We start from the raw sequence: 144,179 nt of genomic DNA on the forward strand, positions 1-144,179 counted from the left end.
AAGTGATTGGAAGGCTTGACATTTTTATAGTAAAGATCGAAGTGGGTATAATGTATTATTTTTTGTTGTTGTGTTTGTTGTTTAGACCAGGGCACTTCGTATCGAAGGAGTTGTCGAAGGAACTTCGAAAAGGTCTCATTCGATTGAAAATAGAAAGAGCTGATGCCCTTTTTAATAGTCGTATGAAATTTGAGGGCAACTATTCCCCCTTCCACTCCCACCCTCCCACGCCCACCATTCCATTCCAACCTTCCCATTTCTGCTCTTAAAATTTAACCAAATCAAAATAAGGTAAGTGTATCCAAGCTATCAAAGAAAGTAAACAGATTTTTTTGTGAATGGTATCAAGTTTTCTATTTCAGGTCAACTAGAGGAGGTATGAAACTAAATTAAACAGTACTATTCGTGTCCAGATTTTTAAAAGGGTGTATGTTGTTGAAAATTGCTGAAAATTTTTCTCCAGGATACAAATAGCAGACCAAACTATTAAGTCTTAAAAAACGAAATGATTTAAATTATTGTTTTCTTTTTCCCTGAAAGGATTAAGTCAATATAAAACGAACAGAAATGAATTTAATAAACTTTTTCCACAAAATAAGTTTTTCAAAGAAAAGTAAAGAACTCCATTAAATAAAAAATTAGCAAAAATAAAATCAAATAATCTACCAAGCGTGAAACTACCACGAATCAGCATCGATAAATAAATGAAACCCGAAACGAGCATAAATTACAATAATTAACCGAGTCAAACTCAAACCGAGCAGAAATTAACTGAAATTGGCCGCTAAACCCCTATGCCTTACCAAGGTCAGAACAAAATTTGCACTTTACTGAAAAAATACAAATGAATGTGCATTGTCAGTTTAATATACATATACTGATATTTAGTAATCAAAATGTTAATATTGATTTATTTATTAAAGTTATAAAAGTAAAAACATTTAAATTTTTCAGTAAAGTGCAAATTTTGTTCTGACCTTGGGAAGGCATAGGGGTTTTCGCCCAACTTATATTAATTTCTGCTCTTTTCGAGTTTGACTCGGTAAATTATTGTAATTTCTGTTAGTTTTGGGTTTCATTTATTTATCAATACTGATTTGTGGTAGTTTCACGCTTTGCAGATTATTTTTTTTATTTTTGCGCATTTTTTGTTTAATGGAGTTCTTTACTTTTCTTTGAAAAACTTATTTTTTGGAAAAAGTTTTTTAATTAATCTAATTTCAGACCGAGTTGAATGTATAGAGTATAGAAAACAACTCGGTTTGAATAAATTAACTTAAATTTTTTCATAGTGCAAGGTGGGTGGTGGTGGGTGGGTGGTTTTGGGAATTGCTTTTTTTCTTTTTTATCAAAATTAATAAATTTTCAAAATGTGCGAGGCCGGGTTATTTCTTCATAATTTTCAATATGTTTTTGCTGAGTTATTTCATCATAATTTAATATCCCCGGCCCGGCTCGCCCCGGCCCGCCACCGCGGGCCCCTCACGCTTTCCGGTTCGGCCTTCAGCTGCCGCAGTGGCCACCCCCAGGATGGGGGGGGGTCCTTTTCAAATTGAAAGTGATGTTGTTTAAATGTATTTTTTGTAAATAAAAAAAAAGTGATATTATTTTAAGTGTATTTATTGTTTAATAAAAAAGTGTTTTTTTCCTAGTGCCTATTTCAAATAAATGTTGTAATTTTTTGTAAATAAAATAAATAGAAAAAAAGTGTGATATTATTTAAGTGTATTTTTTGTTTAATAAATTTTTTTTTCCTAGTGACGATTTCAAATAAATGTTGTTTATGTTTTTTTATAGATAAATAAAAAAATTAAAAATCTTAATTAGGTGTATTTTTTGTTTAAAGTAGTAATGTTTTCGACACTATAAGTACAGAGACTTGATGTTTTCGACACTATTGAACCAAACTCTTGGCTGATTGTTGACGATTTAGCTGAATCCATTGAACAATGGTCCCAGGGAATACTATAATGGCTTACTGTTCACTCTTATCATGAACAGATTTCCGTTACTCTAGTTCTACACAATCGCTTTCATCAGAGCAAATGTATGCGAACACTTGCTTTGAACTGTACCTACTATATCATCTACAGAGTTGTTCGTGATTCTAGCTCACTAATAACTCTCAATAAACAAATATACCCCGGCACCCCCAAATTTCTACTTTCAGCGTACAATGAGGCAACAAATAAACCCTACGGCTACATTCTATTGGATCTTAATCAAAATACACCCGAGGATTTACGTGTAGTAACAGAAATTTTTGAAAGTGCATTTATAATCGATCTTCTTTTGTGCATTAACAAAGGTAATTACTTGCCATCATGACACCGAAGAAACTACATGAAAATAGACGTTTTTTTCGTTCTAAGCACTTCAAAACCCCCACTTAGGAAAGCCATACTCAAAGATGGTGTTGACAACGATTTCATTAATCTAATATCTGAACTTTGTTTAAGTTTAACCGAAGGCAATGTTCAACTGCCAGAAGTGGTTAAGCAACAGGCAAAGCAACATCGTTCCATTGTACGTGCATTGGCCTGTTAAAAGAAAGGAAAAGATTTTAAAAGAAAAGGTTTCCTCCAAGCGGGTGTAGCTTTTTTACAATGCCGCGATCGTTAGTTAAGGTACATGTCAGTAGTTCTAACTTCGCTTTTCGCATAATCTGTGCGACCCCACTAAAATGTGCTAACTACACAATAAAAGACTGAGGACCATCCGAGTCAATGCTTGAGCGAGTAGAATTTTGTCGATGATAAAAAACTAATTTCTCTTTAAGATGTAGTTCGCTTAGCTGAAGCGTATGAGCCTTATCTTGCAAGATTACTTAATATGTGTGTCATTGATCACAAAAAAGAAAAATCTCTTCAAGATTCTTCTGCTACTTCTGGAATACAATCAAAGAAGGAGGAATTGGATTCAATAGTGTTGAGCATTGGAAAGCTAATGCCGCACTCATATCGTGAACAAAGTAAACGACTCATAACATATCTCACGGAAAGTGGTCGAGATCATATTCAAGTTGATAGCAATGGGAAACGAATTATAATGCAAGAAAAGAGTTATAATCTACTTGATTTAATCTATTATATGATTACAAATCGTAAAGAACTTTTATCATTTGACAATCATCTATACAACTTACTAAATACATTAGACTTCCCCAAGAGCCTTATTAACAATAGGCAAATTCTAAAAAAAATAAATGAACATAGTGCATCATCAACATTAAAACAAGAAGAAGAAGAAGAAGATTTTAAATCAATCTTGCAAAATACTAGCACACCTAGCGGAAAAATTGATTTGACGATGAGGAGCACACCGCTGATAGCTAGAAAAAAGCGAAGACGTATTGATATCAACTCAACGTTACCATCATCACCCACTAGTGTACAAAAGGGTAGTGGACGTCACACGACGTGTTTACGTTCAGAATGGTTGAAGTTCTGAAAAGTCTTTATGAAAATATTGGTGAAGTGGGAAGTTTAAGTTCCCCCACCACTCTTTCCAGAGTCACTGGTGCTTACTCTAAAAATGTGCAAGACTATCTATAAAATGAATAAAGTTACACTCTACATAGAAATCACAGGCTTCGTGCTAATCATTGTCGAAAAACTAAAGCCTTTTTCCAACTGCACATAATGCAAGCAGATCTCTTAACTCCAGATGAAATTCAAAAGCGTCACAATACACCATAAAGTAAATTCTACTTACAATCAGTGTTTTTAGTCGATATGCAAATGCCATTCCATTGCGAACAAAGAAAGATGTTGAAGTTGCTCAGGCTATAGAAAATATTCTTGAACAAGATTCGTATAAAAAAATTCAGACGGATCGGGGTAGTGAATTTGTTAATCAATGTGTAGAAAAAGTACTAATGAAATATAATACAATGCTCTATCATAGTCATATTCCTATAAAGGCTGCATTGGCAGAAACGATTGATAAGAACTATTTGACTTTTAATTTCAAGATATTGTCCATTTGAAAATACACCGACTTTTATTCATAATTTAGATAAAATCATGTTGATCTATAATCAACAACCCCATCGGTCATTTTGCAACTCAACTCCAGTGGAAGTTCATCATTCTGATCATGATAGATTTGATACTTTTCTTAACCAATATTCCAATGAAACGATTGTGAAGAAAAAGTTCAATGTTGGTGATACTGTTCGAATTAATAAAACAAGTAATGTTTTTGAAAAGGGGAATTATTTGTGGTCCACTGAACTTTTTAAAGTGGCAAAAATCCTAGACACTAAACCCATAACTTATCGTCTACAAGACACAAAAGATGAAGAGAGTCTCGGCGGCTTTTATGACTATGAACTACGAAAAGTTAGAAATAAAAGTTAAATTTATCAAATTGAAAATATATTAAAGAGCTGGTACTCGCAGGGGAAAGAAACAGTTCGGTGGCTAGGATAAAACTCTGATTTTGATTCTTGGATCGGTGTTGAAGACATTATTAATGCCCAATGATTTTTATGTAACATTTATGTCCATCGTCTCCGACCCTTTCTTTAATGATTTGAATAAAACAAGTTATTTTTGGACGGAACTCTCTCCCGCCATCAAATTCGACGGTGTCTATGAAGTGGCTTTTGTTGACTGCATTCTCAAAAATGCCTATGATATCCTGAGAACAGATCGCAAATATGATATAAAAATTATACCCTACGATTGGCCACCAGCCACTAGCGAACAACATAAAATTCAAAGGATAAATTGGTGGGATTATCCCTATGTTGAATTACTCTACGAGGAACTTAGTTGTATGAATGATTTGTGTCGTTCTATCAATAAATGAATTTCCACTCACAAAAAAGGAGCCTTTCTTTTCAACTATTCAAAGGAAGATGGGAGGATATACATCAGTTCATCCGTTGCCAAAGAAAATGTTATTCTCAATAATACTTAAAAATCTATTCATGGCTTTAAAATCAATAACATCCATGGAGAAATTACTAAAATTCCTAATGTTGTTTTTGCTAAGCATCAACTAGGCATCGTCTTGGACACATATATATTCCTCCATACGCCTTTTGTTGAAACGTTCAAAGTTAGCAATAGCAATATCTCTTTCTAATGAGTCCTTGAACGAAAAACTAATCAAGATCATATTCATCATTACAACATAAAGCATCTTCAGCATGTTCCTGTGAACACTTCATAATTGGAACTCTGTCAGTAAACACTAAGAACTGAATTACGTGATCCTCTAGCAATATCAAAAGGTTTGGCTGTGATTACATGTCATTTTCGACCCATCGTCACTGCCTAACATGAAAAGTAAAAGATTTCCATTTATCTGTCCAAATATTGACTGCTATGTTGGTGTTCTGAGTCCTCGTCAAATAGGTCATGGATTGAACTATTACAAGGAGCGTACTACATTTTCTGGCTATGCTCTTGGTAGTTGGTTTGCTAGGCTATTTCGTTCTGCACTACCCCTTGCCGGAATATATCATGTACCTGCTGCATCAAATTTTTCTGCCTCAAAAATACAGGACTGAGGATCGGGTAAAAATTTCAACGAGAGCGTTAAAGAAAATATTATGATCTTCAGCAAGAGCCGTTGGTGAGCAATTAAAATCTCAACAAAATGGGAAGGGGTTAAAACGCGTGCGTGGTCATCATTCACGCATCAGTTTCTACCCAGGTGGGAAGCGAAAGACATCAACAACCACTTTGAGGAATGAAAGGAAAAAGACCAATAAGCAGAAGAAGAGAAAGATTATTAGATCAAAGAAGGATTTCTTCTCTTAAGATGACCTAACTCACCCACAAAGATTCACATCCATCAATCAGCTTCTCATTGAATCCATTAAATGCTGAAAATGTTGATGTCAGTTTCAAGTATGGCTACTATTAACAATTTCATCCTCAACAAACCCTCTCGGAAAATATAAACTTTCACATATTTTCCAATGAAGACTATTTCATAATTTATCATCAACTTTTGTTAATTGAAAAGTTATGGCGAAGAAAAAGTCAAACAATACAACTCCCAGTGCTGCCAATGGCCGGTCCAAAGAAAATTGTGTCCTACACAACTTGTTCAAACAAATGAATGTGTTCAATTATGAAATATTGGTGAGCACTAGCAATAATTTATCAAACAATGCAAGCTACATACAATTAATGATGATGACACCAAAGCCGTATAAGGAGTTGAGAGGACAGGCACTGGGCTATTAATATAGATCAGGTGTTGATACTGACGGTGAGTTAACAGCTGCAGTGACCCAGGAGTATCATCTAGTTGGAAAATTAAATCATGAGATATTCAATATATCCCAATGGTTACCCCCCAATGTCAAGATTAACATAAAGTTACAACTAGCTACGTCGAATTTCATTTTGAGAAAAACACTTGCTGTAGCCTCTGACACAAATATCATTATCACTTCAGCAATTCTTCATTTTCGAAAACAACAGGTCATGAGCTCTGTTGCATCGGCAGTGGAAAAGCTAAGAACCAATGGTAACAATATTAAACTTCTTGTCCCCCATACAATCACCTATCAACGTCACATTGCCACTAGTTCTGGCAGTTATACCGATTCATCATTTATCAATGGAGAAATTCGATTAAAACTTATTTCGGCATTTGTGAAGAGTGCTAGTGTCATCTGATCCTGGATTACTTCCCCCCATGATTTTAATTTTTTTGGTCTATCTAGCCTTGTGTGCAAAGTGAATGGAATTCCACTGTACAGTTTATCATTTGATAAGAAATCCTATAAAACTCTGTATGAGTTGACCATGCAATCCCTAGACCATGATTCACAACTATTTGAAAGTGGTATAACCGATTCAATGTTCTCAAAAAACCATGGTGTGATTGTTTTGGACTTGTTTGGCACTCAGATTATGAGCATAGTATGAACGGGGAATGTACGTTTAGAGTGCATATTTGCCGATACTTCGACTGAAAGTATCACATTAATATCATTGAGTCAATTTGAAACCTATTGGGAAATCACACCCGACGGCAGTGTTCTACTAGACCTTGCACCATGAACGCAAACCATATAATCAGTGTATTTAATATGGATTTATACATGTCCCAGTACAAGTCCTATTGCATACCATCGGACTTCATTGAAAAAATTCAAAGTGTTAACAATATCCTAATCATTGTTAATAGCAGTCCATCGAGCTTGAAGATAGGTCATTGGCTATGCATGTTTCAAACAGCAAAGAATATCGATTTTTTTATCTTCTTGGCCTATCATATAAATTCTACACTCCAGACATCAACAACTTTATTGAGAGCAGTGGGAAAACTATTATTCAAAATCAGGGGAATGTTTAACGACTAAGACATGTGGCTTTCATGCACTACTCTTTTTCATGTTTAGGTGTAGTTGGTGTGTTTACAAGCTATTTATCAGCTTTAAATTGATATTAATTGTCTGAACGACTTCCTAGTTAAAGATATACTTTTAAGGGTATTTAATACTGATTTTTTAGAAATCGACCAATAACATACTATAAAAACGTGTGTAAAATTGTTTATGAATCAAAACAATGTTTATACATGATACAAACGAATTTCTACTCTTTAGATTTCTTTTTCTACTATGTATAGGTATTTGTCGAGAACAACTGATGTGGGTAGATCATCTGAATTCACTGTATACTGATCCTGATGTGCTGCAATATCATGATCACATTTTTTACAGTATAACGTAACTTCACTCTTATCATATCTCTTTGTAAAGTCAATGATACTATTTTCAATCATTTTGTAAAATTCGTGTGTTTCGATTTGCTTATTTGAAGGAATTTCACATACAGTGTCCTCCAATGGTGAATCACATTCAGTAACAGCCAAATAAAATCAGTAGGCTTATATTCATAGTAGCTATTGTCTTCACAACGATCACGCAGAAACCAAATTATTTTGCTATTCCAACAGTTGAATCGTAGACCTGACTTCTCCTCCCAAAACAAAAGCCACGACGATACCAATCTCGTAGCAATAAACTAAAATCACGTTTAGGATTCTTTTCAATCATACCAGGATATGCATTCTCCCACTGATTACATTTTTCATAGTGGCAATTAGAGCATAGGTGTCATCTAGGGTGAGAATGACACATCTCTTCAAGACAGGAATTACAACCTTTAATTTGTACGGCATATTCTCTATGTAATTTAAATGGGTTGCATAATCTGCACATTTCATCATACTCATCAATCATTTTACAATTCTCAAATGATGACCAGCTGCCCAGTGTATACATGCATAGTGGACAAATATGGAACATTTTTTCATGTGTTGACACTTTCACCGCCAAAATGAAACTGAAATACAATCCACAAATTGGGTGGGAGAGAGAGAGAGGAGTAAATCCTCTTTGAACAACATTTTTCTCGTGAAATAACCATAGTCTTAAATTTCTAAGCTAGTTTATTTAAAAGCAAATCCACATTGTAATTTTGTCTTGTCTTGATTAATATGTCAATAAATTGTGTAAATGCCTTTGGACCACTACGTAAAAGCTTCATGCAATAGTCTAATGATTGAGAATCAGTTTTGATTATATCGACAAGTATTCCCTTAAAAATATCTTCCTTTGAACAGATAACTCCAGAAAATCCTCATCTAGAATCAAACGTTTTTTCACAAACACAAGATTCCCTATGATTTTCTCTTCCTCAAATCTATCCATTTTTTAGAGTCCTAACACTCTCACAACCAACTTCAGACTAACCATGATTCTTTTTTTACTTTAAAAATATACGCTAACCTACTATAGAAAAAATATCTTCGATCTAGAAATAATTTTATTGAATATAATTACAACAATAATCACTGATTCAATTTATTCTCCTCGATATATTTCACTAGTGTATCTAAAGCAGCTTGAAGTCTATTTATATGCACAATTTTCAGTTGTGCTGCAAAGCATAATTGCTCCTCCAATTTAAATTTGCTCAATGATATCACATATCTTGCATATATATCGTCCCATTTAATGCTTAATTTACATCCTCGTTTAATTTCTACTGCCACGTTTGGTACTCTCGCCTTTATATCACTGCTGCTACCTGCTCCACCATCAAGCTCGAATAGTGTAAACATACCACTCATTTTCTTTACTAATATCATGTCAAATAATAGATGACAAAAAAACTGTTCTCTCTCTGAATTCAATTCTCTTACTAATGTGAACCACAATGAAAATCACTCTGTACATTTGAATCCGATTACTATGCTAGTCAAGTTATCGTATATGGAGTCCCGTTAGTAGAAACATCTCTGATTGTCCCAGAAAATGGGTGTTGCCTCAGAAACCCGTCTGGTAAGGCATGTACCGTCTGTAGCAATAGATTCCTGCCCGTGGTAAGGCATATACACTTGAAACTGCACTGCATATTAAGTACCCTCTGTATTCCTTGTCTCTGATTGGTCCAGAAAATGGGTGTTGACACAGAAACATGTCTGGTAAGGCATTTACCGTCTTTAGTACTAGATACCTGCCCGTGGTAAGGCATGTCCCCTTGAAACTGCACTGTATATTCATGCTCCAGGCCTTGTCCCCGTTGTACTGTGTATATGGTTACTACTGGCATATATGGTACTTATGGAAGAGATGCTCGTATAAGACTTCAGCGAGGGCTCATTTGATAGGAAATTGAAATTTCTAGTTCACTTCACACAAAGAGTCAAAAGATATCAGAGGGCAACTAGCCCCCTCTCCCCTCCATGTCCGTTTTCCTCAAACCCATCCAATAAGAACTTCAAGATAGCCATTTTTTTAATAGTTCAAAGATCATATATGAAAACTCCAGGGTCGACACAACCCCCCAGGGTCCGAGGGCAGGTAAGGCCCTAGGGGGCTGTCTTGACAACGGAATTTTTGTTATTTAATTTTTGAACAATTTTTAAAAAAAAACTGGCTATCTCAAAATTTTTAGCGGATGGTTTGGGGGAAAAGGCCATGAGGGGAGGGCTAGTTATCCTTAAGTCTCTTGACTCGTAAAAGTGAATTAGAGCTTTCGATTTCCAATCAGATGAGCCCTCTATGAAGTTTATACGAGCATCCATTTCATAAGAACCATACATGCCCTTAGGGAATAACTTAAAACGCCTTCTTCCGGGCCCTGGGGGGTTTTAGGGACACCGGAGTTTTTTATATCCGACCTATGAACTATTTTTTTTAACAAAATGTCTATCTCAAAATTTTCATCAGATGGGTTTGGAAAAAGGAGGGATGGGGGGGGGGGGTTATTTGCCATCGGATCTCTTTGATTATTAAAAACTGAACTCGAACATTCAATTTCCAATCAAATGAGCCCTCTCTGAAGTTTATACGAGTATCCCTTCCATAAGAACCATATATGCCCCAGGGCAGAGTTTTCGCTATATGGTCTTTGAACTAAATTTTAAAAAATGGCTGTCTCAAAGTTCTTATCAGATGGGTTTGAGAAAAAAAGGGCGTGGAGGGGGACTAGGTGCCCTCCAATCTCTTTTGACTCTTAAAAAGTGAACTAGACCTTTCAATTTCCAATCAATTGAGCCTTCTTTGAAGTTTACACGAGCATCCCTTCCATAAGAACCATATATGCCCCCAGGGCATAACTTACAAGGCTTGCCCCCGGGCCTTGGGTGGTTGTGTCGACACCGGAATTTTGTTATATGATCTTTGAACTATTTTCAACAAAATAGCTATTTCGAAACCTTTATCCGATGTATTTGGGATAAAAGAACGGGGGGGGGGCTGGTTACCCTCCAATATCTTTTGACGCTGAGAAATAGAACTAGAACTTTCAATGTCCAATCAAATGAGCCTTCTCTGAATTTATACGAGCAATCCTTCCATAAGAACCATATATGCCCCCAGGGCATAACTTATAACCCTTTCCTTGAAGACCTTGGGGCGGGGAGGAATGTCATGCTCAAAGATATAATTATCAGAACTTTCAACTACGTTGAACAAAATGGCTATCTCAAAATTTTGATTGTAAGTGTTTGAGAAAATGGTGGGAGTGGAAGGGGTGTTAGTTGCCTTCCAATCACTTTTGACTATTAAAAAGGGCACTTGCCATTTAAAATTCGAATCAAATGAGCCCTTTTGGAAGTTTCTACGACAACGCTTTCTATCAGAACCTTATATTTTCCCCCAGGGCATTACTTACAACCCGGGCCCTGAGGGCTGTAGGGGGGGGGGTTGTCATCCTCAAAGACCATTTCCAGAGTTTTCAATATAAAAAATTCCATATCATTTCCATATCGAAATTTTGATTGGATGTGTTTGGGGAAAAGGTGGGCGTGTGAGGGGGTTTAGTTGCCCTCCAATCACTTTCGATTATTAAAAAGGGCACTAGCCCTTTGAATTTCCTATCGAATAAGCCAGTTTTTAGGTTTCTACGACAAAACTTCTATAAAGAGCTTATATGCCCCCAGGGCATAACTTACAACCCTTGCCCTGAGGGCTGTGGTGGAGTGTCCTCCTCAAAAACAGAATTTCTATCTGGAAATCAACTACGTAGAACAAAATGGCTATCTCAATGTTTTGAATGGATGTGTTTGGGGAAATCGTGGGCGTGGAAGGGGTGTTCATTGCCTTCCAATCACTTTCGGCCCTTAAAAAGGGCACTAGAACCCACGATTTCCAATCAAATGAGCCCTCTTTGAAGTTTTTACGGCGACCCCTTCCATATGAAGTGCCTCTGGGGGAAAAAATAATAATAATAAAACATTGAAGCCGTATGGCCTTTACTATAGGCAACGCTATAGCGTTGCCTCTGATAAAACGGATAATTTTTAAGTTGTTATACAAATTCTAAAGCGGGTCTGTAGTGACACTTCGAACTTATCTACAAAACGATCATGAAGTGTCCTTTTCAGATCCAAAACAACAGTCAATCATGGAACTGAGCTCATTGCAACAATCTAAAAATGCTTTTCTTTTATACTGTTAAAAGTGTCTTTAAAAGAATTACTTTTACCATACCAAAACTCCTATATTGCCTTGCGTTTTCAGTAAAGCGCTAGTTTTCTGTAATGTTACAAACATAGGAAAATATCACCAGTTGATTAGTTTTATTGATATATTTTAGATAGAATGTGAAGTAATAATTTTTGCTCTTATTTTTTATTCTTATTTTGTTCAACTTTGCTTTTATTTCCCTTGGAAAACTTTGTTTTTTTTAATTAATCTATGTTCATTTTTGATTAAAATTTAATTTAGAAACAACACTGCTATGACCTCTTTTATTTATACAGAATAGTTCCTGCTCGTTTTAAGTTTTGATTTTGGTTCTTTGTTTCAGTTGAAAACTTATTATTTTTATATAATTTCTAATCACCTCCAATCTAGAGGAGGGCCTTGGTGACATACACTAAACGAGCGAAAACATACAAATACAAAATATAGACTGAAAAGACAATAAAACTGATTATTTAAGAAAATCATTACGATTCCTCATACCTACCAGGACGAACTTTCCAATATTATATATATATATATATATATATATATATATATATATATATATATATATATATATATTACCCATTTCAAATCTTCCGGAGCTGATCCCATTTTTAAGTAAATTTCTTCGCCCCACTTCTCCTTGACCTCCACATTTAGCACAAGGGACGGTGAGGTGGCCTTCTCAGCTTGCCAAATCCAAATGTCCTAAGACTTTAGCTTAGTAGCAACTAACCTAGATACAGTTCCTACCGTCCCTCTTATCCCCTTTCCCTGATTCCAACAGTTACCTAGCCCTGCACGGTCTAATATATTCTTCACCTGATTTGGCCACGAATCCTTCCTCCAATCTTGAAGCTTCATTAAAATACTTGTTTAACTAGCCTATTATCTTCTATCGATGACACCCTTTCCCAATATTTAACCATACTAATTAACCTACTCTGTCCCATACACTTTATTGCTATATCTCCTCTCAGCACTAACCCATTAAACTTATTGCCAAGGCCTAACATACGCTTAAAAAACCTCAACTGCATTCTGTCTAAATTTACCCACTTATCAAACCCCCAAAGCTCCACCCCACAATGCAAAGCCGATCTAACCCTAGCATTAAAAATATAATTTAGCAGGCCTACATCCGTAATTTCCTTGATTCTACTTTAACTTAACATTCCTAGTAGTCTATTTCCCTTTCTTTCTACCACCTTAAGATGTTTATTCCATTTCCCATCTGACGATAGCCTAAAGTACCCAAGTACTGAAATTCATCTACACGGTATAGTGTCCTTTCTTCATACGTAAACTGACATTGCGGATCTATATATGGTAGTGGATTATGGACTATAAATGGATATATGGTATTATAAACTAAGTTTGTTTTCATTTCAAAAATATTGGAAAGAATTACCTGAGTTCTCCTAGAGAACTATTTTCATTTATCTTTCTTCCTCTTTGGATGCACAGTCTTACGTATGGAAGGAATATTAAGGTAGGATTATCAAATAAATAAGTAAGTATAACAATAAGTAATCCTTCTTTTATTATACAACTTTGAGTGGTTCCAGAACCACATGTCTTTAGAACAAGTGCCGTTTTGTTTTTCAAAACGAACAAAACAAAACGAACAAACGTTCGTTTTGTTTTTCGAGTGATTGAATTGATTCCTTTCCTTGTTCAGTTGTTTGCTAGTATCCGTCGATGGCAGTTCATATTTTTTGGATTTTGTGCAAATCGCGGATATTGGCGAATAACTCGCTTTTATGGTTGTTAGGTAGTTGGTTTTAATTCTTTTAATTTTTTGGCTTTTATTGATACATCGTTTCGTTTCGCGCTGAAGAAGAGAGGCGTTTGTCCTATCGAAATATTCGCTTCGTTTTTTGAGTATCTTCATTTGGCCTATAAAAACCCCATTTTTGCTTGTTAAGGTTATTGAAAAAGAACATGGAATATATAGATATATGCTTAAAAAAAGACATATTTTACTGAAAAATCGGGAAAAGACTTGAAAAAACCCTTAGGCTCCATAGAAATATCGAATCAAAAAAGAGAACGGTTCAAGTTGAAATTATAGCAAGACGGAAGTGAAATAAAAGAAATTGGGTGACAAAGAGACACAAGTTGGTCAAAATTTAAGGCAAGACCACTTAAAGTTGGGAAGTTAAAGCGAAAACAGTTATGTTCGCTTATATGTCTTAAAAAACTACCGTACGTAAAAAAAAGATATATGGAGATAAGGATATATTCCTTGGAAAAGAACCACCTTTTTACTAAAGGGAAGAGCCTATGGGAAGATTGTAGCTACAAATAAAGAGTGTAGATATACATAATATATTGTTGTGTTTCGTGTTCTTAATAAACCTATTAGATTGAACAGAATCACAAGGAAAACTAATGTTGAGCCTACCAGACGCTTTTTATGGTGATCAAGCACCAAATAGATATTACTGAGATGAAAGCACAACAAAAAGGTAAGGAGTCAGAAAATTCCATCTCAAGCTATTTCAAACTGATTTTCAAGCTACAAATTTAGCTATTGTTGAATATAGTTTTGAAAAAAAAGTTATATATTCTTTTAGAAGAGGATAAACCTTGAATATGTGAACTACAACAGTTAAACCTAGTATTATGCAAAAAAAATCGTCTCAGGTTTTTGACAACCCTTGAGCACACGTAGCGCGTAGCGCATAGACGTTGTGTGAGTTTTTTTTGCGCATCATAGTGCATAGAACTGTAATTATATTTGCAAACTCGCGTTACTAAGAAATGAACAATACATCGCTCCCCGGGAAAAAAGACTTACCTAGATGGAAATAGAAAGAACCACTTATTATAAAGGCTTATTAGCCTATACTTGGGGATATTTCATAACTACTATCGTGGTTCTGGGATTGTTTATATGGGGTCTTAAATTTTGGTATAATATGAAACATCAAACCCTCGGGGGGAAGGATATAAGAAACCCTGTCTGCGCAAAACCATAATCTAACGTTACAAAAAAAAGATAACCTTGGCCAATAATGGACCAGAAACATAACCCTAAGGAAACCCATTGAGGGTAGATGCACATAATGACCCAAGGATGGCAGCAAAATAGCTGTAAACGAAATTAAGTTGATTAAAGTAAAATATTGAGAATTGGGACAATTCTTCTTTAAATGGGGAGTATTGTGGTAAAGCTTTCTAATTTAGTTAATTATTAATTTAGTAAAAATATATAAGACGTAAATATGAAGTTTTGAAATACCATTTTGTATTAAGATAAGGAACATATTCTGCTAAGTTCTGTTTAACGGGAGATTGAGAAATTACCACTTCCTAGCGATTACGTGGGAAGGTGTGGTTGATAATAATGTATAAAAGATACACTTTATCGGAAGGGGGAATCTGATACTAACTTTATGCCGGACTGGTCCGTTGTTTTAGAAATACTTTGGAACTTTGTCTTATCCTTGTAAGTGTATAAGTATCTATTTATATATTATTATTGTTTTATTGATACTTGTGGTCTACTTGGGACAGCCAGTCACAGTAGACAGATTATATCCGATTATATTATATGTTAAATGAATAAAAGTATTGTGTTTTAAACAACCTCTCTACGATCTATTTTTAGCCTCTCGAACATACCCAGTCGGTACGCCTCATTAGTTCGGGCATAGCCTAAGGCACGCTACCAAAGTTTTATTACCTTAGGGCCAGAGTTTATCTTCCCTATAAAGGGAGAATAAAGGCATCTACAACTACAACCCCCAAATACCACAAGTAACACTTTAAAACAGTAAATTCTCGAGAACTAGGCTAAAACCGCAGCCTTATTTTTACAGGTATCATGGCGTAGATTAATTTCAAAAGTTCCCTTTTTAATGAAAGGGTTTTGGTTGTTGCATTAATCTTTATTGGACCCTCCTTTTCAAGGTCTATTATTTATTGTCTGACTGTTTAAGCAGAATAATGTTTGCCATTATTACGTTAGTATAGTTTTAACACATTGGTATCATTCTAAATATTATGCCTAATTCTTTTATCTACGAGATACCATATTTTTGGGATTTCAATTATTGGCTTTATTCTTTTACCCTTACTGGTAAGCTATTTTATTAAACGTCTTGCATTATATATATATATAATTGTTTTACCTACGAAAGATGTTTATTTTGTTATTTTCATTGATACGGGTTGTTTTTTCTTATACTTAATTGCGCAGTTCATTTTCGTACCCTTTGATTCGTCTTAAGATACTTTTGTTTGCTGACGACGATAAGACTAGTGGTTTAGCTAGCCGAGCGTTGGTTGCAAATTTAGTTTATGGTACAACAATTCGTGACAGCAAACATAATTTTACTATAGGGGGCCATCAAAAGTCGACAAAAGGTTGATCAATATGTGTCCCTTATTCTACTTTAGTTTTTGTCTTATTCGTGACTTGCAGATGTGATATTTTAGAATTTTGTTAACTAATTTCAAGGATTTTTTTTTACTTATGGGGGGTACCTAATTTTGTCTCTCAAGACTATTTAAACTGCGTGAGTGACAGGCGACTAGTCCTAGGTTATGGGGACAATTTGTCAAAACAATTTTTCTTAGTGTGGTTGTCCCATTTATCTTACAAGATATGTGTACATAATTTGAATTTTTGGCAACTAGGAAATTCATTAAACCGAAAATATTACGAGACTGAGACCATGAAATTGCCATTTTCAAGTCTTCTTATGCCCTGCTCATATTATACTGCCCTTGAGGTTTTGTTTATCTTTACGAACTTGTCTTTTTTTGTTAGAATTACATCGTATTATTATGGGTTGACACATACGTACGAAGATTATTATTTTAAATTCTACAATTTTGATTTATTTTTTACGTTCAGGGTTATTGATTTTTTTGCTTTGCGTTAATTCTTTAGAACTTATTCTTCTGTTGAAACAATATATTATAATTATTTTATGTATTTTGAATTATGCCACGCCAAAAAAATAATCGAAATATAATCAATTATCAATACATATGCAATAGTATATAGAAGGTATCACTATTTGAGACCAAACGATATTTTCGGATCATCTTATATTCATATGGGCCAATTTTTCGTCATTGGGTTTAGCGTTTTTTTCTTTTTTTTTTTTATTCAAAGATTATTTTAGCATGTTGATTAATTTATTCTTATAATCTTGGTTTTCAAGTAAAAGGACTGTTTGTTATAGGAATCCACGTAGCTTAGAGTAAATTACGGTATACGGGTTAATTATTCTTATTATAGGCAACGAAAAAGGAAAAGTGTTTTAATTCGGTAACAGTATGCTTCGGTAGTTAAACTGTCATAAATGTTTGTTATTTCGCAATTATTTGGAAGTTACAGGCCTTGATTTATTATCGTATCGACATTTTAAATGGGGTCAATTTGGGATGGATTTTAAATGCCATTTATGGGGGCTTATTATTTTGTCGACTTTTATTTGAAGTAAATACTTCTAGTTACGATTTGCACGAGAGCCCTTTTTGAACTTTATTGTGATAGTCGGTTGCTAAGAATTAGCATTTTACATAGAGTCGCATTAACTGCATAGGCAACTTATAACTCTTAGAGAGGTGATATTAATTTGGTAGAAATTGCGAAGGGAGATTTTTTCGTCTCGCTTGGTGATTTGCAGGAGTCTTTAGGAAATTAAGTTTATCTTGAACGTCAAAGAATGCCTTCAGTTCCCATTGGCTGTTTTTAATTTTCCTTTTATTTTACTAAATAGGATGATTTCTTTTGATAATTTAATCTTTTCGTCATCACATATCTTCCATATGGATTAATGATCCATGCACATTATCGAGGAAAAGATATATAATTCTACTTGCGATTAATTTCAACTGAGGAGAAATTATTTTTGTAAAATTTTTTAGCTTATCTACGTGCACATGGATCATGTTTTATTAAGGAACGTTGGATATAATTAGTGCGATAAAAACTGGTACATATTTCTTTTGCCGAATATGTACTATAGGTTGTCGAGTATTTTATAAATTTTACAGCGAGTTAGGGTTGCTACTCCCGGTAATTTTTTCTTGCTATTAAATTTGAACTTCTTTATTAGTTATTAAAGGAATATTATTTTTGTTGATCTTAGGTTTAAAGTTTTTTTGAGTCTTGCTGTGAGAAACGGTTATTAAATATTTAGGTAACTAATTCTGCGTTTTGTATGTATTGCTATGGTGCTAATAATAATAATGAAAGATTCCAAGGATAAGATTGTACTTTGACCTATCGTCTAAACGTGTAACCAAGATTTCCGATGCCGTAATAATAAAGATACCAATTATGTCTTATGACGGAAGTAAATCCTCATCATGGGTATGATAAACCTCCATCACAAGCCATAGTTAGGACATTCTGGAATTTTGTGTTCCGTTATATTGTTGGTATGCGGTTTTTTGAATTTGGATAGGATCTCCGATAAAGTTAATTTGGGAAGAAGTAGGATTGATCCTAAAGGAACCCTCAGTATTTCGAACCTCGAAATACAAAAAAGATCAAGCCTCCCGAGGCTCGAAACACCAAAAGCGTCCTCGGATCCGCATTTAAATGCTTCATTAAGATTAAAAGTAAGTTTTGAATTATTCTGGCGTGGGATTATGCATTGGCATACAATCGAACGCAGCACACGGAAGCGATCCTCATGCACTGAATACAACTATACGCCAAGGGATTCCTAGTGATCCTCACGTTTGCCTACTCCGGAGGCTGCCCGGGATTGGGAAGGTTAGGACTTCTGTTCACTGCATTTTCTCTTCTATGATTATTTATAATATAATTAAATATTTTTCCCGTTTTTTTTTAATTTGGGAAATACTATATTTTGGTCAGCAGAAATATAGGTACTTCTAGTTTAACGAGTTTTCGCTCGTGTTATTAGGTTGTTTACTATATGTTATCGCTAACGCTATATCGTATAAGGTGTAACCACTTTACTGTATTAAACTTGTAATTTTTTTTAACGAGAAAAGAATTTTTACCTCCTTTTTTTTGAGTTCAATTAATTCCCATGATTGGTATTCCTTAGTTTTCCGTATCTTCTGGTAATGGTTCTGTTTTGGGTGTTCCTTGTGGTGCAGAGACTTCTGAGGAATCTTGGCCTGTTATAACATTTGCTTGGGCGTTGGAGTACTGAGTCCTCATAATTATGTTATTGTCCGTTGGAGGAATTTGTTGAATAGATACCACTTGGGGTTTGATATGATTATGCCGGGATTGGTTTGGGATTGCAAAATATGCGGGTTGTGATGGTCCTTCGTTGTAATCGTTAGCAAGAATATTTTCTAAATGGGGATTGAGGGGTAGGTCAATTTCAACGGTAAAATATGTTGACACCATCTTCTCTAGGTTTGAGCAGAATTCTCTTTGTTTCTGTAATCCTCTGGTAATTTCGACTTGGTTTTCCTTTAGTTGTTTCTCTAAATTGTCCTGTTGGAGTTTGATTATTTCTTTCTGTGCCTTCAAGTTGTCGTATTTATATTGTAAGTCTAAAAGCTTTGCTCTTTCAGGTGCCAGGGCTTCTTGTATCGCCATTGTCGCGGATAGAACTGTACTGCTTCTGTACTCTTGCACTTTTTTGCCACTTTCTTGCATTTTATTGTATAATACTTGTAATTTTAGGACCTTGTCGGGGTAATTATATCCCTTAACAAGTGTGGCGTCACTGGGGTGATTTTTTCAGGGGAAAGTTAACACCAGAGAAATTTGCCGTAATTTCTATACGAAATTCTTCTTACGTGTTGCTTTCTTTTTGCCGACTCAATTTTACGCCTGGAGATGCCAAAGGTGTCTTCAGTAAATTTTCACCAAGATTGAATTGTCTAGAGGATATAGCCGTGGGGATGAGGGATTTTCCGTGTAGGTGGAGCCAGATTTACAGGCATTATTTAAAAAACTATCAGAAATTACAACAACTCCAGGAAATAGGAGGGGGTCTTCAAAATCGCGTTGTTTACGCTAAAGTTTGAATTTTGTCCCAATTCTTTAAGATTGACTCCAGAAATACAAAGTTAGTTTATAGTTTCTACTTTTATAATATGGAAAAAGTTAGGGAGAACTGTTTAGCGTACATGGTGGAACTTGCTAGCCAAAACAGAAGTAGAATTGACCAAAAAGATGAAACATTGAAAGCACTGTCACATTTGGATCCTGAAAGTGTCCTTGATGGAGAGCACGACAGAATTGTGTCTGCCCTGGCGGTTCCCCCACTTGGTCGGGAAACCGAATTTCAACAAGAGAAGACCAGAAGCGATCTTGACGAACTTTGGAACAAGAACATGTTATTTGCGTAACCACTGCAGAAGTGAATCCGTCAGTTTTCTGGTCTGCCTTAAGAAAAAGTAAACATACCAAAGAGTAAGAAAATTACAAGGATTTTTTGTGATTTTATGATGATGTTATGTGGCCTGCCCACTCTTCGGAAGCAGCTGAAAGTCAATTCATGTTACTTGGTTTTATAAAAACAAAATTACGAAATGGTCTTATAATAAAAACGACTAGTTGTTTAATGCATGTCAAGCAACTAATTTGGCGTTCTGGAACGTCGCTGGAATCCTGGATTATACATTTTGAAATGCGCAAGAAATAAATCGATAGGCAAAAAGCTAGCAAAAGAACAGAGAATGTTGACTCTCATGCTGACATTAATTTTCAAGAGGAATTTTCGTTAGAAAACTGGCCTTAAGCCCCCACAAGTTGTTTTTTAGCGTTTACACGTTAAGCACGTTCAGCGAGATCTTAAGGTGAAAGGTAAAACAACTTTCTGGGAGGGTGTGAGGAATTTCTTAGGCTTCAAGGGAGAGAGAGGGGTGGATAAAGCTAAACTAACAGCTTTATGAGAGTCTAGACGATGAAGATGACAATGACGGACACGGATGATTTCAGCTACAATAGAAGGGTACGGTATCAGAACACTTCCTTGAACCATAGTTTCAAAGAGTTGTCTCGCCCCAAGGATATTGGGGATGCCCCTTCCCTCGTTTTTCCCCTTTAGAATACCAAAAATGTAAAAAAGTTAAGTCTTTTAACCACTTTTAACTTCCATAAAATGTAAATTATTTATACAAAATCCTTCTTTTCCAGACATCTCCCCCTCCAAGTAAAAACAATTAATGTTTACCTCCCTGAGGCTAGACAATTCATTTTGCGCCCTTACAAACGAGAGGCGTTTTTTTAATAATGAATAAGTGCAGACAAACTCAGACATTTTTAAAATACGAAGAAATGAAAAATTAAAAAATTAGCGCAACAAAGCTAGGTAAGAAGCATTTGGACTATTTTATTAAACGAACACAGGTTTTTGGTTAAAGGTCAAACATATTTATTCAAGGATCGTAGCTACACTTTCAACAACATAATTAACTTGGAAAATGTGGAGCTCATTTAAAGAAATCATACAGCATGATGGTATTCTAAATTTACAAGCGTATATTCTAAAATGTTTATAATCCGAACAACATCAAAGCAAACCACACACAATAAACTAGGCACAACTTGTAGAGTAAAATCATCTCCCATAAAAAATAGGCTTAGGTGCTTGAGCCCTTGGGGAAAGGGAAATTCAACCAAGAACATTCGCTGCTTAAATTTTTTTTTTAGATGACCCACTGTTTTTTTTTTTTTTTTTTTTTTCTATTTTAAAATACTTTCTTTAAATTGGTATGCGCAGGATCCTTCTAATCAATCTTGGAGGGATTTTCCCCTATCCCCTTCCCTTGTGCAGGTACTACGGTGCATAGAGGGGAGGGATAGGGAAGGTATACCTCCTTTAAACCGTACGATACCCCCCCCCATAGAATATTTGCTATGGGAAGAAAGTTAAAAGAAGACAAATTATGAGCAGAAAGTAGAAAGAAGGTGAGATTTTAAAAAACAAACAATAAAAACAACCAAAACGATTAAACACAATATACAGACCGGACCACAAGGTTCTATGTTATAACTAGCAGAACATAATTTATTTGTTTGCACTCTAAAGTTTGAGCCACTTACTTCAACAATGAATATACTTATGAATGGTAATCTTTAGGCGCGGCAGCTTAAAGTTAAAAAATAAGAAAGCAAAAAAGTTATCAATCTATAAAATTAACGCAACAGTCAATTCATCAGACATATTAAAACTCAAGTCTTAGCCCATTACTAAATAAAAACTGTATATACAGAATTATATGCAAAGAATCTTGGAAGAAGTTTACAATTATACAATTAAGAAAAAGGAGAATTATCTTGCAACTTCAGATGAGCAAGGAATTTAGGCAAAACTTATGAGGACAGAAGAATTATCAAAAAACAAGAACTTATCAATTCTTCTTGATAATACTTTTGCTTGTAATGGTCTTAGTTCAGCATTGGAAAGAGGCTTAAATTCAATATTCAGGTATGTCATTAAGGAGAAAAGAATAAGAGCACCTGAAATGAAAGATAGAAAATTCTTACGCTATTTACAGCTAACGTTTTTATTTTCTGTTGATTTATAACTAGATAGGCAAATCACTAAAGCTCAAATTTAAGAAAATAAATATGCACATATCACATTTCTATATGGCAAAAGGCCTTCCTGGTAAAAATCAATTATAAATAAGTTAAAACAAAAAGAAGTTTATATGATTTCAAAGTTAAAATCGTGAAAAATTTTAAAACGAGATAACTGTTGCAACTCTATGCCCAAGCTCTTCAAGTTCTTTTTCATCATCTACTTCCTCGTCACTATTACTAGGAGCGGGGGTAGTTGCTCGAGAGGATGTTGGTGATGGGGGCTCTGAGATGGGACGAGGGTATTTGATCTGGCGAACCCCTCTTTCTTCTTCAACTGCCAGCTCTGGAAACACCTCGTGCAGTGCCAACAGCCTTGCTCTTCTATAGTAAACAGCAAGGGTTCGCCAATCCAGAAGGTCACTTAGACGCTCAGTGCGATTACGCTGAATAATTCTTTGTATACGATTCAAGCGTATTAAATCATGCATGTAGTTGGAAAGCTGGGATATTGACTCATATAAAGAAATGAAACGACGATCTACAATATATACGCCATAACTGGTTGGATCTGCTATGTGATCATTCATGAAACACCCGAATCCTGACAGGTTGGTTGTCACAGAGGGAATACCCATAACTGTACACTCTGCGGGTGTATAGCCCCATGGTTCATAGTAACTGGGGAAAACGCCTAAGTGGCACCCGCGTACAAAGTCTTCATAGTCAAGCCCTAAAAGGGGCTAGTAGACGACAAGAATTCAGGGTGAAAAATAACTTTAACTCTGTCATTTTTACTATTAAACAGTTGGCATCGTCTCAAGTTATTAAGGACAGGATCAGCATGGTCATCAACAATATTATGAGTTGTTATTGGCGGTAGTGATGATCGCTGGCTTGCAAAGAGACAACGTTTAAGCTTGACAATATCATCCTGTGATAGCAGCTCTTCATTCTCTGGTAACCTACCCCTGAGGCAGGCTTCATACATTTTGCTACCGATTTCTTGTTGGACAAGGTGCACAGTGTCTCTTAAGCTTTTTGCTATTGCTTGCCCCCGGAGACTTTCTACATTATAGTTATTAGTTTGGGTGGGGAAAATTAGAAAGGCAACAACAGTCTTATCTGACCCAGACTCTTTCATCATGTGGTTGAGTCGAGCCAGTCCTTCAATAAATACATCTGCTCCTTTATTGCCAAATTCATATCTGCCAGCAATAAAAAAATATAAAGTTTTATCAAGATCAAAATCATGATGACCATAAAAATGTCCACGAATAAAGTCATGTATTTTTTCTTTATTTACAACGTGTAGGTTCTGAAATTCATGAAGAGCACTAAATTTCTTTACATTAAGGCCATTTGGAGTTATAATGTCAGGCTTTCGTTTCAGTAGATGTTCAGCTTCGATTCCCGTGATTTCAGACACGGTCGTAAAAATGTGCGCTAAATGAGTTGCGGCTCTTTCAATACAATATCTATGATAAAATTGGCGCTTGCCAGCCTCAGCATCGATATCAAATTTATCTAAATTGTTGTAGAAGTCAATATTTCCGGCACATAAATACCGCCCGAGAAGGGTGGCATGAGTTGTAAAAACAGTTGAAACTTCTATGTTCCATAGTCGTGTCATAATTAAGCCTATTCCAGAAAGCCACTCATGAAAGTGGCACACTATTTTTGGAGCTGTTTCACCATCTCTATTAGAGAAATAGTGGAAATCAGCAATAAATTGGGCAACCATAAACCCAAATATTACCGCGTCGTTTGCTTCTATATCAAGATGAGGAATTCCAACACCACTTTTTTCAAAGAGCTCATGTTTATATCTATCCATATTATAAGATGCAGAGGCTATGTCAAATAAAATGACTAAAGGATTTCCGTCAACGAGCCAACTCCCTGTATGGATCCTGAAACCGGTGTCACGAAGCTTAGAAACAGCATTATTCAATGGGCCAGCTGGGAATTCAAAATCTTCCACTTCTGTTCTAGCAAATTGTTCTTTATAAGGACCAAGAAGTATATACTGATTACCTAGCTCTTCAACAGATATACTAGCCTTGGAACGAATCACGGTATAAATACCACCTACTTTATTTGCCACTTCCCACGCACATTCAAATGTCCATATGTTACTGGCTGCTGCACTTTCGCCACGATCGAGATATCCCATCAGGTCATTCGTGCTGTCAACTTTGTAGAAACGGCGGTTTATCGGAGTTGTAGAATTGGTATCCATTGTTACTAGATTGCCACAAGCCTGTAAAAAGAATAATAAGTTAGAAAGTTTTCGAAATAACCATAAATTTCTGTTCCCAATAAACTTTTATTTTAATACAAACTGAAACGATAGTTACCATTCCTGAATCAGTGTCAGACGGAAATTTTTTTTCACCAGGCAGTTTTTTTCTAAACGCGTTTTTTAACTTTTGATTACTATGGGCCGTGATTCTCTCTTTACTAGGATCTAAAATAGGGTCACAAACACTAAATATCGTCATATCCTTCTCACCTAACCACGGTTATCAGACCAAGTGATTAGTCATTAGTTTTAATTAATTTCTCAACCCCCAAGACATTTTTTTGCAAATAAAGATTGCTGACTATTTTGGCGCAATACTATTTTCACATTGTCTAGATATGATTTTTTGGATCTTAATTGCCTTTACAACAAGGGCGGATCCAGGATTTTGTTTTTTTTTGGGGGGGGGGGGGGCAAAATAGGTTTATACAAAAAACTTGCGGTAGGAGCAAGATTGATTAGCGCAAACTTGCGTTAGTTAAGTAAATTACACTACTTTAGACGCCGTTAGGGGGAGGCGCCCTCTGGATCCGCCGCTGATTTTCAAATGCCTTTTAGCTACATGTGGTTTTGACTACATCTGTAAACACTAGATTAATGTAAAAAAACGGCTCCCCTTGAAGTTGAGAATATGGTTTTGTGTAATCTTCACAGTTGCTTTTCTTTTTTTTTATTTCTATATACTTTTTGTTTACCCGACATACTTTTTTAATTATCTTTTACAAAAATTTTCACTGCTTTGCTACCCATCAAAAACCTACCCATCATAAAATGATAGCCTATTTTTATATTAAGTTTAACTAAATAAAAATAAAGGTTTTTTTTCAACTGAAGGTGAAAAAGCCACTTGAAAATATAAAACAACCTGAAAGGGTTCAGTATATATAGAGGACTTTCCCTTCTTCAACTCCTTGCTTTCTAAGCTAAAGTTTTTAAGTGCTTTAAAAAAGCTTCTTTTTCCAATTCAATGGCCCTAGTGTTTCATCAAATATTCTGAAAGAATTTGGGCCAAAAGTCAAACTTTAGAGTAAAGAGTGAGGAGTTGAGGAGAGGATAGCCCCTATTCAAATAAGGAATAATTTCTGTTCGTTTTGATTTTTAAAGTTGCTTCTTACTTTCAGTTGAAAAACTTGTTTTTTCTTTTAATTTAATTGCTGATTGTTCCTAAAATTATGCCCAGCCCTAACCAGGATATGATGTGGGGTACCGGCCCCTTTAACCACTAGTTTCTTGGTGTTAAATACCATGATCTTTTTTGTTTATACGGAATAATTTCTGTTCGTTTTAAGTTTCAATGTCATTCATTAGTTTCAGTTGAAAACTCAGGAAACTGTTTAAGGGCATGTTTAGAACCTTATATTTATGCCTAGTCAGTTTTATAAATTTGACTTGATAGCACATTCGCATAAAGTGCACTTTCTGTTTTTCCACCCATTTTTTAAAATGAAAAATATGCCTTTTCAATGAAATAACCAAAAAAGGGGTTTTTCAAAACCTAGGCAGGAGCAAATAACTAAGGGGGCAAGGACGTTCCTTCCCCTCAATTACCATCATTAGCAGTACCACACAAGCTTCATCACAGAGTGAAGTTTGAAGGTTCAATTTAAAAGTGTTGCTCATTAGAGCTTAATTTTTGGTAGATTTTTAGTTAAGTTTTTAGTTTTAGTTAATTTGTTTCGCAATAATCTTTTACTTTTAAGATGAGTAGAAGATTCATGAAACGTACACAGGGGGTTTGGAAGGGGAAGTATATGTGAGGGGCTCTTATAAACCTCCAGTTAAGGGCTTTGGACCATAATTGTAGCAATGATACCGACTTATGCTTCCAAACTCTTCCACTTAAGAAGTGGTACCAAAAGTGCCGTTTTTAGTGCTATATGGCTCCTATAGATGGTAAAATTGATAAAAATCACGTAGATATGAGTAGAATCTTTAAAATGAGACTTCTCGGGATATGCTTTGAAAAATGAGTGCATCAAATTAGCAAAAACAGTGGATTACCTAAAATTTAATGATAAGAAGGGACAAACCATGACTGAAAAAAAAAATCCAAGGAATAATCAAACACATGATAATCTAATTTGAAGTCCAGCACTATACTAAGAGAACCACGCCTCTAATAATCTAATTTAGTATATTGGCGTTTGTAGGACTTTAATTGCGTAGCTTATTAAGGGGGCCTTGGAGGAGGGACCTGCGAGAGGTGTTCTTGCAAACCTCGAGTTAAGGGTTTTGGATCATAATTATTACAATTATACCGTTTTATACTTTCAAGATATTCCAATTAAGAAGTGACACCAAAAGTGTTGTTTTCAGTGGCATATCTCACTTATGAATTGTAAAATTGCTAAAAGCCCGTAGATATGAGCAAAATTTTTCAAATGAGCCATTAAACATCACTCTAAGAAGTTCTGGTAGCCACTAGCCCCAGCTTTTCCACTTCAGACATGGTACAGAAAGTGCCGTTTTTAGTACCATTTGAAACTTGCAAATGGCGGAATCTATAGGAAGAACTTAAACATGAGCAATATTTTTTACATTAGCTATCAAAAAACTATCTACGATGTTCTGGTTGGCCGCTAGCCCCACCCCGTGAGAAATGGCATAAAGTGCCCTTTCTTGTGCCAAATGGCACTTGCATATCGTGGAATTTATACAAACCACGTACACATGAGAAATAGCTTTTGAATGAGCTCTTAAGCATCTCTCTATGAAATTCTAGTAACCCGCTAGGCCTGGAAAAAAAGAAGAAAAACGACCGTTTTAAAGTTTGTTAGCTTTTAGTCACTATGGGCTGCAGTTCGCTCTTTACTAGGTTGCAGATAATGCTTCAACCATGACAAAGAGTTCATTACGAATTCTCCGAAGAAACTAGTTCATATTGAAATCTGTGAAATCTAATAGATGGTAGAATTTGTAAAAACCTAGTGAATATAATCAATAGCTTATAATTGAGCCATTAAACATCTAACACATGAGCCATTAAACATATAATTGAGCCATCAACGATGGTGTGGTAGCCTGCTAATGTTTTAGTAGCTTACTGGTGAGCCGACGATTTATGAAACTTACTAAGGGGGTTGGGAGGGGGAGGGTGTGGGAAGGGTTCTTGTAAACCTCCAGTTAAGGGTTCTGGGACATAACTATCACAATAGTACCTGTTTTGTACTTCGGAGCTTTTCCACTTATGAAGTGGCACCAAAAGTGTTGTTTTCAGTGCTATATCGCACTTACTAATGGTAGACTTGGTAAAAAAAAAAAAAAAAAAAAAGCACGTTGACATGAGCAATAGCTTTAAAATAAGCCATTAATCATAACTCTTATAAGTTCAGCTAGCCCAAAAGCCTCGGCTTTTCTACTTGTGACATGATACAAAAGGTACCGTTTTTAGTGCCATTTGGAAATTTTAGATGGTGGAATTTAGGCCTATATAAAGAACGTAGATATGAGCAATATCTTTTATATGAGCTATAAAAATCTGTCTACGATGTTCTGGTAGCCTGCTAGCGCCACCACTTGAGAAATGGCAGAAAGTGTTATTCAGTGTCATTCTAGTGACATGTGACACCTGCAGTTGGCGTAGTTTATAAAAAGCACGTATATATAAGAAATAGATTTTGAATGAGCTATTAAGCATCTCTCTATCCGGTGAAAAAATCCTCCCCTCCCCACCTGAAATATGTATGCATACTTCCCAATAATAAATACTATACGTAAACAATCGACAAATTGTGTAACCTAAAGACCTCTCCCCAGGGGCTGTGGAGCGTCAGGTTATCTCCAAAGACATAGTTATTGGGCCTTTCAACTATGGTAAACAGAATAGTTATCTCAAAATCTTGATCGGGTGATTTTGGAAAGAAGTTGCATGGAAGGGGGCCTAGTTGCCCTCCACTTTTTTTGGTCACCTAAAAAGGGCAATAGAACTTTGCATTTCCATTTGAATGAAACCACTTCCCAAGTTCTGGACCCACTGGGTCGATACGATCACCCCCTGGAAAAAGAAATATAAACACGCATCAGGGATCTTTCTTCTGGCAAAAATTACAAAATTCACCTTTTTGCAGATTTGTCTTTCCCCCTTTTTCAAAAATAAGAGAAATTTTTTCAGGGTCGTAGCTTTTGATGGGTAAGAGTAAACTTACTGAAACTGAAATATTTGTAATCAGCATAATGAGCCAATTCTTTCAATATATCTATTAGTATGAAAATTCCGTTTTTTAGAATTTCGGTTACAATTGAGCTGGGTTGCTCCTTACTTACAGTTCGTTACCACAAACTGTTTGATAAAGAAAAAGGCACGGTTCAAGAAACAGCAATAAATCTTTTGGAATTGCAACCGAAAATGTAACCTAAAACTAAGGAATAACACAATAATTATACTATTACGGAGATTATACATTTCAGAAAATTAAAATTGAGTAAGGGTTGTCTTATTCTAGTGAGTGTAAAGGATAAGCAGGAAGGAGGAATTGAATTCGTGGCAGAATTTCTTCATTCAACTGAAATAGCTCATCTTCCACCCTACTGCTTGAAACTAAAGAAAAAAACAAGGATTATTTCAATGTGTATTTTAGATATTTCGGAGGCCATTGGCATTGGAACACATGATTTTGAATTAATTCGAACAGCTAAAGTAAAAGCCATGAACAAAAGTCGGAGGTAAGGATGCAGAAAATAAAGCAGAAGCATGATCTGCAACTAGAAGCCATTTTGCAACCAGTGTCACAGCGAATACATCAAATCGTAAGTGAAATATGTGGTTAGGAGAGAAGCCAGAGTGAGAAGCACAGTGAGTTCCAGAAGAAAAAAATTCCTATAAAATGGATGACTGTTTGATGCTTCAACATGAATTGAATTTGCGCTAGAAGTTTTTAACTCAATTATTGTTACTTATTTTATACCTCTTGATTGAAAACAAAATAATGACGAATATACATACTTTCTTTAAGCGAGCAACTTTGTATTTATTTTAGAAATCTTTTTTTAAGAATTTTTGATGCATGTTTCCATAATTCATAAATTTTCGGTGTCTCAAAGTAAATTAGCAAAAAGAGGGCTTTTTGTGCATTTTGATACGATTAATTGAAGCTATTAAATAAACGAATTAAAAAAGTAATTGTAATTCTAATTTTTAGGCTATGAGCGTCCAAATGTTTTGAAAATGAATAGAAATAAATCTCACCGCTAAAAAAACATAAATTATTATACAACTAGGACATAAAACTAGAAACACACACTGGACATACAGGACAAAGGAGGGCATTCATTACACCCATCCTAGGTCTATTCATTCCTGAAAGCCGTGACCTTGTTCCGCGTTCGAGGAGTATGTAAATCTTCCCTGACGATCTTATCCAAGTTAAGAGTAAAATAGCAAGAAATATGGACTTGGCCTTGCTGTCTGTTCTATCCTTATCAGTAGATGGAAGCTTCGTGACAGTCCCTGTGATTCAGTCAAAATAGAATCAAACCAGTTTGTTCGCTACATACGACGATGTTTTAGCAGTCAGTGCCAAAGATTTTCTCCAAAGATTTTGAAAGAGGGTCAATAGTTGAAGACTAATCAACTCAAGTTTGATGATATAGGTCTCAGAAATACCCATATGAGATTGCCACGAAATCAATATCCTTTCCCGCCCAAGTATACCTTCTGAGATATTTTTCCAAGGCTGGTCAGTTAATCACCGAAAAATGCAACCGACCCTAAGGGAAAGGGAATTGTTGCTTTATTTGAAATCCAAAAAGTATGCCCCATAGTTTATTTCTCTTTTTTCTGAACAATTTAAATCTGTGTTTTCGTAATATTCCCTAATGTAATCAAAGTTTGAAACAAAAAACCGCAGAATACTCATTAAATAGAATTTTTTTGTCGAACCCCTGTGTAAAAGAAGAGTTAATCAGAGGAAACCATGGAGCAGGTCGTCCACAGTTGGGATGGGACGATGTCATAAAGAAAGATTGGTACTGGTGCATTATATCAGCACTTCTAAAAAGTCAAGTATGGTTAATGCTAATGAAATAAAATTAAATAGGATGAATTTATAATAGTTTATAAGCAAATTTGGGCTATATATTTGCACATTAGGGAGGGGGGTGGGGATAAAGCGTAGCATATATTAAATACGTAACCTAACCTAGGTACCTTTTCCCCCCCTAAATCCCAAAGACAACAGTTTAAATATCGTAAACACAATGAAAACCACCCTTAGCATTGCATTTCTCTATAGCGGACTCTTGCAATCAACTCTGGCGGGTTTTTGGTGACTGGTTTCCTTGTACAACATATAAAAGTGACCATATAACGCACCAGTACCGAAAGATTAAAAGTAAATGGGAACTTCCTGGAAGCGTGTAAAGAGGGAGGCTTTGAATAGACTGGGATGGAGGAGGAGCGTGCGTAGCTCTGTTGGCCTCTGGCGGCTTGGTGCTGCGGTAAGGTATTAGTAGTAGTAGTAATTAGTGGAAAAACCTGATCCAAAATATCGAGTAATCAAATCACCCATTACTAATTGTTTCTGGTCTGGAGAATAAAATACCCTAATTAATTACTACATTTTTACCTCAGCTTCTGTCCCTTTATTCCTGTAACTACATTGGATTCATCAGATCCAGTACTATTTCCATAAATCAATTTTTTGACGTTTATGTGTCAATCAGGGTTGCCACCGTCAGTAGGATTTTACTATATCTAGTAAAAAAAAAAAAAATCTAGTAAATTTAGAGGATCTAGTAAATTTCCCGAAATCTAGTAAAAACTCATGATTTATAGTAAACAAACCTTTGTTTTTATTTTACATGAATTCAGTGAAAGAAATTATCGTAAAAATATGACAATTTACAATTTTTGCATGTCTGATTTACAATTTTGCTTGTCTGTCTCAGAGACAGACAAGCAGTCACCTATTTTCATAAACAAACACTTCACTTCCGGCGTCTAAAGGTCGAAAAAATCAGCTTTCTGTGTATCAAATCTTACCAACTAAAAATGAAGCTATAATGACACTTGGATTTGTGATGATTAGGAATCTATTGGAATCAAAACAAAAGCCAACCACCCAAGGTGATTAGGTGAATCTCCTCAGTTTGAAAATGTTTATTGAGTAAAAAGGAGCCTGCTGAGAGAAATTAAAAGTAAGTAGAAATGTAACATTATATATATATATATATATATATATATATATATATATATATATATATATATATATATATATATATATATATACATTATATATATATATTATAACATTATATATATTATATTATATATATATATATATATATATATATATATATATATATATATATATATATATATATATATATATATATATATATATATATATATATATATATATATATATATATATATATATATATATAATGTTACATTTCTACTTACTTTTAATTTCTCTCAGCAGGCTCCTTTTTACTCAATAAAAATTTTCAAGCTGAGGAGATTCACCTAATCACCTTGGGTGGTTGGCTTTTGTTTTGATTCCAATAGATTCCTAATCATCACAAATCCAAGTGTCATTATAGCTTCATTTTTAGTTGGTAAGATTTGATACACAGAAAGCTAATTTTGTCGACCTTTCGACGCCGGAAGTGAAGTGTTTGTTTATGAAAATAGGTGACTGCTTGTCTGTCTCTGAGACAGACAAGCAAAATTGTAAATCAGACATGCAAAAATTGTAAATTGTCATATTTTTACGATAATTTCTTTCACTGAATTCATGTAAAATAAAAACAAAGGTTTGTTTACTATAAATCATGAGTTTTTACTAGATTTCGGGAAATTTACTAGATCCTCTAAATTTACTCGATTTTTTTTTTTTTTTTACTAGATATAGTAAAATCATAATGACGGTGGCAACCCTGATTGACAAATAAACGTCAAAAAATTGATTTATGGAAATAGTACTGGATCTGATGAATCCAATGTAGTTACAGGAATAAAGGGACAGAAGCTGAGGTAAAAATGTAGTAATTAATTAGGGTATTTTATTCTCCAGACCAGAAACAATTAGTAATGGGTGATTTGATTACTCGATATTTTGGATCAGGTTTTTCCACTAATTACTACTACTACTAATACCTCACCGCAGCACAAAGCCGCCAGAGGCCAACAGAGCTACGCACGTTCCTCCTCCATCCCAATCTATTCAAAGTCTCCCTCTTTACACGCTCCCAGGAAGTTTCCATTTCCTTTAAATCTTTCGGTACTGGTGCGCTATATGGTCACTTTTATATATTTTAAAAGGGAACCAGTCGCCAAAAACCCGCCAGAGTTTATTGCAAGAGGCCGCTATAGAGAAATGCAATGCTAAGGGTGGTTTTCATTGTGTTTACGATATTTAAACTGTTGTCTTTGGGATTTAGGGGGGGAAAAGGTACCTAGGTTAGGTTACGTATTTAGTATATGCTATGCTTTATCCCCACCCCCACTCCCCTAATGTGCAAATATATAGCCCAAATTTGCTTATAAACTATTAAAAATTCATCCTATTTAATTTTATTTCATTAGCATTAACCATACTTGACTTTTTAGAAGTGCTGATATAATGCACCAGTACCAATCTTTCTTTATGACATCGTCCCATCCCAACTGTGGACGACCTGCTCCGCGGTTTCCTCTGATTAACTCTTCTTTTACACAGGGGTTCGACAAAAAAATTCTATTTAATGAGTATTCTGCGTTTTTTTGTTTCAAACTTTGATTACATTAGGGAATATCACGAAAACACAGATTTAAATTGTTCAGAAAAAAGAGAAATAAACTATGGGGCATACTTTTTGGATTTCAAATAAAGCAACAATTCCCTTTCCCTTAGGGTCGGTTGCATTTTTCGGTGATTAACTGACCAGCCTTGGAAAAATATCTCAGAAGGTATACTTGGGCGGGAAAGGATATTGATTTCGTGGCAATCTCATATAGGTATTTCTGAGACCTATATCATCAAACTTGAGTTGATTAGTCTTCCTTTCAACTATTGACCCTCTTTCAAAATCTTTGGAGAAAATCTTTGGCACTGACTGCTAAAACATCGTCGTATGTAGCGAACAAACTGGTTTGATTCTATTTTGACTGAATCACAGGGACTGTCACGAAGCTTCCATCTACTGATAAGGATAGAACAGACAGCAAGGCCAAGTCCATATTTCTTGCTATTTTACTCTTAACTTGGATAAGATCGTCAGGGAAGATTTACATACTCCTCGAACGGGGAACAAGGTCACGGCTTTCAGGAATGAATAGACCTAGGATGGGTGTAATGAATGCCCTCCTTTGTCCTGTATGTCCAGTGTGTGTTTCTAGTTTTATGTCCTAGTTGTATAATAATTTATGATTTTTAGCGGTGAGATTTATTTCTATTCATTTTCAAAACATTTGGACGCTCATAGCCTAAAAATTAGAATTACAATTACTTTTTTAATTCGTTTATTTAATAGCTTCAATTAATCGTATCAAAATGCACAAAAAGCCCTCTTTTTGCTAATTTACTTTGAGACACCGAAAATTTATGAATTATGGGAACATGCATCAAAAATTCTTTAAAAAAGATTTCTAAAATAAATACAAAGTTGCTCGCTTAAAGAAAGTATGTATATTCGTCATTATTTTGTTTTCAATCAAGAGGTATAAAATAAGTAACAATAATTGAGTTAAAAACTTCTAGCGCAAATTCAATTCATGTTGAAGCATCAAACAGTCATCCATTTTATAGGAATTTTTTTCTTCTGGAACTCACTGTGCTTCTCACTCTGGCTTCTCTCCTAACCACATATTTCACTTACGATTTGATGTATTCGCTGTGACACTGGTGGAAAAATAGCTTGCAGATCATGCTTCTGTTTTATTTTCTGAATCCTTACCTCCAACTTTTGTTCATGCCTTTGACTTTAGCTGTTCGAATTAGTTCAAAATCATTGTTCCAATGCCATGGCCTCCGAAATATGTAAAATACACATTGAAATAATCCTCGTTTTATTCTTTAGTTTCAAGCAATATGGTGGAAGATGAGCTATTTCAGTTGAATTAAGAAATTATGCCATGAATTCAATTCCTCCTTCCTGCTTATCCTTTACACTCACTAGAATAAGACAACCCTTACTCAATTTTAATTTTCTGAAATGTATAATCTCCGTAATAGAATAATTATTGTGTTATTCCTTAGTTTTAGGTTACATTTTCGGTTGCAATTCCAAAAGATTTATTGCTGTTTCTTGAACCGTGCCTTTTTCTTTATCAAACAGTTTGTGGTAATGAACTGTAAGTAAGGAGCAACCCGGCTCAATAGTAACCGAAACTCTAAAAAACGGAATTTTGATACTAATAGATATATTGAAAGAATTGGCTCATTATGCTGATTACAAATATTTCAGTTTCAGTAAGTTTACTCTTACCCATCAAAAGCTACGACCCTGAAAAAATTTGTCTTATTTTCGAAAAAGGAGGAAAGACCAATCTGCAAAAAGGTGAATTTTGTAATTTTTGCCAGAAGAAAGAGCACAGATGCGGGTTTCATATATTTTTTTCCAGGGGTGATCGTATCGACCCAGTGGGCCTAGAACTTGGGAAGCGGTTTCAATCAAATGGAAACGCAAAGTTCTATTGCCCTTTTTAAGTGACCAAAAAAAGCGTAGGGCAACTAGGCCCCCTTCCATGCAACTTCTTCCCAAAATCGCCCGAACAAGATTTTGAGATAACTATTCTGTTTGCCATATTTGAAAGGCCCAATAACTATGTCTTTGGAGATAACCTGACGCCCCACAGCCCCTGGGGAGAGGTCTTTAGGTTACAAAATTTGTCGATTGTTTACGTATAGTATTTATTATTGGGAAGTATGCATACATATTTCAGGTGGGGAGGGGAGGATTTTTTCACCGGCTGTCTACCGGTGAAAAAATCAAATATCGCTTATGTTTATAGTTGTTTAAATGTTTTCCGGGGCACTTGCATTTCGGTCCGGGTTTTTATAATGGTTGAGATAGGGAATAATCATACTGTCTTATATTTATATACAGTGCCATGGTGATACAAGTGGTCAATCATGGTTGCAGCTGTAGCTGCAACCTAGTAAAGAGTGAACCACACCCCATAGTAACCAAAAGTTAAAAACCTCGTTTAGAATAAAAGTTAGAAAAAAGCTTCCTAGAGAAAAAATTGCCATCTGACACGGATTCAGAAAGGGTCGCTATTATTTCGGTTTCTCTTAAAAATAAAAGTTTATTGCGAAAATTAATTTATGGTGATTTGGAAAAAAGCCCAAAACCCCTCGAAAATGGCGTCAGATCAAAATGAAAAGTGGACCATTGGAATCTTCATGGTCGGAAACCTTTTACCTGGGAAATTACACTCCCCCTCCTTGAACAACAGAGAAAATCGTTTTTTTGTATCGGTAGCACTGGTCCGTCTTCCGATTTTTTTTTTTCTTTTTTTTCTAGCAGGGCTAGGGGGTGACCAGAGCATCATAGAGAGATGTGTAGTTGCTCATTCGAAAGAAAATTAAATTTATAAGTGCCCTATTTAAGTGACCAAAAATATTGGATGGCAACTATCCCCCCCCCCCTCTCTATAGGCCCCCTCCCCCCAAAGCCATCCAATCAAAATTTTGAGATAGCCATTTTGTTCAACATAGATTAAAGATCCAATATCTATGGTATTAGCGATGGTATGACCCTCCAGAGTCCATGGGGAAAGGGCTGTAGGCTTTATTGGTATCGGACGTATCGATATCGTGCGTATTGGTATCGGGCGTATTGTTATTGGGTGTTTTGGTATCGCCTGTATCTTAGACAAATGTTTAATAGCTCAAATAAAATATATTGCTCATATATACGACCTTCCTTCCTATAAATTTCAACAGCAGCAAGTTCCAAATGGTACTAAAAACGGCATTTTGGGTGCCTTGTCTACTAGAACTTTTTAGAGTGACGTTTAATGGCTCATTTGAGAGCTATTGCTCATATCGAAGTGATTTTTATCAATTCTACCATCCGTGAGTGTGATATAGCACACATATAGAAATTGTTTTCTATATGTGTTTTTTTTTTAGGTTAAAAAATTCTTTTTTAACCTAAAAAAGAATTGTTATACGAAATTTCTTTTGTGTCTTGTTTTCTCTTAAATTATACCCGTGGAGATGTTAAGGGTCATTTTCCAGGGTAAATTTTTGCCATAATTGAGTTGAGAGGAAATATCCGCCGGGAGGGGGATTTTTCTGTGTAGGTGGAGCCAGATATCCTGGTATTACTTAAAAAACGATCAGAAATTAAATAAAAAAACAAGTTTTTTCAACTGAAAGTGGGAAGCAACAATAAAACTTAAAACAAAAAGAAATGATTATGTATATGAGGGGTGTTGCCCCCTCCTCAACGCCTCGCTCTTTACGCTAAAGTTTAAATTTTGTCCCAATTCTTTAAAAACGACTCCTGAAACACAAGGGTCGTTTAGTTAGAATAATAAGTAACTTTTTCTTTAAGTGCTGAAATACTTTAGCCCGAAGAGTTAGGTGTTGAGGAGGGGGTTAATCAGGGTTAATTACCCTTATTATCTCCACGCGTATAATTTAATCGGTAAAGAGAAAACAAGACATAAAAGAAATTTTGTATAACAATTCTGGCAAATTTCCCCAGTGTAAAATTTCCTCTGAAAAATTCACCCCCTGGAAACTTCTCTCTCCATGGAAAATTCTCTCTTTGCAAAATCCACACAGCAGAAAATTCATCCTCCCCTCCCCACCTGAAATATGTATGCATACTTCCCAATAATAAATACTATACGTAAACAATCGACAAATTTTATAACCTAAAGACCTCTCCCCAGAGGCTGTGGGGGGTCAGGTTATCTCAAACGGCATAGTTATTGTTCCTTTCAACTATGGTGAACAGAATAGTTATCTCAAAATCTTGATCGGGTGATTTTGGAAAGAAGTGGCGTGGGAGGGGGCCTAGTTGCCCTCTGCTTTTTTTGGTCACTTAAAAAGGGCACTAGAACTTCGTATTTCCATTAGAATGAGCCCGCTTCCCAAGTTCTGGACCCACTGGGTTTATACGATCATCCCTGGGAAAAAAAAATATAAACACACATTTGTGCTCTTTCTTCTGGCAAAAATTACAAAACTCACCTTTTTACAGATTTGTCTTTCCCCCTTTTTCAAAAATAAGAGAAATTTTTTCAGGGTCGTAGCTTTTGATGGGTAAGAGTAAACTTACTGAAACTGAAATATTTGTAATCAGCATAATCAGCCAATTCTTTCACTATATCTATTGGTATGGAGATTCCGTTTTTTAGAATTTCGGTTACTATTAAGCCGTGTCGCTCCTTACCTACAGTTCATTACCACAAACTGTTTGATAAAGAAAAAGGCACGGTTCAAGAAACAGCAATAAATCTTTTGGAATTGCAACCGAAAATGTAACCTAAAACTAAGGAATAACACGATAATTACGCTATTACGGAGATTAAATATTTCAAAAAATTAAAATTGAGTAAGGGTTGTCTTATTCTAGTGAGTGTAAAGGATAAGCAGGAAGGAGGAATTGAATTCGTGGCAGAATTTCTTCATTCAACTGAAATAGCTCATCTTCCACCCTACTGCTTGAAACTAAAGAAAAAAACAAGGATTATTTCAATGTGTATTTTAGATATTTCGGAGGCCATTGGCATTGGAACACATGATTTTGAATTAATTCGAACAGCTAAAGTAAAAGCCATGAACAAAAGTCGGAGGTAAGGATGCAGAAAATAAAGCAGAAGCATGATCTGCAACTAGAAGCCATTTTGCAACCAGTGTCACAGCGAATACATCAAATCGTAAGTGAAATATGCGGTTAGAAGAGAAGCCAGAGTGAGAAACACAGTGAGTTCAAGAAGAAAACAATTCCTATAAAATGGATGATTGTTTGATGCTTTAACAGGAATCAAGGATTGAATTTGCGCTAGAAGTTTTTAACTCAATTATTGTTACTTACTTTATACCTCGTGATTGAAAACAAAATAATGAAGAATATACATACTTTCTTTAAGCGAGCAACTTTGTATTTATTTTAGAAATCTTTTTTTAAGAATTTTTGATGCATTTTCCCATAATTCATAAATTTTCGGTGTCTTAAAGTAAATTAGCAAAAAGAGGGCTTTTTGTGCATTTTGATACAATTAATTGAAGCTATTAAATAAATGAATTAAAAAAGTAATTGTAATTCTAATTTTTAGGCTATGAGCGTCCAAATGTTTTGAAAATGAATAGAAATAAATCTCACCGCTTAAAAAACATAAATTATAATACAACTAGGACATAAAACTAGAAACACACACTGGACATACAGGACGATGGAGGAAATTCATTAGACCCATCCTAGGTCGATTCATTCCTGAAAGCCGTGACCTTGTTCCGCGTTCGAGGAACTTCCTGGGAGCGTGTAAAGAGGGGGGCTTTGAATAGATTGGGATGGAGGAGGAGTGCGGGCAGCTGTGTTGGCCTCAGGCGGCTTGGTACTGCGGTGAGTTGTTAGTAGTAGTAGTAATCAGTGCAAAAACCTGATCCAAAATATCGAGTAATCAAATCACCCAGTACTAATTGTTTCTGGTCTGGGAAATAGAATGCCCTAATAAATTACTACATTTTTACCCTCAGCTTCTGTCCCTTTATTCCTGTAGCTAAATTGTATTAATCAGATCCGGTCAGGGTTGTCACCGTTGGTGATTTATCACCAAATTTGGTGATTTTTTTTCTTGTTTGGTGATTTTTTGGTGATATGGTGATTTTTTGTTGATTTTACCTTAATTTTTGCGATTTTAGTATTAAAGCTGGTGATTTTATTATGTTTACGTAACAGCTTTTTAAAACAATGAGGCAAATTCTCATAAAAATGCTATAAAATAGACTCAATGGTCAGTGGATGGCGAATTTACTGCATATCAGAATAGCCAGTCAGGGGAGATGACCAAAAGCCGTGCCAGCTATATTAGTACAGAAGAAAATGTAATAGACGGCAATCGCGGGATCTACAACACGCGGTGCATGGAATCTTTGGATCAACAAAGTTTGTTGCAGGCCAAAAAAACATATTATATTATTTATGTTTAAGCCTATATTCACATCCTAACGCCTAAGTGGGTATGGCTATATACTTATTTATAGTCATCAAGTACTATAATAAGCAGAGATGGGCTAAACTCTAGATAAGGCATGATTCTAGCTAGGGGACTTTTGACTATCTTATAAATAGTTGCACTATGAGGGTGAAACTTTCAGGAATGAACTCAAGCCCTAAGTCATACCCCAGGATGGTGCATTCTAGCTTCCATTTTAACTGTTTTACTTATTCGTTTATATAAATAGAATATAGATAGAAAATAGAAAATAGTTTATATAAATAGAAAATAGAATTCGTTTTCCATAATATTTGTTGGTCTGCTTTCCCTTAAACTTAGGTTTTTAAAACACAATGCCAATGACGTGAATTGGATTTTAAGTTATTTTAGAATTTCATTTTCAAAGTTAAGATTCACTCCTGAAAGTTTCATTCCCATAACATAACTATTGCTAAAATAGCAAAAGTCCCACTGCCTAAAATTTTACCGTGTTTACCCATTTTACTGTTGTGTTTGGTATATAGGAGATGTAAGCAAAACCGAACTTTTTAAATCTTCAATGTTGGTGATAAAACTACTAACCTAGCTAATTTACCATAATGTCTATTCTTTTTCTCTATTGAATTGAAGTTTTACCTTTCCATTATGTTAAATGTGTAGACTAGGGACCCCTGAAGAAAATAACATTTCTTATCCTGTTTTATTTATTTAAATGTACTGTAACAGTTTTTTCTTAATAAAACAGTTTGTGGTAACGAACTCTAAGTAAGGAGGGTTGCAGCTCAATATTAGCTGAAACTCTAAAATTTTAGAATTTTGGTATCAAATTCCAAAAACAAAATTTTGATATAAATAGAAATATCAGAAGAATTAGCCAGTTATGCTGATTCCAAATATATAAGATTTATTAAGTTTTGTTTTACCCATCGAAGGCTACAAACCTGAGAAAATTTGCCCAATTTTCGAAAAAAAAACAGGGAAGAACCCCCAAGAGTAAATCAATCTTAATGAAAATACCACCATCAGAATCGGCGTTACTCTGCAGCAAGGGAAAATACATACCAAAAACTTAGACTGTAATTGATGCCAAAGGCAACATTTTTCCGAATTCCACCCCTTTTTTGTAGCTCTGGCACAAAATAATAATAAAATCTATTGTAGTCAAGGAATGCCTTTTAAACCAATTTCCTCTTTATCTTTGAACTCTAAAAATCTGCAATTTCTGGGAGTGAACACTTTAAATAGAAACTGCTATTAGCTTTGTGAAAAAAATCCATATGAATGTGAAATTTCAAAATCATTTGGTATGAAAAATGTTTTTTTTTGTGGTGACTACCAGAGACCAGTAACATGCATAAATTCATCTAAATATGTAAATACCAATAGTAAGCATAAATTCACCTAAAAATAGGATTTAAAATGCATCAATATTAACCAAACGCTTAGAAAATCACTTAACAAATAATATCCCTATTTGGTACGATAAAGTCTTCACTGCTAATTTGCCTTTTGGTAATTTTTTCTGAGAGAAAATGGTGATTTTTTTGCGTTCAGTGGCAGCCCTGGATCCAGTACCAGTGATTCCAAACGTACAATTGTACTATTTTGGTACATTTCACCTCTACTGGTACAATTTAGTACAGTCCCACAAAATATGGTACATTTTACAAAATTATGGTACAATTCAATATTTTTGTACCTATGTTTGTATTCTTTCATCTACAAATATTTTGTTTCACCCTAATCTGTTCAGCATAGTCAAGATAAGAGACAGACAAGCAGTCACCTATTTTCCTTGTTTCGTAAACAGACACTTCACTTCCGGCGTCCAAAGGTCGACAAAAACATCTTTCGGTGTATCAAATATCAAGTCTTACCAATTGAAAATGAAAGACTAAAAATGAAGCTATAATAACACTTGGATTCGTGGTGGTTGTGAATCTAGCGGTATAAAAACAAAAGCCAACCACGCAATGTGAATCTCCTCAGTTTGAAAATATTTTATTGAGGAAAAAGGAGCCTCCTGAGAGTAATTAAAATTAACATATATATATATATATATATATATATATATATATATATATATATATATATATATATATATATATATATATATATATATATATATATATATATATATATATATATATATATATATATATATATATATATATATATATATATATATATATATATACCGAATGGTAAATGTAGTTGCCAAACTTTGAAAGCAGCGTTAGTTACGTTTTTTCAGAATTGTATAAAATGATTCATTTTACTTGTAGATAGATAGTAGATACTTGTAGATAGTTTATCATCCTTTCATCTTAGGGTAGAACTAACGTAAATAGCAATATTTATGGGTGGGGGCAATTACGGTTGGGGCACTCAAAATTGAGTCAAGGTCTAGAGCTATGTTATAGATTTGATACATTAATAAACAAATATTGTTGTCAGATATTAAATGATCGTCCCATTGTTTATAACTGAGTCTCTTAACTGAAATGGCTGCTGACCACTGTGTTAGGTGAATGCCGTGAACTTGAGTGCCTCTTCTTTTCTGAATGATATGACACATGGTTTCAGTCTGCCTTTGATTACTCAGATTCTGCAACAGGAAAGGTTTCTATTTCAGGCAAATTGCAGACTCATGTAAAATTTGGCTGTACCTGTATCAGTTATTAAATAAAAAAAAAATAAGTTTTTTCAACTGAAAGTAAGGAGCAACATTAAAACTTAAAACGAACAGAAACTATCATAGACAGCACAACCGCGCTGCCTAAGTAAAGAACGATGTTGGTATAATGTATTTTTTTTTTTCCTTTAGACCAGGGCACTTCGTATCGAAGGAGTTGTCGTAGAAACTTGGAAAAGGGCTCATTCAATTGGAATGGCTAATGCCCTTTTTAACTGTGGACAGTGATTGGAGGGCAACTAATCCCCCACCCACGCCCACCCACTCAATTGCCCATTATGTTTAAAAAATAAATTTTTGCGTAATATTAAATAAAAATGAACTGTGTTAATGCTAACTCCCAATAAGGCATCTCAGCAGTATCCCAAGAACGACTGAGGGTATTATGTTCAAACTTTCGGAGTTACTTCTGCTCTTAAAATGTAACCAAATCAAAATAGCGTAAGTGTATCCAAGCTATCCAAGAAAGTAAACAGATTGTTTCGCGAATGGTATCAAGTTTTCTATTTCATGTCAACTAGAGGAGCTTTGAAACTAAATTGAACACTACTGTTTGTGTGCAAATTTTAAAAGGGTGTATGTTGTTAAAAGTTGCTGAAAATTTGTCTCCAGCATACAAATAGCAGGCCCAAATATAAAGTCTTTAAAAAAACGAAAAGATTTAAACTATTATTTTCTTTTTTTTCTGAAAAGTCTATGTCAATATAAAACAAACAAAAATCAATTAAAAAACTTTTTCCTCAAAATAAGTTTTTCAAAGGAAAGTTAAGAGCTCCATTAAACCAAAAATGAGCTAAAATAAAATAAAATAATCTACCAAGCGTAAAACTATCATAAATCAGCATTGATAAATAAATGCAACTCTAAACGAACACAAATTACAATAAATAAGCGGGTCAAACTCATACCAAGCAGAAATTAACATGAGTAGGGCTTAAAACTCCCATGCTTTCCCAAGGCCAGAACATAATTTGCACTTTATTGAAAAAAATACAAATGAATGTGCATTGTCAGTTTAATATACATATAATGATATTTAGTAATCAAAATGTTAATATTATTTGATTTATTAAAGTTATAAAAGTAAAAACATTTATATTTTTTCAGAAAAGTGCAAGTTATGTTCTGGCCTTGGGAAGGCATAGGAGTTTTGAGCCCTACTCGTGTTAATTTCTGCTTGTTTTGAGTTTGAAAAAGTTTTCTAAAGTTTTCCAAGTTTATAAATGGTCTTAAATGGCCGAAAAAAAAACGACTTTTGTTGACCTGTAGTAAAATATTTCTGTTGTAATATATGTTACTCTGAACAATTTATTCAAATAATGTCAGGAATATATGTACTGTATTAGAAGAGAAAGAAAAACAAAGGAATGGAGAAAGAAAGTGAATAAAAATGTCTTATACAAAATTTTCATAGATAGTACTTTAAGTCACTGACGATCCACGTGTTACGCGAAGCGTAACACTCGGAAAAAATTTGGGATATGGTACATTTTTGTCTTTGGTACAGTTTTCATGCAATTTGTGGTACATTTTGTTTTGAGGGGTCGGTAACACTGTCCAGTACTATTTCATTAACCAATTTTTGACGTTTATATGCCAATACTGCTCATCATATTCTAGCAATGTACTCTTGTATCGAAACATTTTAATAGGGCAATAACCTCAGAATATGAGTTAATGTTTTATGGTTAACCAGCTAGGTTAACCTTTCAAAAATTGTAAACAAATTTAAGTCGAAACCAACATTCTTCAGTTATACACATTTCCGTGGTTGAATTTATTTGATTCTTAGGAAACAAAGTAGCCAAATTGAAATTTTCTCATTAACAAACTTGTTAATAAAAAATTTCAATTTAAGATTTATAATTAGTTTAATATATTGTGAAGAATATTAATAAAAATAAATAGTTCTTAAAAAATAGAATGTCAAGTCTAAAAAGAGCTTTGAAACTCAAAATGTGTTTCAAATTAAATTAAACAGCAACACTTACTTTAAAACAAAGAGAAATATCCAAGTGAAAGCAAAGAGTAACACTGTAACTTTGAAACGAACAAAATTTATTTCTAAATGAGAGGGGCAACCTTTTTATTCTTTTGTTTTAAGTCATGGGATGGATTCAATTGTGCTAATTCAATTCCCTATTCCTGTTGATCCATCCCAGAATTGTAAATTTTACAATGCTTGTATTCTCGTGGGATGCGATCGAAAATCTCGGCAAAATCTGTGGCTAGATAATGTGTGACAACAAGCCTCATAAATGAAACCACAATCGAAAATCAAACAAAATCATAATTACCACAACTTCACGCAAAATACAATGTTCATAATTGACCGAATTGAACTACTCTTGTCTACTATTCCTTGTAAGCAGGAGGGGAATCAAAAAGTTCAGACGTAAGTAATAGACGCTGTGTGTGTATACAAAATGTATTTGGACTTATACACTCAGATTGTTTGATAGTCGCAACTCTGTCCGGGTGTCTGCGGTACCTTTTTACATGAGGGGAGTGGCTATTCACCCTAGCCATTTCGTGGTGGGGGTCCTGTCAAGCCCCACCCCACCTTTATTGCAAAATTTTGCACTGCCAAGAGAGAAAAGCAGACGGCTGGTCGGCTCTCCCTCTTTACATATGGCCTTGTTTGCACTGGTCCTTGTTTTGAATCTTAATCTGGCTCAAAAATAAGACAAGGATAGGAGATAAGCTTGCGAAGTTTGACTAGCATTTAGGAGATAAGGAGACAAACATTTGAATTAATTGTTTTATATTTTTGTTGACCAGAAAAGGCATAATGTTTTTGAACATATTAATTAAACCAGGTGAAGAGGAGGGGGGGGGGGTAGTCTTACGGAAAAGAATTTTTCCCCTTACCAGAAGAAACTCTCAAAAGAGAAAACCTTAAAGCTAAATTTTGACAAAGGATGGTCAATTTCCTCTTTAATTGGCAGGTTGATTTCCATCTCTCTGAAAACTACAAGCTTTGCTAAAACCAAAGCTTGTAGTGACAAAAACAAAATATTAGAAATCAATCAAATATATTATTTGATAGTTGAATCGAGCAAGAATTAGTACTCCAATTCGTAGAGTTGATACAAAGCACAGACAAAAAGAAAACGATATGTTTTGTATAGGATATGTTTTGTCTTTGCAACAGAGTAGAAACTTCAAGTTTAACTCGGATGGCTCTTAATACAATCGACACAAGAATCTTGCGAGCAAAACCCTTTTTGGTGACACTAATTTATTCAACAATGGATAAAAATCATTTAGGAAGATTTTAAATTGAGAAAATTGAAATACAAGTTCTGACCAAATTTTTTATGTAAGTGAGGGAATAATATACCATCTAAAAAATAGGAGTATTCATCGAATCAATGCAGGGAGAAGACTTTTGGAAGTAATTGTTTTTATATTCAGTTGTTCCAATTCTCTGTCAAGTAGGCTAGATAGCAACCTTAATTGCAATAAATTTACTGATATTAAAATATCAGCACACTTTCATCTAGGATGCTTGAATCATCAGCATAGTCTAAGTCCAGGAAACTTTCCTCCCCATTTGATTCCGTGGTCTCCCATTTTCTTTCCTGTACTCCTTAAGACTAAGTCCATCAAAATAATCCATATAAAGGGGGATAGAACACAACCCTGCTTAACTCCTGATTTAATACAGAACCAACTGCTAACCTCATTTCCTACTTTAACCTCAGCAGTGTTATTCTCGTACATAGCACTAATCACTTTAATGTATTTGTCGGGTATACCATACAAGGATAAAACCTTTACTAAAGCTCTTCTATCAACAAAGTCAAACGCTTGCTCATAATCTATATCAAAACCCTAGTACGCTTATAATGCTTTTTATTTTTGATCTATATAACTACCTTTAGCTTTTCATAGCTTTTTATTGTCAATATAATAATGAGAAAGTCAATATAATATACCTGATGGTCAAAATTCCTAAAGAATGTGATTATTGCTGTCATCTAGCAATGACTAGTGAACACAAGAGAAACCCAGTTTTTTTTCAATTTAAGATTACTGATTGTTACCAAAATGAGCTAGTAATATAAAAGCTTAGTAATTGGACGAATAATTTCAGAGTTATTCATCAGAAAAGACTCTGCAATCTTTTATCCTTTGGTTTGATGTTATTATTTATTTCAGTTTCTCGTCGTTTTCAGTTTCACAATTTGCTTATAGTAATCTATATTCTTTTTAAGTTTGAAATATTATATGACATTATTTCTGTTCGTTTTAGGATTGAATAGCTGGCGTAGAGAGCGTTCAAACTCTGCTCCTCTAGGCTGACCGGTTCCGTCTATCGTCGGAAGGCTCTACAATCTCTGTAGGATGCCGCCTGTATCTAGGCGCACGAAGATGTGAATTTATAATGCATCCGTAAGCTTGGTCCTCCTCTGTGCGGCGGAAACCTGGCCTCTCGAATCAACAATCCTCAGCACGATCGACGTCGGCCAGACGAAAAAGCTCTGTGGGATTGAAGGACTTCGATGGGAAGATTTTGTAAGCAACGCAAGGTTCACCTCACCTCCCAAGTGCCATTCTCCGTCCAAATAGCGCACCGTACTCTCAGATGGTTCGGACACCTCCTGCGTATGCCGACGACAACCCCAGACTGAATAGTCTACGATTATGACGCTAAAGCTCATGGCTGGTCTCGCCCGAGGGGCAGACCTCAGACAAGGTGGAAGGATAGTTTCAACAAATTCCTTGAGATAGCTAACATTGCTGTCGACGAGGCCCCACTAATAGCAGCGGACCGGTCAGCCTGGAGGAGCAGAGTTTGAACGCTCTCTACGCCGCCCCCAACGTGGCAACAGCCTTAGGGAAGGGTATAATTTACAATCCTTGCCCTGTGGGGTGTTGTCATCCTCAAAGACATAATTTCCAGACCCTTTTACTACGCTGAAGAAAATGACTATCTCAAAGTTTCGATTGGATGTGTATGGGGAAAAGGTGGTCGTGAGAGGGGCGTTGGTTGCCTTCCAATCAGTTTTTACTATTGAAAAGGGTACTAGCCCTTTCAATTCCCAATCGAATGAGCCCTATTCGAAGTTTCTACGACAACAAATGGTCATAGCAAAATTTTTATCATATGCCTTTCAGTAAAATACGAGGTGTGGTGGAAGGGGGGTTATCCGCTCTCCGATCACTTTGAATATTAAAAAGACCACTAGAACTTTTGCTTACCAATCCAGTGAGCCCCCTCCGAAGTTCATACGACCAATCGTTCTTTAAAAACCTCATATGCCCCTATGTCATAACTTTCAACCCTTGCCTTGAGGGCTGTGGGGGGTTGTCATCCCCAAAAACATAATTTCGGACCTTTCAACTACAAAGGTACTCAACTACCTTTCAACTACAATGGCTATCCAAAAATTTTGATTGGACGTGTTTAGAGAAACGATGAATGTGGGAGAAGGGTTGCCTGCCAGCCAATAACTTTCAACTATTAAAAAGGGCACCGACCTTTTCAATTTTCAGTCCAATGAGCCCTTTTTGAATTTTCTACGAAAATTCCTTCGATACAAAATGCACTGGTCTAAGAAAAAAAAATTATACATTGTACCCACATCGCTCTTTACTTAGGCAGCGTTATTACGCTACCTATGGAAAAGAAACTAGAACTTTCGATTTCCAATAAAATGAGCCTCTTCCAAAGTTCACAAAACCACTCCATCTATAAAAACCTTACATGCCCGTGGGGTATAAATAACAATCCTTGCTCCAGGCTCTAGGGGTTTGTATCAGCCCCTTAGGCATTGCTATATGATCTTTGGACTATTTTGAACAAAATGGTTATCTCAAAATTTTGATAGGGTACATTTGTGAATGTGAGGTCGTGAGTGGGGGGGGGTAGCTGGCCTCCGATAACCTCTGACTCTTAAAAAGGGAAGTAGAATTTTCCATTTCGAATCAAACAAGCCTCCTCCAAAGCATATACAACAACCTCTTCCATGAAAACCTTATATGACCCCGGGGCATAAATTAAAACCCTTGCCCTCCGGTGCTGGGGGTTGTGTCAATCCCAGGGGGCATTATTATATAATCTATGGACTATTTTTAACAAAATGGCTATCTCAAAATTTTGATCGGATGTATTTGGCGAAAAGAAGGCATGGATGGGTACAAGTTACCCTTTGGTCACTTTTGATTCTTAAAAAGAGAACTAGAAACTTCCACTTCCAATTAAAGAGCCTCCTCCAAAGTTTTTATGACCACTCCCTCAATAAAAACTCATTATTCCCCTTTACATGACTTAAAGCCCTTGCATCCAGGCTCGGAGGGGTTGTGTCAATCACAGAAGCATTGTTGTGTGACCTTTGTTGACTTTTGAGCAAAATTGCAGTCTCAAAATTTTTATTGGCCATATTTGGGAAAAAAAAGGGTGTGGGGGGGCTAATAGCCCATTGACAAATTTGATTCTTAAAAAGGGAACTAAGACTTTCAATTTCCAAATCAAAAGAGACTCTTCCAAAGTTTATACGAACACCTTTTTCATATAAACCTTATATGCCCTCAGGGCATAGCTTACAACTCTTGTCCCTGGGCTGTGGGGGGTTTTGTCAATCCCGTGAGCATTGGTAAATGATCTTTGGACCATTTTGAAAAAATGGCAATCTCAAAACTTTGATCAGATGCATTGGGTAAAAGAGGGTGTGGGGGGGGGGGGGATAGTTGTGTTCGATCGCTTTTGACTCTTAAAGAGGACGCTAGAACCCAACTTGAAATCGGATGAGCACCCTCCGAAGTTTATACTGCCACCTCTTCCATATGAAGTGCCTATGGAGGAAAAATAGTCTAAGCCTTTCAAGCCTTATAGCCTTTACTATAGCCAACACTATAGCGTCGTCTCTGATTTCTGTTCGTTTCGGGTTTCATTTAATCTTTGATGATAGTTTCTGGTCGTTTTGACTTTGAACTATTATAGAACTTATTTCTGCCTGTCTTCAGTTTTATACAGCTCTTTACTTTTCCTTGAAAAACTCCGTTTCCGATAGTTCCTTTTTCAAAATTAGTTTCTTTAAAAGTTACTATTTGTATCCAAGGTTTTCAAGGGGGTACACCTCCGATATTCCAAGACCGACTATGGGAATCATGATTGTAGCGGTAGCTTCAACCTAGTAAGAGCCAACATAGTACCCGAAAGTACCCGAAAGCCCATAGTACCCGAAAGTTAAAAAAGGCGTTTTGAAAAAAAACTACCGATTGAAAAAAAATGGCCATGTAGCATTGATTCTGGATTTTTACGGTTTGTCTTAAAAGTAAAAGTTTTAGGCGAAAAGAAATGTATGAGATTTCAGGAAAAAGCCTGAAACCCCTCGAAAATGGCGTCAGATCAAAATGAAAATTATACCATTGAAATCAGCATGGTTGAAAACTTTGAAAAGGGAAATTACAGTCCCCCTCCTAGAATTACCTACTACTACTTGTACAAGAATTACCTTAGTGATAGATCATATGAAAACAAAAGAAATGTAAAGAACGTGGAGAAAGCATTAAAATATGAACTAAGGAGGTGTTAAGTAGAGGTCATGGATAAAAGTGTCGAGGATCCGGAAGATGCAGCTAGACGGCATAATAGTAAAATATTGTACTGGCATGTTAACAAATTGAGAGGGAGTAGTCAATGCGGACTTGGCCCAGTTAAAGATAGGAATGTGACTGCAATTAGTGATAAGGAAAAAACTAAAGAGAGATGGGCCGAACATTTTGAGAATTTCCTTAATCAAGAGAAAGTTGAAGGAAGAGATATAGAGGAAAATTAAAAAGTTTTTGATACATTGGACGGGAAGAAAGATTTGTTTTTTGAAGAAGGATTAGCGGCAGTACTAAAAAGAAAAAAAAATAATAAGGCTCCAGGTGCTGATAGGGTGGTAAATGAGTTTCTAAGAACCACTAAGGCCACTTTATAAGAAAGGTGATAAAAGTGAGTGTGGTAATTATCGAGGGATTAGTCTGGTCTCTGTAGGTAGTAAATTACTTAGTAATATCATACTTTTTAGACTGAGAGATGCCGTAGACAAAGTTTTAAGAGAAGAAGAGTGCTGTTTTTGAAAAGGTAGAGGATGTGTCGACCAAATTTTCACTCTTAGGTTAATAACTGAGAAGTGCCTGAGTTTTCAAACAACTTTGGTCCTAAGTTTTATAGATTATGAGCAAGCGTTCGATTCTATTGATAGAAGAGATTTAGTTAAAGGTTTTATCCTTGTATGGTATACCAGACAAATACATTAAAGTGATTAGTGCTATGTACGAGAAAATCACTGCTGCGGTTAAAGTAGGAAATGAGGTTATCAGCTGGTTTTGTATTGAATCAGGAGTTAAGCCGGGTTGTGTTCTATCCCCATTTATATGGATTATTTTTATGGACTTTGTCTTAAGGAGCTCAGGAAAGACAACGGGAGAACACAGAATCAAATGGGAAAGAAAAAGTTTCCTGGACTTAGATTATGCTGATGATTCAAGCATCCTAGATGAAAGTGTGCTGATATTTTAATATCAGTAAAATCATTGCAATTAAGGTTGCTATCTAGCCTACTTGACAGAGAATTGGAACAACTGAATATAAAAAAAATTTACTTCCAAAAGTCTTCACCCTGCATTGATTGGATGAATACTCCTGTTTTTTAGATAGTATATTACTCTCTCACTTACATAAAATATTTGGTCAGAACTTTTTTTCAATTTTCTCAATTTAAAATCTTCCTAAATGATTTTTATCCATTGTTGAATAAATTAGTGTCACCAAAAAGGGTTTTGCTCTCAAGATTCTTGTGTTGATTGTATTAAGAGCCATCCGAGTTAAACTGTATGATTCTACTCTGTAGCAAAGATGAAATATATGTAATATAACATATCCTATACAAAACATATCGTATTCTTTTCGTCTGTGCTTTGTATCAACTCTACGAATTGGAGTACTAATTCTGGCTCGATTCAACTATAAAATAATATATTTGATTGATTTCTAATATTTTGTTTTTGTCACTAAAAGCTTTAGTTTTAGCAAAGCTTGCAGATTTCAGAGAGAGGAAAATAAACTTGTCAACTAGAGGGAAAATTGACCATCTCTTGTCAAAATTTCGCTATGAGGTTTTCTCTTTTAGAGTTTTTTTTTGGTAAGGGGAAGAATTCTTTTCCGTAAGACTAACCCCCCCCCCCCTCTTCACCTGGCTTATATAATATGTTCAAAAACATTATGCCTTTTCTGGTCAACAAAAACTTAAAACAATTAATTCAAATGTTTGTCTCCTTATCTCCTAAATGCTAGTCAAACTTCGCAAGCTTATCTCCTATCCTTGTCTTATTTTTGAGCCAGGTTAAGATTAAAAATAAGGACCAGTGCAAACAAGGGCATCTGTAAAGAGGAGGAGCCGACCAGCCGTCTGCTTTTCTCTCTTGGCAGTGCAAAATTTTGCAATAAAGGTGGGGTGGGGCTTGACAGGACCCCCACCACGAAATGGCTAGGGTGAATAGCCACTCCCCTCATGTAAAAAGGTACCGCAGACACCCAGACAGAGTTGCGACTATCAAACAATCTGAGTGTATAAGTCCAAATACATTTTGTATACACACACAGCGTCTATTACTTACGTCTGAACTTTTTGATTCCCCTCCTGCTTACAAGGAATAGTAGACAAGAGTAGTTCAATTCGGTCAATTATGAACATTGTATTTTGCGTGAAGTTGTGGTAATTATGATTTTGTTTGATTTTCGTTTGTGGTTTCATTTATGAGGCTTGTTGTCACATATTTTCTAGCCACGGATTTTGTTGAGATTGTCGATCGCGTCCCACGAGAATACAAGCATTGTAAAATTTACGATTCTGGGATGGATCAGCAGGAAAAGGGAATTGAATTACCGCAAGAATCCATCCCAGGACTTAAAACAAAAGAATAACAATGTTGCTTCTCTCATTTAAAGAATAAATTTTGTTCGTTTCAAAGTTATAGTGTTACTCTTTGCTTTCACTTGGATATTTCTCTTTGTTTTAAAGTAAGTGTTGCTGTTTAATTTAATTTGAAACACATTTTGAGTTTCAAAGCTCTTTTTAGACTTGACATTCTATTTTTTAAGAACTATTTATTTTTATTAATATTCTTCACAATATATTAAACTAATTATAAATCTTAAATTGAAATTTTTTATCAACAAGTTTGTTAATGAGAAAATTTCAATTTGGCTACTTTGTTTCCTAAGAATCAAATAAATTCAACCACGGAAATGTGTATAACTGAAGAATGTTGGTTTCGACTTGTATTTGGTTACAATTTTTGAAAGGTTAACCTAGCTGGTTAACCATAAAACATTAACTCATATTCTGAGGTTATTGCCCTATTAAAATGTTTTGATACAAGAGTACATTGCTAGAATATGATGAGCAGTATTGGCATATAAACGTCAAAAATTGGTTAATGAAATAGTACTGGACAGTGTTACCGACCCCTCAAAACAAAATGTACCACAAATTGCATGAAAACTGTACCAAAGACAAAAATGTACCGTATCCCAAATTTTTTCCGCGTGTTACGCTTCGCGTAACACGTGGATCGTCAGTGACGTAAAGTACTATCTATGAAAACTTTCTATAGGACATTTTTATTCACTTTCTTTCCCCATTCCTTTGTTTTTCTTTCTCTTCTAATACAGTACATTACTCCTGACATTATTTGAAGAAATTGTTCGGAGTAACATATATTACAACAGAAATATTTTACTACAGGTCAACAAAAGTCGTTTTTTTTCGGCCATTTATAAACTTGGAAAACTTTTTCAAACTCAAAACGAGCAGAAATTAACATGAGTAGGGCTCAAAACCCCTATGCCTTCCCAAGGCCAGAACATAACTTGCACTTTACTGAAAAAATATAAATGTTTTTAATAAATCAAATAATATTTATATTTTGATTACTAAATATCATTATATGTATATTAAACTGACAATGCACATTCATTTGTATTTTTTTCAGTAAATTGCAAATTATATTCTGGCCTTGGGAAGGCATAGGGGTTTTGAGCTCTACTCATGTTAATTTCTGCTCGTTTAGTTTGACTCGGTTATTTATTGTAATTTCTGTTCATTTTGTGTTTCATTTATTTATCGATGCTGATTTGTGGTAGTTTCACGCTTGGTAGATTATTTTATTTTGTTTTAGCTCATTTTTGGTTTAATGGAGCTCTTATCTTTCCTTTGAAAAACTTATCTTATGGAAAAAGTTTTTTAATTGATTTTTGTTTGTTTTATATTGACATAGACTTTTCAGAAAAAAAAAGAAAATAATAGTTTAAATCTTTTCGTTTTTTTAAAGACTTTATATTTGGGCCTGCTATTTGTATGCTGGAGACAAATTTTCAGCAACTTTTAACAACATACACCCTTTTAAAATTTGCACACAAACAGTAGTGTTCAATTTAGTTTCAAAGCTCCTCTAGTTGACATGAAATAGAAAACTTGATACCATTCGCAAAACAATCTGTTTACTTTCTTTGATAGTTTGGATGCACTTACGTTATTCTGATTTGGTTACATTTTAAGAGCAGAAGTAACTCCGAAAGTATGAACAAAATACCCTCAGTCGTTCTTGGGATACTGCTAAGATGCCTTATTGGGAATTAGTATTAACACAGTTAATTTTTATTTAATATTAAGGCAAAATTTAGTTTTTAAAAATAATGGGCAATTGGGAGGGTGGGCGTGGGTGGAGGATTAGTTGCCCTCCAATCACTGTCCACAGTTAAAAAGGACACTAGCCATTCCAATTTCCAATCGTATGAGGCCTTTTCCAAGTTTCTACGACAACTCCTTCGATATGAAGTGCCCTGGTCTAAAGAGAAAAAAAATACACTGTGCCAACATCGTTCTTTACTTAGGCAGCGCGATTGTGCTGTCTATGATAGTTTCTGTTCGTTTTAAGTTTTAATGTTGCTCCTTACTTTCAGTTGAAAAAACTTATTTTTTTTTATTTAATAACTGATACAGGTACAGCCAAATTTTACATGAGTCTGCAATTTGCCTGAAATAGAAACCTTTCCTGTTGCAGAATCTGAGTAATCAAAGGCAGACTGAAACCATATGTCATATCATTCAGAAAAGAAGAGACACTCAAGGTCACAGCATTCTCCTAACGCAGTGGTCAGCAGCCATTTCAGTTAAGAGATTCAGTTATAAACAATGGGATAATTATTTAATATCTGACAACAATATTTGTTTATTAATGTATCAAATCTATAACATAGCTCTAGACCTTGACTCAATTTTGAGTGCCCCAACCGTAATTGCCCCCACCCATAAATATTGCTATTTACGTTAGTTCTACCCTAAGATGAAAGGATGATAAACTATCTACAAGTATCTACTATCTATCTACAAGTAAAATAAATCATTTTATATAATTCTGAAAAAACGTAACTTTCGCTGCTTTCAAAGTTTGGCAACTACATTTACCATTCGGTATATATATATATATATATATATATATATATATATATATATATATATATATATATATATATATATATATATATATATATATATATATATATATATATGTTAATTTTAATTACTCTCAGGAGGCTCCTTTTTCCTCAATAAAATATTTTCAAACTGAGGAGATTCACATTGCGTGGTTGGCTTTTGTTTTTATACCGCTAGATTCACAACCATCACGAATCCAAGTGTCATTATAGCTTCATTTTTAGTCTTTCATTTTCAATCGGTAAGACTTGATACACCGAAAGATGTTTTTGTCGACCTTTGGACGCCGGAAGCGCAGTGTCTGTTTACGAAAAAAGGAAAATAGGTGACTGCTTGTCTGTCTCTTATCTTGACTATGCTGAACAGATCAGGGTGAAACAAAATATTTGTAGATGAAAGAATACGAACATAGGTACAAAAATACTGAATTGTACCATAATTTTGTAAAATGTACCATATTTTGTGGGACTGTACTAAATTGTACCAGTAGAGGTGAAATGTACCAAAATAGTGCAATTGTACGTTTGGAATCACTGGTACTGGATCCAGGGCTGCCACTGAAGGTAAAAAAAATCACTATTTTTTCTCAGAAAAAATGACCAAAAGGCAAATTGGCAGTGAAAACTTTAGTGTACCAAATAGGGATATTATTTGTTAAGTGATTTTCTAAGCGTTTGGTTAATATATTTGATGTTCTGCATGTGAAATGTCGAATTCTTAGTCTTGATACTTTTAATGTTCAGCCAAGCTGGTCATGAGTGTAAGGAAATGAAAAACTCTGTAACTTACGTTGACGTCTTTATTTCATTGCTCGTAAATATTTCTTTGTTATTATTGGTATTGTTACTTTAAAAATTGGAAGATTATTTGTTTAATGTTAACCGAATTAATATCCTTATTTTATACGTGAAATAAAAAGTATGTAATCATGTTTTTAGGATAATAATAACTATACAATTGTCCCAACCCTCTGGACAAGAAACAAACAAAACTTTTTCTTCTCCTATGAGAATTTTGAAGATAACTCATTACAGGTGGTTCCGCACTGATTTTAGACAGCTGATAATCTTATAATACCTGAAAGAGACGCATCTTTGATTGTGTAAGGTTCGCATTATTTGACATGTGATTGGTGTGATTTAAAATTGACTAAGCGGGCCATTCCAAAACGACGTTTTGATGGTGATGGACCATTTCGCAACAGCAAAGAAGAGATAAAGATAAAAAAAACATTTCAAATACCAATGAAATAAGCAAAATTCTTTTACTTTATGTAACCTAATTTAAACCTGAGTGAAGCGCAACACGTTCAAAATATTTGGGAGGTAGAACTTTTTCGAGGGTCTGATTAATAATTGTATACAATCGGCAACACTGACTGGGATTTACACATTTTCATCATTCATTTGATAATAAAAAAGGCTTCAAGAGTTTTCTAATGGGATTCTAATGAAAATTTGAAAAAAGCAGTATGTCTTCATCTGCAATTTATTTCTTGGATGTAAAAGGAAAGGTATGTGTAAAGTTGATTTAATCAATGATTAGTGTTAGGATGACCTTGGATATTGGGTAATATGCCCTGTAGGCCAATTGCTGTAAAATCCCTGTCAAATTACATGGTAAGATTGTTTTACCATCGAATTTCTCTGAATTTTCTTAGTAAGAATGTGATTAGCTTGAATATTTTATTCATGCATAATACTGGTTAAATACATAGTTTTCAACATGATATTTTTTTTGCTCTTCCATGGTTCAATAATTACGGTAAAATTCTACTTTAGCTACTTTTGACTATCTTGGAAAGGGGTTAGGTTAAGGAAACTTTCAGGGATGGGTCTACAGACTAAAGTATGTCCTGGGAAGATATTTTGAAGTACCCACCTCCACTCCTTCTCCCTCTAGAGGGTCCTGACCTTTGATGACCTCTAAAAATATGTGAGTTATAGAAGTGAAACCTTGCAAAACAGATCTTCTGCTTAAATGAAGTACAACAAAATTGTTTTCAGCTTCACAACTTTGCTCAATCCCAATTTATAAGGTTTTAAAGATAGGCAAATAAATTTCCTAAATTTTGGAAATAAACTATTTATATGTCTTAAAATTTTGCTCAAACAACTGAAATTGCATTTTCAGAGCTAAAGCCAAAAAAAAGAAATTGATAACTAAAAACTAAGGTAAAATGTTGTTTTGTCAAGATTTGAATGGGTATAGACTTGTCATGTAGGCAAATTTCATGACCCTCTAGAGGGAGAAGAGTGGAGGTAGTTACTTCAAAATACCTCCCCGGGACATACTATAGCCTGTAAACCCATCCCTGAAAGTCTCATTTTCCTAACCTAACCCCTTCCCAAGATAGCCAAAAGTAGCTAAAGTAGAATTTTACCTAAAAAACAGTTCATAGTAACTAGGGCTTGACTGATATATTGGTCATTTGATATTGCAAGTCCAATATGGGGGTCAGTTATTATTGGATTTTAGAAAGAAAGTGGATAATTGGCCATTTTTTTATGCACAACTTATCCAGAAGCTGGTGCCAGATTTTCTCATGTAATTTTGCTTATCCAGTACTTGGGGGCAGAGGTGACTCAAAGTATATTTGTTGTCAATATGCACCTGGTGCAACAATGTTTGAAATGTATAGGCTAGTGAGTTCAAGAATGTGCAACAAGAGAATTTGTTCTAGCTTGTCTATTAGATCTTGGATACAAGCACCAACCCCTAAATCAAGAGGCGCTAAAAGTAATACTAAAAGGTGGCTACAAGAAGAAACAGTCAAACATCAGAAGAAACAAAGTGGCCATTCTTTTACTCATCTTTGTGCTAAGATCTTAAATCTTTTGACCATAGAATGCTTAAAAGTGAAATCTTAGCACTAATATCTTACATCTTATTGTGTTCTTTTGCAAATGTCTTTCATCATTCTGCTCTGATCAGCAGTCTAAAAACAATGATGACTATATCATCAAAGTTCTCTAATCATTGTTGTATATGGCAGAAATATGGCATTCTTTGCATTTTGTGCTAACATCTGGGAGCTGTAAAATCTCAGAACATAGCCTAGTTAAAAGAACAGAAATCTTTGTAGAAAGATTTGAGATCTTAGATGGAAGATCTTAGTGCAAAAGAACAGGCCTAATATTGGTGCTATCCCATTATCTGGGCCTCTCTAAAAAGTCAAGTTTGGTTAATGCTAATGAAATAAATAGGATGAACATATAATAGTTAATGGATGAATAATACTTATATATTATGTACCGTATATTATTTATATTATATAATAATATATAATATTGTTTATTATGATTTACTATAGCAAAAATAAAACCAAGCATTCAAGTTAGCAGACACTAGAGTCCTAGTGATTAGCTCGTTTTGTCAGACAGCATACAACCAAAGAGCACCATTATTTATTTAATGCACCAAAATGCATTAATTTTTTGGATTAATTAATTTGGTGCATTTAATGCACCATTGTATTGGCTGTCAAATATAAACATGTATGTTGGTGTGAAATCATAACAAGGTTATAGATATGAGGGTGCAATAATAGGGCTGTTCTTTTACTCATCTATGTGCTAAGATCTTATGTCTTTTGACAAAGAATGCTTAAAGTGAAATCTTAGCACTAAGATCTTACATCTTATGGCGTTCTTTTGCAAACGTCTTTCATCATTCTGCTTGGATCAGCAGTCTGAGAACAATGATGAGTATATCATCAAAGTTCTCTAATCATTGTTCTATATGGCAGAAAGATGGCGTCTTTCACATGTTTTGCTAGCATCAGTGAGCTGTAAAATCTCAGAACATAGATGAGTTAAAAAAACTGAAATCTTTGTAGAAAGATGTGAGATTTTAGATGTAAGATCTTAGTGCAAAAGAACAGCCCTAAAATTAGCCACTGCAACAGAAGAAGAGGGAAACTTAAACAAAAAAGAGTAGACTCAGAAAGTTTGATTGCTTCCTGTTTGATATAATGCACTGCAACAAGGGAGGAAGAAGAGTCAGCAATACCAATGCCTGGATACAGTCATAGGCTATAACCAAATTCTCTGATTTTGTAGATTTGTATTACTTTTAGTATTTATATCCCATCAGCAGTTGGTTCATAATCATAATGCCAAATAATTCAAATTTGAAACAAATTATCCTGTTTTTACATGACAGTGAATAAAAAACAAAGATCTTTAAATGTTTTGATTTTTGAAGAATTTGGTGTAGTTTGTTTCTTGTTCTCTTTTTCTTGTAACAAATCTTGAGTAACTTGAGGATTAAAAAGCAATGTTACTTATTCCTACCAACAATTCTTCTATAAGTGATATGAAAAGATTTTTTGGAAAATAGTGCCTCTACTATGGCAGTTGGTTCAATTGTTGTGGGTGGTTGTTAAAGACCTTAGTTCTAATTTTAAGACAATTTTAGTATTTATTTATTTCAATATGCTAATAAAAGTTAGGGTATCAGTAAGAAACTATAATTTTTGAATTTGGTACTCCTGAACAAAAGATAGCTTTAGCTGGGAAGGTTTTTGGCATTACCTTAAATTGCATTGTCCTCTGTAACTAAGGTAAATCCTGTGATGTTGCTGGTGAGCGATGGCAATGATTCAAATTGGCAGCATCCCATTTTGTTTTCCATGGTTGATTCAGCCATTCACAATCAACTCCAGATTTGAAAGCATTGGTGGTAGGGGCTGTTACTGTCTCATCAGTTTAAAAATTCCAGAAGGACACATTTGTATTGGAGAAAAAGTGGTTTGCTTTATGTGTCTGGGCTCTCTTATGGAACAATTTCAATGAGTGGTCTCTAGTCCTCTGCAGGCTGAGGGTTGTTGCTGGCTAGTAATTTCTTAATCATAATCATGTCTCCCCTTCATCTTCTATAAACTAGTGAAGGTAACTTAAGTTTTTGTAATCTTGCCAGGTAATCCAGACCTTTGCACCCTTCTATATGTTTTGTGGCCTTTTGTTGAATGGAGTCAAGGGCAGCTACATCATCTTTATTGATAGGGGAGGCAACAGTCATTTAATATTCTATGACAGGCCAAACTAGGGCTTTGTACAACTTTAGCATGGTGCTGACACTCTAACAACTTTATTTCAAGGTGCTAACTCTCTGCCCATTTAGAGAAAGAGTCAATATCATCTATAAGGTGGTGTCTGCATATACTGGGCCAATTATTTTAGAATCATCAGCATATAGGCTCAGCAATACATGTCATATATAATTATGTATCTTACTTTTATGTATATTTCTTTGTACCATTGATAAATGTCCATAATTACCAACCAGTATGACATGACATGATCTGATAACCTGAGTTGTGTATATCTCATGAGATGGTTTTACACTCAGTCAGTTTGTTTCTGACTTTTTTAAATTTAGGTTTATACCCAAAGGTAAATGAGTATTTGATATAGGTATGAGACACTGTATACTGTCAGTAGCTTTAATTGAAAGATGACAAATTTTATGTCCAGTTTTTTGACTGGGTCTTTTTTAACCCAAAGCAGGGAATCAACTTGGAACTTTTAGATTTTTTTGGGGGGGGGGCTTAGAGTTTTTTGTTTGGGGGAATTAGGCCAAATGTTTTCTCTAATGGTTTTTGTTTTGTGGGTAAGGATCCAGAAAGGTACATGACTGAAGCAGTCATTGGTAGGAAAAAAAGCTGTCCCTTAGAGTGGTGGCAAAATGACAGTATTCATTTCAAGAGAATGGCACAACTTGCTCAGAAGTATCTCTGCTGTCCACCCTCATATTTCCCAAGCAGTGGTATTGTTTCAGGGGGGGGCAGTTGCCCCCCAATAATTTGGAGAAAAAATTATTATTTAGCCCCCCCCCCCCCAATGAAACAGGACACTGTACAGAACATTTATGATGGCAAACAAAGGTCTCTCAGAGGAGAAAATGCTGAAAAGTTGTACTTTCTGTATTACAATATGCTTCAGTTGGACTGGACTTATTAGGCACTATCCAACCTAGAACTTTATTTGGATTAATTGTTTTTCTATATCTTTTCTATATAAATCTTCTTTGCATTATTTGAATCCACAGTGAATTATTGAGGCTGTTCTTTGGTGTGTAATAGACCAGGGAGAAATAGGGCCATTCTTTTACTCATCTATGTGCATCTATCTTACATCTTTTGACAAAGAATGTTTAAAAGTGAAAACTAAGCACTAAGATCTTACATCTTATGGTGTTCTTTTGCAAACGTTTTTCATCATTCTGCTCTGATCAGTGGGCTAAGAACAATAATGAATATATCATCAAAGTTCTCTTATCATTGTTCTATATGGCAGAAAGATGGCATCTTTCACACTTTTGCTAACATCAGTGAGCTGTAAGATCTTAAAACAAAGATGAGTTAAAAGAAAGGAAATCTTTGCAGAAAGATGTAAGATATTAGTGCAAAAGAACAGGCCTAATATGTGAGTGTGAAAATGGGCAAAAAACACAGGTTTGATCTTTAGGTAAGGTTTCTTTTTTCAGAGGGAAATTTATTGGTATCATATTGGTACATTACCAATATATTGGTATCAGTATCAAACCCCAAAAATCCATGTTGGTTTGGCCCTAATTGTAACCCAAATTTTGAAAACAAATTTCTGAAAAAAACTATCTAGTGAGGAAAATTGCTATTTTTGGCTGATTCATCAATGGTAATTATTGCTTTCCTTAGTCTTAATAGTAAAAATGTAATTTTGAAAATGAATTTGTAAAAATTTTTGAAAAAGGTCAAAATCCCCTTGAAATTCATGTCACAGCAAAGCTCCTTTCATTTTTGAGGGCTTTCTGGCTCTTTTTAAAAAATTCTGCCAACTTGTTTTTATAATAAAATTTAACTGTTAAGACTAATGAAAATATTGATTACTATTCTGAATCATCTACAAATGAAAATTTTTCTTCTCTAGCAAGCTTTTTAGAAAATAATTTTTATATTTTTGTTTTATATTTGCTGTTTTGAGCCCTTTCTGGGCTCAAAATGCTAATTTCTCCCAGAAGCAATTATTCAATTACAAAAAAAAGTATCAAAAAAGGCATTCACTTTCATCCTAGCTAAATTATGTTGAAAATCGCATATTTACCCAAAATTGAAGATTTTATATATACTAGTCTTAAGTGCGCACCTAACACAATTAAAGCTTAAGCCTAATCTTGGGAAATACAGTCCAACCTTGGACATAATGAATGACTGAAATGTATTTTCTGTTTTAACAAGATTACAAACTGAGTAATAAAAAATGAAGAAAAAGATACATAATGAAATACAATGTAATATATGCAACAACAAAAAGAAAGATCCCCTAGCAAATCAGCTAAAACAAACAAATAAATTATACTTTATACATAAAATATAATCACTTAAATTAGACATTTCACAACAAATAAATTGCACTTTAAGAAAATAACATTTAAAAATCATGTTTTAGATTAAGCAAACTTGTAAACTTAATTTGCTTTCAATAATAGTGGTAAGAGGATCTGTAGCTGCATATTTTGTGGTTAACTCTGGACTTTCTGGCCCAAGGTGGGAAATTGAGAAGGTATTTACAATACTTATCAAACAGTTTGTGGTAACAAACTGTACATAAGGAGCTTGGCTCAATAGTAACCAAACTCTAAAAATCAGAATTTTGATATCAATAGATACATTAAAGGAATGGGTTTTTTAATGCTGATTAAAAATCTAGGATTCATTGAGTTTAGTGTTATCCATCAAAAGTTACAAGCCTGGGAAAAATTGCCCAATTTTGAGAAAGGGGGAAATACATCCCCCAAAAGTCAAAAAACCTTAACAAAAAGTGCACCATCAAATCGCACCTGTCTATGTATAGTATTTGTTGTTGGGAAGTATACAGACATTTTTTTTTGGGGGGTGGGAGTGGGTTTCCATGAGGAAACTTTTCTGTGAGGAAGGAAGTTTTCATGGGTGACAAAGTCACAATCATGGGGCCTCCTGTTGGCATCCATGTGGCCAGGCTAGTAAACATATGCACAAAGAGGTGAAAGGTAATCTGCCCTTTCCCCTCCCCTAAGAAACAGGAGGTAATACAAAACATCACTGATTAGAATAATATTGCTATTAAAACTACCTTGTTTTTTTAATGAAATAGCCTATTTACCTAATGAAAATATAATTATAAAACTCATATTCTAATACAAAATTAATACAGCTCATATCCCATGGATGAGAAACATGAAATTAAGTAATATGGAATTGATTTACTCAGGCAGGAAGGATGGAGTGCTTAGGTAGGGAGTAGGGCTCATGATGAATAAGGAAGTTGCTAAGTCTTGTTTAGGTTAGGTATGTGTAAATAATGGAATATTAGTTGCTCAGTTCATGACTAAAAAGTGCAGAGTATCAGTCATAGTAGTATATGCCCCTGTAGAGCCTCATGGCGATAGTACTGACTCCAATGAATTTTACTCTTAACTATAGGAACAAATAGACTGAGTCCCAGGTACAAATTTAGTATTTTTATTTGGGGATTTTAATGCCCAGGTTGGTAGTAATAGAGATAGATGGTATGCTACCCTACATAATCTAGTTTTAACCAATACAGTGTCTGGTCATAAAATAGCCATTAAGTTGACATGGTATTCACATGATGGTAAGATGGCTTACTTTATTGATTATGTTTTTGTAAAGCAAAGACTGGCAGGATCAAGAGATGATAATAGGGCAAGCCTATATAAGAATGCTGTTATTGATGTTAAAAGTAAAGATCACCACCTAGTAGTGTCTAGGGTTAATTCAAAGCTGAAATCTAGGAAGGGGAACTACCTTCTGGGAAGCCATGATGTTGATAGACTCCAAAATGAAAATTGAAGAGAAACTTCCCAGGAACAGTTTAATATGGCTACTAAACCGAAGAGTTGGATGGAATATTTATAGGGTAATAATTTGTGAAGTCAGTGATGGTGTCTTAGGAAAGAAAGTTAGAAATAGAGCTATGATTATTAGTGAAAATGCTTTATGTTTAATACAGAGGAGGAGGGGCTTGTACAAGAATTATTTGAGTCATAGATCATACAAAGAAGAGGAATGTAAAGAAAGCAGAGAAAGCATCAAAATATCAACTAAGGAGGTTTGAAGTGAAGGCCATGGGTAAAATTGCCAAAGATCTTGAAAATGCAGCCAGATGGCATAATTGTAAAATATTGTACTTACGCTTACCCCCCTATTTCCTACAATACACCCACCTCTCCTTCTTTGCTGGTTATATCACTTCATAATATGCAAAATGTATCTATTAATTAGATTGTCATGTTTCTTTCTATTGTTATTCACATTTCAAATAATATTTGTAAAAGGAAATGTGCTAATGAAATAAATTAGTACCATTATATTCCTTATTGTATGCACTTTCCAAATATTGTGTTTGCTTTTCTGGAATTGTGTCCCACCCCCTTGGTAGTTTCTGATATAGCCATAGGATGCATGAAAAACTAAACAAAAACCCTAAAACACTGGAATTGTTACTTTATAATATGCTGCCTGTTTCTATTAATCAAATTATCATGTTTCTTTCCATTGTCATTCACATTTTGAAGTAATGTTTTATAAGTAAGTATAGTAAGTATGACAGCACTAGACCTAAAGGTCCAAGCTGGCAGTGCTGATCTCCGTTGTGTGGCCCTTCAGACAGGAAGTGCAATGGGGGATAATGTTTCATCCAGCACTTTTGTTGAAATCACTTTGACAAAGCAATTTTTACAGGTTACGAATTAAGTATCAGTAATCTTGTTTAATAAAGAAGACATGGCAACATGAGACAAAGAATGATGAAGAATATGTAATCTAGGGCTATATCTGGGACCATCAGGGAGGTAGGCTATATAGTCAGAAAAGAAACCATGATATTCTGAAAGAGCATCAAATAAGGAATGTAATTTTACTACTTTTATTAATATATATTCTTTAGATGTAATGCACTAGATATTTATCAATATTCTATCCAACAAAACACAGAATTTTTTTTCATCAGGTCAAGCATTAAGAAACTGGTTAATAAAGAAGACACATTGTATAATGGAATACAAAATTGTGAAGAAACATTTTATTTGGGACTTTTTCCAAGATTGTTAGAGTGGTGGATGGGTAGTATTGTCAGAAATACAAATATGATCTTTGGGAGGGGAATTAAATTCAAATCTTGTCATACTAATTTCATTTCATTATCATTTCTCCTTCTGGGGAGCTCCTAACAGCCCCTTTTACCAACAACAAAACATTTAAATTAGTTTAAGTGGTATATACCATATCAGGACAGTTTTAGATTTGTCACTTTTCAAGCAAAGAAAAAAAGGAGGTGCTGTTGCATGTACTAGTTGTCCCACTAAATACCAGGGATTGGCACACACAGAAACAAGGGAGGGTCCTTTGTTGGTCATGATGCAAACCATTCATATGTTAAAAAAAGGATAAGAATCACTTTTATAATCAAAGAATCAACTTCAAATAACTAGAATCAAGCACACTTTTGCCCAAAATTGATTACCATTCAGTGAACTTGAAATATGAGGATATCCTAGAAGCAGAACCAGGAACAGGGATGATAATTTTTTCAGGATGTCTTCCATGAGGTAAAAGATGGAGTCCCCTTGGTATAGCCTCTTCCATTTTTCAAAGTCCAGCCATATACATGGTATCTACTTTGGCACTGTTTTCTGTTCCTAGGGAAAATTTCCACTCATATACTACCTTTACACAATCATCAATGTTTTTGTAGCTAAGGACTTCATGGGTCACATCCATCTCATCAAAAAAACCAGCTTTCAGAGAACTGTGTCCAGGACCATTCTGTCTTTGCTGTCTGGCTGTATGAAGAGTGTCTGGCTGTATGAAGAGTGTCCCCTTTCTGTAGGTTTTTCTCCCTTCAGCAATATTGCATCACCTACTTTGCTGATCTTTCCTTTTTTACTTTTTCAAGCGGCAGTTTGACAGGTATATTGGCCAGAACTTTGCAGTTCCTTTATTACATCCTTGACCACATTGGGTAATGCATAGCTTTGCTTTAGGGTATTATCTTATATGTTCAAGATTACGTAGTTCTTGATTTGAATCAACAGTGGATGAGCCCTAAGTTTCTTCATCGTTTCCCTCAGCCTCAGGGTCTTCAGACTGACAGGACATTGTTTGCAGGACTGAGAGGGGTATGCCAATCAAGACTAGGGGGTGGGGGCAGACTTTTGGTGAAAAAAGAGTCAAGAAAATGTTTATCTGTGAAAGTTTCAGGATTGTAGGGCCATATTCTAACTTTCTTGAACCCTTCATAATTTTATTGGATAGATAGAGACCTGGTTCAACAAGTAAAACTGCAAATGTCATTTATTCTCAATGTCTTCTCAGGGCTAGACAACATCCATTTCTTTAGAGCTTTGTTGTATTAGCACTTGAAGGGGAAGTACACACTAACATCTAATGGCTGTAGTGGGGGGGGGTATGATAAGCAGTGTGATGCCTGAATCTTTGGCAAATAAGAGACTCATGGCTATTGAAGATTAGAAGCTTGGGACTGCTGAGATGCATGTGAATATGCTTTGAAGTGATGCATATATTCCACAAAAAGATTGTGGTTGATCCTATCTGATTGCAAAGCTCTACCTGCTGAGTTGACTGGAGCACCTGTTAGCATTTGAGATGGAAACTTTTTCCTTAAACATATTAAGTAAGGTGTAAATACTGACCACCTCTAGAAACAGTCCTGACCATAGTCAAAAGGACACCCATCTCTGTGGATGTCACCTTGCCCACTATATTCCAACCTTTCTCTCCAAACACCTTGGGAGGAATGGGAACTGTGGTCATGGAAGTTTTGTCACAGTTGTATATGTCACTTGGACTTCAAGTTTCAGAGCAACTGCCCAATTTTGACCCTATTAAAGCTTGGATTTACCCAAGCTTGCCAGTTCTGTCTAGCATAGTGACAGCTTTGGATTTTGAGCTCAAAAGCTTTCGAGCTAGTCTATCCTTGCTTCTTTGGTATCTCTCCATTTCTGAGGCACTGTCCTGTACTTTTCTGCAGCAAAGTTCTAAACAAGGATTAGTCTCTTTACTTGTCCAACTGTAACATATCTTGCTTGCTTTTATGAGGTATTCTTGCAGCTGAGCTTCTTTGCTAGTTGTGAACACCTTATTAAAACCCTATTTCTTTACACTAATATAGTTTGCTTTTTTAATTACCTTAAATCCCATGCCAGTGAAATAGGGGGAAAAAAATCCTGTAAAGTTGCTGGTCAGTAATGATGGAGAGCCATTAATTTGGCAGCATCCCACTCTGTTTTCTATGGTTTGGTGGATCAATTCTTATCAACAGTGATCTTCAATGCATTGACAGAGGGAGCAGTGACACCTGCATTGGGAAGACTGTTCCAGGGGGCCACTACTCTATTGGAGAAATAGTGGTTTTGGAGTCTGATTTGAGCTCTCTTCCAAAGCAGCTTTTTACTATGCCCTCTTGTCCTGGATGATTTTTCAAGTTGGAAAGGTTTCTGAGAAGAGGAATTGCCATGCAGTAGCTTGTAAGCCATAATGACATTGCCCCTGCATTGTCTGTAGATGATTGCTGGGAGCTGTAGTTTGTTCAGGTGAGATGGATAGTTGAGGTTCTTGCATCCATCAACTGCTTTGGTTTGCGCGCCTTTGAACAAACTCTATTTTCTGTTAGTCACCCTTATTCAGGGGCGTGGCAACACATCCTAAATTCCAGCAATGGTCGCACAAGACCCTTGTACAGCTTCATCCTGACTTTGGATGATCTGCTGCATACTGTATGCTTAATTATTCCGATGGTCTGAGATGCTTTGGCAACCACTGTTTGTGTGTTTGTACAATTTTAATTCTTCATTGATGACTATTCCCAAATCTCTTTCAGCTACTGAAGAACAAATTGATTGCCTAGAGCCATCCCCTCAACTCATATGGTACTGCCACTTCTCATTCTTTTTCACAAAATGTATTGTCTTTTATTCCTGGATGCTAAATTCAAGCTTCCATTGGTGGGCCCAGAGGGAAAGTGAATCCAGGTCTTCCTGTATGTTGGCTCTTGTTGCTGTCAACTCCACGGGCCCAATAAGCTTTGAATTGTTAGCATAAAGGCTCATCTTATTTCTTACAGCCTGTAAACACTTTAACTCTCTGCTTTCTTCCTGAGAGGAACTGCATCACCCTTTCAACAACCTCCCCATGTATCCTGGTAGCTAAGAGTTTTGCCTTCAAACAGTGATGGCAAGCTTTGTCAAAAGCCTTTGCAAAGTCTAATAAGATTATATCAGCAGGGATACCCAGGTCTAGCAGATTGGTGACATATTCATATGCAATATATAATATACCTAAATATATAAAATATTTCACATAGTGCCTATGAAGCACATATCAAGAAAATGTTTGTTCTTCTGAGGCTCTTCAAATAGTAAGGCCATTTTTTATACCAGTAATTGCAGCCTTTATCTGAATAGTCTGTTTTCTTTTGAACTGCTTTTGAGTGATCCTCCCATTTGCCTTTTGGGAAGTATGGCACTCTTAATTGTGTCAATCTGAAACAAAAATACTTCTCGCCTTCTTTTTGGTAATTAGTAGAAGAGTCACAAATGTGTCCAAATTAAAAATAACTTGTTAGATGGCCTGTGCTATGAACTGTGCTAGATAGCCAAGATTTTATAGAGAATGATAAGTGGATTGACCCACTATGTACTGTGTCCCAGTATATAGCACTTACCCTTAAGTTTAAAAGTAAAAGAACAAAACATATTTTGCTATAATTCTTGGCTATGGCCTCTACCAAAAGAACCAGTGTAATAACAAACTTGTTGCTATATAATAGACCTCTGTTGAAAAATTATATTAAATAGATTCTTTGGGATGCTTCTACTTCAATTCATGTTTTCTGTAGTTTTTATTTTATTATTATTATTTCATATTATATATGTATCCAATGTGGTCTTTTGATTTTTTTTTTTTTTTTTTTTTTGCAAATTATATTTTGAGGTCTTGAAATGACACCCTGTTTTTTTATTGGAAAATGGTTATAACTTCTGAGAACTATCTCAAAGCAATCATAAATTCTTATCTCATTCTAAGGGTGTTCTGCGTCATTGCCAATTTTCAATTTTCAGAGAATAGTTAGAATGATGTTGAAATAAATCAAAAGACTAATTAGAACTAATAAATTGAAGTTGGATATTTTAATTAAATTAAAACCAAATGGATATTTAATTTCAATTAAAATCAAGTTGCCATCAATCCATGGCTGTTGGAGAAAAGGCCAAGGCAGTAGATAGTCTGAGTGAGAGGCACAGCTGGCATAATCCAAAGACATGGGAATTGGAGAAATATTCAGTAAATTAACAAATAAAAAAAACTTTGGCAGTCAAAAACAAACACAAATTAAATAAATAATAAACTTTTTTTTAAAAGAAGTTTTTCAAAGAAAAGTAAAGAGCAATATTAAACTTCAAGACCAGAAGAAATAAAATCCTATAATAACTCAAATTCAAAATTACCAGAAATTTCTATTTAAGAACAAAGGAAACCAAAAACAAACATAAATTAAAATAAGCGATTATTTTAAACATAAAGATAACAGATATTGACATAGATGAATAAATAAATCTTAACTTGATTAAAAATTAAATGGAACATTCAAGTCAAATTTACAACAAACAAAACATACTACAAACAGGAGTTTGCTACTACCATCTCCCAAATCTGTAAAAGTACTAGAGCATATAGCATTATTTGTGCTTTACTGAACGTAAAGTATATCATAAACTTTTTTTTTATATTTATAGTATTGAAAGTAAAAATAAAATACACTGAAATAAAATCTTAAATTGCTGACGTCTCAGGAATTAATATCATTATATGTTAAATAGTCAGTTTATTTTTATTGGCTCTTTTCAGTTATCTTGATTATTAGTGGGTTTTTTTTGACATCTCTTTAAAAAAAATAATAGCTAAAGGACACCTCAAAATATATATACTTTTTAATAAAAGGCAAATGACAGAATAGTCTGTAGCATGTTTATGGTTTGGCAAGGGGGAAGGGGACAGTAGCCAAACTCCTGTTTGTAGTAATTTTTGTTTGTTTTAAGTATGACTTGAATATTCTATTCAACTTTTTCTTGTTTTGAGATTTATTTATATTATCTTTATGTATTATCTGATCATTTATTTTAATTTCTATTCGTTTTGGAGTTTATTTATTCTTTAATAGCAATTTCTGTTGGTTTTGAGTTTGAATTTTTATAAGACTTAATTTCTCTAAAAATAAACAACAAAAAATAAAAAGAAATATATTGTTCATTTTAAGTTATAATATTGTTTTGTATTTCATTTGAACACTCTTTTTAGCGTAATATGGTTCAACGTCTGCAATTAAGGCTGTGATCCTAAACTATTTTTTCCTAAATCCAGAATAAAAATTGCATTAAGTTTCTTGATTTCATTAGTCATAGTTTTCTTGAATTGGCAATTATCTGTGTATCAAATATTACTGGTAGATCAGTTCCAATTTTTAATCAAAAGATTTTCATAAAAAAAGAAAAAGTTGTGCCATTTTGCTATAAATCAGTAGATATGTGAGCACTGAAATCAACTGTATAATTTGACAGTTGCAAGCCAAAACTAAGACAAAATAAGACCAGAGATAGCCATAAATAAGGTGGGAATAGGAAATAGCTGTTAGTTGGGCTTCTATGATGGATTGAGACATGAGCACAGAGACACTGCCAACTAATGTTTTAATCTAATTTCAGTAGTTACACCTCCCCCCTCCATCTGATCATGGAAATTTTGCAATTTGCACCAAAAGCTTACTTTTTAGGCATGCAGTTCCTAGTTTTGGTTGTATTCTCCTGCTGTCCCTGAAAGGCAAAACTTATGGATCTGTTGCTCCTATTGGTAATTTCATAATTCCTTTTATTATATATTTTTTTTAGGTTTTAATAGCCAGAAATTATCGAGGAGATGTAGAAATGAATGTGATAGAAAAGTTCATGCCAATATTAATGGAACGAGAAGATGACGGATCGCTAGCTCCTATTGTACAAATTCCAGAATGCACTTTTGCTTTCATCAAGCATAATAATATTTACCTTGTTTCTGCTACAAGGAAAAACGCAAACATAATGATGGTGTTTTCATTTCTTCACAAGATTGTTCAGGTATAGTTTTTTTCATGCTGCCTTAGGAATATAAAAACAATTCAAATATTTATTCAAATTTTCTAAATGCTTATCAGATCAAGCCTGCACCTAGGATGTTTTCGTTTATTATTTTTTTAGGAGGGGGGTCAATAAAAGAAACCAGGGGGTAATATTTGAAAAGGCCAATTTTATTTGGCAATTTAAATCAGAGATTTCTGGATATTTAGAAAATTTAAGATTTGGTAGCCAAAGCCCTCCTTTCTGGGCATATCCATGTGTCAGATGACAGGCATAGAAAAAAAAAGAAAAAACGCATACTGTGTTCTCTTTCGTTAGGGTAATATAAAAACTCCCCCTCCCCTCAAGCAACAAATTTTCGAAATCACCTTACCCTGAAAACCATGGAGAAGCAAACTGTTCCCTGTCATAAGGTTTGTCTGGGTTCTCAAAAATCAGGTTTAGACGAGTGTTCTATGGTCAAATAAACAAAAAAAGTGTGCAAAGCTGTGGTACAATATCTGGAAGGAATCTAATAAGCCCCAATCAAGGGTCGTCTTCACACTGTTTTTGAATGCAAAGAAGAAGTTCATAAATCTATCAAAAAACCTAAAAAGCAGAGAAGTTTTAGAGCAAGTCTAAAAAAAAATCCGAAAGTAATGCGGAAGCTCTTCAAGAAATCCCAGACCAGTAAAAAGGTATTCATCTGACATTCCGGAAGAGGAGTGATTAAGGCATTACTCTACAATATTTTAGTTCCAAAGACCCCCAGCTTGAGCAGGATTGTGTTAGATTTCTAAGCAAAAAAACTCGAAACCTTATCAAAAGTGCAAAATGCCTTTGTGTTATTCAAATTGGCTGTAGTCAAAATATTGCACAGAGTAAAATAGGAAAGGCTTCATATCTCGATGGTATGTGTCTTGTTAACCTACAGGATGACACTGACCTCTTGATTGAACATATCTTTGCCCTGTTGCAGATATGTGTTAATTGTGGTATTGTCTCTTAAGTCAGCTTGTGTCTGTTTTCTTACCGTCTCTAGTGATTTCACAAAAGTCCTAGAGCTACTTTTACTCTCAGCAGTTTTGGAGAAACATGTTTTGGACTATCATCCGTTTTGATTCTGTTGAAAACCGCAGTTGCGCGTTTTTATATAGACCCTTAAGGAAGGTTACTGATAAAGTCCAGAGAACGGGGCCCTCCTTTATGGGCAGTGTAGCTTTATGTATCCCCGTTATCGGATTGATTACATTTGCAAAGATATATTGATTGGCAAACTTATAAAATAGCATTTGAGTTTTTGCCTTTACATAGGATTTACGAATGTTAAATTTTTTTTGTTACTGAAGCGTTTCCGTTTTCGTTTTCCTTCTTTTCTAAGTCCCTGCTTTTCTCTTTTTTTTGGCATGATCAAGCAAAAATAAGATTATTATAAATATATCTTTAAATATATAGTCAATGTCAATGCACTTGTCTCATAAATTTCAAACAGATCACTGCAAAAAGGCAAACCAATCTTTCTGCTGGGAAAAGGGATTATGTTGAGGGATTACATGCTAAGTTCATGCCTTCAATGATACATATTGAAAATTCTACTATGATTCTGCTTCAAATAAGGTAGAAGTTGCCCTTATTTCTGCTACAAAGCTGGCAGAGAGAATGGGTGTGATCTGGTGCTTCTTTTTTACTCCAATTAGGGGCATAACTTCAGCATTTTTATTTGGGAGGGGGGACAAGAGGGGTCCATATCTGGAGAGTCAAGGGGCATGGACTATATAATAATTTCTCTCTTCAAATTATGGAGGGGGCAAAGGCCCCCACCCCCCAACGACACCTCTACCTGCAATCAATGGTATTGTAAATCTTTGCATGACTTTGGTTCAAACGAGGTGCAGAATGTCTACCCTTGTGCTAAAACCTTGATGGTAAGAGAAAAGCCCTTAGGCCCTTGGGTTGTCCAATCATACTAATTAAAGATACTTTCATGTTTCTGCTTTTGAATAAGGTGCAATATAAAGGACAATTCCATTAAATGCTCTTAGGGAGTGCAAGGACAGATTTTTAATCAGCATCAATTGCAATAACACTAATACACTATTTAATTATTATAATTATATTATAATATAATATATATATATAATATATATATATATATATATATATATATATATATATATATATATATATATATATATGTATTATATTATAATATAATATAATTATATTATAATTATATAGTCTACACTATATAATTATCTACATTTCCCATAACTAATTTATTTAAAAAAAAGACTCACAGGAACAAAATATATAAAAATAGTTAGCGATTAGCCTTATTGTTAAAATGGTTAGACCTCTAGAGAACCTATGTGGGTAAAATAAGCAAAAAAGTCCTCCATTGGAAAAAAAAATTCAAAGTTTATGTCAAGTGATTTTTGAGTCCCAAGAAATCAACTCAATAGGACACACAGCTTGTCAATTTAGGATATTTTCCTTCTTAGTTTTTTCATTATCACATCCTTATTCCAGTGAGGTGTTTTAGCTGTTTTGTATATAATTTTCAATTCTATTCAGCATGTTCTTTTTTTGCTGATTTGGAGGGAATAATGAAGAAAACTAAAAATAACGGCTTCGGAAAGAGAGATCACAAAAGGCAAAGCAAAATAAAATTTAAGACATTAGTATCCAATATTTCTTGGAGTCTCTCCCCCTCCCCTCACCATTAAGATGATCAGTTATTTCTTATTTTCTCCATCATGAAACGACTGTCAAAAACAAAGTAAAGTCAGTTAATGTCTGAGTATTAGAAGCTGTTCCATATATAAAATTCTGTTTTGAAGGATTTTCATCTTGAATTGGGCTTTTCCTAATATTTTGTAACAACCTCAGAATTAGTTATACTAATATTAACACAAGTTAAACTATACAAAAATACCTACTTTGTATGCTAGATAATTTTTCTGAATTTAAATTTTCCTTTGAAAATGAGAGATTAGAGCTTGGAACCTCTGCCGTAGAGTAACGTCTGTTACGTAGGGACGTAACGTAGGGAGCCTCTGTCATTGCGTAACATAAGTCCAGATCCCTCCCCTTTTTAGAGCTGCTCCTGTAATATTCTTAAAATCATATGTCTCTGGTGCTAGACTTGTCACGGGTCTTGCAAAACTTAATAGACTTTGCATATTTGTATTCATCACCAGCAGTACATTCTTTTGAAGCATATTTTTAACACAGTTTTGTTTTTTTAGACATGAACTACTGTTAATAGAGGCCTGTCTTTACTTACAGTTTGTTGGGACACACTTTTTTTTCGAAAAACTTTGCTGTCTAGACTAGGTTTACAATAAAAAGTCAAACATTTAAATGAGTTTATTATAATGTTAAAATGCTACCTAATCTAAGCGCTATTTAAAAATGAGAGATTCTGGTTGCTATCATTTTGGCTCATTGTGCCATGAATATCACGCATTGCACTCGCGACTGAAGGTATTTCATCAGGAAATTGGTACCTGTGTAACGCAAATTATTGGTCAGCATGGGAACAATTTCTTTTTTTTAGTGCAATGAATAGATGTGATAATAATAGATTACAGCATTTTAGAGGTGGTAGTAGGCAAAAATATGTACATTTAAGTAAAAATATTTTAGTTTCATCTAGGTTCAGGGAAAGAAGGACGGGGGGGGGGTGTAAATGCATGCTTTTAATTATATCAATTTGTTATGACATAAGCAAATCTATTTTTTTTTAAGTTTTCCAATCTTCTTGATGGTTTAAGAAAAAAATTAAAGAATATTATCAAAAATAACTGTACATGCTATTTTGTTGTTACCGACGTCTAAAAAAAAAAAAAAAATCTATAATTAATTTAGAAAAATTCAAAATTCTTCTTCAAACCTATGTTGTACATAATTAGACTTGAAACCACGCGTTATTAGTAGGCCTGATTATACAATATTGATTGATTCTAGGTGCTAATGGAGTATTTCAAGGAACTAGAAGAAGAGAGTATACGAGATAATTTCGTCTTGATTTATGAGCTTTTAGATGAATTGATTGATTTCGGATATCCCCAAACAACTGAAAGCAAAATACTTCAAGAGTAAGTATATTGGTATTTTCACATTGTATGAAATATACATTGTATGGCATATGCATTGGTATATCATACAGTGGTAGATGAAGCCTTTCATACAACTTAAATGCCTTATTTTGTCTCTGACAATGCTTGAGACGCCAAATCATGTTAGATTAGAGAGAGAGAGAGAGAGAGAGGGGGATTTATTATACCAGACAGCGACATCAGTATTAACAGCCACCCTTAGAAGTAAAACACTTGTCTGAGGGGGCTGGCAAAAATATGCTAAATGATAAAAGACAAAATAAATAATAAAATAAGTAATAAAAGTCGTATATCCCAATCGGCACCACAAATTTTACAACTAAAAAATTTCAACTTTACTGTTATGATCATACCCCTAGAGGCCATAATTACTTATTTAGTTATTTATTTACACCCCCTCCTCCAAAAAACAAACAAATAAAGTTCATACTTTCTAAAAATGATTTCTTTAATTGCAAAAGAAATATCACATATAACAGTATTTTATCCCATCATAACAATGTACTAGGTTTTTTGGGTTTCTTATTCTAGCACCAAAAATTGTCCTTTTCCATTTCTACTATTCATTTTCTGTTGGCATTGGCATAACTTACCAAGATCTTAGGGTAGGAGGACACAGTTAAAACAAGATTGAACAGGTTATTCTCCCCATCTGGGGATTAACAAGCCTATGAAGGAGGTGATTTTCTTCAGTTTGTATATTGTCTGACTTCGTAATAGTCAACTGGCAATCTTTTCATTCTCAAATAGTGATCTTTTCCTGATAAATACTGAGTTTTATTTGGGCAGACCCTTACTTGTAATACTTAAAGCTAATCTTAGATCGTTTCATTTTTACCTTAACTATTTTATTTTCTTCTATTTGTTTTCTTTTCTCTTTATTTTTTGTAACTGTATCTTATTATAACTGTGGCTTACAATAGTTGAATTATAAGATGTTTTCTAAGCTTTATGGAACAAATGCAAGTAAAATACTCTGAAATAGTCCCATGCCATGCAGTATAACAGATAAAAATTCGTTAGCTCTGTATCTAGCGCTCTATATATCTGTATCTGTATAATAACGCGCTAGGGTTTTAAGAGTTTGTAAATCATAGTTGAGTATGAGTATGAGTACACTAGTTGAGTATGATGTTAATGCACTGATTGTAGATCTCTTGTCTCAGTGGTACTCATCAAGCTGCGGGAGAATTTGAATGGCTTTTGGAGAATTAGGCTTATTTGTGTTCTTTGACTGAGGTTTGTCCTGAATACTGTACCTTTTATTACGTGGACAGCTGTTGTAATAATGAGTACTGCAGGGGAATTTGGCATTGATTTTGGACTTGGCTCTTCTCTCTTATGTAGATTTGTAGAATATGTAGATTTGGCTAAGTTTCAGCCTTTAATCGCTACGAGAGAAAATTGAATATTTGTTAAAAGAGCGTAAACGTTTTGGACTCAGTTTTAAACTTTCAGAAGACAGGGTTGCAAGAATTCAATGCCGAGGCATCTAAAGATGTAAGAAAATCATCTAAGTGTCTTTTGGCCAAACAAATTTAAGTCTTCCCAAGTAATTCAATGAGATACTTAGGTATAGCCTGGGGCCAAATCAAGGCCGTACTCAAAGATTTTTTCGGGGGAGGGGTACTCAAAAGATTTTTTTCGGGGAGGGGGTATTTACACAAAAAAAAATTACGGCCATTGTCAAAATTATAGAAGCAGCTGTCAGATTACAGCTGAAAATACTGTAAAGAGCATTCTTGTGAGCTACAACAATTATTAAAAATATACCCTGAATAGAAAGATTTTGTCAAAATTATGTTGAGTTGTAGCCCTGCCTTGTTTATGCATCGCTTTATGGGCGTATTTAACCCAAATTGACCAATCTGAAGTCCGTTTTTTTATTGCAAACACTTGAAATTTTTACTAAGATACCCACTTTGAAAGAGAATCACTTTCGATTTAGGTTTGCAGGAAAAGATAGACCAAATTGAAATGTTACGATCTTCTCAATTACTACTGCTAACAACTCATCGCAGCACCAAGCCGCCTGAGGCCAACACATCTACGCACGCTCCTCTTCCATCCCAATCTATTCAAAGCCTCCCTTTTTACAACTTCCCAGGAAGTTCCTATTTTCTTTAAATCTTTCTTTATGACATCCTCCCACCCCAGACGAGGATGGCCTGCTTTCTGTTTCGCCCTAGACGGTTGGTCGAAAAGGAAAATCTTCGTCAATCTGTCAGTCTTCATTCGCAGAACGTACCCTAGCCACCTCAACCTTTCTTTCATTATAGCCCTAGAGGGCGGAATTGAACAACGTTTTTCGTAAAGCCTGTTGTTTGAAATACGGTCAGTCAGCCGGTTACCCAGAACAATCTTTAAGCAATTTCTGTGGAAAACATCTAGTAAATTTTCATCGCTTTTCGGAGCGCCCATGCTTCAGAACCATATTTGTCCACTGTCATCACTGTAGCTTCCAATGTTCTAATCTTGGTTTGCAGACTTATCTTCCTATTCTTCCAGACTTTTTTCAACTGTGAAAAAAAAACCACTGAACCTTGGCTATTCTATTTTTAACATCTTCACTGCTCCCACCATCTTTACTAATAATACTACCAAGGTAAGTGAAGCTGCCCACCTGATCAATCTTTTCATTACCCACCAATCATCCAACCTTTATCAGCTCAACAAATCAATCACATATCAATAGGGGGATAGAACTACAACCCTGCTTAGCTCCTGATTTAACACAAAACCAGCTGCTAACCTCATTTCCTACCTTAACTGCAGCAGTGTTATTGTCGTACATAGCACTAATCACTTTAATGTATTTGTCTGGTGTACCATACAGGGATAAAACCTTTACTAAAGCTCTTCTATTAACAGAATCGAACGCTTGTCATAATCTATAAAACAGAGGACCAAAGGTATTTGACAACTCAATAACTTCTCAATTATTAACCTAAGAGTGAAAATTTGGTCGACACATCCTCTGCTTTTTCTAAAACCGCACTCTTCTTCTCTTAAAACTTTGTCTACGGCATCTCTCAGTCTAAAAAGTATCATATTACTAAGTAATTTACTACCTACAGAGACCAGACTAATGCCTCGATACTTACCATACTCATTTTTATCACCTTTCTTAGAAAGTGGCTTAATTAAGATTTTCCTTAAATCGTTAGGTGCTTCCCCTTTTTCAAAAATTAGATTCATAATATTCAGTAACTTATTTCTAACCTCAGACCACCATAATAAGAAACTCATTTACCACCCTATCAGCACCTGGAGCCTTATTGTTTTTTGATCCTTTTAGTACTGTCGCTAATTCTTCCTCACAAAACAAATCTTCCGTCACATCCAAGGTATCACGATCTTTTTCATTTTCGTGTATATATTTTCTTGCAACTCTATCTCGGTTTATCAAATTCTCAAAATGTTCTGCCCATGTCTCTTTAATTCTTTCCTTATTGCTAATTGTGGCCCCATTCATATCTTTAACTGGGCAAAGTCCGTATTGACTACTCCGTCTCAATTTATTAACATGCCAGTACAATATTTTATTATTATGCCGTCTAGCTGCATCTTTCAGATCCCCGGCAATTTTTTCCATGGCCTCCACTTCACACCTCCTTAGTTCATATTTTAATGCTTTCTCCACTTTCTTTACATTGCTTTTGTTTTCATATGATCTATCACTCAGATAGATCATGCCTTTTCACGTTTTGTATAAGTGCAAGTGACATCATAACTGTTTTGTTAGTGTTTTTTTTTATTTTGGTATTCCTTTTGTATTTCCCTTTTTTCGACTTTTTTTTCTTTCATCTTTGTATGAGCAGGCCGAGGGGCTAATAACTGACCGTCGCAGGTGTCCCTTCCTTCGTGCCTCCGGCTGCCTCCGGCACACCTGAAACAGCGTGTTCCTGGAAGCGAAGGAACACAGTTTTATCTTTGGCTTATAGAAAGCGTACGGCGCATTTTTTACGACGGCAAACTTTCTCCTCTTGAGAGGTTATCTTTACTTGGTTGTGTTGTTTACTGCGTTCGACATTGGAGAAACCAATGCAGAGGTCGGTGTGAAATCAGAATTGCGTATCGGTGAATGGTGCGTTTACAGACCGATTGGCAGGGGAAAGAGAGTATTAGTTGGGCGGGTCATATAGTTTGGCTACTTGTCTGGGCGAAGATGCCACTCTGTTGACACGCAGAATATGGCGATGCCATTCCCTGACGACATAGGAATTCTGTGCCAGTGGTTCCGGCTGAATGCTGATCTCACATTAACTGCCGCATTGGTAGACCAGGGTTACTGTGACTCCAGCCTGTATATCATGCATTCAGCAGAACACGTTTCTATGGAAATCGGCACCAACATTGTCTTTGGCTTTGACTCAGACGTCTTTACAAAGCTGAATTCATTTATCCAGAAGAAAGGGTTCCACTTTTTTGATGTCTCGTCAGCATCGCAATCATCATGTTAAAAATGGCACCTGAACCCAACACTGATCTCAAGACCATAGACACCCCCATTGCCATGTTCTGTGTGTCAACAGACGGACTTTTGTTTAACATTTTTTAGAGGTACTTTTTATTTTTTTTTTCCTTCCTTCCTCCTCTCCACTCAGTGATATTTTAAACAAAAAACATATGAATCTTACAACTTTATACATTATCTTATCACCTAAACTTCAAAAAAAAAAAATTATTATATACCATTCAATGTATTAGTGGACATGAAGGCACACTACCATTTACCTTTTTTCTTGCCAAATATCTATCGCTCCCTCCGTTCCAGGGTGTCCTTCCCCCTCTAGGAGACGCTTTTCCGGTGGCATTTTACTTCAATTTCTTAAAATTCATATCCTTCAATTTTCACTAATACGAATTCGAATTTTAAAGGTGGTCTTAACGTATCAATTTTAAACCTACCAATAAATATCTGAGACACTAGTTAATTTTTTTTAGTTGTTTGCTTTACTTAGCGCTTTTTACTAATAACTCGGTAGTAACAGTTTTTCTGACTGTTGCTTTACAGTTTTCTCTTCAAATAACCAAAGGTCTGGGTTTAATACCAAGAAAGTTGGATTCTAAGTACATTCGGGAAAAAGGGATCTGTGTTTCTTCCGGATTCTTTCTTGTCAAAGCAGCAGATTGCTTTTTTTTTAGTACAATTAAGAATCCGAGATCCAAGGGTGCGTCTTGGCACAGCCACTAAAAAGAAAAACAGGTATGATAAAAGGGAAAAGGATGTGTGAAAACGTGATAAAAGGCAACTTTTACTGCTGGCCAAGCCATATTGAATTGGGCTGCGAAGCGTGACGTCAATTCTTGGGCGGGAAACTCAAATAACGATGAAACGTGGATGCGTAGACACGTTTTTTCGGAACTGTGGCGAATTGTTTTGGCCTAAAATATTTGTCGTAGATCCTACTAATCCACCAGAACGTTTTCACGTCGAAATAATACTAGGAATATAATAATAATAATAATTTTATTACCCACCATCCACAAAAAGATTATAGTGGAGCACAACAAAAAATAAAAAGGAAACCAACTTCAAAAAAAAAAAATAATAATAAAAATAAAGATACGAAACTCAAACAAATGCAGGTGAAAAACGACGTCTCATCAATCTGACTTTGAACACTGAATTGTCCCGAATGGTCGACCATTGCTTGGATGGCTCCGTAAGTCCATGTTTTTCCAGTCGAAAATTCCGGTATCGCTTGGATATATACAGTAAAAATTTTGCATACTTATAGTAGCACTTTCGGATTTTTTCACAGTCTGTCACTGTCAGCACATGGGATGCACCGGCAAGGTAGATTACATGTGGCTGGAAAACTGAACGATAAATTGAGGCTAGAGATTTCCTGGAATAGCGTCCGCGATTTGGCACTAAAGACCAGTAAGCACGTTTAATGGCGGAGGTTGTTTGCTTGACGATGGATTGCCTGGTTTTATCGATCGTTTCTGCAATCATGATACCCAGATATCGTAGCTCAGACACTGTAGGGACTGCATGATTGCCGAGGGTCACAGATTCACTTTTAAGTGCGTTGAAGGTTAAAAACTCGCACTTCTCTATATTGATAGAGAGCCAGATAGAAAGAAAGTCACTGTGGAGTCGACTCAGGTTATCTTGTAAGTCAGCTTTCGATCTACTGAGCAGAAGGACGTCTTCAGCGTATGCAAGGTAAGACAGGTCGGTACCGTGAAGTAGAAGGGAGGGCGAGATGCGGTCCAGAATCTTGGAAATCGCATGTTTGAAAATGAAAGGACTAAGAACGCTCCCTTGCCTCGCGCCTCTTTTGATTTTGGCGGGATCTGATGTTCTATCTTTCCATTTGGTAGAAACTATTGAATTTTCGTTTTCACTATGCTCGCACTTACACCACTCAGAAGTAGAGCATTCATTGCTTGCATGTGGTTGACGCTGTCGAACGCTTTTGAAATATCTATAGTACACATATAAAAAGGCGAATTGCTTTTCTCTGAGTCCATATGTAAGTTAGCAAGAACGTGTGGAGCCTCTAGACAACCGAGACCTTTCTGAAAGCCAAGTTGATTATCCCCAAAATCTCCAGTATCCAGCTCGGAGAAGATCACATACTCAAACACTTTGCTCAGGATGCAAGGGACTGTTATGGGTCTGTAAGAATTACAGTCATTGACAATCAGTTGTTAGTTACAACTAGAAACCACGTTTCACGGTACTTTGAGTTTCGCACCTTGCTTTTTACGTCATCACCGCGCAGCCCTATGTTGTATAACTTAAAAACCGTGTTCCGGGATTTTTTTTTGAAATTTCGGGATTTTTTTTTTTTGAAGAAAAATCGGAATTTTATTTTGAGCTGGTGGCAACGCTGCATGAGTAATAGGAAAAAGTGACACCATCAGTGCAATCGTAGGGTTACCTAGTTTTTGCATGGATATCAACAACTTGTAGTCCTCCGTTCTTCTTCTTTAGGTACATATCAGATGTTTTCAGTCTTGGGGGTTCTTTTCCTTGCTAAATAAACCCGTAAATGATTTTTTCCAAGTTTTAAAAGATTGCTTTCGAAGGTGCTGAAATATTAAACAGATACCGAATAACAGACAAGCTGTATATATTTACATATTGCGCCCTTTGGAATATGCCTCCGGCGTGCCTCCGTGCTCTTGCCTCCAGGTGTCCCTCAAAATGCCTAGTTATTAACCCCTCGGAGCAGGCACCAATAAATTATTATCATCAAGCATCATTCAAACCAATTCTGCGTCTGATCTTTGAATATACATTATTACTTCAAGCTTCTGCTGGACTGAAAGAAAACTGAAAATTACTGCCTTGAACTTGCCAATCAGTAAATAATTTATGCAGAGTGAATCAAAATCGTAGAAAATAGGATATTCCTGGGAAATGGGACATTATTTGCAATGAAAATGCTTACAAATTTCTTTCGTTCAACAAAATTTAGCTAAAACTTATAGGGAAGAAGACGATAAAATATCAGCTGGTGCATTGTGGGATATGTGTTCTTCTATTGAGGGTTATGCGCTTTCCAGTAGATGCACTTTAGTCCTCTTTCTTGTGAGGGGGTGGGCAATCTGGCATTTTACGAAAGATGATAGTGTGTCAAAGTTAAGACAATTTAATAGCTTTTTGTGCAGAATCTTCCGTCAAATTATACTGGGAAGATTGAATTTCAGTACTGTTCCTACTATTACAAATAACTCATTGCAGCCGCGAGCTACCTTAGGTAAACAGGAAACAGCTTATCATGCTCCTCTACCCTAATCATTTCAAAGCTTCAATCTTTACTCTCTCCCATGAAATTCTAGTGTTTGTTAAACCCAGGCCCAGATTTACCAATAGGCCCGGGCCTAGGGGTGCAATAAATTTTCAATGAGTGATTTTTTTCTTAACAAAAACTTGATTGATGTGATTCATCGTCAAAGTGTCAGGTGCACTGCCGCCGCGCTGCCTAGTCACAGGAAAGTGATTCTAAAGTTGCATAGGAATTCCGTGGCCACTTATAAATTGTCAGATATCATCCAAGAAAGGCATTTGAGAGTTCGGTATCACCTCTCTCTCTTTCCTTACTTTTGGCTCATCATTGTTACGTTCTGTTCAGTACTCCCACATCTATGAATTCTTGGGGATTTGCCCGAAAATCTCGTCAAAACGGAGCAGCAAAAACGCTTGGTTCTAGGAGCGTCAAAGCTTTAAATCCGGCCCTGGTTAAAACCTCTTTTATGAACTATTCCCATCTCATCCGGGGACGACTTGCTTTTTGTTTAGCCCTAAATTGATCATCTGATATTTCAATTTATAATGATTCTCATAAACGATCTACAATTTATTGGTGATTCTTCTAGAAATGCATGGCGATGCTTATTAGTGGCTATTTCTCTTGTGGTCAAGGCAAACTTAATCAATCGTTATATTACCATCCAATATAGTCAATAGCCAAACGAGATTTTCTCTATCCCGCGCGGCAACTATGTTTAAAGTAAAAGAAAGCTTTGGTGCAAACGGCATGCATCCCCTCTCCTCCCTGTCTAGATTTGATAGTGTTTAAAAATATTAAAAATTGATATTAATTACCATAAATTTGATTAATGAAATTAGTCTATTTATTTATTCTATTTGATTGTTTCTAGATTCATCACACAAGAAGGTCATAAGCTGGACATTGCGCCAAGGCCTCCAATGGCTGTGACAAATGCGGTATCTTGGCGTTCGGAAGGAATTAAATATAGGAAGAATGAAGTTTTTCTTGACGTTATAGAATCAGTTTATTTGCTGGTATGAGACTTTCTTGTTTTTCAAAAAGTTCTTTTTACTCAACTGTGTTCAGTAAAGCATTTCTATTTTCGTTTTTTTTTTTTTTTTTTTTTTTTTTTTTTTGGTGCAGGCAGGATTGCTTCTTGCTTTGTATGTATACTATTTCTTATGGTCTTTTCCCTAAAATAGTAACTTGACATCATATATATTAATAAAAGTAGAAGTTTTAAAATATTTTTTAAATTTATTTTTTTTTTTAGTAGAACAATTCTGAAGATGCACTCTTTGACCAGAAAACTATTTTCAGCGAAACTCAAGACCATCACGATTTTTTTTTTTTCAAAACCCGTAAAAAGGCAGAATGTGGCCTGAGCTAAGGATTACAAAGATCAAATTAATTAAACAAGATGGATATTAGTGAACTAGTGAAGTATCTAGTTTGTATTATAGGCTAAACTGCTAGTAATATAATTTGAAAGTTGTTGATTGCTAAGCCAAAGCATGTTTAATTGCGCCTGTTAAAATGTATTACCAGTTAAACACCCCCAAATGTTCCTTTGGGGAAGAATAAGAAGTGGCTAAACTTTGAATAAACACTGCGAAAAGAATTAAGAATTTCCAGCATTTTGACTGCTTCGCAATAGAGAATTGCTAAATTTACCACTAAAGCTATGTTTTTGTAGGAGTAGAATATTCTTGTGGAGCCGGATTAAGGTCATTCAATAAAAAGAATTTCTTCCTCTGTGCATATTTTCTTTTCGCTTCTCTTTCGGATTAGAACTGAAAATTTCGTCTTCGACCACGTCGTATAGAAGGGAAGTAGTAGAAACAGTCGTAGAAGTTCTAGTGCTTTATTTAAGGGTCGGAAGTGACTTGGAGGCAGCCAGACCACCTCCTATGCCCTTTTACATCCCACCTTTTTGCTTCTTTTCTTGTATGGAAAATTTCGTTATTTCAACTAGGAAAGATTTAATAATATATTGCGAAAACAGGCTTGCGCCTCTATCTACAAAAATTTAAATAATCAAATGCTTTTGTTCACATAGTTAAAAGCTTTCTGTTTTGTTTAGAGTATACAATGAAACGCACATTGCTAAAAGAAGGTAATTTTGGGGTTATATTTTGAATAACTGTTTTTTATAGTTTTTTTTTTCAAGATAATTTTTAGGTAGATTTTAGGGAGTTCCGCTTTCACTGAGATGTACCTACGGGAAATCAGTTAGTGATGTCTTTTGATCATTCCTGCTTAACACAATGTACTGTCAGAATTTGCTTCTTTATCCTGAACGATACTTTATCCTGACATTTGACAAAAAGAAAATTAATAAAAAAAAAACAGAAAATGAAGGTAATGTGTGGACAGAACAAAGGACAGTGGACAGAAAAGAAGCAAAAAGGACCAAAGCAGATTTTCTGCCAAGGACTTTCGACAAGCTGTCTTCATTTCTAAAAAAAGATTGAAAACTAACCTTTTGACGTGAAATCTCAGTTTTCAGTGTTTTTTCTGCTCTGTTAGATTGCGCTTCGAAAGGTTAATTTTTCCCCCTTTTTTTTAGAACGGAAAACAGGTTGGCGGATGTCCTTGCCTAATTGTGTGCTTTTGTCCTTTTTGATTATTTTCTGTCCACTGGCTGATAATACCCTCGTTTTCTTGGCTTCTTGATTTTTTTTTGTCTAACGTCATGTATGGTCTCCTTGCCGAACTGTGTGCTTTTGTCCTTTTTCCTTCTTTTCTGTCCACTGTCTGATATTACCCTCGTTTTCTCGGCTTTTTATTATATTTATTTTTAATTTGTTTTTTTTTTGTCAGACGTCATGTATGGTCTCCTTGCCGAAATGTGTGCTTTTGTCCTTTTTCCTTCTTTTCTGTCCACTGGCTGAAATTACCCTCGTTTTTTCGGCTTTTCTTTTATATTTTTTTTTTTGTCTAACGTCATGTATGGTCTCCTTGCCGAAATATGTACTTTTGTCCTTTTTCCTTCTTTTCTGTCCACTGGCTGATATTACCCTCGTTTTCTCGGCTTTTTTATTATATTTATGTTTATTTTTTTGTCAGACGTCATGTATGGCCAGTTTGGTCTTAGAATGTGTGTCTATTTTATCCTAAAGGTAACTTAAGTTCTTTTTGGTTGTCTAAAATTTTTGATTGTTTCTGGAAAACATAGAAACTGGAAAACATAATTCAAATCAATTCTTGTTGACCACTGAAGATATTTTTGTATGACAAATCTGGAATTGAGTCCCAACCAGGGGTCCCAATTCACGAAAATGTAGGGGGAGGGGCAAGGATTTTTTCTAACTTTTACTATGAAGATACACAAAAAAAATAATCATTTTGGGATAAGTGATGGATGATCAATTTTTTTTCCCAAGACAATACCAAAAAAGATAATTTTCAAAATCTAATGGGCGGGAGGGGGGCCAAACAGTTTCAAATTGATTCTGAAAACATAGTAGTTTGCTTACAAAAAGTTGTTGCTTACAGTTCATCGAAATCTGTTAGGTGCAAAAGAGGCTTCAAGATCAATCCAAATAATTTTATATCAGATACACACAAATTTGAACAACGTCGAGACAAGCGTTTAAATACTGCTGGTAATTGTGTTGAAAAGTATCAAGTGTTTGTCTTGATCAAATGAATTATTTTGGAACAACAGAAATTTGTCTTGTTACATGTTCAATGATTCTTGTAATAAAAAAAATTGTCCAATTGCTAACGGATGTATGTACGGTGATACACATAAATAAAACTAAGATGATGAAAGTCAGGGTTCCTTAAGATGTCAAAAAGTCATATGCAAAAATTGGGAAGCATATAAACCATGCTACTTGGTAGTTTTCATGGCCTAATGAAATTTATTGGCGGATTTTGTCAGAAAATGCCAGTGCTTCCACTATCCCCGAGTTTGTCGGTAACTTTTTGAAATTTGTCGAGTTCTGCTACTGGCCGCTTTGGAACTTTTTGCATACCTGATGGGGACTAAGACTAAAAACTTGACTTGGGAGGGTATCACTTTTTGCGGGTATAATTTTTAATTATTATTGAGGGAGCTACAAGGAATTCAAAATCAAACAGCTAATCATTTCTGTATTTTACATAAGAATATCCATGATTTTGTGACATAAAATAAACTGATATCTTTATAAGAATTACGAGTTTCTTTTTAGTATTTAGGAAACTTGTATTATCTCTTAAAATTCCCACATGAAGAGGCATCAGCCACCATACCCACTCAGTGGATGCGCCCCTTAATGGCGAAACATCTTCGTCATCCAAGTGTAATCTGACATCTAGTCTGACATCTGATCTTCGTTTTTTCTTGTTAGGCCAATGCTAATGGTAATGTTCTTCGAAGCGAGATTGTCGGCTCGATCAAAATGCGTGTCTATCTGTCCGGCATGCCTGAGCTGAGACTTGGACTAAATGACAAAGTTTTGTTTGAATCCACTGGGCGTGGCAAATCGAAGTCAGTAGAATTAGAGGATGTGAAATTTCATCAGTGTGTAAGGCTATCAAGATTTGATAATGATCGCACCATTTCGTTTATACCCCCTGATGGGGAGTTTGAACTGATGTCTTACAGGCTGAATACGCATGTAAGTAATTTTTATACTCTCAATTTAAGCCTACTACTCTTGCTTATCATCCAAATTGTTTTTAAAACTCAAAGAATTATAGTGAATTACAACTTAAACTGCCAAAAACAAATTTTGAGTTTAAAAAACTCTTCTAAGCTCTCTTAACTTTGTTCCTATGAACATATAATTGTAAAACTCAATAGAAACCAGTCTCATGACTTTTTATAATTAGAACTAATCAACATTGGAAAACAATTCGAAATATATAGGTTCAAACACCCTTTTTGAAGAATCTACCCCCCCCCTCCATCTCTACTCCTGCTAATTCCCTCTGAAATTTTGGCTTGGTGAACCTGTGGGCATAGTGTCTTAAAACTTGATAAGGGCTTTTCACAGTTAGAACTAATTAAAATCAGAAAACTTTTAAAAATATATGGGTTTAATGCCCCTCTTTTTGAAGCATCAGACCCCCCACGCCCACTCCTGCTAATTCCCTCTGAAATTTTGGCTGAATGCACCTGTGAGCATAGAATCTTAAAACTTGATCATAACTTTTCACAGTTAAAATTTAGACAATATTTCGGAATATACGGGTTTAGACATTCTTTATTTGAAGAACGAGACCCCCCCCCCCCCCAACGTCCACTCCTGCTAATTCGATCTGAAATTTTGGTTTGATGTGCCTGTGGGCATGAAACCTCATAACTTGGTAGATGCAATCTTCAGCCAATTCCGCTATAACTTTTTGCTGGTCTAACAAAGAGTTATAGTGGAATTGGCTATAACTCAAATGCTGCCATTAATTAATTAACGTTTAATTAAATTATTCTGAAATTTTTTAAACAAAGGCCCTCCTTCCTAAGTGATAAAACCCCAAACCTTTTTTTTCATGCTTTTCGTTGTATTTTTGGCTCGGATCGAGAAGATTATAACTCTGATGCTGCCCAGGTGCTTTTTGCACCTGGAGTTGCACTTTTTGCACCTGGAGTAAAAACGTTTGGAGTTGATACTTCTTCACTTAATTGTTTTTCTTGTTCCGTTTACCGTTCATTGCTTTTCAAATACAGGATGGACTGAAGATTATCAATAGAAGGGGAACCAACAAAATTAAATTTAATAAGGAATAATCAAATACATATTAGTTGATAATAATTAAATAATTGATTTAATAATTTAATACATTACTACTACTAGCAACTCATTACACCACTAAGCTGCCTGAGGCCAATGCAGCTGTGCACCCTCCTTCTCCATCCCAATCTGTTCAAAGCATCCCGCTTTACACCATCCCAAGAAGTTCCTTTTTCCCATAAATCTTTTCTTACGACATCCTCCCACCCCATTCGGAAATGACCTGTCAGTATAAATTGTGGGCTATATCATATCTTTAGCTCTATACCTAGAAATCTTGTATAACTATTGTCTTTCAGCTTACTTTTATTTTTCTTTTGGGGGGGGGGACAAGTTCCTCTTGGGTATGATTTTAGTTTGATTGTTTTTTGATAAAAAGCTTGGGTATTTCACTGAATTCTGGAACTTAAACTACCTTCATAGAAAATAACTTGCTATCGACCTCCATAAACCATTCTCTAGACAAAAAAGCACAGGAGTTTTAAAGAAAATACAAATTCCGATTCCCCGAAGATTGGTCCTAAGTACTTCCTCCTGGGGAAATGTAGAAATAGTGAAGAGCGCTATGTATAAGAGGAAAAACGAAAAATTCACATCTTAAAAAAAATATTAACATTGTCGTGCAAAAGTTCAAAAAATTCCTTAAGTACACAAACCACTCCACACAATTTCAATCGATCCGAGGCATATGTCTGAAACAATAAATAATTTCTTGTGAGATGATATTCTAACAAATGAACCGATCTATATACATAACCGTCTATCACATAGCTTAGGTCAATTGAATCAGGGCAATGGTTTTAGATTAATTGAAATTAGCAGGCTAAAGGCTTTTTAATATAGCTGTTTGAAAGGTGTTGATAGGTAGTGTGGTATGAAAAAGTATTTAGTTGAATAAACATGGTGAAGAAACAACAGTGTTGTTTTCACTTGCAGGTGAAACCTTTAATTTGGACTGAGTCAGTAAATGGACCTTGTGCTCGAGTTGAAATTGCGTTTAAATTTAAAATTAAAAAACGGTATTAGTGTTTTGTAAGCATCACAGCATCTTTGTTTCAGTCAGAAGAAAAACTTTAATAATATTATACTTGTATGCTATACAAAAGAAAACGTGTACAGAAAGATCACGGTTGCGTGTTTACGGTTGCGTTTTTTACGAAGATTTACACAAATGTGAGCAACCCCTTTGAAAAATTCACTGCCTGGAAACTTTTTTTTTTATTTAACAAAATTTCCAAATACATCGCTATTCTTCTGTAATCTTTTAGTGGTCATATACCTAGGAAGAATTGTTTTCTTTTATGGCATTAAATTGAAACTTTCAGGGCTTGATGAGTGGGATATTGGTCATTTCCGTCTACAGTGTTAAAGAGTCCGTCCTGTGATTCAAATTTGATGTGAATAAAAGATATACTTTGAACCCAACTTTTACTATTCCATCGTTTTCTTCCCTCTGCTTTTTATGCTTGTTCCGTTTTCGTGGTAAAATTGAAGTGTGGGAATTATGACTGGTAAAAAAAAGTTGACATTCCTTAAATTTATTTCATAAAGCTAAATTACTATTCAAAGTACGCAGGCGCGATTCTGACCTGATCCAATAATATCATTTCATAATTATTAAACTTGAATCGTGTATCGGAACATTGCTTTTATTTTCATTAGCCTTGAATGACAGAGGTATTTTGATTAAGAGGGGGCAATATAAATTGGTCGAATGTATGGGACTGTGATAAAAGATTAATTTTTAAACTCAGAATTTAAAATGATATTGTCATCTATGCCTAAAAGGCGTATCTCACGAAATTTCAGCTTTTAAAATTGAGATTTTCAACAAAGATCTATTGATTAACACATTTATATATTTTTTAACTTTTATGTTCAAGTCATCTGAACAATAATGTAATATTAATATAAGAAAAAATTTATGTAGATGGGAAAAAAGTACAGGTATGTCTAATGGCCACGAGGGCAGCATAGTAGACGTCTAGTCACAGTTTTTCCTGGTGACGACTTGGCTTTTCTTTTCTTTTTTTTTCATTTTTAATTCTATTATTTCATAAGCTTTTGCACAAATTGGAAAAGTATTCCTAATGTAGAAGATTTGGGATGCTTGCAGTTTCCTTAAAATTCGATTAAATCTAGTTCAAATGCAATGTAAATTTCGTTGAAGCTTTAAAATGAATATAATATATGTTAGTATTCAAGTAAAACTAAAATGATGTCAATAAACAGTTCCCAGCGCCTAGACCTAATGGCAAATAACTTTTCTAGTTAAACATATTTCTTTGGTGTCAATCAGTGAAAATTTGATCAATACTATTGGAGCGGAGCTCATTTCTTTATGGTGTTTTTATTTCGCTTATGGTCAGGTATTCATTCTATTGGTTGTAAACGGGTCATCAGAGCGAACGTAGTACTATGAAGAACTCTATGTAAACAGGCTATGAATTATAAATATTAAATTTAATTGATTAAAATTACTGTATGGTTTCATTGGAAATCAACAGAATGCAAAATTTGAGCTGAATAGGAACACTGGAAGTGAGTGAAATGTTGATTAGAAGACACTATGTTTAGCCTAAACCCTTTGTATCAATTTAGTGTAGTTAAAGTTATATTAAGAGTTAATTAATCGCATTTAAAAAGTAATAATACTATTTTCAACTGCAGGTGAAGCCATTAATTTGGATTGAGTCAGTAATTGAACGGCATGCTCACAGTCGAGTTGAAATTATGGTTAAAGCTAAGTCACAGTTTAAAAGAAGGTCCACTGCCAATAACGTTGAAGTGATTATCTCTGTTCCACAGGATGCGGATTCACCAAAGTTCAAAACGACCGTCGGTAGCTGTAAATATGCTCCAGAACAGAATGCTGTTATATGGACAATCAAATCCTTTCCAGTAATTGTTTTTTCCTTGCTTTTGGCCTAATTATCTTCTCAAAAACTGCAGCTAATATGAGACAAAATATTTGCTAAATAACTTGTGTCATCAAGGGTTGTTCACTCTCTTTTTCACCTGACATGATGAATAGATGATAGATTTTTTTACAATAAATGTAAACAAAACCTAATAAATCACTATGTAACCTCTCCAAGCCGGAATGCATTCTACGGCCGGAAATGCAGGGAGAAAAAAGTAAATCCACCAAAAACGACTAACTGTCCTCCCCCCCCCCCCTCCCGAACGATTCAACTTTCGACAATATAATTAGTTTCTACACTAGAGTCACATGGCTAATGCTTAACAAAAAGATACAGTCCGGCCCCAATATACATAATGGATATCATTTCAAACTCCCGTTTCACATCCTGCTAATCTCTTCACTCGCCAGAAAAAATAAACACTTTTGTGGTGTATCCCACACGGGCCCGCATTTCTAGTATCCAGTTGGCCATTAATACTTGGAATGTTACTGTCAATTCTTTGGTTTTTATCCCAATCCCAAAATTCTATCTCTCAACTCCTTTTAATTACCATTAAAGTACTCTAATTTATCACTACACCTACACCTTAGACTAAATTATAGACCACTCGGTCGCCTAAACCGTCTTTCTCAAAGTGGCATAAAACTAACCTTGCAGAAATCATCCACCTTTTATCTTCCTCCTAAAGCCCCTGATTAAACTAATTTTCCTTCCGTCATGTCAGCTTGACCTCGATGTAGACACCCTGAGAGACGCCACCTCCGTCTCGCTTGTCTCCCATAACTGTATTCCCTGCTCTTTCAGTAAGATCTTCAATGGAACTTGTCCTTCCTTTTCCTGCCCCGCGATTCTGTATTCCCGACATGCCACGACGTTTCAGTATTTTCTTCCACTTTTTCTCCCAACATTTTTCCCATCATCGTGTACCGTTTTTCTGAATACTAAGTTAACTAATCGACCCTCATACAAAGATTTAATTCTTCTCCTAGACCTTAGCAATTCTCAGTGGTCTCTTATTCCAAAGAGTATCTAGGCATAAATTTTCTTTTACTACTAGACCTTTGACCTGTCTTTTAAGCCTAAAAAATCTCAAGTGCCAAAGCTGAATCCTTTCCAACCCTTGTCCTTCCATCACTGTCATTACGGTTCTGAACCGTAATGTTCTGTCGAAATAAACTTTCCTGAAAATTCTCCCTGTACTCTCATGTTCGTTAGGCTTATACTGTATCTTCTATGCTACTTCTGATGAATATTCCCATTAATCTTTTAAATTAGCACTTCCTCAACCTGTCTAATAATTCAATTCGTCGACTATCTTTATTTCTTTTCCTCTGTAACTAAATCTTACTTCCATTTCTTCTCTTATCCGTTGTCCTTCAGGACGGGGTTTGAGCCGTAAAGCCGCCAGTCATTTGGCTTGGGGTTAGTCCATATTACGTGCCAATGGGGTTAGCCCATTTTGGTAAAATGGGGCTCAGTCCATTTTACGGTCAAACAAATTCCCAAATCACATAAGAATTACAGGTACCAGGCTAGGTGGAAAAAGGCCTGGTGATGCTGAAAGCACAGATAAGATTTTACCCCTTGTCGTACATATTGTGTGTACGGGCCTGTCCGTATTCAAAGCTAACTAGTTTACTGATCATGATAGTTTGAAGCTAGGTCTAAGAATTTTTAAAGCTTTTCTGTACTGTCGGCTAGTGGCGCCTCGTCATCTTCAAACAGTAATAGAATTCAATTTACTTTAGCAGCTCTACATATACTCCTGTTTCTTCCTTTTTCTTCTGCCCTCTCCAATATCCACTAAAGCTCTTAACTATTCATATTACCACATTGCTGGAATATGTGAGAGCATATATGGGTGAGAAATTGCTTTTCGGACCAAATTTCGAGACCAGACCAGGTGAGGGATTTTACCAACTAGCTGGTCATTTTACCGACAGTTTTTATCAATAATTAGCATAACGTCCGTTTTGAATACGATGCGTAAAACCACTGCACGAGCCAGTAAACCCGCTGCATTTACCGACCGAGATTAAAGGACACCCTAGACAGTCAATCATTTCAAAAAAAAAACTTCCGTCAATCGATTGATTCAAGCATGATTGACCGTCTAGGAACCTGTTTGACGCTTGAGTCAAGCGTTGTCGGTGATTGATAGAAAGTTTGAATAACTCAAGTGGTTGACGGGGGTGATTTACCGTCTAGACTAGTTTTGTTCAAATATTACGTCAGTCACGCGCCAACAACAATAGAAGACACATCGAAAGTAAACAAAAATGTGGAAAGAGAGTTTATCTGTTTATTAATAGAGTTATAACGGGATCACCCTAAGCTATGGAAAGTTAAAAGTAGTGACTATTATAACCGAAATAACAGGATATTGCGGGCGGTAAAGACATTGAAACTAGATTATACAGTTTCCGAACTAAAAACGAAAATTAATTTTTTAAGAACAAATTTCAATGGCGAGTACAAGGCGATCGAGCAGAAAAAGAAGTCTGGACCGTCAGCAAATGACATCCCACAACCTTCCCTGTGATACTACAATGACCTTGAATTCTTTTTGTTTTTGCTTGAGTGCAACGAAAGTACATGCAAGAAAAGCCAAATCAGTATTAGACGGCATTTCACACACGGTAGACACTTCACTACCCGACTGAACTGAAACTAAAAATCTGGAAGTGAGGTAAACTTGAAGTTATATTGACAGAAGCTTTTGATCAAAATGATTACCGTCTCGGGTCTCCTTAAGATTCCGGTAAATTTCATGTCACTATTTTCATGCGCTTTATTTAACCTAATGGAAAATAGTGGCACCATCTGAAAAATCACGTCAGGAGCCGGTAAAACTACTGCGTTTACGGACCAAGTTCAAAATTTCTGTAGATGACATGTCAGTATTTCAAAGAATGTGGTAGAAATACGTTAATGCACCTAGCTAGTTTTATGGAGCACAAGTAGCACAACTATACGTTGTGCTAGTTTTATGCACCTAGCTCAACTACTTTCTTTAAAATATCAAAGTAAATTAGTCCGGAAAGTGAATTTTTTACAGTAATTACTGTTGTGCTTCACCTGTCAATTCTAAAAAAAAAAAGTTAAATAAGGTATATGACTTATTATTGTCACAAGGCAGCTTTCAACTTAAATCTTTTGCTCATTCGACTTAGTAACTTATTTAGATGAAGTTCGCATTAATTTATATGTTCCTAATTGTCATGTATATACATTATAATATATATAACATATATTCACGACATTTTCCCAAATTTTGCACAAGCGACGTTTGAGCTTTCTTCCTAATAGTTGAACTCACATAATTGTTTTTCCTTTTAATATAGGTTTCTTTTTTTACATTTTAGTTGTTTTGTTATTTTTTTTGGGGGGGGGGGGTGTCTTGATGATTTTGTGATTTGACTTTACTCAAAAGAGTGCCTCAAACTCCAACAGGTTTTATTGTCAACTCAAACAACTACCTTAAAATATTTTTGGACAAATTATTTCTGCCGTTTTATCTTGAAAATACTAAATACCCGATACACAGACACATAATGTAAAGTGTTTTAACCCATTTCTTTGATATTTTATTTTAGGGAGGGAAAGAATTTTTAATGCGAGCCCATTTTGGCCTGCCAAGTGTGGAGGGAGAAGAACTGGAAGGAAAACCGCCAATTCAAGTAAAATTCGAAATTCCATACTTCACAACTTCTGGAATTCAGGTACGATCTTTATCTTATTGATCGCAGGAATAATTACTTTATAGCAAATTCGATATCATATGAAAGCGAAAAAGTTTTTGATATTAAACATTTTAGGGAGGGAAAGAATTTATTTTAGGGAGGGATTTATTTTAGGGAGGGAAAGAATTTTTAATGCGAGCCCATTTTGGCCTGCCAAGTGTGGAGGGAGAAGAACTGGAAGGAAAACCGCCAATTCAAGTAAAATTCGAAATTCCATACTTCACAACTTCTGGAATTCAGGTACGATCTTTATCTTATTGATCGCAGGAATAATTACTTTATAGCAAATTCGATATCATATGAAAGCGAAAAAGTTTTTGATATTAAACAACCAAAAAATGCGCGTTTTTTGAATTCTTATTTTGAGAGGAGGAGCTTGGACACAATTCAGTAATATTAGAAAGTCAAAATTGTTAAGTAATTGGCAACAATTCACATGTTTGAAACTACTGTTCACCAGCGCTTAAAATATTTGAAAACACCAATTATAATAAGTTAATACTAACTATGACTATTAAAACTAAAGAAAAAAACAAAGCTTCTACATGATCAACTGGCCTTTGTAAAGTTACGTCAGGTCAAAATTATTTTTATCTCTGATTGAACTGGTGGCGTCAATACATTTTGTACAAGATTTAATTATTTTTTTTTTTTTTCATATGGACTCTTCCAATAGGATTCGGACCTTTCACAAAATATTCATGATTTCGAGCCCATCAGACACCAAGTTCGTCGACTTCACTGTTAAATTTACGAGATTTTAGCGACTAATGTTTTATGTTTGGAATCTACAACAAGAAATAAGAATAATTAAATATATAAATCTTAAATATATAATTAAATTATTATATTATTATAATATATATGATTTAACTTATTGCAATTTAATTGTATATATAATATAATATATATGTATATTATATATATATTATATATATATATATATATATATATATATATATATATATATATATATATATATATATATATATATATTGTATATAATAATTTAAATTATTAATATAAATATATTAATTAAATATATAAATAAGTAATAACTACAGCATGTTTTGTTTGAAAAGTATTTTTCAAGCTGTTCAGTCATTGTTTTATTTTATATTTTTCTCCATGGGGGAGTTTTCCGCTTGATAAATTATCCGGGGGGAATTTTCTGCGGTAGCAATTTTCTACTTGGAGGGAGATTTGCGGGAAAAATTTTTCACGGAGAGGGGGATTTCTGGCTTGATTTGAAGAACAATCAGAAATTTAAGTTTTGTTTTAAATGAAGGTGTACTAAGAATTTTTTTTTGCCAGAATCGTCCGCAATAAATTTTCCATGGGGAACTTCCTGCGAGAATGGAACTGTCTGGGGGAATTTTCATGGTGGGGGGGTATTTTACGGGGGTGGAACTTTCCGTGGGGGAAGAATTTCTAAAGAAGGGGGGGAACGGATTTCTCGCATTGTTTAAAAACGATCAGAAATTTAATTTAAAAAACAAGTTTTTTCAAATGAAAGTAAAGAGAAACATTAAAACTTAAAGCGAACAGAAGGTATTACGTAAATGAGGGGATTTTCCCCTCCTCGATACCTCGCTCTTTTCGCTAAAGTATGAGTTTTTGTCTCCATTCTTAAAGAATGACTCCTGAAACACAAGGGTCGCTTAATTAGAACAATAAGAAGCTTCAAAAAAAAAAACTTTAGCTTGAAGAGCAAGGTATTGAGGAGGGGTAACCCCCCTCCTATACGTAGTAATTCCTGTTCGTTTTAAGTTTTGATATTTCTGCTTATTTTCAATTGAAAAATCATGGTCTTCATTTAATTACATATATTGAAGTCCATTTAATAGATGAGATTTATTGATAAGGCCTGCAGGCTATAGCAACGCAAAATACAACTAAAAAAAGGCTCGAAGAAAAATAAAATAAGAGATAAAGGAAAAGGAATCAGAAACTAATATTTAATGCAGCATAAAAATAGGGCAAATGAGCTGAGGCACATGCTTGTTATTTTAGGCTGTTGAAGCCACTTGTTAATCGGGTCAGGTGGCTAAACGTTTTCTATAGGCTAAAAAGGGAATTCTTTGTTGGAATTCAATGATCCTCCCTTTTTTGGCCTGAGATAATTTTACTTTTGTCGTGCCCCCAATTTTCAATTTTCTGGCCATTTGCAAGAATTTGTCCCTGTGATTTCTACCTCTGCATCTTTGAGCTCAGACACTTCTGCAACATTTGTTTTGTGGAACAAAGAACAGAATCCTTACGAAACCTGATTTTGGTCGTTTTGTTGGAGAAAGATTACCCCTGACTAAAGGAATGCATTTATAAAATAATCAATTGGAACCAGTAAATCATTCTCATTGTAAATATTACGGCTGATTAGCTTGAAACCTACACGGAAAGTCATAATTTATAATTTTGATGTGCAAGCCTATTGTGCTACCTTTTTTTTATGGCAAAATCTATTCAGCTTCAGCATTGGAAAGGAAATAATACTAACACTTCTTTTTAGTCGTCCCACTCAAAAAACTTCAATAACATGTGTAGCGCCAGTTTAAGCACAAAAAAAAAGAAAAGCAAAACAATAAAAAAGATAAAGAAACACTAGAATGATTAACCATAACCTCTACTTTAGAGAACTATTGTTGTAACATCTGACGTAGTAGGGCACAAACTATTTTAGATATCTTGTTGTCGAGTGTGTAGGCGGGCACTCCAACAGTTTTTTCCAACTTTTAGAGTTGCCAACCTTGTTTTGTGTGCGTGGGTCTCTGAAGTAAACGGAGGAACTATATATCGGTGTGTTGAAGACTTCAGAATGTCAGCTCCAAACTTCATCAGCATTTTATGCCTCCTTTCCTCCAGAGTTGGGAGCTTGAGTTGGCCCAGGCTTTGTTCATAGTTTTTATAATTCGGCCCAAGAATTATTTTGCAGGCTCTCTTCTAAATTGTTTCCAATTCGTTCCTGTGCTTCTCTGTAAGCGGCGGGTGCCAGGCAGGACAGCCATACATCATGACTGGCCGGGCCGTGTGTGGCGAATAATGAAGAAGGAGTTATTCGCTTAGCCCAAACCTTCTTATCCGAGATCAAATTCAAAGAAGACCACATAACTTTGATTTGATCTGGCTGATGGGATCTCAACACGTGAGATCTATCACCAACTTTAATGCCTAGTATGTTCACTGATTTCTATGTATGGAGAGGTCATTTATGCTCTTCTTCTTCCTCAGGAAGTTGACATGCATTACACAGCTTTTCTCGAGGCTTATCTGGAGCTTCACTTGATCAGCTTGATGTTGAAGCTCTGCAACAAGGGGTATGAGCTGATTGCGTGTCTGTGACAGGACGTGCAGCAGGCTTAGTGAATGATCATCTGAAAATTTATACCTCTGTTTGTGTTGCCTCATCAGTCGGTTGATGACTATAACAAATAGGATGGGACCTAACTTGCTTCCTTGGACAGTTCCACACGTGATGTCTTGAAAGTCCGATGTTTCCCCGTTTTCGAGTTGTACGTACTCTTGACGACCAGAAAGGAAACTTGCAATGGTACATAAGAGAAACTGCGAGACTTCCAGGGCACGGGCTTCATTGATCACAGTCCCTGTCGATCCCTGTCGGCCAACCATCTAGGGTCAAACTCAAATGGAGTCGTTCTTTAATGGGGTGGGTGGATGTCCTGAGAAGGGATTTAAGGGAAATGGGAACTTTTTGGGATGGTGTAAGAGGGAGGCTTTGAACAGGTTGGGATAGATGTGGCTTGGTGCTGCGGCGAGTTGTTGTTAGTAGTAGTAGTAATGCCACCTGATACCACAAAAATTCTACAAGATTAATTGAAATAAATTACGAAAGTAGTTCATTTTTATGAATTAATTGAGCAAAGCTTGAGTTTCCTGTATTTGTTATAGTTTGGCAGTAACCTAATTTCAACCAGTAAGCATATGTACACATATGGGGGGGGGGTGGCTATTCCCGTTGAGATTTTAGAAATTTTGGCCCTTCTTTATTAAGAATACCATAACCTTAGCCTCGAATTCAATTTAAAAAAATAGGAAGTTTCTTCTTAATCGGCCGGCCGGACGAATGTTAATCACAAGGTATATTCCTTGTTGCTTTTGTTATTTTGATATTTGATCACACCTCATACCTGGGTATCTTTGTTGGGACTAATATTCGCTACGCTCCCAGTCTTATGATTGTACATTTCTTGCCAAATATCCGCCTCCGATGCTTCTAAATAAAGAGAGAAAGGTCTCAAAATGAAGACTTGTCGATGGGTCTACGGCCATAAGAAGCAAATGAACAGACGAACTAAAGGACGGGTATTTCGCCCGTATAAAACTAGATGTCTTCAGTGCGAAATGTATAAGAAACTAATTGAAAGAGTAAAGATTAAATCTAAAATAGTCTATAAAATCCAAAACAAAAAAAAATATATGTAAGAAACAAACCAATATCTATATATGCAATTAATACTACCATGATACACCACAGAGGTGAAATATTCGTATTTAGTTCGTCTTTTCTTTTCCTTCTACTGGCCGTAGACCCATTGCCAAGTATTCATTTTGAAATTTTCTTCTCTTTGTTTTGTCAGGGCTTGCCAGTTCGGCTTTAGATCTTTCATTCTAATGCTTTTCTTTATGGGAAGATAAAACAATACTATGTTTCCTTGAAAGGGTGCTTTCGGGCTAAAAAAGGGTAGTTAGGAAATCTGGTAATCTCGTTCAAAAATAAAAAAAACCTCAGCTTACTTGCACAGTGTCAAAAAATTAGTAACGAAATAATAAATATCACGCATGTACTTGCCATCCTTTTTCGAGACAAGTATCTCCTTCCCTTTTTTTCTTTGTTTTCTGTCAACTCTTAAATCTTGTTTTTCGGCCAGATAGTCTATCCTGCAAATGTTCTATTTTAGTCGGCGTTGCAAAGAAAGATATAATATTGTTCGAACATTAGTTTAGAACACGTGTTCTATTAACGTAGAACTACGTTGAGACATAGATGAAGAAATTCCAGTGAAATGAGAGGTAACCAAAACTGAGTGAATAATTTTCTGTTTATAAGATTCATTATAGAGGTTTTGTAGATGTTAAGATTCTCCTTAGCATAATTTTCTTTCTCTCTATATTAATAATAAAAAAAAATTAATATAAAACTGCGGGAAATTCATGTGAGATGTAACTTAGTTGCTTCATTTCTGAAAATTCTGGTTGACTACTTTTAACCAAAATACGTGCTTACTACGCATATGTTACACAGAAGTAGACATTTGTGCGTAGGGTTCCCCACTCTCCCTCCACGATAGAGGGAAAATGGTGGCTTGAAAACCACTTTTTGTATTATGTTGATTTAGCAGTATTTACAAGAGTCATCCTGGTATAGATAGATAGATATTTTATTAGGGACTGAACCGGAAAACCGCTATTTCACATCTACAACTACAAAACCAACAACTATAAAACACTAAAAAGAGAGAAATAAACGCAACAAAAACCAGAAAGGGGATGAAAAAAAGACTACGAAATAAATAATAAACATATCAGCTATGAACATTTATCAAATCGGGCCGTATCAATAAGAAATTGAGTCACTAGAGAATGAGTAAGTTTACAAACACATAGTGAATATAAATCGAAAGGAAATAAGATTAACAACTCATTTAAACAATTTATCAAAAGCGAGCGAGGGAAGAATAATTATTATATTCAAAGAGGACGTGATAGCAATTTTCAACACCACCACACGAGCAGAGTGGGGCAGGGGCGAATCTTCAGCATTTTTATTTGGGGGAGGGGGGCAAGGGGGGCTCATATCCGGATATTCAAAGGGCATGAGATGTATAATCATTTTTTTCTTCATATTATTGGAGGGGGGCAACTGCCCCCCCCCTTGCCACCCCCAAACGACGCCCCTGGAGTGGTGTCATCCTGCTATATTAAAAGAAATTAAAACTGAACACAAAGATTATCTTTTTTTAGCATATAACTACGGAAAATGTGCGCGAGAACCAACTTAATTGCTTCCGTTCTGAAAATGCTGATTGACTGCTTTTAACCAAAATACATACTTAATACGCATGTGTACACAGAGGCGGGAAAATTCCACCTGACATTTGTCCAGAGCCCCCCTACTCTATAGAGTGAAAAATAGTGAACCGCTTTTGTATTAAATCTAATTAGTAGTAGCTAAAAGATTCATTATATACTTCAGAGTTAAAAGAATCGCTAGGGCTCCAAGCCCAGTTTACCTCCTCCCCCCCCAATTACACGGAACCCAAATGCTTGCACAGTTAGATTTCAAAAGGGGTGGCATGTTTTTGTGGTAGAATCAGTAGTAGCAAGTGTGAATGCTTATCGCAAAGCTAAAGTCTCATTTTTTTTGTTGACTGTTCCGTAGAGTGTACAGTTGTAACTTTAAAACATCTATAAAACTTTACTTTAAGCTCGCTGTTTCTTAAATGATGCATTTTATTCACCTTTCCATTAATATGTCTTTCGAAATATTTGTTTTTACCGTATTGCTTGTTTCATTGAGGCTGTGCATTTTCAGTATTCGTTGGGGGATGCGGAATACTTGCGCCCCTCCTTCACGCTTATCTGTCTTTTAAAATCTTTTTTAGAAGAAGCAAGTGGAAGCAGCACTGGGCAGAGGTTATTTGAATTTCTTTTGCATTGCAGGTTCGATACTTGAAAATAATTGAAAAAAGTGGATATCAAGCTCTGCCTTGGGTACGTTACATCACACAGAATGGAGACTATCAACTGAGAACTAATTAATTTATTTCAATTTTTTAAGTTTGGATCTATTTTTTAACTATTTTCGTCTGAGATCATATGTCATTTCCATCCATTCCTATAGTTTTGCGAGAGTATTTGACGAATTATAGCCTGTTATGGATTTTATGTGACCTGTATTATAGTTTTATAACATCTAGGTTCCTAAGCAAAAAAAAAGGAAACAAAATAGATGTATAACGGAGACAACCAAGTTACGCAGGGTAAAGTTACGCCTTTATGCCCTAGAACCCTCAAGATTTCTCCGTTTTTTTTCTATATTTTTTTTTAGTATTGCTGTTGTGTTTGAATTTACCTTCCCACCCTGAAATTGGTCAGGAACTGAAACACCTTGACCATTCGAAAATAACTATCTTTATACATACCTTACTGAGAACGTGTTGCAATTAGTGATTTGAAAAGACAGGTTTTTTTTTTATTTGGCATCGCCCAGTTTTATAGCTAGCACTATCTAGTTGGAATGACATGAAATCATTTAGTTATAAATAACTATTATATAACCATTTTAAATAACCATTTTTATAACCATATTAAATAACCATTTAGTTAATAACTAAATGGTAGCTACCTATGTAATACGCAGTTTTCCCACCTATTAAAGTACTTTCTTTTATTTATGGTCATAAATAAAGTGCATTCCTGATGGAGAGAGTAATACCAGTTGAATTTTCTGGGGGAAAGCCCTTGAAGAGGCTAAAATGGCTCAAAACAGTCTATTGTAATCAAAACTTTAAAAATATGTTCCAATAAACTTGCTAGTCAGAAAAAATTACCATTTGTAGCTGATTCAATAATGGTAATTATTCTTTTCATTAATTGTAATAGTAAAATGCTATTATGAAAACAAATTTGCGGAAATTTAAATAAAGAGTATGAAATCCCAAAAAACTGTAGTCAGTTTTTCTATGATGTCATTTTTGAGGAGTTTCAGGCTCTTTTTAAAATTAAGTTAGGTTTTAGCCCCTTTAAGGGTTCAAATTACAATGTTTCAATTGGTTCAAATTCCAGGAGTGATTATTGAATTATGAAAGAACATACAAAAAGCATAGAGTGATATATTCACTTTCACTTATCTAAATTATACTGAAAAATAGAAACTTACCATTTTGGGAAGGCGGATGATTATGACTTGACCTTGCGCTATCTACTAGCGCTGTCTTCTTGAAATGAATTAAAAAAATTTAGATGGCATGACTACTTAAAACACTTCTGCCAGCTTACGACCCTACTGGCTTTTGTTTGTGAGCATAAACTAAAGGCGTACCTGACAGAAGGAAGGATATTACCAGTTGACTTTTGATGGTACGTCATGTTAAATCCAATTATAACTATTAATACCTAGTTTTAATGCGTATACTCATAACCAAATTAGCGACTATAGGGTCGGGACTAAATAGTTTCTTCCGAGGTATAAAAAAAAGCCGTGCTTTGTGAATATGGGCGTATTTTACCTTTTTTTCATATTTATAAACCCTTTCTAGGTCAAAATTTTTTATAGCAAGCTCGGACACACTGTAAACGGTCCCTCCGATTTCAACCTCAGCTGTGAAAAAAAAAGAACTAAAAGAAATGGTTTAGGGTTCATGCTACAATGACATGTTATTTGAAGTTAGAACTTCATCTGTGCTCGAGGTGGGTGCATTTTGTGTTGAATTTGGTGCATGTTGGGTGCATTTACTCTTGGGTGGTTTTACTGTAGCCTCGCTGTGTCGATTTTTTGTCATTTTCTTTCGTAAAGAAAGATACATTGGGGGAAGGTAAAATTTAACGCGAAAATAGGCAAATTATAGGGTAAATTCGTATAAACATTTACATTTTAGTGGTCGTCCGTACTTGGGGGGGGGGAGAGAATTTCGTAAAGAAAGATTTAACTGAATGGGAACTTCCTGGGAGGGTGTAAAGAGGAAGGCTTTGAATATATTTGGATGGAAGAGGAGCGTGCGTAGCTGTGCTTGGCTTCAGGCGGCTTGGTGCTGCAGTGAGTTGTTAGTAGTAGCAGGAGTTTTAGGAGAAGGTGCCCAATTTTACCAAATAAGTGGGTTATATGAAGTGTAAACAAGAAGGAAGAATAGTCTGCTGGACTTCATTATACTCTAAAGGAAAAAATTCAATTCAAATAATGTTTGGAAAAACTAAGCATGAAAATAAAATCCTGCGTTTAAATGGAATCTTCACTGAATGTATGCAAAACGGTTAATTTTTTTTACTCGTTTGTATGTTGGAAGATCGTCTTTCAAGTGTGTCAAAATTTATCCGTTTGGTTTTTGCTAGCAATTTCTTCTCTAATAGGGATTCACTGCACATAACACTTCACCAATATAAACCTACATTAAGTCTCACTTGCAAAGCTTCTTTCTAGATTAATCACTCAGCATTTCGTCTTTGAATCGTGTTTTGTGAAACTCAAAATGTTTTGCACGGAATTCTTGATGAATGAAAGATGTTTGATAATAAAACCAGAAGTGTTTGCCCTTGAACTTGACTAAGTTCATCTTCTATTAAGGTTTTCTGATCTTTGTATTTAGCAATCTTGTTGCCTGTTGCCCTGATCAGTAGAAAATGGGAAGTATATGTGACTTCTTATGTGGATAATGAGCTCAATGCCCTTTTACTCTAGATACTTGAATAACATATTTTTGGGCAGTTTTCGTTCCATTAGATTTTGGAAGCAAAGGGCTATTGAAAATTAAAGGGGCTTCTTGCTTCAACTCTGAGCAGATTTTTTCTACAGAAAACCTGTTGTGCATTCAAAAAGGCATTAAGCCAGGTTTCAGTTCCTGAACTGCAGTATATCTAAAAATAACACTTGATAAGTCGCATATAGGATAAGAACAATGTAAGTTGTAGTATTTTCCGTAAATACAGATTAAATCTTCAAAGTGCTACTCATGTTTATGCATGTATTTTAACTGATAAGACCAGCTGTTAGTAAGATAAAGGCTTGTTTTGATTTTTGGCGCATTTGTAAATCAGTGTTTTTATTCAAATCGACACTTGGGGTATTCCTTTTCAACATAAAGTTAAATATTCACAATATTGTACTTTTGGAAATATATTGCTCCCGGCGGGGCTTGAACTCGTGGCCGTAGAAAATGAGACGTATGCTCTATCGATTGTCTCATGTACAAGGTTTACTGCTACAAAGCGCTGCAATGCCACGCCACTTTATACCAATAAAGCTGTGTAGTCTTCGTCTCCTCTGCAATCTGTTCAAAGATTCTTTCTTTATTCCCTGTTACGAAGTTCCAATTTCCCTTGAATCCTTCCTTATGGCTCCTTTCCAGCCCATTTGAGAACGACCTGCTTTTGTTTTTGGACCCACATAGATGGTTAAAAGTACTTTGTAATTTATCATTCTTCACCCGTTAAACTTGCCCTTGCGTTTATTCCATGCTGTCGACCTTTCATTCATTGCAGCCTTAGAATGTGGGATCCAACCACATTTTTCATAGCCTAAAAGTAATTGTTGGATATACTATCAATCAATCATTAAGGCTGACTTTATACCATTCCTCTGAAAACATTTAGTATGTCTTCCTCAATTTTTTAAAGTACCCACGCTTCAGAGCCATACTCCAGCTCTATCATTACCATTGCTTCCAATATTCTAATCTTAATTCAAAGAGTTATTTTTCTTATTCCTCCTAGCTTTTTTTAGGTAAAAAAAAATTGCCCCGTACCTTGACTTTTATCAATATCTTCACTGCTTCCATCATCTTTGTTAACGCTCCTACTCAGGTAAGTGAAGCTGTTCTCCTAACCGATTTTTTCGTTCCCTGAAACCACTTGTTCACCTTATTTATTCCTGGTTACATGTCTACTTCACATTAATTTTTAGAACTATTCTTGCACCCTCAAAACCCCCAAAAATTTGTTCATTTTCCCCACATTTTTATCTATGACATTCAAACCATATGCATAATGATAGTCTTGGAGAGTTTTACCTTCTTATTTGAGTAGGCCCCTTACACTTTTAAACTTATAGTTATCTAGTGCTTAGTTGTTAATAGACAACACATGTTACCCACACAGGCAAGGCAGTACCCAGGATTTTTTTTCGGAGGGGTTTTACTCAAAGGTTTTTTTCGGGGGGGGGGGGGTTACACATAAAAAAAACGCATTCAAAACTTGTATATATCCATTTTTGAAACGTTTTTACGAGTCAAAAAACATTTCGGGAAGGGTTCACCCCCCCCCCCCCCCTACGGGTACGGCCTTACTCCCAGGCATATATACGAAGGGAGTGGGGAATTCGTATCAGTGCTTCTTGAAATTTGAAGGAAATTTTTTGCGGGAGAATTTATCAGTACAATTAAAAGGGAGAAATGTATCGAAAATATATGATAAACAGTCGAAATCATAACTGCAGAAGGAGCAAATAATAAGAATACAAGCAGTTCTGAAACGAGCGTACTTGTGAATTTGTAACAGCCGAAGGTCCTGTACCTTTATTATCAGGAGGTACCAAGAGAGGCATCATACACGACCCTCTCATACTGTCGGGTTGTTGGTAAAAAGAAAAGAGATTCCATAAAGTTTCAGCACGATGCAACACAATTCTATTGTTTTACTGACGATTTTAATGAAACCTCAATCGGCAAAAATGATCAGCTAGTTCTTAACCCCCCACCCACTTTCTGAGCATTGTCTTAATACCCCCAATTGAAATTCAAGTAATTAAGCCAACGGATACAAGAGAAACTTGACTGGAATTTGGGTTGATTCTACCGAAATAGTAGAAACAGTTGCAAAATTTTCTACATTTTCGGATTTTTAAGAAGGACAAACAGTGTCGATCATTTTTCAACACCCGCAAGATAAACAATGACTTCTTTCTGCCTTTCTCTCTATATCTCTCGTAGAATATTTCACTTTGTTTATCTTGCTTTTTCTTTTTTTCTTTTTATTGCAGATTTTTCAGCAGCCTTTAGGATTGTCAAAAGGCTTTATCAGTAATATCTAAGGAACAGCGCAGTGTATTAAGTTGAAACTTTGGGCGGGGTGTGGAAATAAATCAAACACACTATATGCATGCAGGCTATTAGATGGATGTATCAGCAATATACTACTACAATTGACCTAAGTCAAAAGGGTTTAAGTGCATCCAGATTATCAAAATGTCATTGATACAATGTTTCAGAACAGAATAGGGTATTCAGTTTAATTTGTCAAGGAAAGTTGAGAGGTTTACAAAACTAAATCAAAAGGTACTACGCATATCCAGATTATCAAAAAGTTATATGGTCAATATCCCAGGAACAGCTAGTTTGTCATAAGGGTGTATTTGCGACATCTTAGGAACAGCTAAAGGTGCTAAGCTGAAACTTTTAGGGCATGTTATGGCAGGAGGGGGGATGGTGTCTGTTAAATCCCCGGAATCGCTAAGGGCATTTAAGTGAAACTTTCAGGGGATGTTGGGGTATATGTTGAACTAAATAAAAACGTACTATATGTATGCAGGCTGTCAAAAAGGACTTATTAGTTTTGTCCTAGGAAAATATCAGGGTATTATATTGGAACTTCAGGGTTATGATTTTGGGGAAGTTAAGTGAAATTAAAAGACACTTAGGGCTTCTAATTTTATCCAAAGGGCATATCCGCGATAGCTGAGGAACGTATAATAATAAGTTGCAATTATCAATAAGTTGCAATTATCAGGGCGTCAGAGATAATTCTAGGGGGGACAGGGGGTGCACTTGCCTCGGGTATATAAATTTTAGGTGTGCACAATTTCAAATAAATGAAGTATAGGCAGATTATAGTCTTTTTGTAATTTCGAAATTTCATTTTTACTAAACTGAAGTAGAGGGCATAGTTGGCACTAAGTATAAACAAATTGAATCCAAAATTTTGCTTAATGCATAAAAGTTATTTCAAAATGGTACGAATATTAATATATTTTGTTAATAAATGAAAATTTTGTTAAAATTTGCCCGGGAAAATTTCCGGGATAGGGGCGGCGCTAATCAAGAGTTTGTCCCGAGTGCCAGAGAGGCCAAAACCGCTAGTACTGGGCGTGTTGAACTTGAATTAAATCAAAATGTACTATGTGCATCCAAGAAAGTCAAAATGATGTCATCAAAAAGATTAGTTTAAGGTTAGTGCAAATCGTGTTCTTGTATTTAGAAATCACAGGGGATATTAGCCTCACTTCTATTTGTGGTAGTTTCTGCTCGTTTTGAGTTTTGCCAAGTTTGCTCGGACAGCCACTGTTCTTTAGGTTTCCTGCGGAAGCCCAGGGTTGATTTAGCTATTCCGTGGTAGCATTCCTTGATGGAATGCTGCACATTCCATGAAGACATTCCAGGAACTAACGGAACGAATAACATTCCAAGAACTAAACACATTTGTTTTAAGAATAAAGTTTTATTCGAAAACAAATTTACTGTAATTTTGGGAAAGAGCGTTAATCATGAAAAGAAAAAACCGGAAACTGGCTCAATCAAACGGTTGTAAAATCAAATTCGTCTGATCGTCGAGCATAGCAGCAATCATTAGGGTGCTACAATTGTTTTCTATTGCATAAATACAGGCTATTGGTCATATATAAAATTAAGTAATAGAAACGATGCGCCAAAAATGGCTCAGGAGGATCTTTATCCTTATCCTAATAGAAATGACATATTCATATCCAGAAGGTGGCTCGCGCCTTAGCCTTGAAATCCTGAGAACAGGGGTTCAAGCCCTGGTGTCGCTGGTTATTTTGGTTTGGAACGGGGGTCAATGGTGTGACCTTGTAAGCTCATCCAGAGTCAATTCAGCTCTAAATTGGATGGCTGGAGAAATCGGGGAGGAAAACAAGGGAAGTGTCGGATGATTTGCCCCCAACAACGCATTCCAATCCCCGCCGAAGGCACAAAATTAGGAGTTCGGCACTTGCGCTACGCATCGCATTGGTCAGCATGCGAAAAAAGTTAAAAAAAAATTTTTTTAATTTTTGGTATTGTTTTTCTTCGCTACAGCAATTGGAAAGTTACAGACATTTTTTCGCAGATTTTCAAAAAATTTTCTTGCTTTTAAAACTTGGCACCTGACAAGTTTAAAACTACATAACGTATGGAGCTCTTTTTCCTTAAAAATTAATTTTTTAAATTTCCTTAAAAATTTGAAAAATTTTTCAAAAAATTCGTTTAAAACTACATAACGTATGGAGCTCTTTTTCCTTAAAAATTAATTTTTTTAATTTCCTTAAAAATTTCCTTTTTCCTTAAAAATTTGAAAATTTTTTCAAAAAATTCGTTTAAAACTACATAACGTATGGAGCTCTTTTTCCTTAAAAATTAATTTTTTTTAATTTCCTTAAAAATTCTCTTTTTCTTTAAAAATTTGAAAAATTTTTCAAAAAATTCGTTTAAAACTACATAACATATGGAGCTCTTTTTCCTTAAAAATTTCCTAATTGTTTACGATGTGTATGGTTTTGTAAGCTTCCACCTAACCAAGTTAAAAGAGTCCGATTTATTTTTAATCTCTTTTATAGCTTAAAAGAACTGAAATAGCTCGTTGAACATGTTGGCTGCCATTACTTTTCTAAATCTATACTGATTAGCATCATAATTAAATAGCTTAATAGCGTGAGAAAATAAAATACAATCAAATAGCTTGCTGCTGTTACATACATCTGTTTTAGGTCTGTACGAATCACATCTTTGGGATCTTTACCCCGTTTCGAAACCAAAGTTGCCGTGGATTCATGAAAACTACCTGGGACAAGGGAATTACAAATGTATGAAATAATGCCAGTAAAGGAAATATCAACTCTTTAGAAAGCAGATCCAAATGAAAGTGCAAATTCTACGTAGGTACTTGTGTATTATCCCGAATACACTTAAGAAGTTCGCTTTGTTTGATCTGGAAAAACCGGTTTGTCTGTCTGGAATCGGTTATAATTAGCTTAGTCTTAACGAGAAAAACTACGATACAGCCATATTTTAATCAAATATTTTATATATAGAGATGGCTTGGGGTTTTGTATTTAAATTAATGCCTTCTGGGTGGGCTGCTTTGCATTATTCTTTCTTGCAGTTTCCATATTTTTGTTACTAAAGTGTTATATTTTCATCAAATTTTTGGATATTTCATTAAGTTTAACCTAACTTCACATCTTGAGCGTGTTCGGTGTAATACACAAATACCTATACGTATATCAAAAGACTGAGATTTCAGTCACTTTATTGACTTTGAATGGTATTAAGTGAAACAGGAATAACGTTATTTTGTGGCATTTTAGCGGGTAAACACCGAGACAAAATAATCAAAACTGAGCATGCATGGCTTAATTTAAATCATACTGTAAGCCCAAATAATATTAAAGCTAGAAACGCTGCGTTATATTGTCAACATATGAACCATTATATGTTGAATATCCGACGAATTTCCATTCATTGGAAATTTTCAGAAATTCAGCACCAGATTCCTGAACTGATCAGAATTGAGGCTTGAAAGCATTTTTAGTTTTCGGTTTAATATAAAGCACTGCCACTACATGAATGCATGCAAGCAGTCCAGATTCAGAGCCAGAATTTTCCTTAACTTTTAGCTTTCCTAACTCGTGAGTATTTAATATAGGTTTATGAGTATGGCAACGAACTACTTCAATAAGAACCGCACCCTCACCAGGCTTCTTCGTGTAAAGGGGCCTCAAGATTTTGACGAAAACACTGCAATATAAAAGGTTGTACGGTACTATTACTCTATGCGACAGAAGAAGGGGGAGGGGGCTAGAGTAAGTGGGTGCGAAGCTCAATTTGTACCACTCCAATTGCGGTTTTTAAACTTCTTGAGATGATTTAAACGAGTAGAATTGATTGACAAATCAGCATAAATAAACACTCGTAAAGATAAGGGCAAGTGGGCATAGTCCATTTCTTCTTCATTAAAATGAAGATTATATGTTAGGTAACTTTGTGTGGTAATCTAGTTCAGCAGGTTGATCATCTCCGCTACCTTGGTTTTTATCTTGATTGCCATCTAGCATGGAAGTGTCACAGTGACGCAATTTCATTAAAAATTGCCCGTGGGGTGGGAATACTTTGACTTCTGCAGCACTTGTTCCCTCAAAGAATACTTTTAACTATATATTATTCGTAAGTTTATCCATATATCTCCTACGGTTGCCTCCTATGGAGCAGTAACTTCTTATGCAACTATAGAAGAGTGCAAGTTCTACAAAATAAAGGTGTTAGAACAATCGGTAGGTATGTCCAGGACGTACATGACACATGTGCTTGTTTTAGGTCCCTGAAGCTCCTCAATGTAGGTCAGGTAAGAGATTACCAGGCTCCAGTATTTGTGTTTCAGTGTAAGAATGGTTTAACCCCTCATGTTCTTAAGAATTTTTACCAAATTAATAGTGACCTGCATAATTATGGAACTAGGCAAAGTGATAATATAGTTGTTGATTTGCGTCGTGGTATCAGGTCTTCTTTTCAATGAAACATCTGGGTCCATCAGTATGGAATGAGCTACCATTGAACATTAGAGCGGCGGAAGAAAGGTTTAAAAAGAATTTAAAAGATTATTTTGTGGGGGGAATTTGTTGAATTTATTAAATTTTATTAGGGCTGATAGGTTGGGTAGGGGACATGGGCGTCCATAAGCTGAATTCCAGGGGGGGCAAACCTCATCTAATTGGCACTTTTAATGCTATATAATAGAAATCTCAGAACAAAAATATAAAAATAAGGCGGCATCATTCAGCCAGGTGGGGGGGGAGCCCCCCTGCCCCCATCCATATGGGCGCCCATGGTAGGGGAGGAAGAGGAGCTGGAGGGGTAAGGGTGGGGTGGGAAGGTAAGGGTGGGTAGGGGCTAAGGTAAGGTTGGAAGGGCAGGGTGGGGAAGGGGAGAGGGAGTTGAGTGTAGTGAGTGATGGAGATTGGATTTGTTATTATTATTTTTCTTTTATATTTTATTTATCTATTATTATTTTTGATTCAGTTATTTATTTATTTTTCTATATTTTTTATTATAATTTTTTATATATAGTTTATAGTTCATCTATTTTTGGTTTATTTATAATAGTTTTAGTTAAATAGTTGAGATTTATGAAAATAGTTGAGTTAATAGGTAAGTAGTTACATGGACTTTCGTGCGATCGCAAACCTTCATAGGTTTTCTCCAGCGTGAAAGTGTTGTTTAATTTATTTATTTGTTTATGAATGTGGATCAATAAACTTAGGAACTTATGTCAGTAAAGTGGCTGAGCAAATACAGTTTTGAGACAAGTGAAATCAGTATTACGCATATGGAAGATCTTTATTTATAATTCAAAAGCCTTCATCATTCTTAAGAATTTACGATTACAATTTTTTGGGGGAAGGGGGGCATTTATGGTTGTTCTCGGCCTTCCAAATGCAAATACTAAAAAAAACTGTTCCAACATCTAGATGGGGGCAATACTCTCAAATTTTTTTGATTTCTTTTGCCTTTTTCTGGATCTTTCGAATTTAGTAGCAAATCCACTTCTAGTGAAAGTGTTTTCAAATCAACCTGCTTTTAGCTGAAGTTAATTGCAGTATCGATATTTATCGTATTTGAAGAGCTTAAGAAAAACAAATAAGTCGACATACATAATTAATGTAACATTTCTGATATGAAACCCTGGCTACTTTCCCTATTAGCAATTGATGAAAAACTAAAAATAAATGAAAAAGTTCTATTGAAAGCATAAGGCGGAGTTTGAATTAGAAAGTAGGATGAAAACCAACAAAAATCACTACTTTGTAATCCATCTTACTTTATTGCAATCCATCTTGTAATCCATGGATACTTTGTAATCCCTGCAACATATATCTTAAAAAATGTCTCAAACTGGTTTTGATATTTTTGTCTATTTTTATAGGTCGGATAAACCAGCATTTTACTTAAAACACAAAACCGACACAATAAAACAGGATCTAGAGCAGGAAGATCGTTAAATAGCCAACAGAAAACATAAAACTATTAAAGCTCTGCATAGTCCCCGGCCCTGAAATCAATAAAATTCACTATACAATTTTGACTCTCTGATTTCACCCATTTTGCACTCAAAAGATCATGTAGGCTTACATTTCCACCAGTGATTTCCTTCGATACACTGTTCTACATAACCTTTACTGGTAGCTGCCCTAATTTCTGCATTTTTCTCCAAACAACAACGTTTATCATTCCCTTTTGACCGCTTAACACCTTTGTGCTTTTCTCTTTACTGCACCTTGAGATAGGAATGTAGGAGGGAAAACATGTGAACCCTGTCCTGAAGACACTCTTAACTTAGTCCATTTTCTTTCTGGGTTTATCTCCGTTTCTGGGCAGCAGTAGAGATCTACTAGTGCGCCTCACACAGAGGCAAGGGCGTTACTAAATCAAGCTTTGAACCTAGGGAAACGGTTGCGAATATGCCAGAGATATTTCAACGTTGTGCCAGCTAAGAAGAATAGTAAATCACTGCTTTAAAAGAAAAAAAAGGGAAGAATGAAAAACAGCTACTAAATAAACATCTGTTGATCAGAGATACAGAGTAGTCCCCCAGAACTATTGTTGCTGCCTAACTAACGTACCTCCAGGCATAGGAGGGGCTGCTTTCGAGGACGAAGACAAAGTTAAATCCCTTTACAACTTATATCCCTTGAAGTATATTTCTACTGTTGAATTCTTATGCCCTACTTCCTTTTTCAAATATTAGGAAATTATAACCTAGCCGTTCTGCTTTGAAATTTTATCCCTCCCCTTCCATAAGTGAACCTGTTGTAGCACAGTAGATTGATGCTCTGCTTGCCAATACGGAGCACCAGCGTTCGATCTTCGCTGCAGCAAGGTTGGGTGGCAAGCTCGCTAATTGTCCCTGTTAAAACACCCAGCAACTGAAGCGTCAACTCGACGCCATGTGCGCCAGCAATGCCTCAGGAGGATCTTTATTCTTTACCCTCCATAAGTATGTTTAGGGGTGTTTTTTAAGGAGTGATTATTTCAAACCTTACAAAAGTCACAGAGCTTTTGTTTTTAGTTCTAGTGACCTTTTTAAGTATCTGGAAGGCATAAAAAATACAGTTTTCTATCATTTTGAGGGTTCCATTGCAGTTGAGCCACCATGTAACTGAACCCCAAGCAACTAAACCGCTGTAACTGAACCACCGTACAACTGAACTACCATACAACTGAACCACCGTGCAACTGAACCACCGTGCAGCTGAACTACCGTGCAACTGAACCACCGTGCAACTGATCCCTCGTGTAACTAAACCCCCGTGTAACTGAACCTTCGTGCAACTGAACCCCGTTTAACTGAGCCCTCGTGCAAGTCAACCCCCGTGCAACTCAACCCGATTTAACTAAACCCCTGTGTAACTGAACCCCCGTGCAACTAAACCCCCGTGCAACAGAAGCACCGTGCAACTGAACCACTGTGCAACTGAACCACCGTGTTACTGAACCCTCGTATTACTGAAATCTCGTGCAAGCTTTTTAAAGTCACGATATAAATGACTGTCAAGATGATGAATAAAAAAAACTTTGTTTTGTTGTCACAAAAACAAAGAAAATATAATAGAAAATAAATAGATAGACTTATCTATCAATAAATGAAGTGACATCATTTTTATTCCATCCTAAAAAGGGCTTATGCCAGATTTGCCATCTCACTCACTCAGACTATATGTGTTGGCTTTTCCTACAATTAGCGTATGGCTTGACGTCCGCAACTACTTGATTTTAATTTCAAAGCTTAAACTATTAAGTCACAAACTCTTAAAGTTAGATTTTTTTATGTGTGTTAGTGGGGGCTCCCATCGCCCTGTCACTGTCTACGGGTTTAGGTGTTTGTCCCCCCTCCCATGGAAAAACCCTCCCCTGGAAAATACCCCCTCTTGGAAAATATGGTTTTCCAAATTTGAATATTTTATTTGAATTCTGTTACTTTTTAGTTTAGTTGAGAAGTGCGTAGGAAAGTGGAATAGAGAATTTATATATAAGTCTTGCCCCCCCCCCCCGTACAAAAATTTTCTTCTCATAGAAAATCCTCCAGACCTCCCCCCCCCCCAATCAGAAAACACCCACGCGAAAAATGTCCGTATGTTTCCCAATAACAAACCCTGTCTGTAAGCAATGGGCGAAGTACAAAACTTAAAAGGCTACTTGAACTTCTGCAATGGGGTTCTATGATTGTTTTGTAGCTAGGGAGAGAGGGAAATACCTCCAAGAGTGCATTTTAATACCAAAACGTCTCAGATTTCATTGAGCCGTCGGATAAACACAGAATTAGCTCTAAAATCAAGTTGCCATCAAACCATTGCCAAATTGGAGACAAAGCGAAGACAGGTAGTCTGAGTGAGAGAGAGACAAGAGGAGGATGGAGGTAGAAATTATGTTATACTCCCCAGGCAGTTCTAGTCTTTTCTTATAACTCAAAAGAGATTGGATACCAACCAACCGCAAAGGGCATTTTCAGGGGGAAGGAATTTTTCACGGGGAGGTATTTTCCAGAGGGGGGGGGGGCTATTTTCTGCAAGGTGGTATTTTCTGGAGGTATTTTCCACAGGAGGTGTTTTTCCCGATTTACAAGGGACCCTCACCATATACTCTCCTCCCAGCCCCCCTTAGTAAGTCTCATTAGTCCATTGGAAGAATTCACTATGAACTCTTAAGACGGTCAGAACCAAAAGTCAAAAAACATGTTTAGGAAAAAACTGCCTCGTGAAAAAAAAAACTCCCACCTGACACTGACTCAGGAACGTTAACTATTATTTTGGTTCATTTTAAAAGTAAAAGTTTATTGCGAAAATAAATTTATAGTGATTTCGAAAAAAAAGCCTCAAATACCTCGAAAATAGCGTCAGATCAAAATGAAAAGTGTACCATTAGAATCAAAATGGTCAAAACCTTGTACAGGGAAGTTACAGTCCCTCTCCCTGAACAACAAGGAAAATCACTTTTTTTGCATCGGTAGCACTGATCTGTCTCCCGTTTTCTTGTTGTTGTTTTTTTTTTTTCTTTTTTTTTTCAACAGGTCTAGCGGGCTACCACAACATCATAGAGAGATTCTTAATGGCACATTCAAAGCTATTTTCATATCTACGTGCCTTTTATAAATTCAGCCATCTGCAAGTACCATATGACACTAAAATGGCACTTTTTGTGCTATTTCTCATAGGGTTTCACCGTAAATAGGTTATATCAATCAACGCGGTTTGAACTTCAAGAGTAGTTTGAAGTTCCTTGAATATCATTTTAAATTTGACTATATGACTATTGAAAGTAATATGTTCAGTATAAGTTCAATTCAAATATTTGAATTATAGCAGAAAAAGGGGAATGCTAATTGAATTTTGAGTATAAAAAGATAATTATAAAAATAAGGAAATATATTCTTTACTTTGAAATACGTTGAGCTTTCTTGTCTGCAAAATGAACACGCAGAAATTTATGTACAAAAATTATCTTAGAACTTTTACAATCGCTTTTTTTAAATATATATCCTGTGAGATTCTGTGGGTATAATAGTTCTTAAGGTGCTACCCTGACCTTAACAGTACTAACAGTGAAAATATATTGCTGTCTGACTTCAATTTTTTCTAATTAATAAAGAAAGCCCGTTTGTGGGAACAAATTATGTTTTTGCGATGAACGTTATTTTTGTAATAAAAACCAAAAAGCGTTTCAAAAAAAAAATTCTTTCCTGGATTTGCCATAAATTTGCTGCTTTCGCTGAATAACCAAGTAAGCAAATATATCGAAGAAAAGAAGACACCTGTAAGGGTATTCCAGTCCTTTACGTACACGTAAAGGAACCAAAAGCCTCCATAAAAAAGAGAATTTTCTAAAATAGTGCACATCTCAACTGGACTCAGAAATACTACACTTTAATAGCATGAATAGTGCTTCAAAAACTCTAGTTTGCTACAGGATGATTTAAAAAAGTAGGACGTTAGCCCAATAAGTTTTATCAGCCTTGCGGAAGCATGCCACAGCGTTAGTGCATCTTGCTAGTTAGAAAGCCTGGATCTCAGCACAAACTATGTTATGTGCAAGATGCCACTATCAGGACAAATCAGTTGAAGATTGTTTGTTGGAGATTGAAAGTAAAATTTCATGCTTCTTAGGGGAGCATGATTTGCCTTACAGCCTATGCAACGACCTCACAGTTATCAAAGTCAATACCGGGGCTAGACCTACTTAGTAGGCTTGCTCAGATCAAAAAGAAAGGGGAAAAAGTGGTGCGTCAGGCCCTGGGGCCACACTTTAAGGAAGACCTAGTGGGTATGTTAAAACAGTGCTGATTTTCTATAGTCGTGGATGAAACCAAGGACGTGTCTGTTGATAAACAGCTAGTGATTTACGCAAATTTTGCTGTTTGTGGCTTAGAGATGGAAGCAGATATGCTCGATATATTCTCTTGCCTAGATAGTACTGAAGATTGGGTATTCGACAAACTAAGCCAATGTTTGCAAACACTGGAAAAGTAAGGCGTTGACTGACGAAACTGGGTCAGCTTTTGTGCAGACACAATTAAATCTATGATGGGCTGTTGCCACAGTTTCTCAACGCTTATCACAACCAAGTATCCTTGGGTTGTGATAGTGAAGTGCTCGTGCTATCTTTCCCATTTGTGTGCTCAATATGCCTTCAAAAAGCTGCCTAAAGGACTTGAGGATCTTCGTCGAACTATAACTTCTCGTTTTAGTCACAGTTCCAAGCGAATACATGCATACAAGCAATTTCAAATATTCACCCGAGCTCCCGAAAGAAAGGTTGTTGCTCTCATTCCTACACGATGCCTCTCTTATCAACAAACTTTAAGAAGCCTTCTGGAGCAATGCCTTGACACTTTACTGAATGGATTTAGCAGTCGAATACCCGTTGCATGGTAATGACCAGGTTTTATCAACGCTAAGAAATCCCTATCAGCGGGTACTGATAGAGTTTGTAGAATATGCTATTGGAATACTTAACAAATTCAATACACTTTTCCAGAGTGAGGCAACCATTTTATTCAAGTTAGAAAAAGAAGTAGAATCTGTAGAGAAGACATTCTGCATGAATTTCCATTGTTGCTTTTTAAATTCGGAACCAAAAACATCAAGGATGTAGAGGCGGTCAGTGAATACATGTACCTTAAGCTTGACCAAGTGCATCGTTTTTATGCTGAGATTTGTTCTGGGAAATATTTCGCAAGTGTAAAAACGCCAACTGGACTTAAGAAGGTCGAAAATGTTTTGAAAGTAGTCAAAATTTTCTTATGTTTACAATTTTCAAATGTTGCGGTAGAAACACTCTTTAGTCTCTTAAAATCGATCAAGACAGAAAAGCGCAATCGGCTAGCCAGTGTCACCCTTTGCACCACTCTTCAGACGAAGCGCAGAAAAAAATGATAAGGTGGCCACAGCCACATGGTCATTGGTGATTCGATTAAAAAGTGTTTGAAGCATAGTTTTTAAGTGAATTCCGATTTACAGCCAGAAGCGTATAAAATGTTTTCTGGTCCGATCACATTTGGCTTAGCTAGCCAGTATTTTATCTGATATTATCCCTTTCTATTTTTGTGCCGGCTTTACAATTAAAGTCATTTATCAGAGAAAAGTGTTATGTGAGCCTCGAAAAGTCTAATTTCTTATTTAAATTCTTCAAACAATTTGAACCAACAAGCCCCCCCCCCTCACGCCCATCATTCCCCCAAACACATCCAATCAAAATTTTGAGATAGCCATTTTGTTCAGCGTAGTTGATTTCCACATAGAAAATATGTTTTTGAGGAGGATACTCCCCCACAGCCCTCAGGGCAAGGGTTTTAATTTATGCCCTGGGGGCATATTAGGCTTTTATAGAAGGTGTTGTCGTAGAAACTTGTCGTAGAACCTACTTCTTTCTGCACCATGTCCAATGGAAACACTGCTACATTCATAAAACAGTAATAATCTTTGAAATGTTGAATAATCTATAGATGAACAACCTCATCTTGGTGTATCAACATAAAATTAACTGTTTCATTGCTGCCAATGGTGATATGATTGCTCTATGTTGATTGGTCCATGTTGGTATATTTTGCTTCTGCTTGTACAATCCCTCAAACATGGTACATTTTACAAATTTATGGTACTATTGAGCTGATGTTTGTATTGTTTTGAAGTTTAAAATTTGGTCCGGTGGCAACCCTGCTGACTACTGTCCTTAATTTTATAGAAGTGGTAAACCTGTCTATAATTGTGTCAGATATTCTATATAATTATAAATGAGTTCATTATTGACGAAATTCAGTAATGGCAGGCTGAAACCTGAAGTCAAATTTACTATCCATCAAGACACGTCAGCTTTTCATAAGCTGTTTAAGAAAGTATATCTCTAAAAAAATATTCATCTTTGTCTTAACAAGCTATCGATATGTATAATCATTTCAAGATACAAAGAATTCGAAAGTATGCATCGTGTTTTAAAACACAGATGAAAACAAATAAATATGCATGCTAGAATAGAAAAAAAATCCTCATTATAATATAATTTTATTAATTTTGTTATAATTTTTGCACACGAAAAGACTTGTAATATCCAAAACGTATATAGTCGAAATATAAAATATGAAACAATGAATATTTCGAAATTACCATAAAAACCTAGTTCCTTTGATATTCATGTTATAATTAAAAACTCTTTTTGGTTTGGGTTTCAGTTGCAATTAGCTGAAGTGAATTCTTACACAAACTCGTTATAGCGAATTGTGTGATTCTTCGAGGGGTTTCCACTTTTTTCTTTCTTTTTTCTGTATCAGCAATTGCTCTGATTATAACAGTTTAGCAAAATGGCATCTTGCCTTCAAAAGTATTTGAGGTTATTCTGATCAGAGGTAAAGTTAATTGCTAAAAATTATTAAAATAAATTTAAGATCAAATAGGAAACAAAGGAAATGTTGAAAATGAAAAGATTTAAATATTTGCGAGACCAATGTTAATCAATACCTTCCACACAGGATTACTTGGGTCGTTCAAAAATTCGTTTTATCATATCTATATCTCATAAATCAATATTCTGATTCTGGTAATCATGACAGTTTGTTTTTTATGCAAATTGTTCTTCTGCATAGCCTGATCAATTTGAAATTTTACTTTCAATGAAGTCTTCAAAAAAAATTTCATTTTTGGTCTTGGCTGGTTGTGCAATTAAATGAAGGAATATCTTCTTGCTCGGCTACTGTTAGAAATTTTTAGACAGGGCGCTTTTTCAAGCAGTTCTTTACCAGGAACTGCTTGATACAGAAAATTCTTCACTCCATAAATAGGGGGGCTGTCAAACATCAGCACCCATGTTAATAGTTTAATCCCAAAAAATAATAGTTCCTTTAAGTGTATACTTTTTGCCCTCAACGACTTCGAACAACTTTTCATGCAACGGTAAATGCAATGGAATAAATAAGCATTTCCCCATCATCTCTAGAATGGAAGAGCTTATTGATAGGCCTCTAGTAAAGGGCCAAAAGGCCTCAACCTATATAATTTTTTTTCTATAGGTACTTCTTAAGGGAGGAATGGTCGTATAATTTTTGTAAAGAGCTCATTCGATTGGCAATTGGAAGTTCTGGTGATCTTTTTAAGAGTAAAAGGTGTTTAGAGGGCGACCCCCCCCCCCCCAACGCTTTTTCCCTAATTGCGTCTGACGATTCTTCGAGATTTTGTTTGCTTTTCTATTTTTTCATCACAAATCCTGTAAATTGCAAAAAAATTCAAAAAAAAATTAACCAGATAATCCTCATAACGATCAACACAATCAAACAGTTCGTGGTAAAAAAAAAAACTGTAAGTAAGGAACGACGCGGATCAATAATAACCAAAACTCCAATTTGCTGAAATTTTGATATGAATAGATATTTCAAAAGAATTACCTTATTGTTTTGATTCGAAATATATAAGATTTATTAAGTTTAGTGCTACCTATCAAAAACTACGAGCCTGAGAAAATTGATATTTGAAAAAGGGCAGGATAGGATAGGATTAGATAGGATTTTAAAAACCAGTTTCAGGGTTTTCAAAAAACACGTCCCATGACTCTGCCTTCGCACACGCGCAATGACAAATGTTTCCGATAGAAAACCAAGTAGCAACCGAATAAATTCCTGTGACGGTCCGCAAACTTTCCGAATTTCGCGCTGTAAAATATGTGTCATGTTTGGAAAAATATTTCGCTACAGGTATGTCCTTCTTCCTTGATTACACTTCATAATATGTTCCACATTAATATTTTTCCAAATATACTGCCTTTGAAACCTTGTCATCAAGTAAAAATATGAGCCTAGTTAATGGCAAAATTGAAATATGTTATATGCTTCCTTTTTCATCACATTTACTCAGGTCAATTTTTCACTGATATTTAAGGTGCTGTTATTCCCTAAAATCTATCACTTCGAGATTAGATTCTCTTTTTTTTAAACTGTCAAAAGTGGAAATGAATACACCTCTACATCTCCAAATGGGTCAGAAATGGAACCATTGAAGAATAAGAAGGTAGATATAAAGTGAATATAATTTCCTGAATGAAAAAGAAATCATTGAAAAAGAAAATAAGACTTAGTGCTTTTTATAATGATATTCGTACTATAACTAGTTAGGCGAAATCGGTTGTCGTTTGGTCATGAAATTTGGTAGAGGGGATCCGTTCGACGAATCATTGACTTGTTTTAATTTTTATTTCCAGTATTGAATTTAAACTCCGATTCTCTTTTCACTGAAATGCCTAATAAGTGCTAGTAAGACTCCTAGCGCTTTGGATTCACATAGAAACGCATAAATATTGAATTGCCTCTATGTACAATACTATGGTGACTTATCGCTATTTTCGCTTTTCTAATTTTTTTTAACCAGCTCCAAAAAAAGAACTGACATAAATGTGCTGAAAATTATGACTGAAATAAGTCGCATTTTACACACCGCCAGCTTCACTTGTTAGATCTTTCCATCTTTCCATCAGCATGCTGTACGAAATGTCTGCTGAGAATAGAATGAACTAAATTTAAACAAAATATGTATATTTTTCTCACAATTTAGAAATTTTGTGTGCACGTATAAGCGGTACCAACTCATTCTCTTAATCTATTAATATCAGGTATATCATGCAGCATTAGGAGACCATGCTTTGCTTGTGAAGGGAATTATCGACACCAAAACGATATTTAGTGTAACCTCCTCCTGAAATGTAAACCCCCCCCATACCCTGATTGACACAAGATTTTTTTTTTGTAATTTTAACAGAATTCATTATTTTAAACAGAGATACGAAGGGGAAGGTAATTTTCAAACTCTAGGATTCAATTTTCCCTTCCAATTGGCATCCCTGGCAATTTTTGATTAATTTAAGGTTTTTGCGACAATGATACTAAGAACTGTTGAGATTTTCCGGATATTCTTTGTAAAAAAAAAAATACCCAGAGGATAATTTAAAAGTTCTAACTTTATTTTTTGAATTCCTTCAAATTTAAAATACGGCCAGCGCTATTACGCTGCCTAGGATTTTTGGTTTGACCTTAACCCGTTGATATCAATTGTATTTATTAATATAAATTGGCGAACCCGCAACAAAATCAGTTTGATAATAAATCATAAATAATATTTCAATAAATCACGTGTATTATAAGTTTAGTACAACAAATTAAATCTTTCAGAGTCAACATCCATTCAAAATTACGAGTAAATGAATAGCGTTATACCCGGGGCTATTAGAGCACAGCTTGGTTTAAGTATGAGATTGAGCATTCTAAACTGGACATAAGGGAAATGGAGGGGGATATGCACTCCAGGCTTAGTGGTTAATCTGGCTGAAAAAAGCCGAGTGTATACTTCATTCACCTTTTCCCACACGAAAGCTTGTTTACACTCTACTACTGTCGTCTGCAGCAGCTAATTGCTGACAATTTTAGTAAAAGCCAAACACCAGCTCTTATATTTATAATTCAATATGTGTTTATTGTTTATAATGTATTGTTTAATGTTTTTAAATTCTTCAAGTGCCGTGTTTGTTAAATAGTTACTTTTCTTCACTACCGCTTGAATAACACCTATTTCAATAGTACCCTCTTACTCCCTCCCCCCCCCCCAGTAAAAATACTGTAGCTGCACCCCTGGTTTTAAATATATACTTTCTTAGACCACACTGGTCATAATGACGTTTGATAAAATATTATTTGAAAAATAAAACATATTTTCAAAAAAATGACACATTTTCAGGTGCTTGGAAACATATTCGTAGACCGGGAAGCTGGCAACCAAACTTTGTGACTTCCTTTGCTTTAATTTGAAAGCGACGACTAAATGGGTGATATCTCTAAAATTATTTGGTCCGTTAATAACAATTGTAAGTCAGTGGATCTTTGGTTTATTATTAGATAAATTCAAAATCTCGTTCCGCAAATTAAAAGTTTGTGTTAAATTATTGCAATAGGCTCAAAGATAAAACTTGAGTTAGAATTTAATGCAAAACTTTGACTGGCTTATTTTTCATAGCACAAGCTCTTTTTTTCGCTGAAAATAGTGCAACAATGTCTAATTTTATTTGAAAATTTCCCTCGTGAATTATTTGAATAGGCAATCCATAACCTGCAATCTAGTCACAAAGTCCTTGAAGAGGTGAGGTGACCTCAAATAGATTGAATAGGAACATTAGTGATTGATTAGTTTTTCTGCGGTCAATAAACAGTCAATATCTACCAAATCATATTATTGAGTTAGGAATAAAGTGAATAGGCCTACACCATTTGATGCCTTTTTTATGCTGATTACAAATATAATAAGCATTTCTATCATAAATGAATTTCAGCCCCCCCCCCTACATCGGCTATACCTAACCCAACCTAACCCTGAATGGGCGTCTATGGGGGGGGGGGCTGAAATTCAGTTCCGATAGAAATGCTTATTATATTTGTAATCAGCATAAAAAAGGCATCAAATGGTGTATTCACTTTAGTCCTAACTCAATAATATGATTTGGTAGATATTGACCCAATAAACAATCATGTTTAGTCTATTTAAATGCTTTTGAATTAAGTTATTGAAACCCCTTGCAATTAATAGTCTAAGCCTATTTGTTTACTGTGCTTCAGAGCTATATGTGCTGTAATTTGTCCTTTTACAGATGTGAAAGTCATGAAATACAATGAATTTCCCTTTCATCCTAGCTAAATTATAGTGCCACCTAGAAATTTACTGAAAGGGGTTAGGTTAGGAAAATGAAACTTCCAGGGATGGGTCTACAGGCTAAATTATTTCCAGGAAAGGTATTTTAAAGTGCCTACATCCTTTCCTTCTACCTCTAAAGGGTCGTGAAATTTGCCTACTTGACAGGTAGCCTATATACCTCTTGAAATTTTGACAAAACAACATTTTACCTTAATTTTCAGTTATCAGTTTCTTTTTGTCTGACTTTAGTTCTGAAACTGTAATTCCATTTATTTGAGTAGAATTTTAAACCATAGGCCCTATCAATGTTTTTTTTTTCAAAATTTCAGAAATATGCTTTGATATTTTTAAAACCTTAAAAATTGGGATTGAGCAAAGTTGTGAAGCTAAAAACATCATACTTCATTTAAGCAGAAGATCTATTTTTTCAAGGTTTATCTTTTATAACACAGATTTTTAAAGGTCAGGACCTTCTAGAGAGAGAAGGAGCAGAGGTAGGTAGGGTAAAAGACCTCTTTTTGGGAAAGACCACTTTTCTTTGGCATTTTGGAAAAATAGCAATGGGTTTTTGGACTGCCCCTTTTTTACTACAGTATGACACAATGCAAGTGTAGACCCAATCATCTCTCACTAGAGCCAACCCAGTGGGAGTAATTTGTCATCATAAATCCAATGTGTGGTCTCTGTTTTGACTAGCAAGTGAAATGAAAGAAATATATATTTAATATTTGTGATTTATAGAATAAAAATCAAGAAATAAAAGTTATAATTTTAGAATCAGAAGACAATCAGCTTTCTGTATATATGTGAATAAAACTGAAACACTAAAAGGATACATACATTAAAATAGGATAATTGATATTTCCAAAAAGAGGTCTTTCTAAGTAAGTCAATAAACTAATCATCTTAAGTGAATAATCTTAAATAATTTTAATAATAACCATGTTGTTGCATAGCTTGGATTTTTAGCTATTCATTGGCCTATACAAACCTTTTCAACTTCAATTTGATAACAAGATATGAGGTTTTAAGTTTTACATAATTTTGCTCAATTGGATACTGGTCTTTTACCCTACTTTAAAATACCTTCATGGGACATACTCTGGTACTTATTTAGTAGCTGGGCAGCACACAAGAAGAACTGCATATAGAATCTCAAAGATGCTATTGAAGAACAGGTTTCCTCTGCCTTGTGAGGTATTGCTCACTCTGTGTAAAATGTTTAAACTTTAATTTTTCAGGGTGAAAGGGGCAGGAAAGGTACCAGGAAAAGTTAGGTTACATATTTAATATATGCTATGCTTTACCCCTCCCTCCCCCCTAATGTGCAATTGTATAGCCTAAATTTGTCTCTAAACTTTCTTTCAAATTTGTTTTTAAATTATATTTTTATCATACTTTATTGTATTTCATTAGCATTAACCAAACTTCACTTCTCATGTCTTGCCCAGCTACTAAATACGTACCCATACTTCAGCCCTTTAGACACATCCCTGAAAGTTTCATTTTCCTAACCTAATCCCTTTCCAAGATAGCCAAAAGTAGATAAAGTAGAATTCTACCCCAAATCAGAATCAAGAAATAGATATGCTGTGCACACATTCTTTAGAGATCTACCAATATTGAGTAAAATGACAAACTAGATCTGATTAGAGACTCAAACAACTCTAAACTAAAAGTTTTTGAAATGTGCTATAGAAAAGAGATGGCCTGACAACCAAAGGATGGTTGGTATGCCATCAGCTGCTATGCCTGTTTTTGAATTATCATGACCAACTGATTGACAACTGAAGACATGATTTTTGAAAGGAGAAAGGATGATCATTCCAAGCTTGGTGAGAAAAGGTATTTTGGAGCAACTACATATCTCATGTCTAGGAATGGTCAAAACAAAGGAAAGAGCAAGAATAATAGTTCTCTGGCCAAATATCAATAGAGATATTGAAGAAATGGTCACCAGGTACAAAGTCTGCTAAATATGTACCAGGACAACAAAAAGAAACAATACTCAGCACACATATCAAAATACCCATTCCAGCATATTGGTGCCAGTTTATTCACTTTCTGAGATAGCAAATATCTCATTACTGTTAACTACTACAGCCATATGTTTGAAGTAGACAAGTTGAGTTCTACCAACTCACATCAAGTTATAGTAAAGCTCAAAGGACATTTTTCAAGATACAGGATACCCAAAAGAATGACTTCTGACAATGACCTCTAGGTTTCCTTGGAAGAGTTCAAGAAATTCACTGAAGTCTGGAATATTGAATATATAACCTCAAGTCTACAATATCTACAGGCAAATGGAAAGAGTGAGAAAGCTTTGGACAGCAGAAGCAATCCATATCTTGCATCATTGGAGTATAGGAACACACCCATTGAGGGATTCTAGTCTCCAGTGCAGTTGAGCATGAATCAACAACTTTGGTTTATACAATTGTACCACAAGTGTTAATGGCAAAACATATATCTGGTAGAGATAGAACAAAGAAGCAGAAATGCCCAGAAAAATCCAGCAGATGTATTACAACAGAGTTAGCCAAATATCTCAGTCCTATTACAGCAGGAGAAAAGGTCTGGGTGAAGCTGCAAGAAAATGAACACTGGAAAAAAGTAGGTATAACTGAATAGCTCCCATACCTTATCCCATACTTCTAGATAGCAGTGGTAAGATTAGGTGCAATCACTGATTTATTCACTTGAGAAAAATAGATATCCAGGACAATGCCACCCATAAAGAAACAACCTACAAATATCCATTTGGAGGTTTCTCTTGCCTGGACTTACCTGGTCACAATATCAGTGACACCAAACCAACCAGCTCCTTACCCAACAACAAATGCAGAGATGTTACCCCTAATGACCAGACCAACCTGGTTAGATCAAATGCTGGACATTGTAAAACTACTCATTCCAGAAGGATGATGATGCCAGTGATCCATATGAACTTCAGCCTCAATTGGGAAAGTTGTTGGCAACATGAAGATCTAATATTGTCTGGTTTTGGAAGAGAGAAGATGCAGAACATTCTAAATTCTTGTGTTTTATTTGCAGGTAACATGTTAAGAAAACAATTATTATTTCATAATATGTATAATAATCCTAGTTAACACATTTTTCAGGCAGAGAACCTTTATCTCCTCTTCTTTCCTTGTTTTTCTAAGAAATTCCTGAAGTTCTTAGAACCTATATTTTAACAGTGTATATACTGGTTCTGCTTCTCTCATTGATAATATTTTTACATCTTTACGAGTTAAAGCAAATTTTGCTATTTTAACTGATATATCGGATCATTTCCTGCTGGTTTCAGATTTAGCTTTTACTTATAAAATACCACAGGTAAGTAGGGAACGTCAAGTACAGTTAATAAATAAAATGACATTAAAGCACCTGAATGAAAGCCTTGGTCTCTTGGATTGGCAGGATGTAATATCCACGGAGGATACAGATGTGGCAACTGATACTTTCCTAAGAAATTTCAATTGCTGCCTTGATTCTAGTTGCCCATTTGTTACGAAGAAAATTTGCAGAGAAAAATTTCCTATAAGGCTGTGGATAACGTCTGGAATTTTGATATCAGTTAATAAAAAAATCAGTTATTTAAAAAGCAGTTAATGAATCCAACTGATTATAATATTAAAAATTTTAAAATCTTCAAAAATAAATTAACCGCACTGATACGATTGTCGAAACATAGGTATTATAAAGAGTCTTTCGAAGAAGCTCAAAATTCTCCTCGCAAAACCTGGTCTTTAATTAATTCTATTATTAAAAAAAAAAGGAATTCTAAGTTGCCTGAAGTTATTAGTTTAGAAGATGGATCGACGACTAACAAATTGGAGAAAGTGGCTGATGTTTTGAATACTTATTTCGCTAGTATAGGAGAGAAAATTGTTTCATCAGTAATGAAGCAGTTTGATTCAAGCAGTAATAAACATTTTTCTTCATACCTTCCATCTCCTCAAAGTAATTAAATTTTTCTTACGCCTATTTCTCGGTCTGAAATAACAAAAATAGTGTGTGATCTAACTCCAGGTAATTCAGCGGGAATTGACGGGTCTAGTTCTATAATTGTTAATGAAATATTGTCTGCAGTAATTTTACCATTACAGCATATAATTAATCTTTCATTTAAAACTGGAGTTTTCCCGTCTGGTTTTAAAGAAGCAAGGATAATTCCGCTTCACAAAGGTGAATCTCCTGAAAACCCATCAAATTACCGCCCTATTTCTATTTTGTCAGCATTTTCTAAAATATTTGAGAAGGCAATTTATAAGAGGTTCTATGATTTTCTTAAATCGTTTAATTTTTTCACAAATTCCCAGTTTGGTTTTAAGTCTGGACACAATACTGAGCACGCTATCATTGCTCTCATCCAATATATTCATGAATGCTTAGATAGAGGTGAAATTCCAGCAACAATATACTTGGATTTTAAAAAAGCATTTGATACAATATCCCATTGTATTCTTTTTCGTAAATTGGATAATTGTGGTGTACGCAGACCGGCGTTGGATCTAGTTAAATCTTATCTTGATAAGAGAAAGCAACGAATAGATGGAGGTAATTTTCTCTCTTCGCCTGTTCCTCAGTCCTCCATGGTTGAGGTGCCTCAGGGCTCTGTCCTAGGTCCTCTGCTTTTTCTAATTTATATAAATGATCTTTACCACGCTTTGGCAATCCCATGGCTCAGCACACATTTTGCTGATGATACGGCAGTTTCAATTTCTAAGAGGAATGACGAGGAGTTGGAGACAAAACTTGATGCTGCATTTTCTAATGTTCTTGAATGGTGTTCCGCAAATTTTATTACTTTGAATTTATCAAAAACTAATTTCATAATTTACGGCAGGAAGTCAAATATATGCCCTCGTATTACCCGAGTTACTTCTTCAAAGTGTCTATTATCAATATCTCGGGCGAATGTGATAAAGTACCTTGGACTTATGATTGATGAAAGCTTATCTTTAAAAACACACATTCAAAATATACGTTTAAAGATTTCAAGGTGTGTTGGTTTAATGCTGAGGTTCAAGCATTATTTGACCTACTCTGCTTTACGAAGCATTTATTTTTCTCTAATTCAGTCTAATATTAATTATTGTTCTCTAGTATATTTATCTACATTTAAAAGCCATATTAAACCAATACAGATTTTACAAAATAAAGCAGTAAGAATCCTCAAACTTTTTATTTCATCACCTATTTCACTTCCAAATAAGTCTTCTACAGCATCTTTATATTCTTATCTAGCTATACTTCCAGTTTCTCAACAATTTACTTTTGGAGCAAATATTTTCAAAGTTAATTATGACATTAAGAAATTACGGTCATATTACCTCAATCAAAGTTTGTTCTCCCGATCACAAGATTTACATTGTTATAACACGCGACAAAAAAAGAGTATCTACATTGACAAGTATAGTACTGAGAGATCTAAATTCGCCCCATTTGTGTCAATAGCCCGGTGCTGGGATGCTCACAAGGATATTATTGATAAATTTTCTTCTATCCAATTAATAAAAAGGAATCTTAAATTTCATTTAGTTCAGGATTATTTTTAATTAAGTGTCTTTATAATATGATTAAGTTATTTGTTTGGATTTTTGTTCTATGTGAATGTGGGCCTCTCGGCTATCTTTTAGTATGAATTTATATTTAATAATATTGATCTCTCTTTTTTTTTATATATATTTATATTTATATTTGGATCCTGGGCTAGCTGCTGCTTTCATATTATTTTTGTATTATTGTATCTTTGCCGTCGTAATTATCTTTGTATTGTAGCGTAAAAATTTTTATTGTATCTTTGTCTAGGCCTAGTTTTTCGAGCTTGTCTCCCCATGGGCCTATGTCAATTATATACATGTATATGTTAATAATAAAATGATTGAACTTGATTGAACTTGAACCCCCAACCCATGGCCATATCCAGGGGGGTTTGAACCCTCCCCCCCCCAAATGTTTGTTGCACATTAGAAGGGTAAAGGCATATACTCCATTAATATATAGTTTCTTAAGAAATTCATGAAATTCTTGGAAAAACAAGGAAAGAAGTGAAGATAAAGGGTCTTCCCTTGCCAAATATGTTAACAAAGATTATTCAGCATATTATGAAATAAGATTTGTTTTTTATGTATAGCTATAATCCAAGGCATATAATGGGGGGGGAGGATTAAGTATAGAGAGGCTGCATGCACAATGTGTTAAGCTGTGATTATTCTGCATATTGTGAAATAGGAATTGTTTTCTCAACATGTTTTCTTCTCTCCAGTTAGTTCTCTAGGCAAATTGGTATCTACATTGGGTAGATGCATTCTAGACAGGGTGTCAGCTACTAGAAACTTTTTCCAGGCCAATAGTGTAATGTCAAGTTCTTTGTAGTCATGGTGGCGCTCTGTTCATTGATTTGCTCGGCATTGACTCCAACTGTTTGTGATCAGTAGTCATGTGTGCTTTCTGGTCATACAAGTAATGATGAAAATACTTACATGCAAAAGCTATTCCCAGCGTTTCTTTGTCTATTTGTGAATAGTGTTTCTCTGTCTCTGATAAGGGACATGAAGCAAATGCTACTGTACCTCCATCTGCTATCAACTTGCTCCAAGACCATGCTGTGATGCATCTGTAATAACCTCTTGGCCTTGGCTAGTTCTCTCAGTGGCTAATTCAGAGTTGAGAAATTTGGAATGTATCTAGATAGATAGTTGTTTATGCCCATCAGTGTTTGGAGGTCTTCTTTGTTTGATGGCAATGGCATTTCACTGATAACACATGTTTTATTGGACCAGGTTTGACTCCCATGATTGTCAACAGGTGCCCAAAATAATGTACGCTTTCTTGGCCAAAAATGCATTTGTCTTTGTTGAATCTCACTCCTTGTTCTCATGCTCTCTGTAGCACTGACTTTAATATCCAATCATGCTTATTGTAATTTTTTGCAGCTCCAGCAATGTTATTGACTATCAGTCCTATTGCTAAGCCTTTAAATGCTGACTCCATGCGTTTTCTGTATTCACCTTGTGCAGATATGAGTCTGAAAAGGTATCTTTTAAATCTACACCTTCCAAATGTGATGTTAAATGTAGTGACATGTACTGATTCTTCATCTAATATCATTGACCAATATCCACTCCTAGCATCCAGCTTGAAAAACTTTTTAGCCCCATGACACTAGGCTGCTATGTCTTCAAAGCAAGGTTTCAGATGTTAAGGTCTTTTTATCCACTTTTTTAAATTGACAGGATCTAAACATATCCTCAAATCTCCATTTGATTTGCAAACCAAGACTATGGAGTTAAAGCATTCTATTTCTTTTTCCACTTATTCTATTACTCCAAGTGACTCTAATCTGTCTAGATCTGCTTTCAGTTTTGGTTGGATAGCAAATGATATGCACTTAGGCAGCTGTACTGTTGGAATAGCTCCATCTTCCAGATGTATGTGGCAGATCCGTGGGAGCATGCCAATGCCTTCAAAGATTTCTTTGATTCTGATAAGGTTTGTTGCACCTCTTTCCACATCTTCTATTGCAAACAAATTGATTATCATGTCTAATGAAAATTCCTATGAAAACTGATTAAAGATTTGTTAATACTGATATTTGGGTCTGCTAGGCTATACATATGGATAATTTCATGGTTTTAAGAGGCAAATGTAAAAGATACTTGGCAAATCTGAAGAATATTGATTGTAGGTGCTTTTTAACTGTAACTGTAAAAAATTTCCAAAATGGAACAATGTAAAGCAGATGTGGAAGGGCTATGGCATCGTAAATGAATGATAGAAGGTGATGGTTGAACTGCAGTTTTTTTTCTACAATTCCAGCATATGAAATACTAATTTTAAGCTTGACACGAGATATTAGCAAATGGCATGTGTGGCCGATAGATGAGCCAATTGGAAGGCCCATGTATGTAAATGTGGTCTATGGATTTGATAAGAGAACTGTCCAGATTTAAAAAAAAGGTTTAGAGGGAATTTACCAATGGAAAAGAACAACTTTGGTTTTATCAGGACTGAAAGACAATCTGATTTTTTGGCATATTCATCTTGGAGGATTTTAAATTCTTCTCAATGTGGTGGATTGTATGGCTAAGATTCAAGATGTCATTAGCATAAAAAAATAAGAGATACATTGATTGCCTCAAGAATGCAAGAAGGAAGGCATTTTGCCTGGGTGTTCAGGACGCCATTATTGAACAGGATTGGGGAAGTAATAGCTCCCTGTCTAGTTCCTTTCTTAACAAGGTTGGGGTACTGAGGAATCACAGGAATATTTTCGGAATTCAAAGAGTTTGGCCTCACACAAGAATTAAGACAATTGAATTGGGACTGACAAAGAGTTGAGTGCAGAGGGAAAGAGGAGGGGAGTTTTAAACATACTCTATGATTCCTATATAGATCCCTGAAAATATTGACAACTGATGGGTTAACCGCTTGCTTTGCCATATGAAAAAGCATGGACAGATGAATTAAGGAATCAAAGACACGTTTAACGTTATGCTGGAGAGGAGTAGACTTTCTCCCAATGATTCAGTGTCAGCAAGAGCAGTAAAAACTGCTATGAGTTGTCCCCTCAAAAATTACAGAAGGCATGGTAAAGTATGCAATCATGCAACACCAGATGGCCAACAATCTCTTGCCAAACTGTTAACATGGTATTAGGAAACGCAGGTCAACAGAATCAAACTTGCTCACTGCCTATGATGAAATTACTCAGCTCACAGAAAAAGAAATCGCAGTTTATATTTTTGTCCTTGACCTGGCTAAGGCGTTTAAGAAGGTCCCATGCTGAAAGTTGACTATCCTAAAATTGTTTCAAAATGAAGGCAATACTCTTAGAAGGCTCTTGATAAGTTATATTCAAGTTTTTGTGATCATTCTGTTTTGTTTTTGCAGAGATTTGCCCACTTCTTAAAAAAAGATCTGTGAGAGTTTTGCATACTTTATTTTAGATTTTGTAAATTTTTCCTTTACCTTATATGATGGTATCATAATACCACTATTCAACAAAGATATTTTGCTGATCTACTCTCATCTTTTGAGTCTGTAAGTCCCAAGCTGAAAGAAAATGTTTTTTTTTCTTCAGGCCCTCTACACAATTTAATCTGTCCGCTCTACTAGTAAGTGATATTTTTGTTGTGCTATTCTCGCTTTTGTTATATTGCTCTACTTGTGTTGCTGTTGAGTGGATCTAAATTTAATTCATTATCCTTATTATTGGAACAGTCTTGTTGAGTCGTTGTTCATTATTTAGCATTAGTAACAAGAAATGATTCAGTTTATTGTGATTTCAAAGTTAGCTTGTGAGCAGGATTTTGTTTCAAGGGAAATCAATTGCAAAATAGGCAAATAATATGATAGTGTAAGCAATTATAAGCAAAACTGTAAACATTTTTATATTTTGCACTTGAAGGGGAGCACAAACCAGAATACACCCCACCCCCCATGCCTGTTATGAACCACAATTTTTTAAGGATTTATACATTTCTAGATAATGATTTAATTATTAACTCAGTGGATAAAGAAAAATCAATTTAAATCCAACTTCAACAAGGTTTGACTTTCTGAATGAAAAGATAAATTGTATTTAGAAAAAAAATGTTGTGCTTTAAGGATGTTGAAATTTGAATATTTGTATGGGATAATTTATACAGAGGTTTCTGTGTGCCATAGGGGAAATTTCCACTTAACATGTTTTCAGTAAAAAAAAAAGTAATCTGATTTTAAATATTTTTGTTTAATCCCTCACCCCCCCCCCCATGTACCTGCTTGTTTTAGATAATAGTTCTCTAACGTTCTTATATATTCATAGATAATGGCTACAGTTTTAGACCCTTGCGACCTGGCATTTTTAGCTGAGCACACTCCTGTAATGGTCTTGCCTAAGGTGCCCGGTCCAGTAGTTCAACTAGCAGAAGGTGTTTTTGGCCCATTTCGACCTGGAATTCCTGCTGAGGTTCCTCTTTGGGTTGCTATCAATCTTAGACAAAGAAATAAGTGTAAATTATTACCTCCTGAGTGGATGTCAGTTGATCAACTAAGGACTATAAAAGATGAGGAAATTGCAGCTACCGGATTCACAAAAATGCCATCAGAAAATTATTTCCAAGTGACTCACATTCTCCTTACCAATGGACTTAGGGATTTTGATGATGCTGATGAAATGCGAGGCCTTGTGAAGGTATATCCTCTGTTCTAAGACCACTAACAAGAAAACTATTAAGATGTTTCAGACAATTTATTCATTGTATGGGAGGTGTGAAGCTTGAAAGAACAAAATTTAGACCCAAATCCCCAAATTTTTCATTTCTTATCACGTTATAAAAATTGTTTGGCAAATTCTGTATTGATCTAAAAAAGAAATTATCCATTCTTGCCTTTATTTCAAGTTTACCAAGCTTCCAGGAACTTTGTTTGAAATCTTTACTGAAATTTGCGTATGTAGAATTTTTTTTTCTTTTTTACTGGATTGGATTATATTTTTTGTTTTACATTTATCAGAAACTGTAAGTTCTAATGCCCTGTTAAGAGTGAATGGTAAATGGAAAACAACCAAACTCACTCGTGCTTTTTTCCTAATTAAGCACCCCATCCAGTCTCTGTGTCCATCCCGGTTCTGAAAGTCCAATTTGTCCAAACTAAATCAGAAAAGGATAAAGAACTCAAATTGGTTTAATTGACTTTATTAGCCTACTACTGAAAGGTGCATGACAAACAGTTGTTGTGTGTAAAAGACATCAGATCATACTGGGCATAGCTTTTAAGGTTTATAGTATTCATAAAGGGCAACCTCAGTACAAAACAAAGCAAAAGAAGGTAGATATAAATATAAGGAGTCTGGTTAACAATGCCACCTTTGCTGGTAGGAGGAAGTATAAATATTATTTACCCTTGTTGTTAGGATGAGTTGTAATTGTCACTCCCTTCATAAAGTTGCTAAAATTCTCTAAGCCTTCTCACTAGGATGAGTTTTAATTATTATTTAAAAATAGGATAAGATTCACATGTGATATTAAAGGGTCTTTGAGTTAGGTTTTGAAAGGGTGAGGTATAATTATTATTTGAAAAGTAAATGTGAAAAAATACTAAATAAATAAGAGCTAAATTGGAGTTTGGCAGGGGTGTGTGCAGATGTATTGCCCTGTGAGATTTGTTAGAATTCTTGACTATATTTGGTTTCTTTCATAATTTTTTGGGGATTTAGTGGCCACAGTGTTCTCAATCTCATTTCTTCTTGTTACAATTTGAGATAAAAGAATAGACTTGAACAAAAAAGTAATATAATTAGGAGCTGATTAAAGTGTAGCAAGGGTTTCCAAAAACACATCGCTATTGTTGGTGTGATGTCAACCTTTTTAATAGGGTGAAGTTTAAATCATATTCAAAATTGATTAAAAAAAGATAGATTAGAGAGAAAGGCACATATACACATTAGAGGCTTTTTACAAAGATAAGCCATATAACAAAAAAAAATCATTGTGCATGATTAAAGAATAAAAGAAGTGCATATTTCTATCAAAGGATTATTGGGAAGTCTTAGATATAAGTAATTTTTAAAATGGTAGAAAAAGTTGTTTTGATGGAATAAAATTGCGTAACGGGATAGCTATGTCATGTTTGTTAGATGAAGTATAAATATAATTTAGCTTTGTTGTTAGGATGAGTTGTAATTACTTCTTACTTTATGAGGCAACTAAACTTGTTTCACCCCTCCTTGTAGGATGAGGTATAATTAATTTTTAAAAATATACATGAAAATAAAGATAAAAACCAAATATGCAATTAATATGTTTTTTTATTTGGGGTTAAGAAGGGTGAAGTATAAATATTATCAGAAAATGAAAATGCCAAATTTCATATTAAGTAAAGAAAATGTTGGAGGGGAGCCTTATCGTGACGTGAAGTACTTTATGGAGAGAAAATTGCTTTCTCTTAATTGAGGAGGTATACGATTGTATCAGAGTGTAGTGGGAACTGTACTGTTTTTTTTTTATAATAAAGATTTATGCTTATGGGCAGGACCGTATCCAGGATTTTTTTTTTCGGGGGTATTTTACAAAAGAACATTTTTTTTTGGGGGGGGGGGGGGGTACAAAAAAACTTTAAAACGCATCGAAGTTTTTTTTTTATATCTATTTTTATTACGTTTTTACGTGTCGGACAAACATTTCGGGGGGAGGGTCAAACCATCTACCCCCCCCCCTTAACATGGTCTTGCCTATGGCTCTCTACGTGCTTTTTGGCATAGAGCAGTGTCTTAAGTGTTTCTTTATCTTCTTTTGTTTATTTAATAAACCAATTGAATATCGACTGAAACTTGAACTTTCTTTTTAAGTTTGTTTTAACGTTAAAGAACACACTGCTCGTAACTGTTTTCAGTAGAGCACAATATCACGCTCTTGCCCTGAGATCGTTTAGAGGGCTTAGTTTGTAGGCCGTATCCAGGAGGGGGGCTACCGAGTCCCTCCCCACTCTCTGAAGTTTTTATCTGACCCATAAAAACGTAAAATAATGCATGTAAGCAAATTTTGATGTGATTTTCAAGTTTTTTTTTGTAAAATACTCAACGAAAAATATTACTCTTCCCGAATGAAAATCCTGGATACGCCCGTTTATCTCTCCTAATTTTAGAATTCATTTTTTTATGGCAGTATCTGTCATCTTTACGTCCGATGCGATTATTCATTTTAAATTATGTCTGTTTTATGTTTCATTTATTCATTCATAATAATTTCTGTTCAAGTTTCAACTATTATATTTTAATTTTGAAATTTAACGTGTCTTTTTACTTTGGAAAGCCGCTGTTGGAAGACTATTTTTAGTTAACTTTATATGAGTTTTTATGTATTAATAATGGCAGTACTAATGGTAACTGGCTTGGCAAATACAGGCGAACAATCGGCAGATTCGAATTTAGAAAAGTATGTAAATAGATATATACCCTTTGCCTTTATACTGTCCTTATATATCCTTAATAGTTATATACCTCTAATATAATTTCATTTGCTTTTTTTTGTAATTCATTCTACATATTGTCATTAATTTAATGTTTCCATTTATTCCAGAAAAAACATTTCTGTAGTTTGACTATGCAACGTCGTTGTCAACAATGCATATTTCAGATAGTCCTTTTATTTTTTATATTCAAATTTTTTTTTGAAATATTGACTGATCAACTTTGAAGCATTCATTAACTGCGTCAATTTCATCTTTGTCTTTCAGAGTATTTGGGATTTGCGTCTTAGTAAATTACGTGCTTCTGTCCTCCAGTTTGTTGCAGACGGTGGTTTTCATGCCAAGCTGGATAACCTCACACAGACTGAAATCAATAGTATTAGGCCCGTTTTTCCACAGGCTTTAACTCAACTAATGAGAATTAAAGAGGTTTGGCATTTTTTTTTTTTTAATGATTTCAATTTAAATCAGTAATATTCCCATAATTGAATCATTAAGTCATTGTCATTGGCGTCATTGACGAATCATTAAGTCATTGTCATTAACGTCATTGACGAATCTTTAAGTCATTGTCATTGACCTCCTCATCAGTGGCAACAGAATGCAATTGATGTCATTGCTACTTCACGACATCAGTTGTGCTAACGACCTATCATCTCTCATTCATCAGTAGAAATTTTTATTTCTCCACTGTACACTTTGTGAATGCTGAACCATGGCATTAGGTAACCTAGTAATTTCATCCGAATTATTTACACTTGGTACCATGATTCTATTTTTACTTATCGCTAACAAATATTCCATTTCCTAGCAAAAAAGAACTGGTTTCGAGTAAAAAATCATTTATTTTTTCTTCCTAAATTCTCCAAGGATATTGTCTAAGGACAGTTTTAGGAAGAAGCGTCCCGAAACTCATTTTATTGGGGGGAGGGGGCGATCTTTGTAAATTGTACCAAATTGCTACCTGATTTATAACGAATTTTCGGCAGAAATCAAGAATTTTGCTAAATTTCGCCCGATTTTGCTAAATTTCTGCCGAAACTTTCACCTTTGGCGAAAATTTTACCGAATGCCAAAAAATTTGGGGGTTGGGTGGCCCCCCCCCCCCCTCCCCATTCGAGACGCCCCTGGTTTTAGGTAATCGTATGACTTACATTTGACAAATAACCATGCCTCCGGATTCGGCACACCCCTTTCAGTCCCTAGGGCTAGGGCTGAAAGTTAGGAAAGTTGTCAATTGTTAAGATATAAGGTTTTTATGGGAAAAGTCATCGTATAAACTTTGGAAGGGGGCATATATCTCAAATTGTGCATTTTAGTCCCAAAACATCCTAATTCTCATTAAGCCTTCAGTTAAATACAGAACTGTTTTCGACATAACACCTTTAAATTAGGTGTTGTTTTCTTAGACCACACTGCCGTTCTATCCCCATTTGAAAGTTTATTTGTTAATACAGAACTGGTTCTAATTAATGGGCAGGGTGGAGTGTTACAGGGGTGGACCCAGGATTTCCTTAGGGGGGGGGGCGCAGAATAGACTGATCCGATAAAAAAAAATTAGGAGGGGGCGCAAATAAGTTTATTCGATGCATTTGGACTGTAAGCAAGTTTGACTAACGCAAACTTGGGCTCATTAAGTAACTTAAAAAAATTTACAATACACTAGGGGGGGGGCCTGGATCCGCCACTGGAGTTTTAGAAATTGATATTTAATCCCTCTGGCTTTTCTGTGAATATTTCAGGCCTACGCTGTTATTATGAAAGTAAAGAGTAACAATAAACCCCAAAATTATCAGAATTTATTCTGTATAGGAGGGGGTCTGCCCCTTCCTCACCTCCAACCTCCCGCTCGTGGTCGTAGAAACCTCAAAGGACGATTGTTTGGTCGACAATTGTGAGTACTAGTTTTTTTTTATGTGTTTAAAGTGATTGGAGACCAACCAGCCCCTGTCCTAAAGCTGTTTTTGATATCTGGTCCTTTTGTTATCCCTTAGGACATCTGACTGACATTTTGAGGTGCCTATTTTGTACTTCCTCTTTGGCTGCTTAACTTTGTGTGTGGGGGAATTTTTTGGGGAGGAAAACCCCAGCTCCTTTTTAGACATCCCTCTGTGTTCAAATGACAAGCTGTTCATCCCAGATCGAGGTCGGGAGAGATCATAAGAAACAACTTAAATGATATTAAAGCTTCATGGGAGGAGATGCTTTGAATAGATAAAGGCGAAGAACGAGGTTTCGCAGCTGTTTTCGCCAAAGATGGCTCGATGTTACGGGGAAATTTTAGTAATAGTAGAATTGTTAGCTATTCATTGACCAAAATCGTCACGGGTAATAATACTTACCTATCTTCTGTTTCTCCTTCTTTCTTATGCGTAGCTTCTGTCAACTAGAGTTTCTTTGAGTATTCTTCCCCGGTGATTGTTTTATCCGGGTGTCTGCTAATACCGCGTTTGATTTTAATCTTACTGGTTAACTCGAATGTATATTGTTTTTACCCTATTTTGATTTCAAATATTCCTTTATTTTTATCTTTCTTTATTGTTTGTTATCCCTGACTGACTTTTTAAAATTATTAACTTATATTTTTCGTGTTTCATATTTAATTTTTGCGTGCTTTGGTTTTAATATGCATGCATACATTTATTGCTGTTCTTTGTGAGTTTTGTTTTCACACACTTTTTTAATTTAATTTTTTTTTGTGTGTGTGTGTGTGTTTAACAATACATGGAATATTGACATTGTTTTTCACTGGAAGCACGGGAATAATTTTAGTGAGGAGAAAATTTTCTGGGAGGAAATTTTTGGGGTGGTAGGGGGGGGGGGGGAAAACTCCTAGAACCAGCTGAACCAAGGTTAAGCAAGCAAGGTAAAAGTAGAGTTAGATTAAAAGCAAAACTTGAAAATTATTTGAATTTATTTCTACCCATTTTTCACTCAATGGAGCTCTTTACTTTTCTTTGAAAAATTTGTTTTGTGGAAAAAGTCTTTTAAATTAATTTCTGTTCGGTTTTTATTGACATTAAATAAACAACTTTTTCCACGAAATAATTTTTCAAAGAAAGGTAAAGAACTCCATTAAACCCAAAATGAACAAAAATAGAATCAAATGATCTACCAAGCATAAAACTACAGAAATTTTCTGGGAGGAATTTCCGTAGATTCTACAGAATTCTTTTTATTGGCTTTTCTTTCTCTTTGGATGTATAATTTTACATATGGAGAGAACGTTACTTAGGAATTTTCCGGGGGAAATTTTCAGCGGGGAGGGGATTTAAAGCCATTTTGATGCATAAATTTTTATCTTACCTTACCACCTCAATTCTTTCATACTGTTTGTTCATATTTGCACAAAAAGGAATGTAATAGAACTTGTAGCCGAATTGTAAACCGAGGCACAATAAGATTGTAATACAAATTTAAACTGAAGTTTGTCAACATTTCTGCTATTTCAATCTTTCCTCTCAAATGTATGGAAAATTAATTAGCGGATTATTTATTCTTTCTAATCTCTTTATTTTTAGTTTCATGTATTGTTTTGTAGTAAGTTTAGTAAATTTCATGTTTAGTTTAACTATTGATCTTAATTTATGCTATTTTTAGGTTTTTTTTGTATTCATTTGTAGTATTAATTCCCATTATCACAAGAAATCCACATCCTTTAGCTCTTTCTTGAAATTTCACAAATAGCACTATCTAGGTACGGACGAATTTTCTCCCGCTTTTAATATTTAAAAGTCGTTTGATGAATTGTAGTAGAATGTTTAGTATTGGGAATTATATTAAACAACCTTATATTCAGGGGTACGAATCGCTGTTTTTTTTTCAATAAAAATATAAATATTTTCAAAGTCAATGGGGGGGTGATTCCACTCTGGAAGGACATCCCCCCCCCCTCCCAATTGCAACCCATGTTTGGTGTTACGGCACACTCTCAGAATCTATTAATAATATTGGTTATTGCCATTATTATTTATCCCACTACTATCAAGTCGTTTAGTTGTATTATTATATATTTTAAATGTTTAACATTTACGGTACTTATTTAGCCAAGACTAATTTTTTCCTAAATGAAGTTAATTGTTCGAAAACAAATATTTTCCTCTCTAAACGAATATTCTTAACTCCAAAATATCCGATTTTAAGCGAGCCAAGATAGACTGCATGGTACTAGACCAAGATTTACTATAGTTTTTTTTTTTTAATAGAATATTCAAAAAACATTTGAATACGCCTCCACGGCTGTTACAAGACAATTAAATTTTATTGATGTATTTTTTTAAGTTTTGGGTTTGCCACGGGTTGGTTTGCTTATAGCTCCTTCTCAAGAACTGCTTCAAGTTACGAGCAGAGTTGCAAATTATTTAATTTTCACTATGAAATTATAGCACCATCTGTTAAAATATATAATTCGCCAAAGATGGTAATCTTTTCTTCATTCAACTATCTTTTTAGGCATAGATGACTCAAAGGATATTTATCTGGTCAAATGCAGGAAGTAGGCCGAAGGGCTAAAAATGTTGTTGGATTCTCACCCTCTACCCTATTGGCAGGCACAATATACATGTTCGAAAATCTCTATAAACTATTTAAATCCTCACATTTAATTTTGACTCTTTAAAAATAATAAGTAACACTTTTGGTAAAATTAATTTCTTTGGAGGTATATCCGACAACTAATTGACGGCTATTAAAATCATACCTGGTTGGTAAAGCTCCGACAAATCTATAGCCGGCGCAGGTTAGTCACAGCCAGCATATAAAGGTAAAAAATACGGCGTTGAACTTTACAGCTCCTGCCGACGGTGCTGATCTCCGTTTCATGGCCCTTTAGCCAGGAAGTGCAATGGGGGGCTGGGAGCCAGCCATTCTATGTTTTTGCACATCCTTCCTGTTTACCTTCCTCATATTTCTCCAGGTACCTATTTACAGCTGGGACGACTGGCTAAGCTTATAGAGTCACGCCACTGACCCACGTTCCAAAACAAATAACGGTGATAGTACTGGATTCAACCAAGTTGATTCGCTTTATTTGTAATGAAATTATGCTACGTTTGGTGATCTGTAATTGCGTACCAGCTATAATAGAAGGGTGTGAGTCATATCGGTTTTATTACTTTATCCATTGTTCGCTTTAATGCCCAAAATTTCGAAAGAAAGGATTAATTCCAACAATCAGCTTCGAGAAAGCTTTCGGAAAATTTTACTGAAACCTTCTTCTAAAATGTTTTTAGCGGTTTGGGACTGCTATATTGTTAAGCTGAGGAAGTGTATAGAAGCATTCTTCATATTTCAAGCTATGAGGTTGCTGCTGCCTTGGGTTTATTTTTCCTGCTCTTGCCCTAGAACTTTTTTTTCAGTTTTCAGCAAAATCAATTAAACATAACTACCGGCTAGATAGTACATTTTTTAACCTACTGTTCAGATAGTACAAATTAATCTCTTGTGGTACAACTTTGGTCACAAAACTGGTATAATTTATCTCAAAGCGTTGGCAACGCTGCTGCTTACTCTTCATGGGGCTTCACTTAAATGTTGAGGGATGAAGGGGGAGTAGGATTTAATTAAAATGTTTCTCTATGCTTCCAAATGCAACAACGGGAATCGAACCCCCTGTCCTCAAGGAAAAAGGATTTCAATTCTAGCGTGCTAAACACTAGGCTAGGAAATGTAACCACGTACTGACCACATGACCTCGTGGTAACCAGCATACCTTCTTATTATGTTTTTTTTTTTTTTAATTCAACGAACAGAGAAGATATAACTTTTTATTGTGAATATTCCGGCCATACGTTTAAGATTGTGCATGCCAGCAAAATGCAAAATAAATAGAAAAAATTATCAATATGATAATAACGAAGAAGACATACAAATTGGCACCAAAAGAATCTAAATCTCATTTTATAGGATTTTTGACAAGACCTCGTCTCTTTAATCTTCAAATACCAAGGACATTGAAAGTGAAAACTTTTTGTTCGAATTGGTTAAGTAAAACCCTCATCGACCATAATGATCTCAAGATAAGGAAAAATCGAGAATTCAGTCATTAATGAAAACGACTTCCGATTGCAATTGTGAGTTTTTGGTAGTAGCAGGCGCAAAGTTAAAAGAAAGAAACGTGGCTAAAAAAAATTAAAAAAATAAGCCAAAAGTATATGACAAAGAGCCTAAGAAAACGTGGCTTTTCTTTGAAAGTGTAGTTGTCTTTTGGAATACACCAAATTGCCAATATTTGAATTTCACGGACAGGAAGCGTTGTCATGGGCGCCCATAAGCTGACTTTTAGGGGGGGGGGGGTTTACCTGGTCTAATCTGCACTTCTAATACTTTACAGGCCTAATAGAAATCTCGAAACAGAAATATAAGGCAGAATCATTCAGTCAGGGGGGACTGGAGCCCCCCTCCCCAAGGCCGTATCCAAGGGGATTAGGGGGCTTGCCCCCCCCCCCCGAAATGTTTGTATGAGTCGTAAAAACGCGACAAAAATGGACAGAAGCAAATTGTGTATGCGTTTTTGAGGTTTTCTTGTGTAATCCCCCCCCACCAAAAAAAAAAAATCTGAAACAAAATCCTTGGTACGACCTTGAGCCCCCCCCCCTCCCCCCATATGTGAGCTCATGAGCGTTGTCAAAATAGCTAATTAGTTTTGTTTTTCATTTTCACGATCTAGCGTAGCAACACCGGTTGAAATGTGAAACTGCCCTTAAACCGTCAATATTTTGAAACAAACAACTGCAAAATCTCGAAAAATTACGGTTTCATAGGCGGCGCTATTGCGCTGCCTAAATAAAGAGCAAAGTGGGCGCAGTAAAGAGCGAAGAGATTCATGTTTGTTACTTTATTTTCGCTTGTCATGG

General features: G+C 35.2%; 2 protein-coding genes and 1 pseudogene across 4 annotated transcripts in view; 2 read left to right on the forward strand and 1 right to left on the reverse strand.

Moving 5' to 3' along the window:
* Positions 1-22,379: 22,379 nt before the first annotated feature.
* Positions 22,380-24,687, reverse strand: LOC148956986 (glycogen [starch] synthase pseudogene; annotated as a pseudogene).
* Positions 24,688-56,421: 31,734 nt separating this feature from the next.
* On the forward strand, positions 56,422-102,344 carry AP-1mu (adaptor protein complex 1, mu subunit). The gene is made up of 8 exons (XM_089097127.1): positions 56,422-56,555; positions 70,988-71,212; positions 75,161-75,291; positions 83,938-84,082; positions 87,389-87,658; positions 91,442-91,672; positions 95,295-95,420; positions 102,120-102,344. Exons 1-8 carry the CDS (start codon positions 56,514-56,516, stop codon positions 102,216-102,218), a joined length of 1,269 nt encoding a protein of 422 aa, XP_088953253.1. The 5' UTR covers positions 56,422-56,513; the 3' UTR covers positions 102,219-102,344.
* Positions 102,345-123,743: 21,399 nt separating this feature from the next.
* Positions 123,744-144,179, forward strand: part of Psf2 (DNA replication complex GINS protein PSF2-like protein) — a 23,789-nt gene continuing 3,353 nt past the window's right edge. The window contains exons 1-4 of one of the 3 annotated variants that reach the window (XM_089097137.1): positions 123,785-123,813; positions 131,737-131,865; positions 134,183-134,551; positions 137,593-137,754. In XM_089097137.1, coding sequence (XP_088953263.1) covers positions 131,803-131,865; positions 134,183-134,551; positions 137,593-137,754 — 594 coding nt within the window. In that variant the 5' untranslated portion in view covers positions 123,785-123,813; positions 131,737-131,802. Of the gene's footprint in view, positions 123,814-128,907; positions 128,929-131,736; positions 131,866-134,182; positions 134,552-137,592; positions 137,755-144,179 lie in introns of those variants that run through there. The other 2 variants (XM_089097147.1, XM_089097141.1) reach the window with 2 other exon arrangements.

The sequence above is a fragment of the Artemia sp. Qi Xiang Cuo genome, chromosome 1 (assembly GCF_049724085.1).
Source record: "Artemia sp. Qi Xiang Cuo chromosome 1, ASM4972408v1, whole genome shotgun sequence".
Lineage (NCBI taxonomy): Eukaryota > Metazoa > Arthropoda > Branchiopoda > Anostraca > Artemiidae > Artemia > Artemia sp. Qi Xiang Cuo.

Coding starts and splice junctions, on each gene's coding strand:
- AP-1mu (XM_089097127.1), top strand. CDS start 56,514: ATGTCTTCATCTGCAATTTATTTCTTGGATGTAAAAGGAAAG. Junction 87,659..91,441: donor CTTACAGGCTGAATACGCAT/GTAAGTAATTTT, acceptor TTTCAACTGCAG/GTGAAGCCATTAATTTGGAT. Junction 91,673..95,294: donor GGACAATCAAATCCTTTCCA/GTAATTGTTTTT, acceptor ATTTTATTTTAG/GGAGGGAAAGAATTTTTAAT.